Consider the following 144,179-nt stretch of genomic DNA (forward strand, 5'->3'; position numbering starts at 1 on the left):
AAAATTTTTATTGGAGTATAGCTGATTTACAATGTTGTGTTAGTTTCAGGTGTACAGCAAAGTGAATCAGTTATAAATATACATATATCCACATACATATATCCACTCTTTTTTAGATTCTTTTCCCATATAGGCCATTACAGAGTATTAAGTAGAGTTCCCTGCGCTATACAGTAGATCTTTATTAGTTGTCTATTTTATATGTAGTAGTGGGTATATGTCAATCCCAATCTTCCAATTTATCCCTCCCCTCCTCACCCCCTGGCAACCATAAGTTTGTTTTCTACATCTGTAACTCTATTTCTATTTTGTAGATAAGTTCATTTTTAGATTCTACATATAAGCAATATCATATGATATTTGTCTTTCTCTGTCTGACTTAATTCACTCAGTATGGCAATCTCTAGGTCCATCCATGTTTCTGCAAATGGCATTATTTTGTTCTTTTTTATGGCTGAGTAATATTCTACTGTATATACGTACCGCATCTTCTTTATCCATTCTTTTGTTGATGGACATTTAGGTTGCTTCCATGTCTTGACTATTGCAAATAGTGCTGCAATGAACATTGGGGTGCATCTATCTTTTTGAATTATGGATTTCTCAGGGTATATGCTCAGGAGTGGGATTGCTGGATCAGATGGTAGCTCTATTTTTAGTTTTTTAAGGAACCTCCATACTGTTCTCCATAGTGGCTGCACCAAGTTACATTCCCACAAACAGTGGAGGAAGGTTCCCTTTCCTCCACACCCTCCCCAGCATTCATTGTTTGTAGATTTTTTGATGATGGCCATTCTGACTGGTGTGCGGTGATACCTCATTGTAGTTTTGATTTGCATTTTTCTAATAATCCGTGATGTTTAGCATCTTTTCATGTTCCTCTTGGTCATCTGTATGTCTTCTTTGAAGAAATGTCTATTTAGATCTTCCACCCACTTTTTTAATTGGTTTTTTTTTTTTTTTTTTGATATTGAGCTGCATGAACTGTTTATATATTTTGGAGATTAATCCCTTGTGTATTGCTTTATTTGCAAATATTTTCTCCCATTATGAGTGCTGTTTTTTCATTTTGTTTATGGTTTCCTTTGCTGTGCAAAAGCTTTTAAGTATTAGCTCGCATTTGTTTATTTTTGTTTTTATTTTCATAACTCTAGGAGGTGGATCGAAAAAATCTTGCTGCCATTTATGTCAAAGAGTGTTCTGCCTATGTTTTCCTCTAAGAGTTTTATAGTAATGGATGTATTTTTTGCATTGATATTTCTTGGCGGAATTTTTAGTTTAACCTTTGTAACAAATATAGGAATCCTAAGATGTTACAAACACTTACAAAGATACCCACACTCCTTCTCATGTGCATGCACGTGGAAGACCACACACAGTTCTCTCCTTTCCTCATCCAGCTCAAGTGATGATACACGCATAGCTCACCAGAGGTGTGAGTTGGCCTGATGAGAAATGAGAGGGCATTTTTATTATAAATACAGTGGAATTTCCCAGTATAATCTCTTTTCAAGTGTTTTTTTATGCTTTCTATTGGTTTGCACAGGAGCCCCTCTTTCATAACAGATTTCATAACAGATCTAAGTTTGCTGGCCAGTTCTGAAGTTTTGAACTGTGGTCCATGTTGCTATCCAAGTATCCATGCAAATAAGGAATTGCTCTCTTCAGGTGATCAGAATATGGAGCACACTTTTTTTTCTTTTTCTCCCTACCTTCCTTTCCTTCTTTCTTTCCTTCTTTCTTTCTTTCCTTCTTTCTTTTCTTTCTTTCTTTCTTTCTTTCTTTCTTTCTTTCTTTCTTTCTTTCTTTCTTTCTTTCTTTCTTTCTTTCTTTCTTTCTTTCTTTCTTTCTTTCTTTTTCTTTCTTTCTTTCTTTCTTTCTTTCTTTCTTTTTCTTTATTTCTTTTCTTTCTTCCTTCCTTCCTTCCTTTCTTTCTTCCTTTCTTCCCTTCCTCCTTCTTTCCTTTTTTTTCTTTTTCCTTTTTTCTTTTTTTTTTTTGGCCTTTTGCAGAGGATATCATACCTGAATAGTGGGTTCTGTTGAAAGCTTACTCTTAGGTTTTCATCTTGTATTGGTGTATATTTACACTCCCTTTTCACACAAGTCTTTTCAAATTTTGTCCTCTTTGATGGGCAAGTAATAATGCTAATAACCACATATGAAAAGTCAATTTTTATTTCACTATTTCAGTGGTCATTCCAAGTATAACATAAATTATCACATATTAAAATCAGCATTGCCCTTCCTTCTTTCTGTAAGTCACTTTCAATTCTCCTTTCTCACTTCCTGGGATTTGAGGCCAGCCAGGGAGCTCTCTTTGTGGTTAAACCTCCCCCAGGGGCTCCAGACTCAATTTCTGGAGTTCAATTTCTCTCAGTTCTTGTAGCACTTGTGACTGGTAATGCTCATGGGATCTTAGTTCTGTACGTGTGGCTTCTTCCCCTGTAAAACTATAAGTTTCTCATACCAATAAATCTTAGTGTGACAAGCCAGGAATCTGGCTTTGCTAAAGTTCATCCCCTCCTGTGGAATAATGTCATATACTGCTTTTCCTTGGCAGTATCTTTGAAGAAGATTCATTCTGTATGATAGTGGCACTGCACAATTATTTGGATCCCATCTTTAAGGGCACTAACATTAACTAGCTAAGCAGTGATGTCATCTTAAAGTTATAAGACATTCTCTCTGTTGGTAAAAATTTAGCAATTCCTCAGAGTATAGTATATAAGGAATATATTAGGCAATATTTTAAATTAAATCAACAGTTACTAAAAGATTAATAAGCAAAATATATAATTCTAAAGACAATATAATCTTCTTAATGTAATAAGACTTTTCAGATTTCATTGTTTACTTAGATAATTCAGAAAATTTTCTTCTGAACTTACATTAATGTCCAGGCTTCTAAAATGCCATTTTTGTTCCCATGGCATTTAAAAAGTGTTTTACTTGCTTTATTTAAAACATAACATATTATGAACTATCAGAACTTCTTAAATATTGTATTAGTCTTCCGGGGTTACCATAACAAGGTACCACAGACAGGGAGGCTTAAATGACAGAAATTTATTTTCTCCTAATTATGGAAGCTAGGTGCTGGCAGCATTGATTCTTTCTGAGGCATCTGTCATTGGCTGGTACATGGTCATCTTCCTGTGTCTTCACATGGTGGACCCTGTGTGTGGCTGTGTCCTAATCTATTCTCATAAGGACACCAGTCATGTTTGGATTAGGGTCCACATTTGCAAACTCATTTTAACTTAATTTCCTCTTTAAAGACCCTATGTTCAAGTACAATCACATTCTGAGGTAGTGGGGGTTAGGACTTCAACATATGAATTTTGGAGGGATACAAATCAGCTCATACCACTCTGTGCTTTGTGCCACCCCTCAAAAAAATTCATGTCCTCACATGTAAAATACATGCACTCCATCCGAACCATTCTAGGACTCTTAGCTCATCCCAGCATCAGCTCAAAGTCTAAGGTCTCATCCAAACATCAGCTAAATCAGGTGTGGGTGAAAGAGGAGTTGTGATTCATCCTGAGTCGAAATTCGCCTCAAGCTGTGAACCTGGGAAACCAGAAAACAAGTTATCTAATTCTAAAAAAAGTGTTGGCACACATAGAGCAGAGGCACTTATATTCCAAAAGGGAGTAATTGGGTAGAAAAGAGAGGTCACAAGTCCCAAGCAAGTCTGAAATTTAGCAGGACAAATTCTATTATATTTTAAGGCTCTAGAATAATCCTCTTTGGTGCCAAGCTCTGTTCTCCAAGCCCCCTGGGGTGGTCCTGTCCTCTCACCCCCACCCCGGGCCCAACAGGGCTGCACCCCTGTCCCCTTTGGAACTGAGCAGGTGACAGTCTCATTCCCTGGATGCCTGTGGGCAGTAGCAGCCCTGCTGGCCTCTGAACCACCATTGGGATTATTCTTCCCTTTTTAGGAAAAATTACACAAGTTTACATCTGGATAGCTCTATTGGCCATCCTGTAGAATCCTGTAAATTCAGTCAATAAGGAACAATGAGCCCAAACTTTTCAAACACAGAGGTTGGGTTAGGACAATTCATTGAAGAGGTGAAGTGGGGCAGGTTGGTCATGTGATTAAAACATCTGTGTTGTTAAATGGCACTTTTGGAAGTTAGGCTCCTGCCCTCCCACAGGCAGTGGGATAGGGGCCCTGTCCCACTTGATAATTACATCTCAAAGGGGTCGCCACACAAACAAGGATTCACCTTGTTTCACTGCAAAGATTTTTCTCTTGAGTCAATCTACTGCAAATCCATTGGAAGATGGAAGGAAAAATTTACTTTCCCTGGGGAGTTATTAAATCATTGCCATACAGGATTATAAAGAAAGATTATTGACAGCTGGAATACTTGGATGATAATCCTATTTAAAAGTATCAATTTTAGGTTGGGTTGTTTTTTCCTTGATGGTGGTGGCATGTACATATCTAAATCTTGAGAGATTGCATCTTTCTTGTTTAAGGATGAAATACAAAGGTATCAACCCAGAAAATATTTATTATATTTAGGAAATATTGTAATCCTTTCGTCTTTCAATGAAGTCGGTCAAAATGCTTAATGTTCCCTGAGAAAATTTGCAATCGGCTATTTCAATTTTATATGTCATCTTAACCCATTTAAGGATTAGGCTACAGGAAATCTTCTGTCAGAACAAGAGAACAGGGCGAAGAATTTGTACTAAATAAAGACAGAGAATATTTGATTTCTGGGCAGTAAGCATCAAAAAATTCCAAGTAGATGTGAAATTACAGCTAAAAATATAAATTCCCAAGTTTTCTTCTGTAGGGGATCAGATTATTTCACCACAAAATATGTCTCTTTGGCATAAGGATTATTTTGAGCTGGAAGCAAAAGAGAATCAACAGACACAGAAAGAAGACTTTCTTGGAGCTTTTTTAAATCTGACTAGAAGTAGAAACTTAAATGAGAACTTGTATAAATTTCCTCTTCCAGGGGAATTATATGACTAAGAAGACAGACCTGCACAAAAAAACCCTTACTAGATTAAGCCTTGTCATTTATTCCTCCCCCCATAAATTCTTCTCACAGTTTGCCACCTCTGAAAGTCTAAACCCCTTTTCCTTTGTCATGTCACTTTCCACATTTTAGCCCTGTGCTAAGATGCTGTAGAAGCCTGAGCTCTAACCACCCCTTTGAATTACTCATCACTGAGTTTCTCCCGCGTATTTTGTGCTGCACGTGTTAACAAACTGCGTTTGTTTTTTCTTGTTAATCTCTCTTTTCTTAGTGTGACTTGCAAGGCCCCAGTCAGAGAGCCTAGGAGGTTAGAAGAGAAAGGAATTTTTTTTCCTCCTTGACACTTCGGTCCCTGGCCTCTGAGCCTTGTTATCATAACCCGCTGTTGCTACACCTCAGAGTCCTAGAAAACTTGTGTGGAGCGACATCGATAATTCTACCTTTAAGTGTGTAAAACATTTTGTATTTTCATTGCACAAGAAAACATGTAGAAATGTTAGAATATACAAAAACATAGAGACGGGGGAAAGAGTAACTTATGATCCTATCTACCAAAGTGCTCGTCTAATTATCCTATTATTCCAAGTATAATCCAAGATATACAATTTTATATGATGATTTTAAATGACTCTCTTTTCTATCAAAGTTATATGTTACTGCAGAAAATTCAACAAATAGAGAACTGAAGAGGCAATTAAGTTCAAAACACACTTAAAACTCACTTCTTGGAGATAAACACAATATTAGCATGTGTTGTCTTTTTTTAAGAATAATAATATACCTAAAATACATGTACATTAATTTTTAAGTATATTTAGTGTAGAAATTTTTAGAAAAAAATAGAATGAAAGAAGTGGAACAGTCTAGAAATTGCTTATATCATTGACTAATGTGGGTGCAAACTTTGTTGACTCTTTTCAGTTTGTCTAATTGTTCACACCTGTCAAGTGAGACCTTTCTGCTCCTTCTCTGCTAAACTGTACCTTAGCCTCAGGCCTCATCCAAAGAGAACACACATTGTTTCCACCTGCCTGCAGGGAGGCACCAAGGAAAATGAGGTCACTGTTTCATTGGCAGTATTGATCAAAAGGAGAATTTATTACGTTGGGGGTGGAAATGCTGGTGTTAATTAGTAGAAATGAAATATGGTCAGTCAGTTGATTTAGATGGATGGGCAGTGGACTGCATGAGGACAAAATGTGAAACTCCAATTACTCCAATATTGACAGTTCTGACCTAGTGTGGGGTGACTCAGAAAAGTCAGCCTCAGGAAAACATAGCAAAGGTTCCAAATGAGGCAAACTTTTATGTCCCACACTGGTTCCTTCAGAAAGAGACCCACTTTGTGAAAATGGTAACATAAAATGTTCTCCTTTACAAACCTTAAAACAAATTTCTGTTAGCAGATCTGGATCAAGGCCACCTCAGATGTGTTCTAAAAATTGTATCCTCAGGAATAAGAGGTTGCATTCTTGGTGGGAAACTCATGCAAATGGGTCCAATTATGCCATGGCATTCCTTATACACAGCAAGAAACGTTTCAAAAAGTGAAGGAGGTAGGAATATTTTAAACTTCTCTATTTGCATAAACAAGGTAGCAACCAAGTGAACCCTTCCAGAATCTGGTTAGTTTGTTCCAAGAGGACGTGACAGCTTCAAGGAGGCAGAGAAGTGGAGGTGAAATTTGAGGTGTCAACCACTGGCCCCTCATTATAGAGATTTGTTTAAAGTGTCTTTTTCTGAAGTGTTATTTTAAATAGCGCAAAATTTCATTGGTTGAGTTTCTTGACAGTGTGGGTCCAACTTGGGACCCCAGAGTTGATGTGAAGATTACTTTAAATTGAAAACATTTTAGATTCGAAAGATGCAGAAAGAAGTCTTCTTGGAGATCCCCTTATTTGACTAAAAATAGCAACTTCTGGGAAGTAAGGTTTCAGGGCAGATCTACTCTTAAGAAGAAGACTGAGATTAAACCGAACATAAATCCCCTCTCTTGGGGAGCTTTAGGGCCAGGAAAGAGCTAGAAATTCCACCCCCACCTACATAAACAAACCTCACAAACTTTCTTAACTCCTGTTTGTTCTTCTGTAAACCCACTCATCTTCCCTAAGGAAACCTATTTGTTCTTCCCACAGAAGACTTTTCTGTACCCTCTTTTTCCAAGGAAGTCAGGTATAGAAAACTCCAGCTTGAACCATTTAGTAAACTACCTACTTCTTTTGTTGGTTGCCGTATATCTATGAATAAACTTTTTTTCTCTCCTACTAATCAGTTTAATTTGTAGGCCTCCAACTGCCAGTCTCAGAGAGCAATGGGAAAGTTTTTAGTTAGTTAATCTTATGTGTCAGCTTGACTGGGCTAAGGAATACCAGGATAGCTGATTAAACTTTACTTCTGGGTGTGTCTATGAGGGTGTTTCTGGAAGATATTAGCATTTGCATTAGTGAACTGAGTAAAAAAGATCACCCTCACCAATGTGGGTGAGTAGCATCCAATCAAGGAGGGCCTGAATAAAACAAACAGGTGAAGCAAAGGTAAACTGACTCTGCTTGAACTAAAACGTCTGTCTTTCCCTTCCCTCCAACTTTGGTGTTTCTGGTTCTCAGGCTTTGGAACTTGCACTATTGGTGTCCTGATTCTTCAGACTGGACTGAATTACACCACTGGCTTTCTGGTTCTCCAGTTTGCAGATGGCAGATCGTGGGACTTCTAGGATACCATGGTCATGTGAGCAAATTCTCACAAAAAGTCTCCTCTCATATCTATCTAGGTATCTCTCTATATATGTCATATTGGTTCTATGTCTCTGGAGAACTCTGGCTAACACACTGGGGATGAGGACTTTTTGTATTGCATGTGTATGTCTTCTACAATGAAACAGATGCTTTAGACCATATAACAAGGGCTATAACAGAAAATAAAAATATCCATGACAAGTCTGAACTGTTGGGTGAAGTATATGCCTCAAGAAATATATTTTCTTGCACTGATAAGAGTTGAATTAAAAGTGGAACTACAGAGCAAAATTTTTCAAGATCGTGTTTTACTACAATTTATAGACCCTGCATAACTGTGTAACATGCTACAAAATTCCTGAATTGTTGTCCAAATTGTTGTCCATAGGATAGAAACCTATGTTTAAGTCTTGTGAATTTCACTCTTCTATTTTTGAATCCTTAAATTTGATTCATTTCTTAGTAAGTTAAAAGTTTCAAGTAAATTTTCAATAATAGTACAGAGATTCTCTATCAGTTATGATTAGATTCAACTATAAGTAACAGAGACCTAAAAAATAGTGGCAAAAGCAAGATAGACATCTGGTGCAGGGCAATATAGGGTGGAGATTGTAGCTCTGGGAATTGTCAGGGTTTAAGGTTTTCTCTTGCCATCTGCTCCTATCTCTAGGGTGTCCTTATATATAAACTCTTATATATAAACTCTAGGGTCCTTATATATAAACTCCAAAAATGCATCAGTAACAACCTCAGGATACCCATAGTTCTTGATACCCAGAAAAAGAGCCTATTCACAAGACAACTGCACCAGCTCATGACGTCAGTGACATAGTGGTCTTGTACTGCAAAACTGACAGCCTTTCTTCCCAATGTGCTTGTCATCACTATTAGCATCACAAACTTAAGAGGTCCATCAGTGACATTTTATTAAAGACCTTACCCCATTCCTCCCCCATTGTTCCCTATTTATGAAAATTGCACCCATTGTTCAATCATGAAACCTGGTATTCCTTAATCTTTATCATAACTTACATATAATCTATCACCAATTCCTGTTGATTTTTTTTTGTCCTCACTTTAAATCAAAGTGGCCATTATTTTCCTTATTAATCTTCTGTATAAATGATCTTTCCATTATTGAAATTGGATGTTGAAGTCTCAAACTATTATTGTAGAATGTTTTCTCTTTTCAATTCTGTCAATTCTTCCTCATACATTTTGGGGCTATATTGTTTGGTGTGTACATATTCATAATTGTTGTATCAGTTGACCCTTTTAAAAATATATAGTGTCCTTCTCTGTGTCTTGTGAAAGTTTTTGACTCAAACTCTATTTTCCTGATATTACTATAGCCACCCTTGCTCTCTTTTGCTTAGTATTTGCATGGAATATCTTTTTCCATCCTTTCATTTTAAACCTGTGTGTGTCTTTGGATATAAAGTGAGTCTCTTGCAAACAGAATATTGTTGGATCATTTTTTTACCCATTCTGCCAATTTGTGTCATTTAATTAGGTAGTTTAATCTAGTTATATTGAAAATAATCACTGTTAAGGAAGAACTTAATTTTCTCATATTACTATTTGTGCATGTCTATTTTTATTCCCCATTTCTTCTATTACTACATTCATTTATGTTAACTGATTTTTGTAGTATACCATTTGATTTTTTCCTATGTTATTTTGCATATTTGTATTTTTAGATACTGTCTTAATGGTTACCATGGGGATCAAAATTACCGTCTTACATTTATAACAATCTAATTTAAATTGATACTAACTTAGCTTCAATAGCAAACAAAATCTCTTTACGTTGTTGTTGTTACTGTTAAAATTACATCTTTATATATTTTGTGCCCATCAACATAGATTTACAATTATTTTAATAATTTGTCTTTTAAATAATGAAAGAAATAACAAAAGGAATTACAAATAAAAAATTAAAATAATACTGGCTTTTAATTTATCTATGTAGTTACCATTCCAGATATTTTATTTCTTCATGTGGCTTTGAGTTACTTCTAGTGTCATTTTATTTCAGCAAAAGCTCTCTCTTTAGTCTTTATGTACTGCCAACAAACTCCATTGATTTTTGTTTACTTGGAATATCTTAATTTCTTCTCTATTTTTGAAGGATAATTTTGCTGGATATAGAATTCTTGGTTGACGACCTTTCTTTTCTACAGGCTTTTAAATATGTTACCCCAGTGCCATCTGATCTTCATTGTATTTAAAGAGATATAGACTCTTAACCGTATTGAGATTCCTTTTTATGTGACAAGTAATTTCTCTCCTGCTGCTCTCTAGATTCTCTCTCTCTCTCTCTCTCTCTCTGTCATTGTCTTTCAACCTTTTGATTATGATGAGTCTTAGTGTGGATATCTTTGAATTTATCCTACTTGGAGTTTATTGAGTTTCTTTCATATGTAGATTCACATATTTCATCAAATCTGGAAAGTATTCAGCCACAATTCTTTGACTTTTTTTTGTTTTTTGTTTTGTTTTGTTTTGTCTTTTCTTCCTCTTTCCATTCTGGGATTCCAATAACGTGTGTGTTGGTATGCTTGTTGGTATCCCACAGATCCTTTAGATGTTTTACTATTTTTTCATTTTTTTCTGTTCCTCAGATTGAGTAATCTCAATTGTCCAGTTTTCAAGTTCACTGATTGTTCCTTTTTCCACTCAAATGTGGCATTGAATTCCTCCAGAGAATTGTTACATTTCAGTTATTGTGCTTTCATCTCTGTGATTCTGCGATTGGTTGCTTTTAATCATTTATATCTCTTTATTGATATTCTCATTTTATTCAGACATAATTTTACTTGTTTCTTTTAATTATTTGCCCATAGTTTCCTTTAGCTCTTTAGCATATTAAGATAGTTGATTTAAAGATTTTTGTCTAGCAAGTCCAATATCCAGTCCTGCTCAGGGACAGTTTCTGTCAATTCATCTTTTGTCCTTTGAGTGGAAAATACTGTATTGTTTCTTTGTGTGACATAATTTTTTGCTGTTGCTGAAAAGTGGATATTTGAATATTATAATGTCATAATTCTAGAAGACATAGTTCCTCTTCCCCAGGATTTGTTATTGGTGGTTGTTGAAGTCTTTGGTTGTCTTATTTGTTTTGAGACATTTCTAAACTCTTTTTGCAAAAAAAATATTCCTTCTATGCTTTCATGTGTGTTCACTGAAGTATCTGTTTCATTATCTCAGTGATCAGCCAGTCACCTAAGAGAAATTTCCTTAAGTACCTGGAGCCAAATAGAAAAAAAGAAAATATTACTCTCCTGTTCTTTGCAGCTTGTCCTGCTAACTGCTTAGCTGGAGCACTGCTTCAATATTAAGTGTGCTGCCCACAGATTCTCTTTTGTCTTCACCTCCTGCTTGCACAGAGTCCACAAATCTGCCAGAGGTGCAAGTCTAAGTTCATCTCAGATAATTTTTGAGCAGGTGTCCAGTCCTGGGTAAATGCATTACACTTTCTCTTCCAAGCCCTTATTCCATAAGAGATTTCCTCCTCTGCCTTCTCCTGCATAAACTGGGACTGCACACCCCTTGCTCCATCTGCCATCTCTTGGCCCAGGTGGGGACAGGAAGTGGGTCTTTGAATCCTTTGCAGATACCACTGCTGATCGGATATCTGTACCAGCCCAAGGTAAGGAGGAAGAGGCAGTACAACAAACCTCAACCTCTATGCCAGTTCCTCAGGGTAACACCAGACAAGTCAAAATGCACAACTACAGTAATTTAAGAAAAGAAAATTCCATCGGTACTAATGACCTGGCATCAGCAAATTGCTGCAGGATCTCAGCGTGCCGTCTGGGGATTGCTGCCCTGCACTGGAATATAGTAGATGGTATGCAGGTGAATGAAATTGCCACAACACTCTCTTACCAAAATTCAGCCACCCTCTTCTCTACAAAGGAGTTCTATGGTTGCTGTACATTTTGGATTAGATTTCACAGTTCTAAAAATGTTGATTCTATAAGTGTTTACCAGCTTATGCTTGTTTGGTAAAGGGCCCAATTATATGAATGTTTCATATGCAATTTTCTCCTATTTTAACTTCTTTGTTACTTTTTTAGATGTTCATTTCTGGTATATAATGGATGTCATTTTGTGTTTTTAATATTTTTAAGCTATTCTTTTAATATGTCCTAGTGCTTGGTATATTAGTTCTTCTTTTATTTTTTATGAACATTTCCTCATGGTGTTTTTTTCTTCTTATTTTGTATTTATTTACTGTGAGATCTTATTCAGTGAAGTGGTTTTATGTGTGTGTTTAGAGGATCCTATATGGCTGGACTTAGGGAGTTTCTCCAGCTTTGCCACTGCCAGACTTTAAGTTTTATATAAATCCCTTAGCTTATACATTTTACCTTCAGATAAGCAATATAAATTCAGACTTCACACCAATTTAATGATTAAGACTAGAGTTTAGATTTTCCATGTTAAACTTTATTACTTTTTAACTTATAGACTTGAGAGTATCATGAATCTTCATTGTCTTTTTGAGCCATTAAGCAGACTTTTTTCTGGATTCCCTTAATGGTTCTATCTGTTATACAGGTGTCTCAGTTCTAACTTCAAGCCACATACTTTCTTTCATGGGTATTTAAAGCCATTACTCTGTATGACACAGTCCTATTCTTCCTTTGTAGCTCTAAACTGCCTCTTTGTTTCTGATACTAGGAATGTCCTTTTCTTTTTTGCAGCTCCAGAGCACACTTTTAAAAAATCTTGTAGTTGCACAGCATTTCAAAGATTTGTACAGCAAAAATTCTGCATAACTTTGCCCCATTTTTCCTGAACCTGAAATTTTCTCATTGACTCTCCAACCATTTGAATCTGCTTCCATCCATATCACTTCACTGGAGTTATCACTGTCATTTCTGACCTTCAAATTGTCAAGTTCAATGTCTTTTATAGTTTCATTTCACTTATCACTCACCAGCAATTGGTACAATGAATCATTTTCTTCTTCTTGAATGCATTTTCATTTGCCTTCTTTGCCAGTATCTCCTATTTTTCTTTTACTTCTGATTGTCCTATTCAGTACTTTTTCCAGGTTCTCCTTTAATAATCTTTGGTTATTAACAGTTTTCTACAATTTATTACTGGATTCTCTTCATTTCTCATCCTGCAGTATATTTTCAGGTATTCTTAAGCAATCCTATAACTTCAGTCACCATATATATGCACATTATTCTTATTTTTCTTCTTTTTTCACTAGTACAAATGTCCATATGACATTGACACTAAATGCTTTAGGGAATTTAAAACCAAATATTCCCAAATCCAAACACTTATTTTCCGGTTCTAAAGCTATTATTTTCCATCTTTCATTTTAGTAAATACCAAATTTATCTACACAGCTACTCTTGTTAGGGTCCTGAAAAAAACCATTTATACTTCTCTCTCCTTCATTCTTTCACTCCATCTTAATCCTTTGCAAAACTGGCTTTTTCTGCATTTAATATATATCTGATTTCATGTACTTTTTTTCCATCCTCATTGTTACTATTCATCAGCAATGCTCCATCCTTTCTCACTGAAGTAGTACAATATCTTCTTAATTGGTGTTTGGGATTTCACTCTTCCATAAGTCATAACATGTCTCCTAAGATGAACCAGAAATGTCTTCCTAAATTGAAAACAGGATCCTACCACTCATCTGATAAAATTCAACAGTGGATTCCCATTGTATACAATACAAGAAGAAACATAAAATGGAAAAAAGATAGAACAAATAGAAAACAAATAAAATGGTAAGCTTAAATCTTAGTATATCAATAATAACATTAAATATAAAAGATGTAAAAAATCAAATAAAGATGGAGAATAGCAGAAGTGATTTTAATAATTAACCCATTATGTGCTGTCTACAAGAATCTTACTTCTACTACAACAAGTAGTACTGAAACTACCAGATAAGATTATAAAAAATGCATAATTGACTACTTCCTGCAACACTGAATACTTAATTAAAAATGTATCATAGTTTTGAATATAAAAAATCAAAACTATAAAGCTTCTACAAGACAAATTACAGAATATCTTCACAATGTTGGTGAATGCAAAGATTTCTTAGAGAAAACACAACAAGCATTAATATCAATTTTTTTTAAATGATAAATTTGACTTCATCAATATTGAAAACTTCTGATCATCTAAGATAACCATTGAAAAACTAAAAATGCAAGTTACATACTCAGAGTATATACTACACACACACACAGATATATTTAAATCACACATATAGACATTTGATCAAAGAACTTGTGTCCGCAATATACAAAGAATTTTTACAACTCAGTAATAAGAAGTCAAAGAATCTATTAAAAATGGGCAAACAACTTGACAGCCACATCACAAAGGAGGACATGAATGGCCAGTAAACACATGAAAAGATTCTCAACATTATGACTCATTAGAAAAGTACAAACTAATATCACATAATTATACTACTACAAACCCACTAAGATGGGTAAAATTAAGATTTATGGGAATTCCAAATATTGATGGGGATGTGGGACCAATCAAACTCTCACGCATGTTGAAAGGCCTATAAAATGCACTAACCAATTTGTAGAAATTTTTGTAAGTTCCTCATATTGATAAATACATGTTAATCACATGGCTCAGTAATTATTTTTCTGTGTATCCTACACCTAAATACCTAAGAGAAATAAAATTATATGTTCACACAAAGATTTATAAACAAATGTTCATAAAAGTTTTATTCATAGAAGCAAATATCCAAACACTGGAAACACCCTAAATATTAAGCAAGAAGACAATGGATAAACAAATTGTGATGTGTTCATACAGTGGAATACAGCTCAGCAATAAACATAAATTATTGATATACACAATAACATAGGCCAATCTTCCAAAGAACATTGTGTTGTTTTTAAAAAGCTAGACACAAAAATCTTATACTTTACTATTTCGGTTATATGAATTCCAATAAGTGGCAAAAATAATCTATGGTATTAGAAATAAGAACAATGAGCAAGATTAACTGGAAGAGGGCATGAGTAAACTTTCTAGGTGGTGGAAATATTCTATATCTTGACTGTAGTATGGTGGTTAGATGAGTGTATACATTTATGAAAACTCATCAAATTGTGTGCTTAAGATTTATGAATGCATAGATTTCTCCATATATAAATTCCAGTATATATATATGTATATATGTATATACATATATATATTTGTATATATATATACACATATCATGAAGTTTGATGTTAAGCAGTCCATAGCGGATACGGCAATCCCAGGGATAGGGATCCCAGAGCCCGTTCTCTCCTTAGCATCCTTAACATGGATTTCCACTGTCAACATCACCTAGTAGTCACTTGACAGCTCCTGGAACGTCAATTCTCACAGTTCTTTTGCAGTTAGGAACATAGAGTAAAGGGGAGGGTGAAAACGGTGACTTCCATTATATAAGTACAGCTTTAAGACTTTCCTGGATATCTCATCAAAAAACTATCACTTACGTGTAATTGGCTACTCTCTTCTTCGAGAGAAGCAAGCAAATATAACTTTAAAAAATCTGAGCACAATGTCACTGCCAGCAACATAGCAATCCTATTAAGTAAGAAGAGGTAAATGAGTCAAATACTAGTCTTTGCTGGAGCCCTCACTCCCCCCACTGAGATTTTCAAATTTTCATGCACAGCCTTTTCATATATATATATATATATATATATATATATATATATATATATATATATATATATATATATATAAAAGAAAATTTCCCCATCTCCAAAGATGAAAACCTCAAAGCCTCATCGACTTTTTACTTTTATCTTTGAGAAGCAGTCCAGAATTTCTGGGTGATATAAACACTTCTTCACTGTGCATAGTCGTTGATTCTGACTTTTTTTTTTAATCTCCTCCAAACACATCTAATATAAGGTGGTTGAGAATAAACAATATAAACACTATAATAGCTTCATTTGGAAAATGGAAGAGTGAAAAGCTCTCTTAAGTCACTAGCTCATAGCAAATGCCATCCTTGGATAAGAAATAGCAGACAATTCTTTGTTTCATAATTTTTTTATAGTGATTCGCCTTTGCGGAGAACCAACCAATTGATGAAGAATATTGTAGGCCAGACAGATTGAGACCTGGGGTAAGGTGAATTGTTAAGCTTCCAGTTGCATTTTCTCTGTCCTCTTCTCTAGTGACACTTTTTTTTGTTGTTCTCTTTTTCCTTCTTTTTTTTTTCAGATCTTAGCATTCTCTTTCTTCACTAAGGCCCATGAAGCCTTCTGCTTTCTGTGTGCAGGTGATTGTTATCATGATTTCTGCCCCCTTCATGCTACTTCACCTCTGCCACTTGGTGGTCATAAATAATAAGAAATGGGCTTTGGACTTTTTTTCTCTTTCTGTTTCAAAGCATTCTCTGCTTTGCCTGTGGTAGGCCCCTATATTTATTTATTCATTTAACAAATTGTTGGATAGACCTTTTAAAGCAGTGACACTCATCTTAGGACAGTGGGTATTTTTCCTGAGGTTCAAGATAGTGTGTATCAGCTCAAGTTTCTCCTGGACTCAAGTCCAAATTAGTCAGTATTTAATGGGGTTTTCTTCACCATTCTTGATATGGAGCTTTGTTTCCTAACTTCACTTAAGTCAATTATTTATCTTTACAACTTTTGCTATTTTAGGTTACATTCAAAGAGAGGAAAGAAACTCCTTTATTGTATCAGCTTTAAATAGAAGACATAAAAGTGTTCTTAGCACTATTTAAACTTTTGGATGGACAGGCTTTTTACCTTCGTAACAGCAGACACTCACTGATCGGAGGCATGTCCATGGATTTCTGACAGGTTAAAAATGCCCTAATTGAGCCATGTTTGTGGTAATGGCAGCATGTCAAGTAAGCCACAAGGAAACTATTCAGAAATATATTCACTTAAATATTTTAAAGCACCTTACTTCCTCAAGAAAAATTGAATAAAACAAATCCCAGTGGGAGTCTCTTGGCTTACCTATTAAGTCTATTAATAAATATAGATTCCAGGACAGAATTGCCTTGTGGCTACAATAAGAATGATTGTGGAAGCACAGATTTGCATTGACACCTGGTTGACCTAATTCTCTTAGTTTATAAAAGAGGGTAACTGAAGGGAATTTTCAAGAGCTGAATATCTCTCCAGCATACATCTCATAACCACTTCTGTGACCTTCAGTGTGTTAATGGTTTTCAGTTGATTAAAATGTTTTACTGGAGAAAATGTTATTACACTGACATTTATTGTTTTTCTTTCTGCTAAATGATTCACTTTAGTTAATTCAGTAGATTCATTTTCCTCAAAAAAATAGAAAAATTTCTATTTTCCCAGAAAAAAAGATTTAACAGATTTTTTTCTTTCTTCAAAAGTATATATGGAGCTTATGAATTTCACATTGTATTTCTAGGCTAAACAAAATTTTAATCCATACTATAAAAGATTCTGATAGAAAGAACATTAAACTTTGACAACAGTGAGAAGTATGTGAGCAGGAGAGACACCACCAGAGCCATCTTTCCCTGGCCCTGAGGAAGAAGCCAGGGGTCAAATAACACTGAATCCAGGAATGGAGTGAATTTCTTTCTCATTTTATAGAAGCATGAAAGGTATGGATTAAAGATTTTCTTGACAGGGTCAAGAATAACAGCATTATAATTCCAGGGAGTTCTAAATATTGTAGTGGTAAAAATGTTATCTGATCAAGGGATTGAGACAGGCTATACCATAATGTGTATTTGTGAAAAGACCCTCAGTTAAGGTTCAAGGAAACACTCCGGAGCAGACCCCAAATCATTTTGTTCCATATTTTAGCATCTGTACCCACAACATCTCATACCTGGCTCAACATTCTGTATTACTCAGAATGCTTTCAGGTGCAGGTGTTAGAAATCCATATTGAACTACCTGAAGTTTCCAGATAGGATGGGCCAGATAAGAGAATAAAGGCAGTAGTTGTAAGAGTTAGTATAACTTCCAGGAACCTCAAAAGCAGGAACCAGAGGCTCAAAGGTACAATCAACTAACATCAAAACTACGAGGATGAAACTGCAAGACAGGTAACTTACAAAGTGAAGGGAAGTATGAATCTCCATAAGACATGGAGCTGATGGTCAGATACAAAACAGGTGTTTACATCCCCAAGGCTGTCATCAAATTCTCACCAAAAACATAACAACATCAATTATGTTAAATTTTAAATAATAAAACATTCCTAAATATGTTGCTTACTTAGGAAATTATAATGAACTTGATAATTAGCATATATTATAGGAGCATATGCTGACATCGATGGTAATTGAACTGAATAATTGGTTCCTTGACTGCAAATTTCTTTCAGAAGAGATTAGAAACATTGCTTTTAGGAGTTAAAAATGGGTAAGATGTCAGAATAAAATGATTTTTGCTATGCTTATGAATTATTCAACAATGGAACAGGTATGTTTAGCATTTCCACTGTAAGATTAGTTTGATTAGCTGACAAATCCACAGCTGATACACATAGTAGATCATCAATAGTTCATGTTAATTACTAAGCTGATTGGGAATGACTTTGGGTGGTAATACATTTTCTATGGCCAGAAAACAGATTCTCTGCTGGGAGAGGAATCAGTCAAGGTTAAATGTTGTCAGGAATTTGAGAAGATATGGAAAGAGGAAGTAACATTGGAATAAAAATCAGGACTAAAATAAATGATTTAAGGTGGCTGCTTAGCCACCTTATTGCTTTTTTTTTTTTTTTTTTTTCTGGAGACAGTGGAAAATAAGGATTAAGAAATGCTTGGATTTAGTCATAACCCGACTACTTGTACCTTTGTAATCAGAGGCAAAATACTTAATCTGTCTTTACTTCATGAGGATCTCTTCAAGGGTCTGGGAATTTCCATAGTCAGCAACTTTGCTGTAGACATCATTGTTGCAAGCACTTTCATCACAAACATTTTTACTGCACAACATTGGCCTTAAGGCAATTTTGCTGTAAAATGTAAAATAACAAAAAATAAAAGAGGGACATTAAAAAGGACATAAACGTAAAACATGAGAAATGAATAACAAAATTAAAAAGACTTTATTGCAAAATACAAAATATTTTAATATATTTAAAATGCGTGTAGATTCATGGCAATACTGTGCAAACAACTGGTTTTATTTTGTGGGTTGTACCCAAGCACTTGTCTTCCAAGTCTGTCCAAGTTTTTTGTTCATAATTTGTTTCTCATAACTTCATCTTCTCTTTCAGCATCACACTTTCTTTTTTACTAACACTTTTTCCTTCATTAACAGAGGTATCAGTTTCCAAATACCAGGATGCATATTTGTAAACTAAGCATTGTATTGGGTTGTGAAGCCTCTACACTGTTCTTGGAATATTGTCTGTTCATTGACATTCCAAATTTCTATGGGAAATGTGGCTTCAATTCTGTACCTTCAAATCACCAAAGAATTTGCAAACTGTTATGTTATTATTTTCTAGTATAGTATGCAGTCCGGCTTTTCACTTTCTTATTTCACACTTTCAGTAAGTTTTATTATAGTATTTTCTATCAAGTTGATATACATTGTTATCATCTACTATTTTAAGACTGCCACATCTACTGGTCACTCTATAACCATATGAGGGCTAAGATTTATGTAATATAAAAATGGGAATACGGGGTCAATGGAGAAAGGAAACCAGACTGTCAACAAATTGGAACCACACTTTCAAACCAAACAGTAAACTAGTTATTTTATCTGTTATGGCAAAATGGCATTATGGCCAATTAATTACATGGTGAAAATAGTTGTTGCAAACTGTGCAGCAAAGATGCTTTTGGTGAAAATACTGAACATGCTCCTTTAATGCCCCAAAGTTTCACCCTCAAGGATAAGGAGAAAAGCAAACTGTACCTCGAGGGAGACACACCTCTCTAAGTTTTGGGTATTAAGCAACAAAAAGCAGACTTGTTTTTACTCACTGTAGAAACAGTGAAGCCCCAGCTCATGGTCCTCTGAAGGAGTGCTGACCACCACGTGTGCAGGATTTGAGATGGACCTTCCTGTTACATTTGGGGAGGGGGAGACAAGTATGAGCATCGTGCTGACTCTCCAGCTACTGTTTTTACCTTAAGTGATAAAGTCTTTGTTTCTGATTCAGGAAACTGTGTCAGTGTGAAACTACACATGGCAGGTTATTTTGTTAGCCTACAGGTAGGGTAAAATTTCACTTTCTCACCCTTCACAGTTATTGACAGCCACACCTTCTTATGTTGGTAAAATAATAATTATTATTATTATCTTAATGGAGGAGAGAGCACCTGCGAACTGAAAGAGGATGAACAATTTACAAGAGGGACCTGAAAAAATATGGCAGGACAAAAGAGAAAATTTGGGATGAGATTATGTGTTTATACAAGAGAGAGAAAAAAAAAATGGTTAGCATTTGGAAAGAAGGGGTCTTCACATAGGAAAATCTAAATGTATGGGTAGCTAGGCTGCTGCATGGTTCAAGTGGGGCAAACTGTCACACTGCATGTACAAAGATGCAGTCTCCAGATACATGCACTGAAAGATCACCATCCTCATGTGATGATCCCATGGCATGTTATTGCCTTTGGCTAATGCAAATCCCTTGAGTGAAGTGATGAACAGAATGATGAGCATTCCTTGATCTTCAATACTGCACCAAGTACAAGTGAAAAAGGAGTTAAAACATGCAATCAATAGAAATGCTTAGGAAGAACAATTTATTTTGGAGATAGTAACTTCGCAACTTTAAAATGATTTCTAGAAAAAAAAGTAAGCATGCTCTATAAATTCATTTAATATTCTTACTATAGGCTATTTATAAATTGATAAACTTAATCTATGGTCATGAAAGGAATGAACATGTTTAGATTAGTTCGAGGGATGTATCACAGAAAAAGATGCATGAATACCATTTTGGTATGTCATAGAAATAGAAGACAGACACAATTTTCAAAATAGGAGGAGTAGCATAAAAACTTTATTAAGCTTCCAAATATGAGTAGATTGGAATAGTCTATGACAGGTCAATGATCTCACTCAGATAAGCAAGAAAAGCTGAATGAATTATGGAAATCATATGTGTAAAAGCATCAGTGAACCTCAGAAGGAACACAGACTAACAGGAATAAAATTCTACAGAAGGAAAGAATCTATTATCCGTGAGCTGTGTATTTGCAACTATCCTCAGAGGCACTTACCAACTGAGTGAAGGGCTAGACTCTGAGAAGTCAGCCTTTTCTCAGGACCAGGGATGCCACTTGAAGATATAAGAGATGAGAAAACAAGATTGGTAGATGTTAATTTAATTATACTAATAATTGTAGTAAACAAAAAATATAAGCAGAAAAACGCCAAAATGTCTAGATACAAAATTGGAGATTACTAAATAAACCATAGTTCAGATAAGAAACTGTGGTGCAATTATAAAATATATTTTGAATTGAATGATAATGAGATTAAAACATATCAATACTTTTGAAAACCAGCAAAAGTAGTTATCAGTGTGTGGATTTATGTAAGCATATATTTGAAAAGTATTACAACACTGTAAATCGACGATCTAAATTTCTAGTTTAAGAAACTGGAAAGAACAAATCAAACCTAAAAATTAAGTAGTCAAAATGAAATAAATATAAGAACAGACATTAATTGCATTAAAATAAGAGTAAAACAGAGAAAAATCAATAAGTGAAAAGTTGGCTCTTTGAAAAGATTAATAAAGTTGATAAACTCCTAACAAAATGCTAAAGAGAAAATGTAGAAAAAATATAATTACCAATATCATGAATACAGTAGATGTAATCATGAGACAGGCCTGGGACCTGGGACCCTTTGCTGCAGTGCCTGCACCTGGACATACCTCTCCTCAAGCAACAAAATACAAAAAAAACTGTATGGGACTAAAATTAACTGTGTGCATGTGCAGCTGGGGCAAATTCTGGACCCAAAAGATACAAAAAGACAAAAAAAAACAACTGCCATTTCTGAAGAGCCTGGAGCAAAAACAGGGTGTCGGGAGCAAAAACAGGACACTGCGCATGCCCCCTGCACACACCACCACCTAAGGGGTGGGCAAAACACCTAAGCCACCCCCCCGGCCCGACCCCTGGACACACCCCTACCCTTACCCCATATAAGGAACAAGCTTCCCCCGTCAGGATGCAAGCAAGCAAGGGAACCTGTTGTTTGTTCTCGCTCACCCCTGCTGCAGCAGGGGCCTTAATAAAGCCTTGCCTGAATTTCTTGTCTGGCCTCTGGTCAATTTCTACTTGTTGGGGAAGGCCAAGAACACTGGTCGGTATCAATCATACTATATTAAAAAGGAAATAAGAGCATATGATGAATATTTTTATAATAATTAATTTGACAAAATGTATGATACAAGCAGTTTTTAGAAAATAAATGCAACCTATCAAACATGAAATAAAAATAAGTAAAGATACCGTACAGTCAAATATCAATTAAAGGAATCAATTTTATTATTGAAAGTCATTCTACAAGTAAAACTGTAGCCCAGTTTACCTGTCTTGTTAATTTTTCCAATAATATATAGAACAAGTATCTTCAATCTGACCCTACCATTTACAAAAACTAGAGAGAGAACATTTCCTAAATCCTATATGAGATCACTATAATCTTGATGCCAAAACCTGAGAGAACATTTTTAAGAAAGGTACATTACGGCCAAAATCTCTTTCATAAAAATTTAGCAAACTGAATTTAGTAGTACATAAAAAAAAGATAAAAATAATGAGTAAGTTTTTCCAGGAAAAAAAAAAAAGGTATGTTAACAGTCAAAACCAATTCATGTAACTCACTGAATTGACAGAAACATTTCTAGAAAAAATTTTAGAAATCGTATTTAGAAAAAAGTCAATACAAAGCCTTTTTATAAAATGGTATATATTCATTGTTTTTTTTTTTTAATACATCTTAGTGAAACATGAATTGAAAGAAAAGTAAACTGCTAATGAGTATATTAAAAACTCTAAGGTAAGTATCTTGGTGAAATATTAATGATGAAATATTGAAAGTTTATCACCAAGATCAGAAATGACACAGGGAAATTATTGTCACCATATCAATACATCATTTTACTGATGGCCTTATTCAGTACGATTAGGTAAGGAAAAGAAATCAAAAGCATAAAGATAGGAATGGAAAAAATCAAACTGTCCTTATTTTCCAATAATATGTGTATATGTAGAAATTCCAAAAGAATCTATAAAATATTAAAATTATAATAGTGAATTTATTGAAATCCCTGTAAACAATGTCAATGTACAAGAATGGACAGTATTTCAATATTCCAGAATAAACAAATACAAAAAAAAACCCCAAACAAACCATGAGATATACTACAGATACTGTGACAGGGAAATACTATAATCACAGTTTGCAAGACAGTATCATAGATGCCAGTTCTTCCCAAATGATCATAGTGTTTAAATAATCCAAGTCAGGATTCTTATAGAAATGTGTGTGTGTGTGTGTGTGTGTGTGTGTGTGTGTGGCATTATAGTTATTCTAATATACATGAAAACACAAAGGGTGAAAAGAGTCAATGCAATCTTGAAAACCTATTTTCACGTAAAAACCTGCATGCAAATGGTTATCTCAGCTTTATTCATAATTTGTCTAAATCTGCAGCAGTCAAAATGTCTTTCAGTGCCTGAATAGATAAACTATGATACATTCCACTATAGAATATTATTCAATGGTGGAAAGGATTGAACAATCAAGCTGTGGGAACATTAGATGCATGTTGATAAATGAAAGAAGCTGGTGAGAAGAGAATACTCTTGTGTGATTCCAGATACACGACACTCAGGTAAATGAAAACTATAGAGACTGTTAAAAAAAGAGTGATTGCCAGGAGTTTGCAGGGAGATGAATATGTGAAGCCCAGGGGATGTTTAGGGCAATGAAACTACTCTGTATGATACTGTACTGGTGGATACAAGACATTATTCATTTATCAAAATCCATAGGACTGTACAGCACAAAGCGCTAACCCTAATGTAGGCAAATCTTAAAAGTTGAGGGATCCCTGGGGAGGATGCAGACTTTAACAAGAGAATCTGACTGTATGCAAAATGTATGAAACAACCACACTGACAAAGATGGTGGAAAGGTACTGATCTAAATATCTTTGGAAATTAGTGTAAGATGAAAGGCAAAAGGAATTGCACATACACACCATACTCTAGTTGATGAAGTTGTTTCCCACAGGGGTACGTGTTAACAACTCTGACATTGCTGTAGATGTCTGCAGGAATGCAACAATCAAGTAGATGCATGGCAGGTTTCTCACTATTAGAGTGAGAATTGGTAGTAAGAGGAGGAAGCTACAGTGATCCATGTGATAATGAATTAGAGTGGAGACATCAGGATAAACTCATATTTAGGTTCATAAAGACACAAATGGTTACATATAGAAATATTTTACATGTATATATGTGATATGCATGGGTTAGTATACACATATACATTTTTTGCTCTATCAGTTAGGAGGGTCTAAAATAAATGACATTCTAGAGGCATCTAGAAAAATATCTTGCACTGAGATACTGGTTTCTAATACCATTCTCCAACAAAAGGAACCATGGCTCTTTGGAAAAAGGGCTGATTTTAGGATGGGGCCAATAAATACACAAGATGAGCCAGGGGCATATTAGTATAATAAATACCTATGACTCCACACTGATGGGGAAAAAGAGACAACGCTCCCATGAAGAATAATAATTCCAAATAATACATGTCCTCAGGAAGGTGGTGACTTCCTTCCAAAGTGTACAGTGGGGAAGAGTCACTTTACTGTAAAGGAACCAGACACACACTACCTCAGCCAGGTGGTCAAGGCCAAGGTCAGTACTCCTCAATCATGTTGATAGAGCTACACTTGCAACAGTGTGATGAAAAAGGAGCTTTACCTCTCTGATCTTCCAACCACCAACCCATAACTCCAGTATTATTGTGAGAAAAACAGACAATTTCTAATAGTGGGCACCCAAAAAAAAGAAAAAAAAAAACACCTGACCAGTCCTCCTCAAAATTGTCAAGGTTGTAAAGCACAAGGAAAGTCTGAGAAACTACCACAGCCAAGAGGAGCCTCGAGACATGACAAATAAGCATGATATTCTGGATGTAGCCGCGAACACTCAAAGGACATTAGGTGAAAGTAAGGCCATCTAAATAAACTATGGACTTCAGTTAATAATGAGGTATCAATATTGTTCCGTTAATCATAATGAACCTATCTTATGTAAGACATTTACAATAGAGGAAACTGGGTGCAGTGTAAACTCTTCCAAAAAATAAAAGTCTATTAAGAAAAGGAACCAAATCCCTTGAAGCCTTAATTCTTTTCATCTATTCCACATTATCTTAATATAACCTTGCTTTGCTTCCAGTAAGCTGTGAGAAAATTCCATTAGCAAGTTGACTGCCTTGATAGAAGCCCTAAGTACATGATTTTTCCCCTTGATGATAATCTCATATGCGCCATGGGGTGCGATCATGGGGCACTGGTGTTTTCCTAGGCAGTTTATTGACTTATGCTTTCAGAGAGGGAGCAGAATAAGAATTCTTGTTACTGCAGAGAGGTGATTTTAAGAGAAAGCTTAAATTTTGTTTAATTTTACTTGTAATATTGAACAAATAAAGTTTAAAACTTTTGTTTTAAAGAGATATATTATGTATGAATATTAATCAGATAAATAATTCTTAGTATCTCTGTGAAGCACATTAATTGTATGGTTTGTGTCTTTTGTGTAGAACTATCATAAGTGTCACAGAGGGCTAATATAGTCAAGGTTCTCTATTTATTATGTATGTATATATGCATGCATGTGTGTATCTCCGGTCTACCTACCTACCTACCTATCTAGCCCTACCCACACATCTATTTCTTTTTCTATCTACCTATGACAATAATTGAATGCCATCTAGTGCAAGATTTAAGACATCAACAAAATAATTAATTGAAAACAAATAAACCCACTTTACTGGGTTGTTACTTACTTGAAACACATACAAATATATTAAACAAAGTAAATAAAATAGAGGTTTTGTATTTTTATGGCACTGTATGGATGAAATTAAGTTTCTATCACATCTCATTTGCCTGATCGGGCTATAGGAAATTGTTCTATCCTTGTGCTGTGTGAAGACTATCATACCGCATTCTGCATTTCATAATGCAGAATACTACATTGGCTTTAGTTATTGCTCTATTATTGTAAGTTACTTAGGTCAAGCTGTATTTGGCTCTTCCAAATAATGATTTTTGAAAACATAGTTTGTGATAAAACAAAAACAGTTTCAATTATTTCTACATGATATTTGTATCAAAGTTACACATATTTCTGTCTTTTGCTAAATTGTGCCCAAGTAAAATATCAAGTTTCCATTTGTTCTAGAATATTTAAGTGTCCATTGTTCGCCAGACATAGACCCATACTGGAATTTATCATTCTTTTTTCATTATGGCCAATTTGATAAAAGAAATTAAAATTATTTGTGTCATGTATTTCTCACATAAATAATTTATATATTTATTGGCCACATATTTTTCTTCTGTGAATTGCTTTTTTATCTCATTGTGAATTATGATACTTTTCTTAAATTCTGTTTTATGTATAGGATATTAGTACTTAGTCTTTATACACCTTGGAAGTATTTTTTGAGCTCCCATTTAAAAATAATTTTTTCATAATTCTGATTTTCTTTTCTTTTTAACTCTAAATGTTTCTTTAGTTCCCTTCCTCTCATCTTTTTCTTTGTTGTTGTTGTTCTTTAAAAAAAATTTTTTTGCTTCCTTCTATCAGAGGTGTAATATTTTAAATCGTCAAACATTAATATTTTAATTAAAGAATTATTCTTGGAGACAGTCTTAGGAAGTCCTCAGTCATGTTAAATTATATAAATTTCCATCTGTATTTTATTCAAGTTTTCACATTTTTACACATTCACTTCTGTTTGAACACATCATGCTGTAGCACTTGCTGTAGTTTAAGGTATGACAATGTTATTAGTGATCTGGGAAACATTGCACTTTCCTTTAGGAATATACTTTCCCTAAACTTTGGAATATGAAAAGGTTTGGAATCTAGTCTGAAGGAACGGGTTCAAGACATAAGTGATCTAAATAGTTATTTTTAAATGAAAGGAGAGGGATGATCATTTCTGCAGCGAGAAGTAAATTATTTTGAAGTTTAAGGTTACTTCTGGTGATCCAATAGATAGGGATTTATGCCCAAAAATGATAAGGGAGAAAGTTGATGGAGACGCTAATCTGAGTAAAAGACGGGTGCCAGCAATACGACAGTAGAGCAGGCTGTCTCAGGTGAGCGGATTGAAAATAGGGGTTCCATTTGCTGGAGAATGGTGGTGGCAGGTAATATGCAATTTAAAGTTTACTTTTCGATGTTGTAAATCCCTTCTAATGCCCTGAATTCTTCTGACAAGCCTATTATACAATGTCATTAATGCCAGCCTTTTATTAATTCTACCTTGGATAACAAAAGAATATACACATGTAAGGTAATGAAGCTGAAGGGGCTGTGATGATTACCTGGGAGAGTCTGCAGAAGCCTGAAGCCACAGTCTGGACAAAGGTCAGATATGATAATACAGGCACTTAAGTGTTCTTTGGAAATCTCCTGAGACACACTTAAAGGAGCTGAGTTACTCAGCAGTCCAGCAGGATGTCACTCAAACAGCTAAAAAAAAAATGGGAAACTCAGGTGAGGGTAAACTTTGACATTATTTCTAGCAAGAGACTACAAAAACAACAGCATTTCACTCTCTTCATGATGTTTATGTTACAGTGTCTATGTTACAAGATGAATTCTTAAATGATTTAAGCACATTAAAAATACACTAGAGTTTTGGTTGAAAATGTAGTCTCTCTAACGATTAATTGGGGGAGAATTTATTCATTCTCAATATTAATTCTTTCCATAAAAGAATAAGACAACCTCTCATTTTATTCCCTATTTATTTATGTCTCCCAATGGCATTTAGTAACATTTTCACATAGGTCTTGCACAGTAAACAGTTGTTCCTAATTATTTGAAATGTTTTAATATGATTATGAATGATATTCTTAATTTTTTAATCTGCTTTTCCACATAAGCTACGAAGGGTATAATTTTTAATCTTCATTTTGTCATTTTCCAAGTTAATTTTCTTTTTTTTTTTCTAGTTCCAGTGTGTTTCAGAAGATTTGTTTAAATCTTTAGTTACAAAATCATTCCTGTAGCAAATAATGATAATGGTGCTTACTCAGTTTTGATGAGTACATTTAATTACATTTTCCATACTCTATTGCAGTGGCTGAAATCCAAGAAAAAATGTTCTGTAGTAGTGATAACAATGAATAACCTTGTCTTTTTAAAGAGTTTAATGGTGAAGCCTGTAGTGCTTCAGCATTTTTTATGTTTGCTATTGACAATGTACCATACTAAGGAAGTAAAACTCTTATTTCTTACATTGATTTTTTTTATAATGAAAAGTTAAATTTTCCATGACTTTTTATTCATACTAAACTAAGAGTTTTAAGAATTATCCCGGTTTTAAATGTATTAATTGATTAATACTGTAGGATTACTCTCACAGTCTTTTAATAAATGTTATCATCCTTTATTATTGACTTAGATATAGGGAATCCTTCATTATACTGTATGTATTTCATGATTAAGGGCCATCATGTTCTTTTTGTGATTTTTTCTTTCATCTGCGGCTATTATGACTATGCTAGTCTCATAAAATGAAGTGAGAAAAAAATTTATTTTTTGTGTCCACAAAATCCAAAAAATCAACTAAAATTTATTATAGTGGAAATTATCTGGTCATGAAAAGCTTTAGCTCATATCACCATCTAACCAGTACTTTTCTGAGACAGTTTTATAACCTTTTATTTTTATTTTTTTTGTTCTGTTCAATTGTTTCAACATCTTGAGATAAATTTAGGAGCCATTAGAAGCCATTAGTTTTTATGGAAACTTACTACAGAAAATAAAAACCTAAAAACATAGCAATATACAAGCTAAACTTTTGTTAAGTCTCAACTACTGATTATTACCATATATTCTTTTTTAACTTTTTTTCCTTTTGGCCACACCATGCAGCTTGTGGGATCTTAGTTCCCTGACCAGGGATTGTACCCAGGCCCTTGGCATTAAGAGCATGGAGTCCTAACCACTGGACCACCAGAGAAGTCCCTCCCAGATATTCTATGTTTTCCTTCATTCAATTGTTTGAAGTTTATCCATTTTATTTATTTATTTTAATAACCAGTCTTTGATCATTAATTGACACCAGATTTTCATTTTTCTATTTTTTTTAAAAAAAATTATTATTTCTCTCAAAGTTTATCGTATTTTAGATTTTCAAACCTTCTTAACTAACCCTGTAGACTCATTTGTTTTATTTTTTAACTGTGAAAGCCCCTTGTGTTATAAGTTTCCCTTTTATATATTTTAGGCTGAATATCATTTCTCACAATTCGCTCTAATTTGTCCACTGAATATGAAGAGTTACATTTGTTTACGATTGTATTAAAGCATCCAGTAAAGTTTCTTTATTTCAGATGTTTAGAGCTTTTTCCAAGCTCCTCTATCTGTAGCCAAATTGGGGTTGAAATTGACATGAGTGTAGTTCTGACATAAATGTTGGTTGATGCCTTTTTGTACACTAATGAGAAAGAAGGGGGAAGAGAATAAAGATACATATGTTGAGACATTCATCTTTGATTAAAGTGGATCTTTACTAAGCCGGATATAGGTTTTCTAATACTAAAAATATTCCTCAATGTTTTTACACTATGATGTAATGGCTACTGACATATCACACTTTTAAACTTAATCTTCCTAATTACATTTTCCTCTCACCTTTTTTGAGACTAGATAGTCAACAAAACCAACTCACTTCGAAACATTTGAATTAAAGAAACTTTACTGGATGCGGAAACATCTTGTACTGTCTATCCATGCCCATCTTCCAACCTTATATCAGAAAATTAGACTAGTCAACGAAACAACATATCAAACCCTGATTTGGAGAGTTTTTTGATTTCCATGGTGCATCTATTCCTACTGTGACTAATTTCAAGCTACCAACATGATATTCAGTAGTACACTGTAGTACATTATTTCCACCATACAGGTTCAATAGACATACATAACCCCAACAGCCCAGATAATAGTAAAACATAACATAACTAGGAAGAAAATAGTTTGAATATGCATTACTTTGTTTTAAAATAATTTATTTATGTTTTTAAATTTAATTTTCGATAAGACTATGTTTAAAACCGGCACATAACCTTCCTGAAAATGTAACTGTTGCTCATGTGAGTGTATATGAGTTAGCCATAACTCATCATTGATTCTACGCTTGTCCTGACATCGCAGTTCAAATAATCACAGCCCACCCCATCCAGTGGTATATTCACTAAGTGGTCTGCAATGTGGTCCGGGTGATTACTTTGGTAAAGTAATTTACAATAAAAATAAAATAAATACAATTCTTTCATTTTATTTATAAAAGAAAGTTGCCCAAGTGTTGAATAGCAGGCAATTGGGGAATAATTTTGAGTAGTGATTTCCTTTTGTCTAGGATAAATCTATGCCGATAAATTCTCCTTTAATTAAAAAAAAGCTCACAGCCAGTTTGCCTATATACAGAGAAAATAAAGTATAAGCATTATCGAGAAACAAATAACCAACAGTATCATCACATAGGCAAGTCTCCTCCCAGCAAACAGAAAATAACAAGCATGAAAAGCATTGGTACACAATGCTGAATAAACAAGTGAGGGTTGACAAAGGGAAGATATATAGGTATCATCTCTGTCAGCCAGGAGTATGTACGGGGATTATGGAGACTTTCAAATAACATTCCAGTATTATGTAAGTCTTCCTTTTCACCTCTTTGCTGTTTTTGTTTAGGTGTGATGTTATGATTAAGCAAAACTGAACAATGATTTGTCAATTAAATGCAAATCAAATCTCAATAAACTAGCATGATTGCAATTTTACTTCAGAAGAATCACACAGATGAGATTCCTCCTATGGTTCATTAACTGAGTGACCTAAATTTCAATGTGAGCAAGTTTATCGATGTGGGGATTGATTTGTCACCATACTGATACACGAGTTAAGTACTTCTTATAATGTATGTGTGTTGTCAACATATTCCTTGACATATATTTGAATATAACCAATGCAACAGCATCGTGTTTTCTAGGCAACCTGTTTCATTTTGAGAAAACTAAATTCAGGAGGGTAAGAAATCTTCGGAGGTTTGGTGCCACTCATCCTAGATGGTGAGTAAACCTGAACAATTAGTTTTAACTAACTGACCCAGAAAGGTCTCTACCAAATTAAAATTGTACTGAGGCATGTACATTTTAAAATTTTCCTATCTAAAGAGACATTGCTGCTAGTAGGTTTTTTCCTATTAATTGGACTTGTTTCCTAATTGTCTCTTTAAAACAGAATCATTCTCCTTCTCCATCACTAAATTTATCAATTAACCTTAATTGTCAATGAGAGTATTACTTCTGCCTTAGGGCCATTTCCTTGATTAAAGATGTGTATTTTAGATCTATAATACAAATTGCATGGACTCCATAAACCTTATTTTCATGATAGCAAATTAAATGTTATTAGGAAGAATGTCTTTCCTACTGTATTCCTACTTTAATATACCTTTTAATACCATATTTCTTATAAGAAATATCTGTCAAATATTTAAATTAGATTATTAATTTATTCTTATAGCTCTGCGGCAGAGTTTAAATTTATAAGCAAATGTCACAACTTCTAAAGGTCTGAATTCATCTAGTTTGTTGAAGTGTGACCTTGTATTAAAGATAGTATGCATATAATCCCCTGGAATAGGAATGACATTCTCTAGTTATCTTTAATATAATAACTGAACAGGAACATTTGAGTACTCATAAATGTATAAGACCTATTTTATAACTCCATAAATGTTTTATACAAGAGACCTTTACTATGTGTTATCATTCACTTTCAAGTTGATATCATTAAATATCAAGATTAATCCAAATAAATATTCCTTTGAACTTGTTGTCAAGCACTAATAAAATTAAAATTATAAAATATGTATGAAATAACATGCAAAGGAAAAAATTACTTCCACACCATCCCTGTTCAGGAAAAAATTAAATACAAGTTGATTCATTCTTATTTTGAAATCGCACCAGAAATAATAATTGTGCACCCTGAACTAACCCTATTTTTTATAACAACTATTTATAGAAACATATTCTTCAAATAGTACTTAATATTCTTTTTAGGTCTTCTAAAAGATACAGAACCTTTTAATTCAGATCCTTTCCTAAACTTAATATGATCACACTCTGTTATTAAATCATCCTAATGGCTCTGTTTTTTAGGTTAAGATCCTTTAATTTTTCCTGTAGGTCAAACTGCCTCAACCACTGGGCTTTGGAACCACCCAGGGAAGGTCCTTGGTCTTATTTACCATCACTCTGTCTCTCATAACTCACACCATCCTCTCCGCTAATAGTAAACAATAAATGTTTGTATGAAAGATTTCCAAATCAAAATTAGTACATTGCTTAGCCCCTATCATTTACTGAGCAAGGTATTAAAGATAAACATGATTCCTTGCAACTCAGGGCATTTCAGATATGAAGAGAGCATGTTTATAAACAATGAAATAACAGGAAAATACACAAGTCCCCGTGGAGCTCCAGGAGGGAAAACTTCAATCTGAGTGAGCTGAAAATGACTTTAAGATGAAGTAAGGTAGAGTTTGCAATAAAATCATAGGAGGGAATTCTAGACAGAGGTTTTATAATATTCAGTGACCAGATATGACATAGGCAGTAATTTCCTGAGAACCACAAGTGGTTTAGTATTCCTGAAGACCTAAATTAAGGGAGTTTATTTATGTGTAGATATGAGTGTGTCATGGAAACACTTAGCTGGTCAATTGTTCTCATAGCAAGCACTTAATAATCCATCTATGTCCCCACTGCTAGGAAATGCCACCTTTATTTTGCATCTTAATTTGTATCTATTTGTTTCTATATTTTGGGCTTTGTGTTAAACTCAATTAAGTTATCTGTCTATTCTTACACTATTGTATGCATATAAATTCCTGTGGCTTTATAATTAATTTGCTGAGTGAAAAGGTGTGAAAGAGGTTTGGATTTGAAGAGAATGGGAAGATAGGGAATAACTTTTGCAGAGTATGAAAGGACTTTTTAGATAAGCTTACATAACATGATTGCCGGTGAGGACTGAGACTCCAGCTAAGACCAAATGCCATAAATCTAAAAATACATTTGTCTTAAGTCATGAGGTATTCTCTCTTAGCCCTCAGAATTGTAACTGTATAAGCTTAAAAGGAAGATAGTCATATATGCCCGACATGAAAGTTTTGAATGTTATCAAGAAAGCAGCTGGATCATTGGCTCAAAGCTTCATGGGAGTGAAAATAAAGTCACAATTGGGATACTGTACTAGGTGAACAAAAGAAACATCTGAATTTACAACATAGAATATCTAGGCATGTGAGAGTAGAAAAGAAAAATGATGATTTTTAAGAGAACTAGATATTCCAGAATTAGTTTTCAGGGTCAAGGCAATTCCTAGTGAGGAAAAGGTCAAACTTTCAGTCATGAAGGTCAGAGGTAAAGTAGATGGTATTTTTCGGTCATTTGAATTAAATAGGCCTAAGACATGAGGTTAGAATGTTACAAGTCCTTTCTTAAAAGATGTTAAAGAATTCTACCATGGTGAGAAATTTTGCTCTGAAACATAGAATTTTTTTTCCAGGAAATGTGGTGATAGGTGGTACATCCAGGGTCAGAGAAATAGGGGAGGCAGGAATGGAGGGTCATGGGGGTGAGAGGAAGTTTAGTGGTTGCAGTTATTTCTGGAATGACCTAAGCTATTTAGAAAAAATAACCACTCTAATCCAGCCAACACCACAGAAAAGCTGGGGCCAGAACCCCTCAAATGCCAACAAAAGCCACGTGGGGAACTTAGAATTCCACCCTTATCGGCTCTAACAAGGAACCCCTAGCCCATGCTGGGTGGTGTCAGAGAAAGCTGAATGGGGACTGAGGAGCTTCATCTCCACTGGGCAGTGATTAGGCTTCTTCCACTTCCTGCCTGAGGGGGCTGGTGGAGAATCATGGCTTTCACTGTCACTAGGCAACAAAGAGCAACCCCACTCCCCAGTGGTACCAGAAGAAGGCATGCAGGAAGCAGGAAAAAAGCACGCCCACCTCTCAGTGGGTGACAAGGCCCTCCCCATTAGGTGTCAAAGGAGGCCAACTGGGAAACCCAGACTTCTACCCACACCTTCCAGTATCGAGGTGGTTCTCTGTCTCCACCTTGCCATCCCCTGCTAGAGTAGGGTCAGAGCAAGGCCGCTAAAACAAAAGGCTTCAATAAGATTTACAGGTTTACAATGTAACACTAAAATATGCAGGTCTCAACAGAAAATTACTTATCATACCAAGAACGGGATGGCCTTAAATGGAATGAAAATGACAGTCAATAGACGTCAATACCAAAAATGACAGAGCTATTATAATTATCTCATGAAGATTTCGAAGCTATAATCATAAACTCTAAAATAAAAATTATAAATATACTTTAGACCAATGGAAAAAAATAGAAAGTCACACTAACTATATAGAAAGTTTCAGCAAGGAAATAAAAGAAATAAAGAATAAAATAGAAATATTAGTGAAAATACAATAACTGTAATTGAACTTCAATGGATGGACTAAAGAGCAGAGTGAAAAGGACAGAAGAAAGAATCAGTGTCACATCAATTTAAATTAACCAATCTAAACAACAGAGAAGAAATAGAAGGGTAGGATTATTACAAAAATTAACATTCGTGTCATTGGAATCCTAGATATATACAAAGATATGACATATCCTGTGTCATAAAACAAGCCTCAACAAATGTAAAGGAACTGAAGTAATAGAGAGCATATTCTCTAATCACAGTTAATGAAAATTAGAAATCAATAACAGAAAGATAAAAAGAAAACCTCCAAATACTTGGAAACTAAACAACAAACTTCCAAATAATCCATGGGTCAAGTCTCAAGGTATATTAAAATATACACCATACCGAATGAAAATGAAAATACAACATATAAAAATTTATGACATAGTTAAATCAGGTTGAGAGGAAAATTTCTAGCACTAAATGTATACATTAGAATAGAAGGAAAGTCTCATCGATAATTTAAGATCCTGCCTAAAAATCCAAGAAAAAGAGGAACGAAATAAACCCAAAAGAAGGAGAAAAATGGAAAGAATAAAGTTAAAAGTAGAAATCAGTGAATATGAATACAGAAAAACGATGAAGAAAATTCAACGAACAGAGCTGATTCTTTGAAAAGATTGATGAATTTGACAAATCTCTAGATAGACTGACAAAGAAAAAATCAGGAAGACACAAACTACAGAATTACAATATCTGAAACAAAAGAGTATTACTATTAGCCCTGAAAATATAAAGAGGATAATAAGGGAATACTATAGACAACTTTGCACACATAGCTTTTACAACTTCAATTAATTCCTCAAAAGCTACAAACTATCACAACCCACTCAATACAAAAAAGATAATTGGGATAAACTTATAAATATTAAGAAAGTTGAATTTATAATTAAAAAAAAAGAAATCTCTAAGATCAGTTCGTGTAACTGGAGTATTTTCATAAACATTTAATTCTACACAGTGTCTTCTACAAAGTAAAAGAGGAGAGAACACATGCAGACTAATTTTATGAAGCTAGTATTACCCAATACCAAAATAAAACCAAGACAATTCAAAACAAGGACACAAACAAACAAAAATTTACAGATCAATATGTTTCATGAAAATAGATGGAAAAATCCTTAACAAAATATTAGTGAATAGATATCAGGAACATATAAAAATCTTTCTGTATTCAAAATGATACAGTAGAGTTTACTCCAAAGATACAAAATTGGTTCACATTTGAAAATCAAGTAAAGCAAATGCACCATATTAACAAACTATAGGAGAAAAATCAAATAATCATATTGATTGAGGTAAATACATTTTACAAAATTCAACATCCATTCATTAAACAATAACAACAACAAAACAAAAAACGAAAACACAACCTCCTCGAAGAATAGGAATAGAATGAAACCTATTCAACTTGATAAAGAGTATCTACAAAAAGCTACATTAACTTTACACTTCATCATGAAAAGTTAAGTGCATTTCCCTTAAGATTGGGAAGTAAGCAAGAATGTTTCCTTTGCCACTCATATTCAGTACAGTGGTAAACATTTTGGCCAGTGCAATAAAGAAAGAAAAGGAAATAAAAGTCACACAGAAAAAAAGGAAGAAATAAAATTTCCCATATTTACATATCGCATGATTGTCTACAGAGGAAACCCAAAGAATCTACCAAAAAAAATCCCCTAGAACTAAAAAATGTGTAAAAGTCCATAAGATACAGAGTGAACATATAAAAATCAATCCCTTTTTGATAAACTGTCAATGAACACAATGACACAAAAATGTAAAATGTGATACCATCTAAAATTAGGAAATAAAATACCTCAGTGTAAATCTAAGAAAACATGTACAGATGTTAGAATTGAAAACTACAATATTTATTTATTGAAACTCAACATAATAAGGATGTCTATTCACCCTAAGTGGATATTTAGGTTTAAAGAAATTCCTATCAAAATCTCAGAAAGATGTTATGTACATACAGACAAGATTTTTCTAAAACTTATATAAAAAGACAAAGAAACAGTAGCTAAAATAATTTTTGAAAAATAATAAATGTAGAAGATTAAATCTACTGAATTTCAAGACTTACTATGTAACTACACAATCAAGCTTCTGTAGTAGTCACAGAGGAATAGACACTAGATTGATGGGAGAAACTAGAGAACTCAAAAATAGAAACACACAAATACTCCCACATGATTTTTGACTAAAGTACAAAAGCATTTCAGTGGAGGGAGGATAGACCTTCAACAATGGTGCTGGACCAATGAGACATCCATGGGCAAATAATGAACCCTGTCCTGAACCTCACACCTTATATGAAAACCAACTCAAAATGCATCACATACTTAAATCAAAAATTTAATTCCTAAAACATTTGCAACAAAAAACTTTGGAGAAAATCTTTAGGATGTAGGGCTGGGTAAAGAATTCATAGACCTGACCTCAGTGTGTATAGCAAAAAGGGAAAAGTTGACAAATTGGACGTCCTCAACTTTTAAAACTTTTGTTCTGCCAATACCCTGTTGAGAAGATGAATAACTCTACACTGGGAGGAAATGTTTGCAAACCACCTATTTGACAAGAGGCTAGTGCTTAGAATATATGAAGAACTCCCAAAATTCAAGAGTGAAAAAAAAATAAAATAAAATAACAAAAAGGGAAAAAATTCATGATGGGATATTTTGCTGAAGATCTTCAAAGATGACAAATAAACACATGAAAAGGTATTCAAAAGAATTCATCATTAGGGAATACAAATTAAAGCCCCAAAGAGATATTGCTATAAACTTATCAGGATGGCTAAAATAAAAAATAGTGGCAACACCAAATGCTGGCAATGATGCAGAGAAGCTGGATGACTCACACATTGCTGGTCGGAAAGTCAAATGGTACAGTCACCCTAGAAAACACTTTGGCAGTTTCTCACAAAACTAAACATGTAGCAAACATGTCCCAGCAATTGCACTCCTGGGTAATTATCCCAGAGAAATGAAAGCTATATTCAAATAAAATCTGTACACAAATGTGCATAGCAGCTTTTCTCATAATAGCAAAAACTGGATACAATCCAAGTGTCCATCAACTGGTGAATGGTTAAACAGACTATGTTACATTCGTGTAATGAAATACATGAAATGAAATTTAATAAAAGTAATAAATTATTGATATATACAACAACCTCAATGAATCTCCAAGAAATCATGCTGCATGAAAAAAAGCCAATCACAAAAAGTCACAAACTGAATGATTCTATTTGTATAGCATTCCTGAAATGTCAAAACTATAGAGAATATTAATAGTTACCAAGAGTCAGACGTAGGATGGGAAAGTGAGGTGAGTATGATTATAAAGTGGCAACATCATAAGGAATCCTTGTGGTGATGGAAATGTTCTGTATCTTCAGTGTATCAATGTCAGTATCCTGCTTGTTATGTTATAGTATAATTTTGCAAGTTGTCACCTTTATAGGAAACTGGGTGAACGATGCACGGTGTATCTGTATTATTTCTTACAACTGCATGCAAATCTACAATTTTCTCAAAATAAAAAGTTTAAACAATTGTATATATTCAACTAGATAGCTGTTACTTTTTAAATGGCATTATGACCTTCCTTATTCCCTTACACCCCACACACTCTCAGAACCCTATCCTGCCTTACTGACATCAGCCAATGCTGAGCCATGGGTGAATTTCCCAGTTAATGAAATATATTTGTTTTCTAGAATCCATTTTGTGCCTCATTAGCTATGCTACTAGGAAATAATTTTGAAACATTTCCTTTTAGAAATACAACTTGTAGAAAATTAAATAAATTTGTGTGGAATTTATCTCTGTATAGCATGGAGCTAAATAAACTACTTTGTAACATGAGCTAAACAACATGAGGTTGTTTTTCCCCACAGTCATTTAGAGTACGACTTCCAGCTCTTCAATTCTCTATGGCTCCAGTAATTCATCTCCTTATCACAAGCTAAGCTGAGCCATTTGCCATACATTAATAAAAAGATAACAATAGTGATAGCATTAAGGATGTACAACTGTGTAATTAACTTTGAATTGTTAGCACCAAAGAGAGATGAAGAGTTATATTCATGGGGGAAGTAAAAATAATGGCTGTCTCTTAATTATCTTAGAGGTTGTATAAATGCTTGTAGTGTCTTTTCAAATTAATAGAGTAATATATAAAATATTTTCAAGTTTTTATTGTAGTAAAATTAAGTATTAAAATTAATCTAGATTTAAAGGATTTCCCTATGTTGTTGTTTGCTGGGTTTGAACTACCAGGTTAAGATGATATCTAAGTCCTTGGCTTATCATTTCCCAAATTCTTACTAAAATATGCTTTAAAATTGGGCGGGGGTGGGAGGAGATGAAAGACCCTAACATCAAACAAAGTATCAGCCAATTGATAATCTGAGCAAATTTCCCTTAAACACATGGCATATTTAACTGAAAATAAAATCACAGCAACAACTGATGCTGACAAAATCTTCACCACTCAGAAGTAAACACAGTGAGCACTTATTTTTTCACTGCTCCCTTCACCACCATCCTACCTCTAAGTTTAGAAATCAGGGTGTGTTCCATCTAGAAAACCAGAAAATAGTATGAACACTGTTTTTGAGTATCCACTCACTCTTAAAATAGTTTCCTTCTCCCTTCACATGCAAAATTACAAATCCTCTGAAAACAAGGGCATGAGAAGCAGGTTTCCAAAAAGCAACACTTAGTAGAAGAATCATGGAGGAAAAGGTTGGTAACTGGGTTTGTTGAAAATAGCTTTCTGGAAATGGCTTCAAAATTTTCAAGGCTGCTAAGGGTGGACATGGTGATGTCTCAACACATCAACTCCATCAGATATATAGCAGAGGTATCAGCCTCTGGAAATTGGGCTGAGTGATTATAACCACTCCTACCCCTAATCTCTTTATGTCAGAAGGATAAACGGTCTTAATACCAAAGCAGAGGTTCCTTCCCCTCTATTTGCAGACTCTCTGAAGATCATAAAAGGACTTAAAAACAATTATGAAAATATCCACATAAACCAAAAAATAGTAAACAAACACAAAATCCTATAATAGATTTCATCAGTATTGCTAGGAGAAAAAGGGACTAGTGTCATATAGAAGCCAGGTCATTTGAGGAATATTTGGACAGCAGGATGCAATTGGGAAAAGGGTGACAATATTGACCAGTCTAAGGTTTGCACAGGAAAAATAATGTGAAAGGCATTTGCAGAGATTATCCATACTGGCTACATACAGAAAAAGGGGGGCAAAGAAAGTAAAAATCTTGGGAATGAAAATTGAGGTGGAGTGAAAGGCAAACTAAGGACACTGAAAAGGTTTCCAAGGAAGACTTCAGCCTTAATTTTAAGAAGTATAATGAAAAAAAATCTGATTCAGAACACCTGCAAGTCAGAATATAGTTTTAAAGTACCAATGGTACACAAACAATAAAGGGTAATTCCAGTCAAAATCTCAATATAGTTTTCAAAATCTCCAAAATGACTCTAAAATTTACCCAAGAAAAAGTGCAAGGAAAAATTCTGAAGTAAAAATTAGTCCATATTTTGAATATATCACATCATGGTATATTTGGTGTTTCATGACATTTAGTGAAACATGATATGGATTTTTATTATGAAAGAAAAAATCCTAGTCCAATAAGACATGATCTGAAAGTTTGGTGTAACTTTAGATTTATTAAACAGGTTATAAATAATTTCATGGAGTCATAAATCATGATTACCTCAAGAAGTAATGGCAATTCATATATTTTGATTATTGTTAATTATTTAAGGTATAAATGCTTTTGTGATAAACACATGTTTCCTTCTACCACATTATTCTTTTTTCACCTTAATATGAGTATTTGATTCAAGGACATAAAGTCTCAGGAAATATTCTACAGGGTCACAAAGCAACATTGTTTCCTACTGTGACTTGGAGGGTGACCCTGACAAATGGGAGAAGCTGTATCATGGAAGAAGACAGAGAGGGAGAGACCAATTTATTTGAAGTCTCATACTACAGGCAGAATTAAAGACCACCTGAATACCCCCCCAACAGAAGACAAATAATTACACAGACACACACACAATACAGTAATATACAGCTATTTGAAAAGATGGAGTAATCTTTTTGAATAGTTTATTTTTTAAAGTTCATGCTATATAATTATTTTATTTATTCTCACTGATTACTTTTCGTGGCTTACTGTATTTTTATTTACCAATTCCTTTAACTTCATAAGTTTTAAATATATCTAGAACAAAAACACCTAGCGTAAAGAATTACTATAAATGACCGATATAATCATTCTTCAGGTCAAGGACTAGAATTTACCAGCATATCAGAAGCCCATGATGTGTATATACTCTGACAATAATAACTCTCCTCTCATTTCCTTAAGGTAACCGTTATCTTTACAATTTTAGAAGTTGTTTTTTCTTTGAAACAATTATTTTTCTCTTTGAAACTTAATCATTCTTGTATTCACACCTATACACTGCAGTTTAAAGTTCTGTTTATAAACAATAGAACTGGGAATATTCAGGATATTCTGGTGTATCTGGCATCTTTCACTCAACATAATGTCTTAAGTTTCAGAGTGTTTTGCAGACAGTCATATTTTATTCACTTCCATTGCCTAATATAATTTTTGTATGAATATACCATAATTTCTTCATGCATTACACATTAATGGATATTTTGGTCATTTCCTGGTTTTGCACTTTAAAGATAATTCTAAAATAAAATTTAAAGCCACATATTTTGGGGCACACATGTACACATTTCTGTTAAATATGTATGCCAAAGAGAAGAAACATTGACTTGTGAAATTTATGGCTCCTACTTTAATAGGTACTAAGTTCATTTCCAAAATGATGGCATCCATAAGGATGCAGCACGTAGTACTTCAGTCTTTTTAATTGTGGATATTCTGTATACTGTGCAGAGGTAGCTATTTCATTTTAGTTTTAGTTTGCTTTCCTCTGATTATAATGATTCTGAGCTTCTATTTTATAACTGTTTTCTATTTGTATATCTATTTTGTGAAATATCTGTTTCAATCTCTCTTATTTTTCTACATCACTATGTATCTTTTTATCTTACTGATTTGTAGATGGTTCTTCATAGACTGTAGATATGATCTCAGTATCAGAATACACATACAAAAGATCTTCACCACTTTTGTCACTTGCCTTTACTATCTTAAAATTGTATTTCGATAAACAGAAGTTCACAATTTTAATGTATTTAAATACATCATTTTTCTCCTTGAATTTATAACTTTTTGTATCTTGTTTAAGAAATTCTTGGGGGTGTGGAAAGGGAAGGATTGGGAGTTTGGGATTAGCAGATGCAAACTATTATATATAGAATGGATAAACAACAAGGTCCTACTGTACAGCACAGGGAACTATATTCAATATCTTGTGATAAGCCATAATGGAAAAGAATATGAAAAAGAATATATATATATTGATATATAATATAACTGAATTACTCTGCTGTACAGCAGAAATTAACACATTGTTAATCAACTATACTTCAATAAAATTTTTAAAAAAAAGAAATTCTTTTCTACTCTTCATTCTTTTCTATGTCCATGAAGACATAATCCTACATTATCTTCCAAAATTGTTATTGTGTGGCTTTTCATAGTTATGACCATAACTCATCTAAAATTCACTTTATTTATGGGATGAAGAATGGGCCAAGTTTCTTTTACCCTATGTTTTTGCAATTAAGCTAGCACCAATATATAAAATGATTGTCTTTTCCTTAATGTTCCTCTGTAGCATCTTTATCATAAATCAAGTTTCAAATGTGTTAGTAAATATAATCCTGGAAAAATACCAGTTTTTGTCTTAATTAATGTAACTTTTTAATTACATTTTAATTTTCATATAGTTGAAGATTCACATGCAGTTTGTAAAAAAATAATAAAGATGCCATATACCTTCATTTATCCAGTTACCTCTGAAGTAACAACTGGCAAAACTATGTTACAGTATCACAACCAGGAAATTTACATTGATACAGCGAAGATAACATTTCCATCACCACAAGGATTTCCGCTCTTGCCTGTCTCCAGCCACAAACATCTTCCTTCCCCCACCTCATCTCTATCATCCAGGGACCACTAATGTTGTCCATTTCTATAGTTTTGACATTTCAAGAGTATTATATAAATGGAATAACTCAGTATGTGACCTTTGGGGATTGGATTTTTCCCTCAACATATTTTTACAGAGCTTCACTGAGGTTGTTACATGTATCAACAATGTATTTATTTTCATTGCTAAGTAGTATTCCATGGTATGATACACAGCAGTTTCTTTAACCATTCACCTGCTGAGGAACCTCTGGGGCCTCCAGTTTTAAAGTATTATTTTTTAAAATCTACAGTGAACATCCTTGTATAGACTTTTATGTAAACAGAAAATTTCATTTCTCTGAGATAAATATTCCTTGGTCATGTGGTAGTTGAATGTTTAATTTTATAAGAAACTTCCAAACTGTTTTCCAGAATGTGTGTGCAATTTTACAGTTTTACCAGCAATGTATGAGCAATCTTTTTTTTTTCACATTGTCACCAGTATTTGGTGGGGTTAATATTTTTTTTAATTTTAGATTTTGATTTTTTTTTTTACTGTTGAATTTTAAGAGTTCTTAATATATCTTAGATACTATTCCTTTGTCAGATAAGTGGTTCGCAAATGTTTCCTCCCAGGTTGTGACTTGTATTTTCATCCTGTTAATGGCATTTTAATTTGGTGAGGTCTGATTTATCATTTTTTTTCCTTTTATGAATCATAATTTTAGTGCCAGGTCTGTGAACTCTTTTTCCTAGCCCTAGATCCTGAAGATAGTCTCTGATTATTTTTTGACCTGAAAGTTTACTAATTCAGTTTTGCGTGTAGGTCCATGATTCTCCAGAGAAATGTCATCAGTAGAATATGGATATATTAAGAAAGAGACTTATTTTAAAGAATTGATTCCCTCGGTTACAATGGCTGGAAAGTCCAAAATCTGTATGGCGGGCCATCACCCTGGAGACCCAGGAAAGAGCTGACATTGCAATTCAAGTCTGAAGGCTTCTGGTGCAGAATTCCCCCTTGCTCAGAGGGGGTCAGTTTTTATTCTAGTTAGACCTTCAACTGATTAAATGTGACCGGCTTACATTATCGAAAGCAGTCTGCTTTACTCAGCTTTTACCAAATTAAATGAAAATCTCATCCCCAAAGCCCTCATACCCAGAATATTTGGTGAAATATCTGGGCACCATGGCCCAGCTAAGTGGATATGTAAAATTAAGCATCACAGAACTGCTGCATTTTGAGATAATTGTTGTATAGAGTATGAGTTATAGGTCAAGTTTCTTTTTTTTTTTTTTTCTGTCCTGTGGTTATCCAATTAGTCTAGCACTGTCTGCTGAAAAGGCTATCCTTCATCTTTTGAACTGTTTTTTTTACCTTTGCCCAAAATCAACTGGACATTTTACATGTGTCTTCTGGGTTCTTTGTTCTGTTCTGTTGATCTGAGTCTATACCTCTGCCAATTACACACAATCTTAATCACTGAAGCTGTATAATAAGTGTTGAAATCAAGTAGAGTGATTCTCTACTTTATTTGTATTTTTCAAAAAAATTTTTAATCTATTCCAGCTACTTTGCTTTCTATATAAACCTTAGAATAATCCTCTGCCTATGTATAAAAAAAAAACAAAAAACTTTAATAAAAGTTGCAATAAATTTCAACATCAATTTGATCAGTTTGGGGAGAATTCCTATCTTTCCTATGTTGATTCTTCAAAGCCATAATCACAGTATGGATCTGCATTTATTAAGGCCTTTTATTTCTCTCATCTACTTTTTGTAACTTTCTGTATGCCGATTCCTTACATGTTTTAAGTGTGTACTTAAGTATTTCACATTCTATGGAATGGTTTTAAATTGCATTGTGAGTCTAATTTTTGTTTTTATATGTTCATTACTAGTATACAGAAATGTGGTTGATCGTTGAGTGTTAATTTTTTATATTGTGAACTTTTTGCACACATGTATTAGTTTTAAGGGTTTTTATTTTAGACGCTGTTATGAGCTGAAATGTGACTCCCCCTCAATTCATATGTTGAAGTCCTAACCCCCAGTGCCTCAGAATGTGGCTGTATTTAAAGATAGGGCCTTTAAATAGGTGATAAAGGTAAAAACATGGTCATTAGAATGTGCCCTAATCCTATTTGACTGGTGTCCTTGTAAGAAGAGATGAGAACACAGGCACACACAGAGTAAGGCCATTTGAGCAAACAGCCATCCACAAGACAAGAAAAGGGGCCGCAGAAGATCCTGCTTGGGATGATTTTAGCCTCCAGAATCATGAGAAAATAAATTTCTGCTGTTTAAGCCACCTAGTCTGTGGTACTTGTTTTAGCAGACTTAGTGAGCTAATTCAGATGCTTTGGAATTTTCTACATACACAATCATGCATTTGCAAATGGAAAAAACAGAGATGGTTTTTCTACCTTCCTTTCCAATCCCTGTCACTTATTTCTTTATCTTGCCTTTTTGGAGTGGCTAAAAGTTCCAGCATTACCTTGAAGAACAGTGTTGTGAATGGACATCCTTACCTTGTTCCCAATCTAACGGGGAAAGCATTTAGTCTTTTATTGTTTTTTTATTTTTTTAGAAATATTTTCTGTGCAGCATGTTGATCTTCTATGAAGTTTTCTATAACTGAGAGTTCTGATATTAACTTTCATTTTGTTGGATTTTGAAGATGTCTTTTACTTTTTGTTGCCCACCCTTCCCTCTAAAATAGCTGAACAGAGGTTCTAGTATGCTATGAGAGTGATTGGTTTCTCAACACCATGGTAAGAAATTCACAAGGTTTTAATTCTTACATACTAGTTTTTTTCTGAGACATGATGAATTTATTCCAAGTCTTAAAGAATTCCCAGTTGAATGAATATGCATATTCAATTGGAATGCATATTATAAGCATATTAATTCTTCTTTAAATGTTTAATTAAATTTTTCAGTGAAGTCATCTTGGCCTAGATATTTCTGCTTTGGGAATTTTAATTACAAATGTAATTCTTTAATGTTTATAGGAATATTCAGGTTGTCTATTCTACCTTAATTGAATTTTGGTACTTTGTAATAATGAAATTGGTCCATACACCATAAAATTTCAAATTTGTGAGCATAAAGTTTTTTACATATTAACTTTACTAAGGCTGCAGGATCTGTAGTGGTATCTGTTATTTCATTCCAAAAAATCTTGATGATTTTTTTTCTTTTCTCTTTTTATCTTTATTAGTCTTGCTAAAGATTTATGGGTTGTGTTTTTTTCTATTTTCTTTAGGAAATTTGATTGATTTGATTTTCACCTTTCCTCTTTCCTAATGCGAGCATTCTGTACTATAAACGTGTTGAGGGATCTCAACAATGCTTTAGCTATATCTGACATATTTTATGCTGTATTTTGATTTTTCATTCAGTTTTATGTATTTTTCTATGCCCTCTCTAACTTCCTCTTTGCCACATGGACTGTTCAGAAGGATGTTGTTTAATTTCCAAATTTCTGAGGATTTTCTTATCTTTCTGTTATTAATTTCTAGTTTGATTCCATTCAGTAAAAAAACACACGCTGCACGATTTTGAGTATTGTACATCTGTTGAGGTTTGCTTTAGGGCACAGGATATACTCTATCTTGGTAAACGGCCGTGGGTGTTTGAAAAACATGTGTATTCTGTTGTGTTAGAGTTCATGGTCTATGTTTATCAATTAGATCCTGTCAGTGGATAGTTTTGTTCAGCTATCTGTTCTCGCTGATTTTTTGTCTAGTAGTTCTCTCAATTGCTGAGAGTGGGATGTTGATGCCTGTAACTATAATTGTGAATTTGCTCTATCAGTTTTTGTTTCATGTTTTTCAAGCTTCTTTTTTTACAGTGTGTAGACATTTAGGATTTTTATGTCTTCCTGCTGGTTTGTCATTGTGCAATGTACCACTTTGTCTAATAGTTTTCTGCACTCTGAAGTCTGCTTTACCTGATATTGATGTGGTGGCCATGTCTTTTAAAATTAACATTTGTGTGGTATACATTTTCATACTTTTACACTCAGCCAACCTATGTCATTGTTTTTGAAGTGGGTTTCTTATGGATAACATATTGTTGGAACATGTTTCAGTTTCCAATCCACTCTGCCAACCTATGTCCTTTCACAGTTGAATTTTAAACAATTAGACTAGAACTTAATTCTTATTAGTTTTTTTCTGTTCATTTCTTTTGTTTCTTATTTCTTTGCTTCTTCTTTCTTACCCTATGTGGGTTACTGGAACATATATTTTTTCTTTTATGATTCTATCTTGATTTATAGTGTTTTGGAGTATATCATTTCCTGTAGTTTTAAATGGTTACTGTAGGTACTAAATTTCTTTATACATAACTTATCACAGTATACCGGTGTTGATGTTTTATTATTTTGGGTGATGTACAGGAAACTTTGAGTGAAGTACAGGTCCCTTTACCCTCCCAACTTTTTAAATATAACTGTATTTCTTCTAAATGTGTTGAACATCACATCAGATGGTGGTATAATTCTTGTTTAATCCACCAAGTAATATTTTAAAAACTCCTAAGAATCAATATAATATATCAAAATTATCCCTATTTTTATTGATTCCAATGTTCTTTCCATTCTGAAGTTCCAAGCTTTCTTGTTATCATTTTCTTTCTGTTTTGAAAACTTTGGTCATTCTTTGAGGGCAGATTTACTAAGCACAAATTTTCTAACATTACTTCCTTCTGACTTCCTTCTGTGTGTTAATTTCCTCTTCATTCCTGTGGATATTTCTGTCAGGTTCAGAATTCTCAGGTAACAGTTCTAGCCTTTCATTACTTGAGAATGTTGTGCCACTCCATTCTGGTTGTGATTGTGTCAGAGGAGAAACCACTGTCGTTCCAGTTTGCATTGCTCTCTAAATAACGCATCATTTCTTTTTGACCACTTTCAAGATTGTTTCTTTTTCTTTAACTTTCATGAGTTTATGATGAGGCATGGCATAGATGCCTTTGGGGTTATTTTATTTAGGTTTCACTCAATTTCTGGAGTCTATAGATTTATGACTTTTGACAAATTTGGAAAGTATGCAGCCATTATTTATAGACTGCTTTTCAGTTCCATTCTCCCTGTCTTCTCCTCTGGGTATTTGATGGTATAAATGTTAGCTCTTTTGATATTGTCCCAGGGATCCCTGATATTGTTTATTTTTAGTATGTTTTGTTTGTTTTTGCTTTTTAATTTAAGGTCATTTGTTTTCAACAAAGATGGAAATACGACAGATTTATTTATTTATATTTATTGAAGTATAATTGATTTGGTATATGATAATAGTTTCAGATGTACAGCATAGTATTTCAATATTTTTATAGCTTATAGTCCATTTAAAGTTATTACAAAATAATGGCTGTATTTCCCTGTGCTGTACAATACACCTTTGTTGTTTATTTTATACAGAGTAGTTTGTGTCTCTTAATCTATTACCCCTATCTCACCCCTCTCCCCTGCTCTCTCCCCATTGGTAACCACTAGTTTGTTCCTCTGTCTGTGAGTCTGCTTCTGTTTTTATTTTTTTTTACATATATGTTCATTTGTTTTATTTTTTAGCTTACACATGTAAGTCATAACAGAGTTTTTGTCTTTCTCTGACTCATATTACTGAGTATCAGACCCTCTAGGTCCCTCGACATTGTTGAAAATGGCAGAATTTCATTTCTTTTAACAGTTGAGTAATATTCCATTATATATATATATATACTCATATGTATATATCACCTCTTCTTTATTGATTCACCTGCTGATGGACACTTAGGTTGTTTCCATATCTTAACTATTGTAAATAACACTGCTATGAACATCAAGGTGCATGTGTCTTTTCAAATTATTGTTTTCATTTTCTTTGGCTATTTACCCAGCAGTAGAACTTCTGGATCATATGATAGTTCTCTTTTTAGTTTTTTGAAGAACCCCCATCCTGTTTTCCAAAGTGGATACACCAATTTACATTCCCACCACAGTATACTAGGGTTCTATTTTCTCCACATCCTTGCCAACATTTGTTATTTGTAGACTTCTTGGTGATAGTCATTTTGATAGGTGTGAGGTGATATCCCACTGTGGTTTTGATTTACATTTTTCTGATGATTAGTGATGTCGAGCATTTTTTCATGTGCCTGCTGGGCATCTGCATATCTTCTTTGGAAAAATGTATATTCAGGTATTCTGCCCAGGTTTAATTATGTTGTTTGTTTTTTTGATGTTGAATTGTATGAGCTAGTTATGTATTTTTGGATATTAACACTCTGTCGGTCATATCATTTGCAAATATTTTCTCCCATTCAGTAGGCTGTCCTTTCCTTTTCTTGATGACTTCCTTTGCTGTGTAAAAGCTTTTAAGTTTAATTAGGTCCCATTTGTTTATTTTTGCTTTTATTTCTTTTACCTTAATAAACAAAGCCAAAAAAATAGGGCTACAATTTATATCAAAGAGAGTTCCGCCTATGTTCTCTTCTAGGAGTTTTATGGATTCAGGTCTTATATTTAAGACTTTAATCCATTTTGAGTTTCCTTTTGTATATGATGTAAGAAATGTTCAAATCTCATTCTTTTACATATAGTTGTCCAGTTTTCCCAGCACCAATTAAAAAGACTATCTTTTCTCCATTGTATGGATTTGCCTTCTTTGTCATTTATTTATTGACCATAAGTGCATGGGTTTCTTTCTAGGTTCTCTCTTCTTTCTAGGTAGCTTTGAAGTATAGTCTGAAGTCACAGAGTGTGATACCTCCCTCTAGCTTTGTTCTTCTTTCTCAAGACTGCTTTGGCAATTTGGGGTCTTTGTGGTTCCATATAAATTTTAGGATTATTTGTTCTAGTTCTGTGAAAAATGTCATGGGTATTTTGATAGGGATCACATTAAATCTGTAGATTGCTTTAGGTAGTATGGACATTTTAACAATATTAATTCTTCTAATACAAGAACATGGAATATCTTTCCATTTCTTTTTATCATTTTCAAATTCCTTCATCAGTGTTTTGTAGATTTCAGAGTTTAGGCCTTTCACTTCCTTGGTTAAGTTTATTTATAGTTATTTCTTTCTTTTTGATGCACTTTTACACAGTATTGTTTTCTTACTTTCTCTTTCTAATAGTTCATTATTAGTGCATAGAAAAGCAACAGATTTCTGTATATTAATGTTGCATCTTGAAATTTCCTGAATTCATTTATTAGTTCTAATAGTTTTTCAGTGGGGACTTTAGGATTTTCTATATATAGTATTATATCATCTGCAAATAATAACAGTTTTATTTCTTCCCTTCCAATTTGAATGATTTTATTTATTTTTCTTGTCTCAATGCTGTGTCTAGACTTACAATACTATGTTAGATAGAGGTGGTGAGAGTGGGCATCCTTGTCTTGTTCCTTATTTTTGAGGAAAGGCTTTCAGCTTTTCACATTTCAGTATGATGTTAGCTGTGGATATGTCATAAATAAAATTTATTATTTAGAGATATGTTCCCTCTATACCAACTTTTTTTATCATAAATGAATATTGAATTTTTCAAATGCTTTTTCTGCATCTATGGAGATGATCATATGTGTTTCTATCCTTCATTTTGTTAATGAGTGTATCACCTTGATTAATTTGAGAACATTGAACCACACTTATATCCTTGGTATAAAACCCACTTGATCATGACATATGATTCTTTTTATATATTGTTGAATTTGGTTTCCTAATATTTTGTTGAGGATGTTTGCATTTGTATTCATCAAAGATATTGGCCTGTAATTTCCTTTTTTGTAGTGTCTTTGTCTGGATTTGATATCAGGGTAATGGTGACCTTGTAGAATGAATCTGGGAGTATTCCTTCCCCTTCAATATTTTGCAGTAGTTTGAGAAGGATAGGTATGAGCTCTTCTTTATATGTTTAGTAGAATTCCTCTGTGCACCTGTCTGGCCCTGGACTTTTGTTTGCTGATTTTTTTTTTATTACAAATGCAATTTCACTACAAATATTCAGTCAGTTCAGATAGATTGTCAATTTCTTCCTAAGTTTTGGAAGGTTGTATGTTTCTAGAAATTTATCTATTTCTTCTAGGTTGTCCATTTGTTGGCATATAACTCTTCATTGTATGTTCTTATGATTTTTTATATTTCTGTGGTATCAGTTGTTATTTCTCCTCTTTTATTTCCTCTTTTACTTATTTGGCTCCTCTCTCTTTTCCTCTTGGTGAGTCTGGCTAAAGGTTTATCTGTTTTGTTTATCTTTTCAAAAAACCACATCTTAGTTTCAGTGAGCTTTTTTATTGATTCTTTGGTCTCTATTTTTTAAATTTTCTCTTTGATCTTTATTTTTCCTTCCTTTTGCTGTCTTTGGGTTTTGTTTGTTTTTCTTTTTCTAATTCCTTTAGATTGTAGGTTTGGTTATTTATTTGAGATTTTCTTTGTTTCTTGAAGTAGGCATGTATTGCTGTAAACTTCCCTCTTATAATTCCTTTTGCTGCATCCCATAGATTTTGGAAATTTGTGTTTCCATTTTAATTTGTCTTGAGGTATTTTGATTTCCTCTTTGATTTCTTCATTGACTCATTGTTTTTTGAGTAGAAAGTTGATTATTTCCATGTTGTGCTTTTCCCATTTTTCTTCCTGTAATTGATTTCAACTTTCATACTGATGTGGTCAGAAAAATGCTTGATATAATTTCTATCCTCTTAAATTTGGTGAGACTTGTTTTATGGCCTAGAAAGTGATATATCCAGAAGAACATTCCATGTACACTCAAAAATAATGGATATTCTTCTGTTTGGGGATGGAATGTTCTGTAGATACCTATTAAGGCCAACTGGTCTATTATGTCATTTAAGACCACTGTTTCCTTATTTATTTTCGGTCTGGATGGTCTACCCATTGATGTAAGTGGGGTGTTAAAGTTACTACTATTATCGTATTATTGTTAATTTTTCCCTTTATGTCTGTTAATATTTGCTTTATGTATTTAGGTGCTCCTGTATTGGGTGCATTTATTTTAACAAGTGTAATATCCTCTTCTTGTATTGATTCCTTTATCATTATATGTCTTTCTTTTTCTTTTGTTATAGACTTTGTTTCAAAATCTATTTTGTCCATTATGAGTATGCTACCCCCACTTTCTTGTCATTTCCATTTGCATGAAACATCTTTTTCCAGCCCCTCACTTTCATTCTGTGTGTGTGTTGAGGATGGGGACAGATCCCAAGTAGCTGGTGCCAAAGCCCTAAGGGTCAGGTCTGAGCTGGCTCCATTCCTTTTATATGATCTCCCCCATACCAGCACTGGCATCCTTGCCCCAGAGGTGCTGACGCAAGAGGAGCTAGTTTGTGCACTTTGCCTGGGTCGGGGTGTGGGCTGTGGCCATCAGGCTCAGGTCAGAAACCCAGACTGCTTCTGATGCACAGCCTGTGTGACTCCAGTAATGACTGCCCCCACTCAGCTCAGAGGCCTCTTGGGGTCTTAGCTGCCTCTGTATCTCACAGCCAAGCTCTTTCCTCAGCCATGGAAGACCTCATCCCAATGTGGGGATGTGTCATGAAGCAAGCAGGGCTGGAGTGTTTGCTTAGCTTAAGCTGGGGCACTTATGAGAGCAGTCACAGGAAACTGGCCAGCCACTAATGCAGTCTCAATCCTCCCTCTTTGCCCTGCTTCAGGAGCAAGAAAATGTGTGTGCACTTTTACTAATTTCCTGGGATTTCTTCTTGTTTTTCTGGCAGGCAAGTTCTCATTGATTTCAGTGGGCCATACTGACCAGCAGACTGAGGCTGGAAGTGAGGAACTTGGAAAAGCAATGGCTTCCTTGCACACTCAGTGGCCATCCACACCCTTCAATCTGAAAGGCCCTTTTAGTCTTTTTTTTAATCGTGCATACAGAATAAATTCTATGTATCGGTCCTAAATTTATTGAATATATTCTCGGTTATCTCTCTTCTACTATTAAGATTATCTAGCGAGTGCTTTATTTTAGTCATTGTATTTTTTTAGTTCTATACTTTCCATTTATCTCTTTTCTGTAACTTCTTTTATTTTCTTGAAATTTTCCAATTATTCATGTGTTTCAAGGGAACTCATAATTGCTTCCTGAAACACTGTTATGACGATTGCTTTAAAGTCCACTTCAGATCATCACAACATTTAATTTATCTCTGTGTAGGCATCTGTTGATTGTCTTTTTTCTCATTCTTTTGTGATTTTTCTGGTTCTTGATAAGACAAGTAATTTTTAATTGTATCCTGGACATTTGGGTTGTTTTTTAAGAATCTGGAGCCTCTGTTGAAGTGTAGCATGAGGGCCACATGTGTGTGTATATGAGCTTCTCTCTGGGCCCCACAAGCACCATCTCAAATGTGGAGTATTGACTTAGTCACATCTCTTTTCCTCCAAGTGAGATGGTAACACCAGCTCTTTTCTGAGTCCCAATCTCACCAGGAAGGGTAAAAACATAGGGAATACTCACAATGATTTGTTGCTATAATGTGGTGCCAGAAGTGTAGCTACCTGGTGCATCCTTCTAACGCCCAAAAAGGAGAGGTAGGGAAGCCCAGAGTGCCAAGTGTCCCCTCCCACCACCTCAGCCTCATTAATGCTGGTTGGAGGTTGGGCACATCTCCCCAGCGGGCCCTGCTGCCATCAAGCATGGTTGGAAGCTGAATATTGACTACTCCACCATTTTCTACCTCATTATGCCTGATTGATGCTAGGTTGTCTTAGGTTCTGAGCTTCCTTCTTGGACTTGCTAACCTCAAGGATTGAAGGAGAGAGCAGAGCAATAGCTCTTGTTGTTTCATACTGCCTTCTTCAGTCTTTGCTGTCAGCTGGAAGTGGACATTCAGCTTCCCCTTGAGTCTCAGTGACATGAAGGAGGGCAGAGGGGAATTAGAGTGCTTTCTAGTTCTGACTTGTACCACCTTGTTCAGTCTTGTTGATGTCAGGTGTATACTGAGGCTGTCACCCGTAGGAGCTGGATGACATGCAGTGGACAGAGAAGGGCTGTAGGGAAGCTTAGTGGCTATGAGCGTGACCTTACTCCTCCTCCGTTGAGTCTCATTGTAGCTAATTGGAGCTGGAGGTTCAGCTTGACACTGGACTCTGCTAACACTCTCCTTCTGGAATTTCCTGAGTACCATCTGCTTCCTCCAGGAGTGGGTGGAAAACTAGCTCCTTGCTAGCCCCACCACCACTATCCAGGAGGACAGGTGGTGCACCTCCTGTTTCCACTGTGTAGGGGATAGAAGATCAGCTCCCTACTCACTTGCTGACACCACTTGCAGAACTCTGAACACCACTGCCCGCTTCCTTAAGGGTGGGGTGGAGTGGTAGGTCGGGGGATGGTGCTAGATCAATTTCCCAAAAGGCCTCCTCTGAAACCTTGGAAAGGGGTAGTTTTTCCATTGGTGTATGACTGAAGGAAGGCTGGCATTGCCAAAAAAAAATTTGTTGTCAGGCCATTCTTTCCCTCATCCTTTGGTTCAAAGATCAGGCTTTTGTAAAGCTCTTCTAGTCTGTTCCTGTTGCAGGTCCCAGGACAGAAGCCTCTGGAACATCTGCTCAGGATATATGGGAGGAAAAAGTCATTCTTCAAGTTCCAGAGAAGGAGGCGGCTCTCCTCCTTCTTTCCACAGTTCAGAAACTTCTGTGTTTATTGTGTTGCCTCCAAGGTCCTTAGCTGTAAGGGGAGAACCTAGGAAGAATGGAACTACTGCTTCTTGGCAGAACTTGAAGTCTTAAATGTGGTGTTTGAAATAAATTTGATATATTGGGGCTACTTCTCCTACCTTTTTCTGCCTTTCAAGAAAGTCTGTCTATTCCTGTCCATTTGATTTTTCTATGTAAGTTTCAAAATTAGCTAGTCAGATTTTTGAAAAAATATTTACTTGGAATTTCATTGATAAGTCACTAATATGAGATGAATGTGGAGAGAATTAACAGCTTTATTGGTCTCCTAATCCATGTAAACATAATATTTTCTATTTATTTATTCTTATTTTAGTTTATGCAACACTATAATGTAGCTTACTGCATAAAGCTCTTTTATATATGTTATTGTATTTATTTCTAAATATTTAATTTGTGCTATTATAAATGACATCTTTAAAGAGCATTAATTCTTTGTTACTGGTTTATAGAATTACAATTGACCTCTTTTACCGACATTCTATCTAACAAACTTGCTATAATTTTTTATTCATTGTAATAATTTATTACAATAATTTATTTTTTGGATGTTCTTGATACACAATTACATCATTGACCAATAGTGAAAGTTTTGTGTTATCCTTTTTTCATTTTTTATTGCTTTATTTTATTATTCAAACTTCTAAAACAATACTGACTAGAAGTGGTCGTATCAACCACCTTGGATTTTTTTCCAGTTCAAAGGGAAGACACTTAATATTTCCTCTTTAGGTTTTAAGAATACTCTTTTGTTTAACATATACAGTATTGTTTTGTTTTTTTATTTACTTAAAGTGTTATAACAGTGATAATAAGTCTTAGTTTTTGTATAACTAAAAATATACTTCCTTCTTTCTCAAACATAAAAATATCTTGGAATTATAATTCCAGGCTCGTAATCTATTTCTGCTTTTTGTATATGTTGCTCTAATTTATTATAGCATTATTTGTTATTTTCTACATGAAAAGATTGTGAATGTGATTCTCCTTAAACGTATTTATACTTTATGACTTTTCTTTTTATCAGTGACATTTAGAAATGTCATGGATATATGTTATTATGGTTGTTTTGTTTCAAACACTGTGTCCATAAGTTAGTTTACCTTTTTGAATCAAAAAATCAAGTCTTTATTCAACTCAGTGAAATTACTTTCAGCTGATCAATATTTTCCCATATTCTCTTCTTTCTTACCAAAACCTTATTTACTCAATATTGGATCATTTGGATTTAGTCTTTATGTTTTTTATATTTTCTCTCAGTGCTTCTGTTTTCACTCTTTCAATCTGAGAAAATAATAAAAGTTGGCCTTATATCACTTTTTATCTCTTTTTTCTACATTAACAATTTCAGAGTGAACATTTATTCTGACTTTTTTATTTTTACCTGGGGCTCTAGAGGCTCATCACATGTCTGGTGATTATTTTCCCCTTGAGGTCTTCTTTCATCTCTGTGGTTGGTTCCATCATATATTGTATCAGCTTTTGGTCAATTTCTTCTGAGGTCTTATATCCCTTAACATTGTAAGAGGCTGCCAGGATCCTCAGGCTCAGCTGGTATCATGCTGCTCTATGGTATCTGTAAGCTAAAGTCTCAGCGTGTACCTCTGCAGCTTGATGAGGTGTCCAGGCATCCACTTCCTAATCAGAGGCATAGAGCCAAAGCCAAGACTCTTCCATGTTTCTGGATAAAAGTGAACTGAAGGCAGTGGGGGCAGGGATTGGGCAGGAAATTTTGCTCTGGTGTGGTTATATAGAGGGTTGATCCGCTATTCTTCTTCTGTTTACCACATCTCCTCAAGTCTCAAGTTGGGTATTTGAAAGGGTTTTCTTTCCAATTACTCAGTCCAGACATTTTAAAAAAAGGTATATTAATGCATGTAGCCATGTTTAATTAGAACTTATTTACAAAAGAACTCTCATGTGTAGTTTGCCAATTCCAGTTTTAAATGATGAACTGGAGACCAGTGAAATAAAAAGAAAAAGAAAAACAAACTATACACTGAAGGGATGAACCAAGACGGCAACATCAGTCATTTCTGATTTTGTTCGCACTCACAAGAACATCTAACAACTATTCAAGAATGATGACCACTGAGAGAATCTTAGAACAGAAGGGTGAGGCTGAAGCAAATCCTGTACCACAGAGACCAAGACAGACACATTTGATAGTAAGAGAAGCTGTTACACATTGACTGCATTGCCCCTTCCCCAGGACAACACAGAACCATGCAGAGAGGTCTCCCCTGAGCCTCCAGTGATAAAAGAGACCCCAGAGTAGACAAGCAGCACCCCAGCACTGTGGGTCACTCTGCAGAAGCCCTTACTCTGATCTTGCACCACGGGAATTGCAGGGGACTCTGCGGGGCTCAGTCACTAAGAATCTGAGTGTGACAGAGAAGTGGGGAGGGGCTTACAAAAACAGCATAAGAATCTTGGTACACTAATTTCATACCTGCAGTGCACAATGAGTAATCCCCGCCAGAAGCTTTGCTCATCTGCAGAACAAAGTCGGGGTGGATTCTGACCAGGGAAGTCGGCGGGGTGCAGATCTGCCTTGTTGGAGCCTCAAATGAGAAATTCTGCTGGCCATAAAGCCCAGTTAGCCTACACCCAGGCAAGAAGCTGAATCACAGCCCCACTTGATGTGGAGAGTGCTTTCCAGCCCCTTCTGAGCAGAGCTGGCAACAACTCGTGGAAGCAGTGTGGCCCCGGAGGTGCTTGACCTGAAAGCAGGACAGACAGAGCCAATAGTTTTCAGGGTAAAGCCAGTGGCCCTATTCAGCAAAGGAACTTGGGATGCAGGTCAGCTTGAGTTAAGACAAGAAGGGCTTTACCAGCTTTAAAGCTGCTTCTCCTGCTGTACCTGCGCAGGCACTCTGATAGTCCCATTCATCACTGAATATTGCCTTCAGCCTGTCTCAGATAAGGGAACCTAATCAGTGTACATGGGATTCTGTCTAGCCCATTCAACAGCCCTACATACAGCAGCACTTGAACACAGAACACAGCCTATGGCTACCCCGTCTTCAGAGCATAAGCAGTGGCCTTGCCTAACCAGGGAATTGAGTGCACACTTAGCCCTGATTTGGGCCCCCAAACAATGAGCTTTATAGACTCTAGGTCCCATCCTGCAGTCCTGTCAGGGAAGGGAAGCTCATTCATACCCTACCTACTACTGAATATAGTACCCAGTCCTGACCCTCTACCAAGGTTGACCAAAGAATCCAGACAACTGGAGCCCATCCTATAGCCTACTTGGATAGGAAACAAAGCCAGCAATTCTACCCAACTGTTCTCAGCCAGTAGTACAACCCTCCACCCCACCAGTCCCCATTCTCAGAGCTTTATCAGTTGCGTAACTCAAAATTATAGCTCACAGCAGGCCCCAGCTGCCCAAGGGCATTACAGGAAGACACACTCAGAAACCCAAACTGAGCTCACTGGGGCAGAACAGTCTCTGCTGAAGCAAACCTCTAAAGTCTGGAAGAGGAGCCTGATTATTCAAATACACAGACAACAGCATGAGGAATCAAGGATCAGGAAAAATCAGGTAAATATGACACCATGAAAAGAAATCTGATAAAACTCCAATAACTGACCCTAAATAAATGGAGATCTTTGAACTATTAGACAAAGAATTCAGAATAATCTTCTTAAGGAGTTTAGTGAACTACAAGAAAACACAGACAGACAACTAAATGAAATTAAGAAAACAACATATGAACAAAATTAGAAGTTTTTCAAGAAAATAGAAAAAACAGAAAAACAGAATTCCTAGATATGAAAAATATAATAACTGAACTTAAGAATTTAAAAGAGAGTTACAAAAGTAGACTCTACCATAGAGAAGAAAGAATCAACAACCTGGAGGATAGAACATTGGACATTACCCAGTCAGAAGAGTGAAAAGAAAAAAAAAAAAAAAAGGAAAAGAATTAAGAAATACAATGGGAAGCATTGGACAAAAGGAAGAGAAACAATCTTCACATTATAGAAATTCCAAAGGGAGAAGAGAAAGCTTCCTAAATCTGGGGATAGAAATGGACATCTGAATCTATGAGGCCCAAAGACCGCAAATAGGTTAAACCTGAACAGGGCTACACTGAGGCACATTATAATTAAATTGTCAAACTCCAAGACAAAGAAAGAATTTTAAGACAAGCAAAAGAAAAGAGAGAAGTTACATGAGAGCATTCATTACTACCAGACCTACCTTACAAGAAATGTTAAAAGGAGTTCTTGGAGTGTAAGTAAAAGAACACTAATTAACACAATAAAAAAAAAAAAAAGGGTAACATCAATCTCACTGGTAATGGTAAATATATAGTCATATTTAGAATCTGCACTATGGTATTAGTGGTGCATAACACACTTACAATTCTATTTTAAACCTTAAAAAAAGAATGTAGCAAAAATAATAATAAATGCAATAAGCTGTTATCAGTAACACAGTATGAAAAATAGGTAAATTGTAACAGCAATAACCTAAATCATGAAGGGAAGGAGAAGTAAAAGTGTAAAGTATATGAATTCTATTGATGCTAGGTTGCCATCAGTTTAAAAAAGTGTGATATAAGCTTAAGATATTTTATGTAAGCCTCATGGTAATGATAAGGGAAATCCTGTAGTAATTATGCAAAAGAATACAATAAAGAAGTAAAAGCATATTGATACCAAAAGACGTCAAAACACAAAAAGAGAGAGAAGGAGAAGAAAAACGTAATAATGGATCTAGAAATAACCAGAAAACAGTTAACAAAATGGCCTTACCTATCAGTAACTACTTTAAATATAAATGGATTAAATTGTCTAATCAAAAGACATAGAATGATGTGCATTTCTCTGATAATTAGTGATGTTGAGCATCTTTCCATGTGCTTTTTAGCCATCTGTATGTCTTTGGAGAAATGGCTATTTAGATCTTCCACCCATTTTTTGATTGGGTTGTGTTTTTTTTTTTTTGATATTGAGCTGCATGAGCTGTGTGTATATTTTGGACTTTAATCCCTTGTCAGTTGCTTTGTTTGCAAATATATTCTCCCATTCTGAGGGTTGTCTTTTTGTTTATGGTTTCCCTTGCTGTGCAAAAGCTTGTAAGTTTAATTAAGTAACATTTGTTTATTTTTGTTTTTATTTTCATTACTCTAGGAGGTGGATTGCAAAAGATCTTGCTAAGATTTATGTCAAAGAGTGTCCTGCCTATGTTTTCCTCTAAGAGCTTTATGATATCTGGTCTTACATTTAGGTCTTTAATCCATTTTGAGTTTATTTTTGTGTGTGGTGTTAGGGAGTGTTCTAATTTCATTCTTTTACATGTAGTTGTCCAGTTTTCCCAGCACCACTTATTGAAAAGACTGCCTTTTCTCCATTATATTGATATATTCTTGCCTCCTTCTTCATAGATTAGGTGGCCATAGGTGTGTGGGTTTATCTCTGGACTTTTCATCCTGTTTCATTGATCTATATTTCTGTTTCTTGTGCCAGTATCACCTCACACCAGTCAGAATGGCCATCATTTAAAAATCTACGAAAAATAAATGCAAGAGAGGGTGTGGAGAAAAGGGAACCCTCCTACACTGTCAGTGGGAATGTTAATTGGTACAACCACTATGGAGAACAGTATGGATGTTCCTTAAATAAACAAAAATAGAGTTACCACATGATCCAGCAATCCCACTCCTTGGCATATATCCAGAGAAAACAATAATTCAAAAATATATATGCACACCAATATTCATAGCAGCACTATTTACAATAGTCAGGACATGAGGCAAACTAAATGTCCATCAACAAAGGAGTGGATAAAGAATATGTGGTACATATATACAATGGGCTATTACTCAGCCATAAAAAAGTACGAAATAATGCCATTTGTAGCAACATGGATGGACCTAGAGATTGTCATACTGAATGAAGTAAGTCAGACAAAGACAAATATAATACGATATCAGTTATATGTGGAATCTAAAAAAAAGGTACAAATGAACCTATCTACAAAACAGAAATATAGTTACAGATGTAGAAAACAAACTTATGGTTTACGGGAGGTAAAGGAGGGAGGAATAAATTGGGAGATTGGGATTGACATATACTCACTGCTATATATAAAATAGATAACTAATAAGGACCTACTATATAGCACAGGGAACTCTACTCATTACTCTGTAATGACCTATATGGGAAAAGAATCTAAAAAGAGTGGATATATGTTTATGTATAACTGATTTACTTTGCTGTACACCTGAAACTAACACAACGTTGTAAATCAACTAACTCCAAGAAAAACTTTTTAGAAAGACATAGAATGCCTGAATGGATAAGAAAAAAAGATTCAAAAAGATGCTGCCTACAAGAGATTCACTAAGCCTTAAAGACAGGCATTGTCTGAGAGTAATGCAATGGTAACTCCATCACTTTCAAGCAAATGGTAACAGAAAGAAAAGAAAAAGCAGGTATAGCTATACTTATAAAGACAAAATAGACTTTAAACTAAAAATGGTAAAAAGATGACAGAGGTCAAAGTATCAGGAAGATATGATAATTGTAAATATTTATGTCTCCAAAGTCAAAGCACCTAAAAACCTAAGAGAGCTAAAAAGAGAAATAAACACTATTACAGTAAAAGTTGGGGCTTTAATATCCCACTCTCAAAAATGAACAGATCATGCAGACAGAGAGAATCAATAAGAAAACTTTGGATGTGAAAAGTATTAAAGATCAAATAGGCCTAACAGATATAAATAGCACATTCTATCCAACAACAGCATAATACACACTCTTCTCAAGTGCACATGAAATATTTTCTAAGATAGACCATGTGCTAGGCCTTGAAAGAAGTCTTAGAAAATTCAAGAGGATTTAAATCATACCAAGTATGTTTCTGAGCACAATGGCATGAAACTAGAAATCAAGAACACAACCAGTGGATCAAAGAATAAATTAAAGTGGGAATAAAAAATGTTTCTTGAGACAAACAAAAGTAGAAATAAAACATATCAGAATTATGGGATTCAGCAAAATCAGTTCTAAGGGGAGAAGTACATAGTAATAAATGTCTACATCAAGAAGCAAGAAAGATGTCAAATAAATAACTCTACACCTTAAGAAACTGAAAAAAGAACAAACTGAGCCAAAGTTAGCAGAAGAAAACAAATAATAAAGATTAGAGCAGAAATAAATAAAACAGAAAACATAAAAAATAGAAAAAAACTAACCAAAGTAAGAAATGGTTCTTTGAAAAGATACAAAAAAAAAAAAAAAAATTGACAACCCTTAGCTAGACTAACCAAGCAAGAAAGGAAGAGGAGCTAAATCAACAAAATTATAAATGAAAAAGCAGACATTACAAGGATATCACAGAAATTCAAAGGATAATAAGAGGCCATTATGAACTATATGCCAAAAAGCTGGACAACCTAAAAGAAATAGAAAAAGTCTTAGAAACACTATTAACCAAGACTGAATAAAAAAGAAATAGAAAATCTTAACAGACCAATTACTTGTAAGGAGATTGAATCAGTAATCAAAAATCCCCCAAGGAAAAAAATCCCAGGACCAAATTACTTCACTGATGAATTTTACCCAACTTTTAAAGAAGAATTAATGCTGATCCTTCCCAATCTCTTCCAAAAAATTAAAGGGGAAGGAAGACTCCCAAACTTGTTTAATGAGGCCAGCATTAAAATCAGAAACGGACACTCCAAATAAGAAAACTACAGGTCAATATCTCTGTTGAATATAGATGCAAAAATTCTCAATATAATAACTGCAAACCAAATTCAGCAGCACAGTAAAAGGATCATTCACTTTGATTAAATGGAATTTATCCCTGGGATTCAAGACTAGTGCAACATAGGTAAATCAATCAGTGTGATACATCACATTAATAGAATAAAAGAAAGAAATTATACATTCATCTCAATAGATGAAGGAAAACCATTCAAGAAAAATTAACATCCATTTTTGATAAAAATTCTTAACAAATAAGGCATAGAAGATACCTAAGTCAACATTTTAGTGGCCATATATGACAAACCCACAGCTAACATCCGATTCAATGAAAGTTTGAATGCTTTTCTTCTAAGGTCATGAATGTGACATCAATGCCCATTTTCACCACTCCTAATCAGCATAGAACTGAAAGTCCTAGTTAGAACAAGTAGCTAAGAAAAGAAATTAAATGTGTCAAACTTGGAAAGGAAATATTAAAATTGTCCGCATTTGAAAACAAAATGACTTCATATATAGAAAATCCAAAAAACTCTTAGATCTAATAAATGATCACAGTAAAGTTGCAGCATACAAAATTAACACAAAAAAATAAATAGTGTTTCTATACACTAGCAACAATATTTCTGAAAAAGATAAAGAAATGAATCCCTTTTACAATAGCATCAAAACAATAAAATAATTAAGAATATATTTAACTAAGGAGGTGAAAGATTCCTATACTGAAAACTACAAGATACTGATGAAAGAAATAGACACAAATAAATGGGAAGATATCATGTGTTTATGATTGGAAGAATTAATAATGTAAAAATTTCAATACTACTAGAAGCACTCTATAGAGTCAACACAATCACTATCAAGATTCCAAGGGAAGTTTTTAAAGAAGTACAAAAATCCTCCTAAAATTTATAAGAAAACACAAATGACCCTTAAAAGCCAAAGAAATCCTGAGAAAGGAGAGAAAAGCAGGAGGTATCGCACTTTCTGATTTCAAGTGATACTAAAAAGCTATAGTCATCAAAATAGTATGGCATGAAAACAAACAAATAGACCAATGGAACAGAAATAAACCTAAGTATATTTGGTCAACTAATATTTGCTATGGGAGCCAAGAATACGTAATGGAGAAAAGAGAGTCTTTTCAATAAATGGTGCTAGGATAATTTGATACTCACACGTAAAAGAATGAAACTGCACCCATTTCTTATACCACTCACAGAAATTAGCTCAAAGTGGAGTAAAGACTTAAGTAAGACCTGAAACCATGAAACTCTTAGGAAAAAAACAGGAATAAGACTTCTTGATGTGGGTCTTGGTAAGGTTTTTTTCTTTTAGATATGACACCTAAAGCACAAGCAACAGATTAAAAAATAAAAAAGTGGGACTACTTCAAGCTATAAAAAGCTTCTGCACAGAAAAAGAAACCATCAACAAAATGAAAAGACGACCTATGGAATGGGAAAAATATTTGCAAACCATATATCTAATAAGGGGTTAATATCCAAAACAACAACAACAACAAAAACTCATACAACTTAGCAAAAATCAAATAACCCAATTCAAAATGGGAAAAGAACCTGAATAGACATTTCTCAAAGAAGATATGTGAAGGGCTGACAGGCACATGAAAAGATGCTCAACATCACTTGTCATTAGGGAAATGCAAATCAAAACCACTGTCAGATATCACCTCATGCTTGTTAGAATGTTCATCATCAAAAAGACAAGAGATAACAAATGCTGGTATGGATGTGGAAAAGAGGAAACCCTTGTGCACTGTTGTTTGCATTGTAAATTGGTACAGCCACTGTGGAAAATAGTATGGAGGATCCTCAAAAATTTAAAAATAGAGCTACTATATGAGCCAGCAATTCCACTTCCAGTAATATACCCAAAAGAAACAAAAACACTAACTCGAGAAGGTATCTCTACCCCCCTGTTTATAGTAACATTATTTACAATAGCCAAGACATGGAAACAACTGAAGAGTCCATTGATGAATAAATGGATTAAAAAGTTACGATATATAATTCAGTCACAAAAAACAAGGAAATCCTATTATTTGTGACAACACTGATGGACCTTGAAGGCATTCTGCTAAGTGAAATAAGTAGTCAGACAGAGAAAGACAAAACTATATAATCTCACTTATATGTGAAATTTTAAAAAGCAAAAATCTCATAGAAAAAAGATTAGACCTGTGGTCACCAGAGGTGGAGTGTGGGGAGAGGGGGAATTGGAGGAAGGTGGTCAAAAGGTAAAACTTCCAGTTATAAGATATTAAGTACCAAAGGTGTATGTACAATGTGATGACTATAGCTAAAACTGTTGTACAGAAAGGTAGTTGAGAGAGTAAACCTTAAGAGTTTTCATCAGAAGAAATTTTCTTCCTTTATTATTTTCTTTCTTTTCTTTTTATTGTGCCCATACAAGAAGATGGATGATAGCTGAACCTACTGTGGTGATCATTTCACAATAGGTATAAATTAAACCACCATGTTGTACATCTTAATCTTATACAGTGATGTATATCAATTATTTATCAGTAAAATTGGAAAACAAACAAAAGAAAGATATGCCTAAGAACAGAAAAAGTAATTAAAATTTCCGTCCTAATAATACGATTTTTTAAAGAGAAAATGCAAGAGAAGCTATGGAAATAAAACAATTTAAAATAACCAGAGTTAAGTAAGATTGCTGGATGTACAGAAGTAAACAAAATATCAACTTTGTAGTAACCAAGAAAAACCAATGAGGTAACTTTAACATTTTGGAAGCCTTAATTACAATTGCAAACAAACTCTAAGATTTTTAGAAATGAATCCAATAAATGAGGTTAAAGAACACTAAAGAAAAGTGTATGAAATATTATTTAAGGATATAAAAAATTAACTAAAAGGAGGAGTAGATTATACCCACTGAGGGAAAAACTGTATAATAACAGAGTTAAATTCTTTCTAAAATGTATTTAAAATGCAATCAAAATTTTGAGAGCCATTTTTGCCACATAACTATACAAACCAAGTTGTATATTTTCAGGCACCATGAAAGTATAGTTGAAACTATTAAAGAAGAATAAAGAGAATTTAACCCATTAGGTAGTGAAACTTAAAAATAAAAGAGCATATTTTGATACAGATATACAAAGTAGGCCAATTAAAACTATTGAGCCCAGAAAGAAATCACTTCAATATGGGAACTTGAAATATGATAGAAAATAATTTTATAATGAGCAAGAAAATGATAAACTGTATTAAAAAAATCTTGAATCCTTGACATATATTAAAAATATAAAAATAAATATTATAGAACAGTTTTCCTCAGTTTTTTTGTTAATATTAAAGGATTTTTATATTCTATGTACTACCTTGGATTTTTTTCAGCTGACAGGTAAAATTATCTCATCCAAAGCTTAGAGAGTCACCGTGGATGAAATTTCCAACCTGATTAACATTTATTAATAGAACTGTTAGAGTGCTCTTTGAAATATTTCCAAAAAAATCTAAATAGTAGAGTGATTTGCTACCCTGCATAATGTGCAAGCATTTCTTTAAAATGTACATTCTTTACAATTTTACATTGTATCTTTTCTCCTCTAATGTGATTCAATTTCATTTCTCTCACAGAATTTTATCCCAATATAATATATTTTATACTTGAAATTATTTTATTAATCTCTCCATCATATCTGTACTATAAAGTTATATATGAAAATTGATTTTTAAAAAGTCTCTGTAATTGTATATTTCCAAGTTAATAAATAATCTGGATTGATTAATTACCATGCTACTATTAAAAGTTGATCAAACTAGAGAAATGTGTTATAAATTTTAATAAATCTTAAACATAAAGATAGAAATATAATTTAACTCTATATGCATATCTCAATGGGCAGCAATATGATTTATTTCACATTGTGTTCCTGTGGCTCTGAGTGAGTACTACTTGTGCCCGACTAAGACTTCATCATCATTCTTAGAGACACGCACTGTATCTATGTTCATGCAAATTAATAAATGAGCAATAAATGAGCGGTGAGGAGTTTTGTCATTCAATTATTTTAATTCCTTCTGAATCATATGCCAAAAGTGACACTGTGGTCTATTATCATTCATTACTTTTAGCAAGTGAATACCTGGCAGCTTAATTAGTTCCTTTCTCAATGTTGTTGAAAGCAAAAAATGAAGCTAATGATTCAAACAAATACTTTTTTTTCTACATAACCATTTGTAATTGTTTTATAAAATAGGAGCAAAATGATTGACAAAAGAACACCTTGACCTTAACGGAAGACTTATTTGCAAGAGGATTACTTCTAGGAAGGGCATACAATGATGCTGAGGATCTGGAAATACAGTTCTTTTATACTACCTAAGAGCTACAGTTTGAACACTGCTTATAGACAGCATCTAAAATGATAGAACTGGGCTAAGAGACTCAAGATGGATACCTTTTTTTAAGTTTTTTTTCTTTTTTTTAACTTTCAAGATACTAATCCAATGTACTGTGTCACACCATTTATATAAATTTTCAAAACACAATACAGTATTATACATAGCCACTGATGACAAATTGTATGGAGTAATCATAGTTCAGGCATACAAAAATGGAGCTGGGCAGCCACTGAGGATCTGATCTAAAACATGTCCTTGTACCACCGAGAGCCTGGACTTTCTGTGAACTATCTCTAACCCAAGGACACCAGTCATCTTTAAAACAACTTCTGCTAACTGCAACCTTGTTTCCCAAGGTTGCTCTCCCTTGTAACTATGCAACTCTTTCAGACCCAAACAATCTTTACTTAACACGTGCCCCTTATTTCTTGCCAACTCCAATTATAATTCTTGATAAACACCTCATATAACAATAACCTTGTGGCTTCTGCCTTGATAAGTCCCCCCTGTTTTGTTGTCTGGCAGAACACAAATACAATTTTATATCACATGTGTGTATATGTGTGTATGTATTGTGTGTAGTTAACAAAAATTTCAGAAATGAAGACCAGATTGAAATAAAAAGTTATTTATTTGGGATTTGTTAGGACTGTAGCCTCAAAGACACAGATACAAGAAGCTAGGTGGCAGCTAGCAGATGTTGTTTTAAAAATGGCTGGTGTCCTTGTGATTCTGGGGGTGAAACCGCTGGAAGAAGGACCTCGGTCCTTGTCTTATTTGAAGAAAGAATTCAGCAAAGAGACCAAGATTGTGGAATAAAGACAGTGTTTATTAGAAGCAAACTACCTGTGTAAGAGGACGTGAGCAAACTCAGAGTGGGATGCATGCCATAGGGGTGGCTTAAGTTACTCACATGGGGGTAGTTTTCCAGGTTGTCTCTGGCCAGTCACCTCGCTTGTGCCCATATTTGGTCTGACTCAGGGTCCTTCCTGGGTGTGAGCATGCATCTCTCAGCCAAGATGGATTCCAGTGCAAAGGTTTCTAGGAAGTTGGCAGGACATATTATGGGCTGGCATCTCCTTCCTCCTTTGGCCCCTCCCCTAGACTGAGGACCTGTTCTGTACATGTGTCAGGCTGGGAAATTCCCTTGACTGCAAGAATGAGTAAGTTGTGGTCACTCTGTCTTTCACCTAATCAGGGCCCAATGCTCCTGCTGGTACCTTATCTCGAAGTGTCAGCAGAAGACCAGTTACAGCTGCTCAGCCTGAAGCCTATCTATCTCCTACCTCACTTGGATTCAGCACACTTCACAGAAAAATCAAGTTCTCAGTGGTGCAGAGATGTGTCTGAAACCGGATCCTCAGTAGCCACCTGCCCCCCATCTGTATGCCTGAACTATGATTACTCCTTTATGATGTCAATCTGCTGTCATATTATACATGAGGTAACATTACACAGATGTGAAAGAGAAGGATACCTACAAGTTTCAAAATTTTGATTACCTATGATGGTGGTTTGGGTGGTTTCTACTCTTTCCTTAAATTTATGTTTCTTCTAAAAGGAAATAAAGTCTGAAGAATGGAGAAAGTGAGGCAGGAAAGACAGGGCTGGACCCAAGGACAGCCTCCTCATGCATAGGCATTAAGCAGAAGACAAAGCCACCTCCTTGTTTTGCATTTAATAAGGTCAAGACCCATGGAGGAATGGTATCTAAAACAGAAACTTTGCAGCATCTGAGCAAGAAACTCTGACCATGAAAACCACGGAGCATGAACAATAAAAATGCCCAGGTCGCGGATGACCCTGTATGACCTTCCATGTGTGGTGCTCCACTAGTAAGGGAAAAAACAGCTCTAAGAGAACATGCACAGTGGCTTCAGGAGACAAATGTGCAGGACCTGGAGCTGATGAAACCGGGTGCAATCCAGGCCACACCTCAACCTTCCCCTCAACGAATAGTCCACCCCTAATGAAAAAGACCCCATCCATTCAAAAGGTTAAAAATAAGATAAAAGGGGGATCAAAAAACCCTGCGCATGACCCACCCTCACAAGGACGCCCACACTCTCCTTCTTTGAGGTGTAACTTTCGCTTCTGCCCTAAATAAGCTGCTGCTTTGTTCTCTTTGCTCCTCAGCCTCAGTGTGTGTGTGTGTTTGTGTGTTTTCCTTTGTGTTCCTCACCCAAATTATTTTGGATGAGTTGAACAAGAGCCTGGACTTTTGATAAAGCTTTTCTGGTATCAAAAGTACAGAGGAAAAAAAAAAAAAAAGTACAGAGGGAAGGAAGGATGAAAGGAAGGGAATAAGAACTAAGACACAGAGGAGGGGTTGATTTTTAAGTGCCTCAACAGATAAATTAAAGAATTACATATGGCTTCCTAGGGAAAAAAATAAAGGACACATAAGGAACACATAAGTGTATATATAACGTACACTCGACACGTGCAAAAAGATAGAAGGCAAAGAAATACTAAATGCTACACTGACCATGAAGAGTAAGCCTAATACTGAGATGTGTCACACTACATTTTCACAAAAATGTAAAAAAGTCAAAGATGCTCATAATGGAAAAGAGTATGTCTTGTTTGTTTATTTGCTTAAAGCTTCAACGTCACAGATGACCAAAGAGCTGAAACCTTTTCCATATAAACAAGAATTTAGAATTATCCTACAAAATAGTTACATTGTCTTGTACAATTGCAGTACTTTTTACTAATTTTACAATTAAGTGTTATAACAGCATTTTTATCTGCATTCCAAAGCAGTATATTGAATGGTATATGTACAAAACAATCAATTTTACTCTGGTCAAAAGTGGATAAGAATTGTACAAAAATATTTTAGTAAGAAAAATGTAGCAGAAGAGTTGACACACATAAAACTGACCTTTGAAATATCCAGAGAGATACTTGAAAACTCATTCCCTTAAGAGCCTCTGAGAAGATGAGTTTGCCTGACTAATTCTTGTTCCCTACTGTGTCTGTGTACTATTAACTATTTTTCCCAGAATAAAAACAATCATCAAGGTTATTGGTTATGCTAGACTGGAGAAAATAAGGCCATTATAGATAACTAACTGTTTCTTTGTAGTTCTGTGAGTAAGAGTGGGTGGACGTCCAGCTTCAGCTTTTGGGTAGATTAGATTTTTAAGCCTCATTTCATAAGCAGGACAGATTAACCATTCTCATAAATGCTGAAATAAGATTCATAAACATAAATGAAGAGTTGGTGTACAAAATTTCACAGTCTGATCACTCTCCAATTTTACTAAATGGAGAAGAAAGTATAGGCTCAGACTTTGTACTAACTGTAGACAGTGAAATCAAGTTCAGGTGGCAATGAGGGTGGCTTATGTGATCTATTGAGCTGCACATCCTCTCTGAAACTGCATACCATGTATTTTATTGAAGAAGTCTCTTGTGTACTTTTCACATGCAACTAGTTCATTATATCACAAAACAGAAAAGTTAAAACATCTAGGAACTTTGGTTAATAGCTAAGTGAATCTTAGAGAACAGAAAACAGCTCTGATGTTAAACCACTTTTCAGATGCTATCAGCATGCAGAAGGGACTTTTTCTATTCCTGAAATTCTTTATTATACAATACACTAGAAAGATTGTGACTGGTATGGCACCTCCTACTCTTTGGGTTTCAAGCCCATATGATATTGAGGTAGCTTCAAGGAAAAAATAACTTCAAATGCATCATACCTTGACAACTTTCTGTGCATGTTTTCAGGGGCAGTAGCCCTGCTAATGTCCCAGGATTATAATCGGGCCACTATTCTATATCTATAATAAAAGTGAAGTGTAACCATGAATTTCATTACTTTGGCCATAACCATGGATCGCTTTATACACATTCTACCTCTAGTAAATTTTATCTCAAGGGAAATGTCTGAAATTAATCTCTGAAATTAATTTCTCCATTATATAACATCATGTACTGAATGTCAGAAATAATTAGAAAATAAATTAACGATATAACATTTTAATATATTTATTACTTATTTGAGGTTATTCCTTCATCCATTAACTATGCCAGTTGGCTATAAGGGTGAATATGAGAAAGTCTGCACAGTTGAAGTGGCTGTTGTGTAGTATAAAGCAGTTTTTAGAGCATAGGACATGTTAGATTCAGGTGGGATGAAGAAGCATTGTCATACCCTTATTTATACTGCTTAGAGTTCTGAGTGGTTATTCCATTTGTGAATCTGGCTTCGAAATTACAGAGAACATATTGTTCAGTTGGCTGTCTAGATTCAGGAAAAAAAAATAGGTCAATTAATAAACAATGACACAGAAATATGAGATGTGGTCCAGGGTACAATTGAACTACAAAGTCTATAACTGTCTATGGGATTTAGTCTATAGAGGTGATCACATAAGCAAGGTAGCAGAAAATAATACAGAACAGCCCAGTTGAAAATTGAACCTGGATTTGTAAATTTTGGCAGCAGGGGGTTCTACTTTTGGTGCTGGCAGTAGAGGTTACGTTGGATTTGCCCTGTCTCTAATAAACAGCAGTTGTATATTCTTGAAAAATAACTACATGAAAATGCTAGAAAGCTAAAAACACATGCAGGAACCAAAGGGTTTAGACACTTTTAAGGGAATGGCACTAAGAATAGTGTTTGTATGGGTTTCACCAGATGGCACATCCCAGTTATCTCAGTTGGATTGGCAAGCAGTCATATAAAAAAAAAACAAAACACAAACAAAAAAACCCCTCAGTCTTTTTTTATGGCTGAGTAGTATTTCACTGTGTGTATCACATATTCTTTATCCATTAATCTGTTGATGGACACTTAGTTTTCTTCCATATATTGGCAATTGTAACTAACGCTGCTATGAACATTAGGGTGCATGTATCTTTTCAAATTAGTGTATTTGTTTCTTTTGGACATATACCGAGGAGTGGAATTGCTGGGTCATATGGTAGTTCTATTTTTAGTTTTTTGAGAAACCTCCATACTGTTTTCCACAGTAGCTGCACCAATCTGCATTCCCACCAACAGTGCACAAGAGTTCCCTTTTCTCCACATCCTACTCTATTCTTGTTATTTGTGTTCTTTTTGATGAGATCCATTCTGACAGATGTGAGTTGATATTTCACTGTGGTTCTTATTTGGATTTCCCTGATGATTAGTGATGTTGAGTATCTTTTCATGTGTTTCTTGCCCATCTACATTTCCTTTTTGGAAAAAATGTCTATTCAGTTCTTTTGCCAATTTTCTAATCAGGTGGTTTGTTTTTTTGATGTTGAATCATATGAGCTGTTTAATTAATCCCTTATCAATCATATCATTTGCACATTATCATGCTCCCTGACTTCAGACTATAATACAAAGCTACAGTAATCAAAACAGTATGGTATTGGCACAAAAAGGGGCACATAGATGAATGGAGCAGGATAGAGAGGCCAGAAATAAACCCACGCACTTATGGTCGATTAACCTATGACAAAGGAGGAAAGAATGTAAAATGAAGAAAAGACAGTCTCTTCAATTAGTGGTGCTGGGAAAACTGGACAGGTACATGTAAAAGAATGAAATTAGAATATTCTCCCACACCATATACAAAATGGCTCATATACAGCTCATACAACTCAACATCAAAAAAGCAAATAACCCAATTTAAAAAAATAAAATATAGAATAGATCAGAGGTTATAAGAATGTAGGGTAGATACAAAGATGTAACATAAAAAATTTGGGGTAGAATGATGAAACTGTATTTTGATACTGGTGGTTGGTTTATAACATTATGCATTTTTCAAAACTCATACAAGAAATAAAGTAGATTTACTTGTATGTAAATTACAAAATAAATTTTAAAAAGAAAAATATACCTAGAGAAATTAAATTGGAATGCTAGGTAACTATATAATTAACCCAGAAGAAGGCAGGAAATGCAGGAACAGAGGAACAAAAAAGAGGGAGAATTATAGAAACAATTAGCAAAATGATAAACATAAATCCAACATATCAATAAATTAAATATCAATAGACTAGACAGTTGAATTATACTTAGAGATAGCACCACTTGTTGAAGAGACTATCCTTCCCTGTTGTGCATTCTTAACATCCTTGTCAAAGATCAGTTGATCATACAGGTGTGGATTTATTTTTCAGCTCTTTATTTTGCTTTGTTCATCAATATGTCTCTCTTTATGCCAGTACCATAATGATTTATTTTTGTAGCTTTGCAAAATCTAGAAGTATGATGCCTCAAGCATTGTTCTTCTTGTCAAGATTGTTTTGGCGGTTCAATATTTTTTGTTGTTCCGTATAAATTTTGGAATCATTTTTCTATTTCTGCAAAAAATGCTATTGGGATTGTGATAGGAAGTGTATTGAATCTACACATTGCTTTGGGTAGTATGTACATTTTAACCATACAGAGTCTTCCAATCCACGAACATAGGACGTGTTCCACTTATTTAAGTCCTTAACTTCTTTCATCAGTGTTTTCTGTACATGCCTTTCACTTCTTTAGTTAAGTTTATGCCTAATATTTTATTCTTTTGATTCTATTGTAAATGGGGTTGTATTCCTAATTGCCTTTTCAGGTAGAAAACTAGATAGTCAAATACAAAAGAATGAAATTGGACCCTTATCACACCATAGACAAAAACCAACCCAAAATGGATTCAACATTTAAATGTAAGACATGAAACTGTAAAACTCCTAGAAGAAAACTTAGGGGGAAAGCTTCTTGACATTGATCTTGGAAATGATTTCATGGATATGACCTCAAAAGCACAAGCAACAAAAGCAAAATTAGACAAATGGTACTACATCAAACTTAAAATCTTCTCCCCAGAAAAGGATATAATCAACAGAGTTAAAAGGCAATCAAACCAACAAAATAGGAGAAAACATTACAGTTATTATATTTGATAAGAGGTTAATTTTCAAAATATATAAGAAATTGCCATAACCCAAAAAAAATAAACCAAAAAAAAAAAAAAAGAAAGGGCTAAAGACTTAAATAGACATTTTCCCGAAGAAAATATGCAAATGGGCCAACTGGTATTTGAAAAGATGCTCAACATCACTAATCATCAGCAAAATGCAAACCATAACCATAATGAGATATCACCTTACACCTGTTAGCATAGCTATCAAAAACGACAAGCAAAAGATAAGAAGTGTTGATGAGGATGTGGCAAAATTGGAGACCTTGTACTCTTTCGGTGGAATTCTAAACCAATACAACCAACCTGGAAAACAGTATGAAGTGTCCTCAAAATAATTAAAAATAGAACTATTATATGATCTAGCAATCCCACTTTTGGGTATCTCCAAAATAATTGAAGTCAGGATCTCAACCAAGCCCATGTTTATTGCAACATTTTTCATAATGGCCAAGATATGGAAACAACTTAAATTCCCATAAAGAGATGAATGGACAAAGAAAATGTGGTGTATACCTACAATGGAATATTATTCATCATTATAAAAGAAGGAAATCCTTCAATATGTGACAACATGGATGAACCTGGAGAACATTATGCTAATCGAAATATGCCAGTCAAAGAAGGACAAATATTGTATGATTCCATTTATGTCAATTGTCTAAAATAGTCAAATTCATAGAAGTGAAGAATAGAATGGTGGTTGTCAGAGGCTGATGAGGAGTCGCAAACCAACGTGTATAAAATTTCAGTTATGCAAGACGAATTTACTCTAGAGATTTGATACAGAACATAGTGCCTATAGATAACAATACGGAATTGGACACGTAAATACCTGTTAAGAGGGTAGATCTCATGTTGTGTTCTTATCAAAATAAAATTTTAGATAGATGATAGATTGTAGATAGATAGATAGAAGATAGCTAGATAGATGGAAAAGAATTAGAGACTGTCAAATTGGATATATAAGTAAGATCCAAAATATTCTGTCTTCAAGTGGCATCCTTCAAATATAAAGGTTTAAGTTAAAAGTGAAACAATGCAGATACATTATATGCCAATAAATATAAAAGTGGAGTAACTCTATTAACATCAGAAAAAAGATAGACTTCAAGACAAAGAGCATAAGCACAGGTATTGATACAAAAGGACATTTCATAATGACAAAAGAATTGATTGATTAAGAAGATAATTTAGGACAACAGTCAAATTTGTATGTGTGTAATAGCAGAGCTTCAAAGCAGATGCTGCAAAAGTGATAGAAGTTAAAGGGGGAAATACAGAAACCCACAATCTTAGCTGGAGATGTTAACACCATTTGTTCAGAAAAGTCGTTGATCCTGGTAGGGTGAGAGGATTCACTGCAAAGTTGCAATTCCTGGGTTGAAGAAAATGTTCTTTATCTTGAGACGGTTATTGTATCACTTAAGTTTAAAAATTTGTCAAGACATCAAATTATACATTTACGATGTGTGAAAAATTTAAACTTATTAAGTGTATCTCTAAAAAAATAGTACTACAAATAACATTGACCTTTAGATGGTAGACTTGCTTTTTACAGTGGTTTGAATCAGCAATTCTGAAACTGTTTTCTCTGTATCTAACCTTGAGAAGATGAGTAAATGGATTGAAGATAAATAAAGGAAACCAGATTTCACACTTTGGAAAATGGAATTACATTTAAGTATGGGGATCAGGGTTCAGAGAGATCAATAGACAGAGCACAACTCACAGATATGAAGATCATTGTCTGTGCTCTGAAGGAAGCTTTAGGTTTTGACTCTGGTCTGAAATTTATTGTTTTTCTCTCTGAGTCATTCTCTACCTAAGAAGCAAATTGCCAGAGACTGCCCACTATGGATAAAAAAAAAAAAAAAAAGAATCCCTTTAAGAAAGCAATTCAACAGGAAAATAAAGGGGGCATGAGGATGTTAATCTCCTTGCTCTGATGCTTGCACTGTGGCCCTGTAGTTTGATAACATTAGGTGATGGTGGGTGAAGGGTACACATCAACTCTCTGAACGTGTACCTGAAACATTTTTTAGTGTCTAAATTATTTCTAAGTAAAAAATTTAAAAAAATTCCCTAGTGCCAGAAGCTGAGCATGGGTTATTCTCAAGAAATATCTGAGTACTCCTGTGGGTTGTTAAAATCTTCATTATCTTAGCAGTTGTCATCTTTTGTATGGTTCAAACACTCTCCTTAAAAATGGAATAAGGGTCTTTATTGATCAGTTTGGGTTCATAACTTTGAAATTTCTCTTTAAAAGAAAAAAAATTGGTTAGTTTGCAAGCTCCATATGGTAGCTGCTGGTAGGCATCTGCTACATTTCAGGCATGTTTGTGGCTCTTATGATACTGATGATCTGTTTTTACCATGAATCTGATGTCTACATAAGTGGAAAGACTTAAAACAGAATGTGCTCTGAGAGTGTGCACCTTCTGGAGGACAGAAGTGAGCCTCATTCCTTTCTGTACTTCCCCTGTGCTTTGGAGAAATGATCACATGCTTCTTGTATTAACATTAACTGAATTATCCAAATATATTTCAAATCATGTCTGCAGTGATAATCCAATCTTATGTGTTTCTTTAATACAAAAGTAATTCAGTCCCCTGATGCTGCCATCAACGTTTTTTTGGAAATTTTCCTTTCTGTCTATAAAAGTTATCACATGTTAACTTTAGAAAATTTAGAAAAAGTATGATGAAAATAAAACCAATAAGTCTACCATGTAAAGTTTACCACAATTAGTACTTTGTTTCTTATACTTTTACTATGACTCTGTATTTCACAAAATGTGGGGACTTCTAAGGACTATACAAGAATATTTACTTTCAAACACTATTAATGTATAGTATACTACTTCACATATTTGACAACAATAATCAAAATATTTTACTTGTATAACTTCTTTTAAAAATATTTCACATACAACAATTCATTTACTCTTGACCTCTAAGCCATCAAGCTTGTGGTCTCATCCTGAGTTAGCCCACTTTACAGGCAAGGAAATTGAAACTTAGAAGGGGGAAACTGACTTTATCCTGCACAGTCACAGAAAATGACATCAGGACACATAAATCCTGAGCAGTAGTTCCAGAATTATTTGTAGAAAGTGCATTTTTACTGTACCTTTTAATACATTTATTTATAAAGTACTATTAGATATTGCAGTTTGGTTAGACATGAAGAGTTTTATTTACTCAGCTGACACAAAGCCCTGCTGAGACTACATCTCTTCTGCCAGACATGAGAAATCTACATGCACATTTTACTAAAAAATGTAACATGAACATAGGGAAGCATGTTAGTCAAACTCTCCGCTTGCTTAATCCACTATAATTGAGGATAATCATTCGCTTAAGTAGTAGCAATGCAAAAACAAATCAATTAGTCTAATATCTAAATCCACAAGATTAAGACACACAATTTCAAAAGGATAAATAGGCATATTGTGCTAAATAAATTATGTGTGTGAATAAACAATGAATTTGAGCAGAGGAGGATATTCAGAAAATTAGAAAATTCAGGATTTAAAATTTAATTATAAAGTATATATTACTTTAAATAAAGAGCCGATTTTAAAAATAAATATAGAAAAGCATTCACAGCAAAAAATCATTCGCACAAATACTTCACTATAAAGTATAAAAACGCTGTAAGAAGTGATTTACATATTCACTCCTTGGCCTCATTCCTGCCTGTATATCTATTACTGTTAGAACAAATAAATGAATGAATAATGTGATGATGGTAGCACTTATGATTACAACCTCAAGTCTGCACTCAGTGTTGCCTGGCAAACCTATAAAATTCTTCTAATGAATATGTTCTCCCACTATCTTCCATGACTGTTTTATAATTTAACATAACTACTCTGCAACCTTTCTTCGGAAGACAGTCTTGCCTATGCTTAATATTTACAAAATCAAAAAAAAAAAAAAATAATTCAGGATCTCCCTCATCTTCTGGCAGCTGTGTCTGCAAAACCGGCCCTCCTCTCTCCTTCTGTCAAGGACCACCATGCTCTCCCACCCCTACCCGGCATACAGCATCCTTCCTTTATCCACTTTGTCGCAGCCTGGCTCCAGGGGATGCCCCATCCTACCTCACACTTTCAACATCTTTCTCTCTCCTGGCTGGTTCTCGTCAGCATCCAAACATGTTAGATAATTCACTATATTTTAATCAAAGGAAATACAAAAATGACAAATTGACCGCTTATTCCACATTCCCCTTAATCCTAAAAATATACTTCTTCACCCAAATCCTCAAATATTTTCTAAGTCAACAGTCTCCAGGTTCTTACTCTTTTTCCTCATTTTGAAGCATTTTACTCACAGAGAAAAATCCAGATGAGCGCGTAAATGCCAACTGTTTTGCCCTACTGAGATTTCACAATTGTTATTCTGCAAATAGTTGACCTCTTTTATTTTTTTAATGAATTAAATCTTTACCATATGAAATGCCAGTGCATCCTTCCCTGTTTCACACCTTTCTCTTTTTTCTCTAAAATTAACTACTATTTTGCTACTTTAGTCTAGCCCTACATTTTTATATTTTTACTACATGTGTTTAGTTCCATGTGCAGTATATAGTATGTGTGCTGCAAATTGCAGTTTCTAAGCTTTTTAGATTGTCCTCACCATTCTGTATAGAATTATAACATTTATTTAAGATGCTCTTCCATTGAATGAAGCTATCATGTTGTGGTTATTGTTTTAGATGGAAAGTAAAGCTGTTTCTATTTTTCCTTATTCCAAACCATGCTGTAATGAAAATCCACCTTCTTGTCTCTTTAAGAACATGCGTGACCAGTCCTAGTAAATATCCAGGATATGAATTACTTGCTCATTGGTTACACTCATCCTCATCTGAAGTAGATGTTGTCAAATTGCTCTCTAAATTGGTTTTATCAATTTACATTACCACCAGTAACAGGGTTTACTTTCCTCCCTCAGACAAACAACATATGTTACCGTCAGACTTTTGAAATGTTTGCCAGCCCAATATGTGTAAAGTGCATTTGCATTTACCTGATTATTATTATGATTGACATGTTTTCATATACTGGAGATTTAAGTTTCCTTTTCTGTGAATTACTTTTTTGCCTAATTTTCCGCTTGTTAGGTTGTATGCCTTTGTCTACATCTAGGATTGATTTACATATTCTGGGATCTGATTCTTTGATGAGTTTATGACTTGAAATATTAATCTATGTGTCTGTTTTATATAAATATTTTATATTTTTATATAATCATATTCATTAATATTTTCTTTATAATTCTCTAAAAGCTTTTGTGTTAGTTTTGTTTTTCAGATTTAAATGACTCATTTATCTTTATTTTATAGGAAATAAGTTAAGGATAGAAATAGATCTTTGGGGTCATGCTGATACTCAACAGACAACCATTGTTAAATTTCCTTGGATTAATTCCCAGTTGATCTGTGACTGTATCTCACTGACATACCAAGCGTCCTCTAGGTGTGGTGTGTTTCTGGACTCTGTAGAAGGTTCCACTGATTTATTATACCGTTCTGCCCCAATGCAAACTGTTTTCATTGTAATAATTTTTGATATTGAATCTGAATAATTTTCGAATCTGAAAAGGCAGATTCCTCCAACTTATTCAGTTTTTACTCATATTAACTATTCTTGTCCCCTTATTATCTTCCTTTTATATTTGCAGATTACTTTTGCTGGTGTATGTCCATCTTGAATTCAGCATGTTTACGTCCAACAAAATTTCTGACTTCTAGTTTTATGTTTAGTCTTCCCTTGGAAATTTCTGATCAATTATGTGTAAAGAGATAAATATATTTCTAAGTAGTACTTTAGTACTCTTCCACAAGTTTTGATATGCTTTATTTAATGTGCGATTATAAACATTTCACACTTTCATCCTTGTACCCAATTCATTATTTAAGGTTGCCTTTTAGCTTTCAAACAGAAGAGTTTCTTTCGTCAGTTTTATTAATGCACAATGTACATAGAGTAAAATTCACAATTTTTAGTTTACAAATTCACTGAGTGTTGCCAAACATACAGTCATGAAGCCATCACCAAAATCAAGACATAGAACCGTTTCATTATCCAAAACAATCCCCTCATATTCCTTTGTAGCCAATTCCTACACCCATCTCCATTTTTGGGTCACCCTTAGTTTATGTTTTTCTTAATAACATTTTGTTGTTAATTTTAGTATAACTGATTTTAGATCTCAAAGTATATAGTCCTGTATTTTAAATGGTTCCTGAAAGTGATGCACAATTACTTTGTGATCTAATATCGATCACAGGAGTGATGAGCCATGGGCAGCTACAGTGCTTTGTGTAGGGAGACCAATACCAAAGAGTTGTTGTCTTAACTCTTTGTCGTTAAGGGTGTATCTTTTATCTTTTATTGAGAGATATTGCCATCGTTTTTTCCTGTTGTATTTCTTTGTGAGTACTGCATAAAGGGGGTAAATAAAAAAGATCCCAAGTCTTAATAACTAACATAATTTGAAAGAGAAATTGGGAAGCCCAAATTGCCAATGCCAGAGGCATGGCCATGTCTCCTATGTCATAAACTTAACACGACTACTCCAGTTTTTATCCAGTTAGAAACTGCAGTATATTCCCTGACCATTTGCTTCTAGGTCTCTGGATTTGAAAAATACAAACATCTTTGCCTGGTTCCCCTTGAAATCAGGGCCAGCCACATTAAAAGGACCTTTAATATAGTCCAGCAACTGTATTGTAATCCCTTAGTCCGTTTTACCCTGATCCTCTAGTCTGTGTCAGGCTTCTCTCTTTCATTTAAAAATATGATACATCTTCCCCCATTCCTCCTTCTGAGGTGATACCTAGCTCTGTAATTCACTGAGATAATAGAGTTAATAAGAGGAGAATGAGTTTGGTTTCAGGTAACAGTGAGTCCAAATTACTGTGGCTAAAAGAGTCAGGACTTTTCTTCTCTGGAAAAAAAAATATCCAGAAGTAAATAGGCCACCAGCAGTGTATTTTCTCAAAGATATTATTAAGGACTCACTTTGAGCACAGACTTTTGTCTTCCAATCTCAAAATAATTGCTGAGCATCCTGATTTGCATCAGTATTCCAGGCAGGAGGAATGTGCAGCAAAGAGGAGTCCAAAAGGACCGAGGGAAAGCACCTTTATCTTGGGAAACTTTTTCTTTTTGTCTGGAAAAGGAAAATTACCTTCTCGAGAACTTTAGCTCTTCCCCCTTCTCGTAAGGCTGGTGCGGGACCATCCCCCAGCTCCGCCCACTTTGGAGTCTGAGGAGTTTGTACCCATCTTCCCACCTGTACCCCACACCTGCTGCTCACCTGCTGACTCAGACTGATGGTCTGAAGCAGCAGCTGGGCCTCAAGTGCTCTACCTGGCCCTGGGTGCTCCTTGAACAGTTTTCTCCTTCCAGCGTGTGTGTTTAGCACCAGGTGTGCAAGTCCAGTTTCTGCGGGATGCCCACACCGCCTAGGTCAGAGGAAACGGGAACCGAGGTGAGCTCCTGAGTCTATCTTTATGAAGTTCCAGCTCATACTCCCAGGTTCCACCCGCTCTTGATCTCCCCGACGTTACATCCAACTTCCCATTCCACTTGCCTGCCCTGAGAGCTTCAAGCTCCAGCATCAGACGTGAAGACAACAGCCTTAGACACACTGCTTAGCCTGCACCCAGAATTGCACAAGGGGAAGCCTGTAAGTGAGCTCTGTCCCTCTTTCTCTCTCTGTGTATATGAATATATTGGTAGCAGTAATTCTGCTTCTCTGGTTGAACCCTGAATGATCCACAATTTGGAGTTGTAAATTGGTTTTTGTTAACTCGTCTTTAGTCACTGTCTGGAACTTTTACTTTTAAATAATATTTTCCCATAATTTACTATGGATATATGTGTTTTATTTTATTTTTATGTTTTATTTTAGTTAGTGTATTAGTTAGTCAAGCTTCTCCACAGAGAGACAGAGAGAGAATTGAGAAAGAGATTTATTTTAATGAATTGGCTCATGTAATTGTGGAGGTTCAAGTTCAAAATCTGACGGGGGGAGGCAGGCTAGAGTTTGAGTCCAAAGGCTGTGTGCTGGCAGAATTCCTTCTTGCTCAGGGGAGATCCATCTTTGCTCTGTTTAGGGCTTCAACTGCTTGGATGCAACCCACCCACAATACGGAGGGCATTCTGCTTCACTCAAAGTCTACAGACTTAAATGTGAACCTTATCTAAAAATACTTTCACAGAAACATCCAGAAAAATGTTTGACTAAAGATCTGGGCAACATAGCCCAACAAAGGTGAAGCTTAAAATAAACCATCACAGTTACTATTGATATGATATATATTTTTCAGTCTTTAACTTTCTAATGTTCAATCTGTTTATTAGTTATGTCTCTTGTAAGCATTTTAGCTACATTTTAATTTTTAATGCAATCTGGTTCTTTTAATTGGTGAGATCTCATATTTACATTTACCCATATATTTTTGATTATTTTTTACATAATAGTCTGTAGTTCTTATTTGCCATCATATTTCTTAGTTTCCTTTATGTTTCTCTTGCTTAAGGTTGGATTGATCAAGTTTTTATATTTTATTTTTATTTTCTCCGCTCACTTCTAAAGTATAGAGAAAATTTCAATTATTTATCTCTTACCCTTAAAATTTTAATATGCCTAATTAAATTTTAAATGTTTTCTAACAAAGACTAAAATTCAACAACTTTTTCCTCTTCTTGAATAAACCAAGGCCCTTAGCAAAATTTAACTTCTTATAGACATGGTCTTTGAAATAATTTTCTGTGTTATTGTTGTCTAGAGATGTAGTTCTGCCTTTTAAACACAAAACACTAGCCTGGTTTTTATAGTCAACAGTTAATTTAGTTGTATGTCGCACTTAATATTTGCTTGCACTAGTCTTTAATAATTCAGGTCTCATCCTTGGGAAACTTCTTCCAGCCTGAAGTAGAGCCTGCTAGTATTTCTTTTAATTTTCTTAATAACTGAATCCCTTTGTCGTTTTGTGATGCCAGGTGATTACTTCTGTATCATCTTGCAATTGATTAACATGCCAGACTATTTCCAATCCTGCATGGAGTTTATTGTGATAATTAACTTTTTAAAAATATTCAGTGGTTACAATTTACTTAGATTCTATAAAGTATTTTATTATCCATTCATCTCGTCATTTTCTGCCTTTTTCATAACTTCATATTACCATTTTGGGATGATTTTCCTTCCTTTTTCTCTTTGAGAATCCTGAACATACTTATTTTAAGGTTGTGTTAGATTTTAAAAAAATATTTCATTTGATCTGGGGTGAATTTACCTTTTCATTGTGGATGCTAGTGGCTTTCTTTTTTAGTGTTAATATTCTTTAACTGTTTTCAAAATTTTGTTTGAAAATGTAACTAGGAAGCATTATTATTTGCTTTATTTTGTTGTTTCTTTTAATTTTTAAGCTCTTTTTTATGTCTCTTTTCTAGTTTGGTTGCTTTATAGGTATCTCCACTCAATCCTGAGAACAAATATTTGTATAATTGTTTAGAACTTTTGCTAAATGGTTATATTGAGGGTAGTACAGAGCTGATAGCAAGCCAGGGATCCATATCCTGCTTGGGAGAGTATATCTGTGTCATTCAGTCCCCCTAGAGCGTAATTGCATAAAATCTGTATCTTTTTCTTCAACTTTTACAAGTGAGGAAGCCCTAAAGCAGCCTCTGATTTTGAAGCAAGAATCTGGCCCTTGGTTTCTTCCTCATGACAGGAACATCATGCCTCTTATGCCAGAAGAACTCTCACCTTTCCTCCTTCCTTAGGAGTAGAGAGGTCACTAATTCTTACACACTCATTTTGGCTTCCTGGATAGCACACTTTCCTGATTTCTTTCCCACACTTTGGATGCTCATTTTAAAATCATTGTGTAGGCACTTCCTTTCTAATTTTAGGAACTTCTGTTCAAATAGCACCTCTATGCCAACAATTCATCAATTTATATCCCCATCCAAGACCTCCTCTCTAAGCCCCAGACAGCTAAGTGCAGGTTATTCCTTGGTACCACGTAATTAGCTGACCAGACAAAAGGGCCTAGAGACCATTTTAATATTCTTGTCTTCACATGCTTTGCTCTTGTCCCAAGCATTAATTCCGCTATTTCCATACTAAAGAGACTTAACTCCTGGTATGTTTTCAGTGTGGTACCTGTGCTGTGATGGTGTATGTTGTTATTTCCTCACTGCCTTCTAAAATGTACCACACTGACAAGAGTAGAAATAGGATCCTGGCTCAAAGAGAGAAGGATGCAATTAAATTCTTAGCAAGATAGGGGTCATATGAGAAACTCAATAAATTGTGTCATAGTTTACTAGGTGGCCCAACCTGTATAAAAGTCCTGTACTAAGTCAAGTATCTCATGGATCACATGATCCCATGGTATACATTTACTTCCATCAAATACATGACAACTTAACCTAACTGTCCCTTACTCCTCACCACACCTAAATCCTGGAACTGATTTAGAAAGACCTAAATGATCCAGCAACAAATCACTCTGTCCTCCTCTTCTAGCTAACCTATTTGGTTAGCCTGCCTTCAAGATACAAAACACCTCTGTCCTGAGAGGGGAGAGATACCTATACTAGGGATGGAGTGATATGAGGCAGTACAGCAAGCTCAGACCCACCTACCCCCGACCTCATCCCTTGGCAGAAAGATACGATGTCTTTCTCATCTAACCATGATCCTTATTAGGATGATGGCAGAGAATGTATGAGCTAAAGATTTCTAGTCTAGTTTCTCATAGCTTGGCTATTTTTCTGGAAAACAAAAACAACACTGGGACTTAGGACATGATGTGGAAAATCAGGATTCAGAAAGTCAGTTGCTGGAGTCCCAACCTGTCTCTACTTATACCCCCAACTTTAGACAAAAAAACTGGGAGAGTAGTCATTCCAGCTCTATTCTGCACTGGTAAATACTTCACGATGGGTGTCCCTCCTGATGGGATTATTTATAATTGAGGTTACTAGATTAGAGAGGAAACTGCTACCCTTGTTAGTTTAACTCCATCTTAATTAATGGAGATTTGCTCTCTAGAATAGGATCTTCATCCTTTAGTCAATACAATTTATTTCAGTTGTAAACACTCTCATTAATTTACTATTAGCATAACACATGTGTGCTATTATCAGCATAGAAAGTATTGATCTTGTTGGAAGAGGTCATGGAGAGGACATGAGTGACCGCTGGTTGACCTGCGAACTGGACCCAAGAAATCTGAGGCCCCTCAGCCCCTTCCCCGTCCTTGGAATGTACGTTCTGCCCACTGTTTCCACAGTGGAAGCTGCGAGACCACCTGGACAGTACGTGACTGAACCCAGTTAAGCCCTCTATATAGACTCTTAAGATTCTGGCTGGTGGCACAGAGATCTACCAAGAAAAGCCTCGTAAGTAAGTTCCCTTGCTTATTAAACCTGCCACCTCCCAATCTGGAGAGTCTGGCTCTTTCTTGGGTGTCTCCTTGTCCTTTGCATATGGAGGCCATTCCAGATTTCATCTGGGAAGCTCCTGAGAGTGTGAACCTACAGATCTAAGAGTATATGATAGGTATTTTGCTTTCTATTTGCAATCTCTCTCCAACTTGAAATCTAGAAACTTGAAGTGTAATAACTGTCATCTACATTTTAGAATGGAGTGTGGGAGTTTTAAAAATTCAATCAAAACCTTTTCACCTCAAAATATAAAGATACCCTCTTTTCTTTTCACTATAATACATCAAATCTCCCCAAAAAATGTTTCCAAAGTAGAGTTCACCTACAATAATCTTTCCTATCATATATATTAACTATTTGGCAAAGTATTAATGTTTAGGTATGTATGGTGCATGTATATTCATTCCATGCATAATATACCTACTAAGAATCTAGGTTCTTTCTAGTTTACTCATATTCTTGTCTTCATCTCTAGTCACTTTTTCTATATAAAAACTATATTATATCTCATATGACTCTATGCATCTATGCTTTGTCACCACTTCCTCAAGTCTATTCAATGTCAAGCTATTTAAATCACACTCCTATCTCCACCAAGGTGAACACTAGTCGCTCAGGGACACTAAAAATTTCTATGTTTCCAGTTTCAATGACCATTGTCACTTATCTTACTTGATTTTCTGACACCTTTTGACAGAGTTGATTGCTCTCTTTTTCTGAAATTCTTTCTGTACTTGACATCCAAGGCTCTTCCTTGCAATCCTTGTACAAAACTTACCAATCCTTCTCTGTCCTCATTGTTAAATCTTCATGTCTTACCTCTAAATGCTTGGGTACCTGGGACTTGTTCACTGTTCTCCTTTCCTGACTTAGTGTTCATTCTCTAGGTGGGCTCGTGCCACCCTTTGGCTTCTATCCCATTGGTTTGCAAAGGATCCTCAGCATTGGTCTTTAAGTTGAACTCTAGACTTGAAAAGTTAAACTGTTTACTTATCACTACTTGAGTGTTTAATAGGCTAGCTAAATTTAGTATTTCCAAGACAGTATTGTCAAGTCTCCTCCCCTTCAAAATAAACAAAACCTGCTTCCTTTTTTCCCCCAGTTTCACTTTTCTCAGAATATGGCACCCAATTTATTCAATTTCTCCAGATAAAAATCTTAGAAGACATTACCTTTCCTCTTTATTCTCTCACATCTGACATCCAACCTACCAAATTTTTTTCAGGTCTGCCTTTGATCAATGATTTAAAGTTTACCACCCTTTTCAAAGTCACAGCTGAATCCCACCTTGAATCCCCAGCAGGTCTCTTTGTTCCCACTCTTGCCCCTCTACACAATATTTCTACTCAAGAACTAAAGTGATCATTTGAAAATATAAATCAGATCATAGAAATGTACTGTTCAAAATATCCAAGTGATTTTCCATCTTACTCAGGAAAAAAATATATATATTCTTGACAAGTAGGTACCAGCCCAATGTGATAGGCTGATGCTCAGACCATAGAATAATTCAGATCTAGCCACACTGACCATCCTGCTGCAAGTCTGGGGGGCTTTGCTTTTTCTGCTCCCTCTACCCAAAATAATTTCTCTCCAGATCTTTGCATCACTTACTTTTACTTCACCAAAACCTGAAATTAAATGCCATTTCTTCAGAGAGGGTGTTCTTGTAAAATATACCCGTCTTCACTGTCCCCAACAAGCGTTTTCTGGCTCTTACTTGGAGCTCAACAGCTATTTACTAGATGAATGAATTACAGTACAAATCACACGTACTATTATGTGAATCAGAAGTCAGTATAGGTACTTGTCTAGAGTACAGGGCTGCCCAAGGGGTGTGTAGGAATATGACCAAATATTTCTGTGTGTGTGGGTCCTTGTCTAAATAAACACTTTTATTAAAAGATAAAAGATTTTACAAAATGTGTGGCTTCATGAAAATTATAGTGATTTATTAATGAAGATTTAAAAAGATGTGTAAAGAAAACGTGCTTCCTTACATATTTGCTTAACGTCCAATCAGTGTAGATGAGGAATTCATAGTGTCCAAGCACATCGCCTCCTTGTCGGGTGCAGGCACCATCTCTTCATGTTTTTTTCTTGCCAAATGCACCATTTCTTCACAATTTCATGAGTTCCCCCTAAGAAAAAACGGTAGTGCTGCTATTACTCAGGGCTTATTGGGCCCTGTTTCTATTGAAACAGTGTAGTTCTTCTTGCCCTTTATTTTCACAAGGACTTTTATTTAAGTGCTGGTCGCACTGTTACACTGACACATCATCTATCCTGTCAATTGTGCAGCAATGACTCTCTCAAAGGTTGTCACTCTTCTTGGTTAATGATGACCCCAATTGCAAGTCCTGTCCAAAATATGCATTAAAATGTGAATGGTAATTTGTTGCCTTGTCATGTTAATTTTTTCTATCCAGCTTTCAGAGTGTAAACATAGAAAAACACACTTTCCAACCATGTCTTCTCTTGAACTCTATAGGCTGCTGCAGGCCTTCTTTCAACCTTGAGGCCAAGAGCATCCATACACCCCGGAGTGGGGAAGGCTGGCAGGACCACGGACAGAACGATTAGAACCAAGTCTTTCTTTCATCTCCAGGTGGCTTCAGACCACCCTAGGAGAGCCCCATGTCAGCACCACTGTGGATCCTGCTGACATTGCAGATCAAAAGACTCAGGTTGGCCTGACAGTGGGCAGAGCCCATGGAGAGAGTGGCTGACCTCGGCGCTGTGGGTGAGTACCCATATGCCCACCTGCCCAGAGGTGGACCTGCCCCCGAGGTAAACAGTGTCACCCCAAACCAGAGTGTCAGCATCATGCTGGTGGGGTGCCAGACCACAGGTGCCAACTCGCCATCTCCTGAACATCTGGATATCAGGTGGGAGTGGAGAGACAGAGAGTACTCCTCTGGGAAAACCAGGGCCTGGCACATGTGCCTGGGTATGTGCTCAGAGCTCCCTGTCCAGACCGCACTGGGACCAGCAGCCCCAGGCACACGAGGTGGGGCTTGGAAAATTCCAGGCAGCCTTTCCAAAGCCCAGAGCTCCCCTGAGGCCCCAGGACCAGGGTTCCCTGCCTGAGTCTAAGGACTTTTCCTGCAAGAGAAAGCTGTTTCTATTTAACTACTGCCAGAAGAAATACTAGGTCATTTTAACATAAAATCTTGGTTTAAAATATCCTCAAATGTGGTAAATAAAACCCTCCAAAATACAGATTAAATTTTTATAAATGGATAAAAATTGATGGTTGATAAATTTAGATATTGTTCTTGTCTGGGGTGAAATGAATCAGGACTTGCAACTAGTGAGATGCTCATTTTATTGTTAAACCTGAAAACTAACTCTATAGGCAATTGCTGTAAAGGAAATGTGAAATTGTTTGGAGCAGTGCAAATATCAGAAAAAGTATTTCACCTGCTGTAACTATTTCAAAGGATAACAACTATCTGGTAGTGTATGTGCTATTAGGATTAATTAAAAATCAAGTCTTATTACTGATCAAACAAAGCAAACTAACTAAAGACATCTCCAATGATATTGGCAAGTTATATGCCTCATCTGTATGCTGCAGGCAAAAACTAATGCAGGCTAAATTCACTGGTTAATTTCCCAATTTTAAATGGGCAAAAAATAAATTGGAGAAAGGAGTAGAACAAGCCATAAAAATAATTGAAAGACCAGGAGATACGAGTAGGATTTGATTTAGTTGACTGAAAAAAAATGCCCAAGGGGTGAAAAGATGTCTCTATTACTCTTCTCAAATAAATGAGAGGAAATGCTCATTCAAGAGTATGTGTACATAGAAAAGACTCCTTTGGCAAGAGCGTCCTTACACTACACATACATTTCATTTTCTACATGCACTAGAGTCCTATGTTGACCCAACAGTGTAAATCAGAGAAGCAGAAAACACACACACACATACACACACACACACACACACACACACACACACACACATACCACTAACCTCAGGATTCAAAGATTGAGGCATGATTTAAGACCAACCTGGTAGAGCACTAAGGTGAATTTACTTATGATAGATTGATAATATTATGAAATCCTTTTCCTAGAAGAATACTGTCTCTATGCATGTTCCTTCAAAAGAAAAAAATTGGGGATAGAAGGGAGGGGTCAGCTCAGCACCTTCATTTTAGGTTCAATAGCATTATACAATTTCATTTCAAAACAATTTTGTAAGCTTTGTCAGTTTCCTGTGGCTGCTATAACAAACTACCCTAACCTTGCTGGCTTCAGGCACAGAGATTTCCCATATACACCTGTCTCTACACACACAGCCTCCCCATTGCAAACATCCCACACCAGAGTGGTACATGCCACAATTGCTGAACCTACACTGACAAGTCAATCTTTTTCTGAATCCCATTGTTTACAATAGAGTTCATTCTTGGTTTTGTACATTCTATGGGTTTTGACAAATGTATAATGACATGCATCCACCATTATGGTATCATGCAAAGTATTTTCACTGCCCTAAAAATCCTCTGTGCTCTGCCTTTTCATTCCTCCCCTCTCCCAACCCTTTGCAACCACTGATCTTTTGATCATCTTCCTAGTTTTGCCTTTTTTCAGAATGTTGCTTAGTTGGAATCACATGGTATGTAGTTCTTCCAAACGGCTACTTCCACTAAGTGCATTTCCGTTTCCTCCATGCCTTTTCATTGCTTAATATGGTTCATTTCTTTTCAGTGCTGCATAATATTCCATTATGTACCACAATTTGTTTATCCATTCCTCTATTGGAGGACATCTTGGTTGCTTCCAAGTTTTAGCAATTATGAATAAAGCTGCTATAAACATTCATGTGCAAGATTGAGATTCAATACATGTCGTTGCCCTATAAAGGCAAATGATACCCTTTAATGCTGCTATGAAATATGCATCCATTTAGTATCACTGATTATTCATATTGTAGGACCCAAGACTGAAGGCATGCATGTTTGTGAGACTTGCTGCTCAATCCTGATGCTGGGGAACATGTTAACATTTTATCCATCTTCCAAATAATCAAATATCTGCTTCCTCTTCAGAGATTGACTAATTTCTTTATTGGATTTTCCCAGTAACTAGATTCTGACCTTGTTTCCATCAGACCAAACCTTTAGCAATAATAAATGGTAACTGATTACATATCAGACACTCTGTAAGTGCTTTATATTGTACAAATTGCTTTGGCTGTGAGGTATTATCAAAACCACTTTACACATGAGGAAACTGAGGATTTTGAAACTAAGTATCTTGTCTAAGATCACATAACCAGTAAGAATGGAGTTGGGATTTGAGTCTTTCTGACCAAAATCCCCTGTTATTTGAGCCATATCCTTTGTAACGGGACTCCAGTTTACTCTCAAGGATCAGAATTACTGTCCATGAGTACTCACTGCGCCTTAATCAAATTCTCAGGGCTTGCTACCTGGAACCTCTCAGGCCTGGAAAAACTTGAGAATGTGAGGATCATGTCCACCATTGCTCTTGAATCTTGTCTATTCATTCCTCCTACATCGTGCCATCCCTGGGTTTATCTTACAGTTTAAGAGCTGAGGTTTTGCTCTCACCCTAGGGGTATACCCTTAGCATAATGAATCTTTGGGTTTGTCTCAAAATCAGATGCCACATCTTTATTTATCCCTACAATTTTAGTTTAAATCTCAATTTGGATTTTTATCAAAGTGGCCCAATTCAATACTTTGCTGAGCCTGTGTTGGAATATTACCAGTCTGCCATGATTTACCCCATGGCTCCACAAATAGTAAGGGGCCAATCATTGAAACTATTGCATGTAAGAACCCAACACCTGGAAGACCAGGAAATGAAGAGCCCTTATGAGTCTCTGTCCTCAAAGAGATCACAGCCAACTTTACAATAAAAATAATTCACGGGGCAATATTTACTTGTGATGCAAGATAGCATGCAAAATATTTGTGTAGAGAAAGAAACGTTACTGTAGTAATGTTTATTTTAACAACTTTATTGAAGTATAATTCATATACTGTGAAATACACAAGTTTTAAGTGTACAGTTCAATGGCCATTGTTTTAGATTTAGATTTCTATCACCCGAAAACGTTCCTTGTGTCTATTTGCAGTCAATCCTGTTCTCACCCTCAGCACTGATGAGCACAAATCTACTTTCTGAGTCCATAGATTTTCCTTTTCTGATATTTTGTATAAATGAAATCATATAGTATGTGATCCTTTGCATCTAGTTCCTTTCACTTAGCATAATGTTTTTGAGGTTTGTCATGCTGTAGCATGAGGCAGTATTTTTTTAAATAGTATTCCATTGTATAGGCATAGCATATTTTCTTTCTACATTTATCAGTTGATCAACATTTGAAATCTTTCCACATTTTGGGTATTATAAATAATGTTGCTGTGAATATTTGGAAGAAATTTTCCAATGTATTCATTACTTTGGGATATATACCTAAGAGTGGAATTGCTGGGTCAAATGGTAAATTTAGAAATGGTGTCTGACCAGGAAAACCTGACAATTTCTATTAGTGCCCCTGAAGTTTGGATGGAAATTTAAAGAATCGTACAAAAATTCAAAAACCAGAGCAATTTATCAACTTGTTGCCCACATCTGGGAAATTTTTCACCAACTACCTATGACAGAATTGGAATGCATAATGCAGTTTTCATCTACGGGAAACACATGTCTAGAAAAAAAGAAAATTCTATTGTTTGCAATTAAACAGTGCAATCCTTCGTGCCTCCCCTATTATTTGTTCCTTGATTTAAATATGCAAGACCTTTGTAACCAAAGCAACTGAAATTGAATCCATTCACACAATGCCTGTAAACATGTAGTTTTTTAGGTGGTTGGAGATCTAGCTGCTGCACCACAGTTCTCATGATACACCCATCCTGAGGCTGTAAAGTAACAGAAGACTCTCATGAAAAAGGAGGAGATGGTGTCTGGCCTTGTTGGTCTGTGTCCTGGCAGGGAGAACACACCCATTCAAGTCGACCTGTGAAAGCAGAGCTGGAGTCAGGAAGACCCGTAGGCTTGGTTTTTCCTTGAGCTGAATCCATTTACAGTGTCAGAATGTAAATGTGTGGTGCTGATAGAATATTCCATCTCCACCGCAAATGGAACTTAAACAAAACTCTCCAACAGTGTTTTAGTCATGCATCACAACTTGTGGGATGAAACACACGGCACACTGGTATAGATCAACCAAAAATAATTGTTGCTGTTTGCTTGTCTATTCGTTCAGTTGCTTTGCAGAACTGAAGGACTGAAATGACAGGCTAGGGAAGGAGCCTCATAGAAGGTCCAGATTGCCACCGTCCTGTTCCTCTTTACCCCACCTTGATCACAACAGGATTCCCAGGTGGGGCTCCGCCTCCAGCCTCCTGACTGAACTTCAGGCAGAGAGAAAGACCAGATGAGGACAGAGACACATCATCTAGAGGGGAAAGCAAAAAAATTGAATTTTATGAAACTATTGAAGAATTTCCGGGGGTCTAGTATAAAATCCATTCTTGCAAGTATCCAATGTAAATTGTAAAGAGTATTCTCCAAAAGGTAAAATATATAAATTATCTTTCCTCTTTAAAGTTTATTTCATTGCTCACATATCCATTTTACACCTGTAAATTTATTTTTCACATTTAAGAATAATTAGCTCTTACAACACCTGGTGCACAAATATTATTGCTGACATTTTTCTCTGGAGTAAATGTATTCCTTCACTCTATCTTTTTTTTCTTTGCTCTACAATCTAATATCATTATTTTATTTAATTTGTCATTTAATTTTTTATCTAGCTATATTTAATTGATGTATACTTATACTTTTACAATTGATGTGTCTCTGTTTTCCATATATTATATTCTTAGAAATAACTTTGATTTCAAAGCATAAATAACCACCGTGTATTTTTCTTCCCTAGGAAGAAAACTTAACTGAAGACGCTGGTCTCACTTCTGTCATCTTTCTGATGCTTTCTGTGTTGTACATTCATTTTGTTGTAATATGTATATGGATTATTTAATTTGCTATTTTTGAGTCATTTTGTAATTTGAAAATTATACATCTTTTACTATTACCTAGTTTAAAGGTTTTGGTGTCCTTTACACACACTTGATTCCATCTTACTCTAAATAACAATGATCGGCGTGAATGAACCAGTTGCATCTATCTATAACAGAGTTTGGCAAACTGCAGCCTCTCAGGCCACATCCGCCCCCATCCCTCCACACCTGTTTTTGTAAATGAAGTGTTATTAGAAAACCATTACGCCCATTCGTGTATAAGTTATCTGTGACTGTGTTCTCACTATAGTGGAAAATAAGAATAATTGTGACAGAGACTTTTTGGCTGGCAGAGTTGACAGCATTTTCTATCACATAAAATATTTGTCAACCCCTGATCTAACACACACACACACACACAATCACATATGTACATATACACACATTCTTCTTTGACATGTAAAGCAAATTTTAACCAAGAAGATAAAGTTTTAACAATTTACTATACTATTGTATACTACGGGTCTAACACTTAAAGGTTATTCTTTAAAAGTGTAAGAACAAATATAAGATAGTCTAGGAAATCTAGAAATGTATACATTTTTGAGAGAAAAATATGCTTTAACAATAGAAGAACAACAGAGTTACAGAAAATTGAATTTCTTAATACAGAAAATGCCTATAATAGGATATACATCTTTAATGCATCTAAAAGGTAACTTTTCTTAAAGACATGTTTGACATGACAACAGTCATTATAGTTCTTCTTTAAATATACTCCAAATTATAGAAACAATAGCCTTAGCAATTATAGAACAGCAACAACATATGCATATTAGAAAACACTTCCACTATTTTCTGTATGTATAAGCTCACTTTAATAGTTTCTTATTCCTTATAAAGCAGAACTAACTCTATTTGAATAAATGCACTTCATTTCACATCAATAAACTCCTAAGGGTGACAAAATTTAACAGTGATGTAAATGGCAAACCACTATCTATTTCTGGCATGTCTGTTCTACAGTATTAATCATGCTGCTGGTATTTAAAGGGTTGCAATGAACACTCCCATTGGTACTCTATAGCAATTTAATCACAATAGTGCTCATCATTAAGTGTTACCCTGTGGATAATATCATTCACTGTAGGGTTGACATGATGATACACTGAGGGCATGAGACAGCTTTGTCTTCATTAGCTGACTTATGTGGTGACTTGAAGATTAAATGTCATCAGTGACCTCCTAATTGCCAAACCCGTTGGCCTCCTTGGAGGCCTCATGCTAAGTGTCCTTCTTGCAGTGTTTGACCCCACTATACACCACATTCTTTTCATGCCCTTTTCTCTCTGTTTCCTTGATACTACACTGTCTTACTCCAGTCCTTTTCTCAAAAGGTCCATGTTCAGTCTCTTTTCGTGACTGTATTTCCTCTACCTTGTCCCCGAATGAGGAATTCCCCAGATTCCTTGCATGAGCAGTTTTCCTTTGTACCCTTCTCTTGGGGGTCATTTCCACCTGTATGAATTTATTATCACTTCTAAGAGCAGACTCTGGTGTCCAGAGTCATAGTTTCAGGTACTTGGTGAAGGGAGTTGGGTTCACCTGGGCAGGGCAAGGAAGAGAAAAGGGATTAACAAGAGAGAAGAATCTTTTATTTTAGATAATCAATTCCTCCATGTTCCAGATTTTGATCTAAAAAAACAAGAACTGATAGTGGCCATGCATTTTCATATAGATTTCAATTAATATCACCCAAATTATCTTTGCACTAACCAATATTAAATTAAAATGAATTTCTTTATGCTGAGGACTGATCTTTTGATAAGAAATATCAAGGATTCATCAGGTTAAAATTTAATGAATTACTTTATGATTTATTGACAATATCCACTATCAAAAACTGTGAAGGTCTGAGAATTTACCTTATCTGCAAACTAATAATTTAACTTGTCACAGCTTTATGGATTCTGGTAGAAGACACAAAACTTCTGAGTCAGAGACAAAGGACAGATTAATACAGACAGAGCAGTAGTTGAATATTAGCATTTGCACTGGTTCCTCAAACCCCAAGTCCTTCTGGTTGACATAAAGAAGGTCAGATAAAATCTGTAGATGCATTGAGTCACACAGGAAAGGGAACCCAAGCTTAGGACTAGAATCCTTCATAATGGAGAGGGGGGTCTTCCTGGCCTTTGTCCTGGAGGGGACATTATGTTTATACTTATCATATCGGAGAGCAAACAAATGTGCCCTTTGCTCCTCTCTCTCCATCCCAAGACTGCTCGCTATGCAAACATCCTTGAAGGGATAAACTGCAGCCAGTGCCTCTACTCACAAGATGTGAAGAGACCCCTAGAGACCCGTAGAGAATAATTTCCCTATATCCTCTTATTGAAACAATAATTAAGGGAAAAGTATCAGAAATAACGTTATGTACCCTTTCCAACAAAGAGATGTGAAATGAGTACATTGTTCTTTATAAGCCATGTCTCTAATGTCAGTAACCTTGAACAATTGAGGGAACAAATCAGAGTAATTGATTCTAAATTCCTTTAAAATTATTTCCTTTCATTGCTAGAATTTACCTCTATGGTGATTGAGGAAGACAACACTTCCCAGTCAAGGAGAACAAGACTTTCAGTGAACCATTCACATTTCACATTTATGAATCATCTCATTTCTCAAGATGGGCATTCTAGACATCCTTGAAAAGCCTAAGTGGTCTCCTTTGCCCATCAGTAACAGCAATGGTGAAAATTAAATAATAGATGCTCATATGGAGTGAAGTCCCTAAAATTCTTTAGGAATTTTGAGCAACTTGCAAAGATAAACCTCCTCCACACAAGTCACCCTGCTTGGTAAATACCACAGGTCGTGGATTAGTCAATACCAGGTGCTTCACTATTCCTGACACATCTCCTCATGCCTGGCAGCCCACTGTGCATGAAATACTGAATAAAACAATAAAGGAAATAAGGAAAAGATAGTAAAACCAAAATGGATATATATACTTATAGCAAATTTTGGAACTGTTTAAACTAGTAAACAGTGGGTTTCCTTACAAATCAGTATTGTCATAATTTTTCATCTTTCCCAAACTGACACATAAAATATTCAATGTTGTTGATATTTTAATTCTTACATTTGTTTTTATGTTGTGCATTATTTTTAACATGCCTATTAGCTAATTATATTTCTTTTTAAATCTGTGCACTACTTATATTTTTTGTCCATTATTCTACAGAGTAGTTTTCATTGTAGAACTTTTAAACTTTAAGGAAATTGATCCTGTGTATGTTATATGTGTTTAAAATAATTTCTCAATATTTTTCTCAACACAATTCATAAAAAATATGTATGTCTAGAATTATTTTAAATTTGACTTTATCATATCTTAAATTATTTTGCACCCATGAATTTATTTTTTACTTATTTTATTTGATGTTGTTTCTTTGAAAAGGTTATACTTTTTTGATTACCAGAGATTTAGAATATGTTTTAATAAATTATAAGGTTAGTTTCCCATATTTTAATCTCTTCTTCAAATATATTTTCAGGCTATCGTTATTTGTATATACTTCAATGTTTAAAAACAAACACAAGTTTTGTCTAATTACACACAAACAAGTTGATATTTAATTGGGATTTTATTTGGGGGAGATTAGAATTTAAAACAGCAAGTCTTCTTAACAGCGAGCACTACAAAACAGAACCTGTGTGAGATGTTTGAATTTTCTTGAGTATAAGCACAGTCTCTGAGTTGAGTCTAATAATAACCCAGGATATTTTGTCTCTCCTGGTACTGCAGAGGTGATCCCATTTTATATGCATATACTTCCTTTCATGATGCACACAATTTAAAACATTTATATTTAGTTGACTAATTAAATATTTGATTCTGGTATTTAAGTCTAGGGAGTAGGATACTAGCTAGCCCATCCCAGTATTTCTCAGGTGACACATTTCTTTAAACAGTTACCCTAGGTAGATGACTTCTGCCTGGATCCATAAAAGTAATGTTCCTCCAGTGATCTCTCTGCTTTTCCAACAGCTTCTTTCATTGGCCATTTTCCTGGAGCATTTTGCCATGATATTCTAGAACCCTTTCCTCTTGTTGAGCAGGCATGTTCAATTCCATTAGCACATTTAGAATTACATGATAAATTCTGAGTAATATATTTCAGTTATTTTTAAGCAGGTTTATTGCTTCTATCTGATTTAGGCATTTGGAGGTTGGAGATTGATACCATGTTGGCTACCACTTTGTCTCCAGCCAAAGACCTTTAGCAGGCCTGCAGAATGATTGCTAAGTAACTAATCTATTAACAATTTTCTAAAAAATGTAATTGGCTTTTTGATGAGTCATCATTTTTATAGCCACAGAGAGGTCAGATATGGACTCTTAGAGAGGGCACTAAATGTTCAGAATGTGCACCTTACACCAAGTCAATGCCAGGAAATCTCAAAATGGGATAGGTTTGAATAATAATTCATCTACAAAACAGCTTATATTTCTTTTAATTGACTTTGGCCCAATTGCGATACTTTGTAAAGAAGGTTGTACGTGTAAAAAACAAGAATGTTTATTCTCTGTAAATTTATAATTATCATGGTTTAGCCTGAAACTTCAAAATGTCAAGTAAAGGTTACAGTTTTCAATATTTATAAGTGGATGGTGTAGATCATAAAACAAGAAATCTCAGCTGAACAGGAAAGGATCAATGTCCTCTAAGGAAAAAATGGAAATTGTAGAAGTCACAAACTAGCTTTTCTGATAAGGAAAGCTCCCCATTCCTCACACACTCCCTAATCATACAGACTTGGATGCTTACAACATTGAATTGGGAAGAAGGTATAAAGGATTATGGGGTAATAATTATTCTGAAACTTATAGTTCCTTTGAGAAAGCCACTAGGAGAGCCAGGTTCAGTTTGGACATGCTTTCTGGAGATGGGCAACCCAAGGTCAAGAACAACTCTTAAGATTCTACCAAGCCAACGCCGTTTCCCTAGTGGCCTTGACTATGGATAATATGTTATAATATCCTTGATTTATAGTATTCAATTTTAAACCCTAGATCATCTAAATTTATAGTGATAATGGGACAACACTAATGTTCTCCTACTGGAAAATCAAATTAACATGTGTTTACTAAGTACCTTGAGTTAGATACCATTCTTCTGAGACAATAAAGCAACATATATATGTCTATATATCTATATCTATATCTATCTATCTATATACTGTAAGCAGTATAATAGGAGGCAGAAACAGATTTTGTATTTAGAACATAAACCTTCAAACAGACATGAACAATTTCAACTTTTGACACCCTCACCTTCATGGCCTACTCTCCCCATTGCTCCACTCTCAGCTTCTTATATTGGCCTTGCTTTGTGAGCATTATTGGTGTCTAGAAACCACTAGGATTTGGCTGCTACATTACCAGACACCTAATAGAGGAACTTCATAATACGTTCTCATATGTGGTCATGGGTGCCTTTGTGTTTTTGACTATATTCTCCATCTAGGTAAATGCAAATGTATTTGCTAATAGTTCCCAACTTCATACCTCTAACATTTGTATCTCCTTTAAGAAACCTGTGCTTGTATATGCAATTGATTTCTGGTTTGCTCTACTTTTACACAGAGAAATTATTGTGCCCCTAAATATATATCCCTTTAAATGACACCATTCACTAAATACTTTAGGTCTCAAACCTATGGTTGGTCTCTGAATCACTCAGCCAACAAGCTCAATCTTTAAGCAGGTCTTATTGTTATACAGCAAATATTTGCTTCTGTTCCATCTGTCACTGCTACTGCCTTAGAAGTTACATATTTTAGCCTAGCTTATCTCCTTAACAGATGCCTACCTTCACACTTGACCACAATAATCTATTAACCTTTTAAAAATATGAAACAAACATTTGTTTTCAGCTTATGTTCTTCCATTGGCTTCCCAAATTACACTTAAAGTCCAAATGCTAACATACGGTGTACAAAACCTAAAACTGTGAGCACTCTGCCTACTTCTCAGACCATCACTGCTAGCTTGCTTCAGCTTATGGTGCTCTGATACCCACTGGCCTTTTTTCTGTTTCTTGAATGCACAAAACTTGAGGATTTGAGGGTTTTACTTCCTCTTTCTGGGATGCTCTTCTCAAGGATCTCTATGTAGATGGCTTTTCCTCATCAGTCAAGTCCCTTTCTCAGAGAGCTTTCTTGATCACCAGTGATATCTAAAATAGCATCCCACCCCAGTCACTTGCTCCATCACTCCCTTGATTTATTACCCTCATAATGTTTTATGTTCTTCTGTATTCAGTTAGTCAGTCTTTAATTTCTTTCTTCCCCTACTAGAGTTTCCATGACAACAGAAACCTCAGCTATTTTCCTCCCTACTCTTTACTCAGTGCCTAGAATAGTACTTGGCACATAGGAGGCTCAATAGTTATTTGTTTACATGAATGACTGAATGGATGAATGAATGATTTGGTATAAGATCTGGACTGGATTCACACAAGTTCCTTATCATTTCCACTATTCTAAATGGGAATTTTCTTTGAAGACATCCCATGTCTCATTTACCATTTTGAATTGGGAATGTTAGGAATAACTGGATCTTTCTGATGGTTCATAGATTTCAATCATGTATGAGAAGCCGCATGAGGTTTAAATGGAGAGAAATAGAAAAGATCCAGAAGTTTCAAACTTAAAGTTTAGTCAGGTGACTGGTTGTGGTTTTTGAGTAGGTGTGTCCTTGATTGTACGTAACATTTTTGTATAATAACAAGGAATGAATTTAGATATTATATACAGAAAGGTGTTGATAAACCTGTGTGTATGTGTGCGGATATCAGACAGCCAAGAATTGACTGCATTTAGTGCTTGTTTCTTCTCATGTCCAGACAGAACATCCTTTTTCTTAGAAAACCACTCTTTATTCACTCAAAACTACGACAGCACATTCTCTGGTCCCATGGCGGAAAAATGGCACTGACACACAGGGGGAGACAACCATTCTGACAGGCATCAGTGGTTAACCTTGAGATGGTCATGTGGTCTGGCTGGGTCATGTGAGGTGCTGGTCCTCACACATCCCACTTCTGGTGTCCTGGATACAGAGGGCTGGACAGTATGAACCACACATGTTGAGAAAAGCAGTGAAAAGGGACAGTCATGAGAAAGGGAGTCCTGGCAGTCTGATTTTTATCTCTAACATACATCTCCAGTTTTTACTTATTTAATCCAATAAATTACTCTATTGTATGTAAGTGTATTTAATTTGAATGTAAAGCCTTCGCAACCGAAGAATGGTAAATACCTTCAAAATTATAATAAAGGCTCTGGATGTGCTCTAAAAACCTGGATTAGCATCTTGTCCAAGTTGCTTTGTCTCTCAGAGTATTTGTTTCCTCATTTCTTAAATAGGAGTCTAATACACACTTTTTTTTAAAGATTAAATAATGAGACAGTATGTATAAAGTGTTTTGAAAGTATTTACCATAGAAACACTCAGTTTATACCCATACAACTACCACCACCAGCACTACACTCTGTGCCTGTGGACTATTATTAAAATGATTTGTCCAAGGGCACCGCAAATTTCTGGATCTCTCATTACTAATCCTAGATCCTTGTTTACTATACTGTTTCTCAAAATTTATGTGTACAAGGTATTATAATATTTAACAGATTCAACTTTATTAACAAGAGCTAGAAAACATGTTTATCTTGTTGAAAAATTAAATGTTTGAGGACAGAATTGTCCATCTCCCAACATGTTATTATTGCTTTATAAATAGAATGAACTAGAAAGCCACTTTTCAGGTGAAAATACCACCAATTTATTCTTAGGAATTGTTTATTTCATGTATATTTTCCACATACTGAATATATATAATAAATACTCATGAATTAATGCCAAAGTGTTCTATAGAATTATTTTGCTATCAAAATTCCTCTTAGAAATGCTAGCTAATTTCCAAGTGTATTGGATAATTGGTGAACTGCAACTGCAGATAAATTCAAAGTTTGCCCTGTGGAAGAACATCAGAAAGTAATAAATTGGCTAAAAATGTCCATGAACAGATGAAGCCCATACTTCTCTATTTTTCAAATATACTTGTTATAAATTTATTTCATTCTTATTTACTTACATTTTCTAGGAGATATAATAGTTACTTAAAAATAGGAATCAAGAAACTACTATCTGATCTTCTGCAATAAATTATTTTAAGGGAAATTGTCATAGCCAGTTTTCTGCTGCACAGTTGGATAGTGTGGGTCCTAAATTCATACAGCAATAATTACCAAATTCACTAAAAGATGCTTCACTTTACATTATTCAGCTACTACTATGATATGTGATATTCCTACTAAGCCTAGAAAAGTATGCCACACTAATCTTCTGCTTATTTAGTTAGTACCAAGTGCATTTATATATTCTACATTTCTCTCTTCAAGGATAGACTTTGACAGTGTGTTAGAATGTACCAAAATTTTGAGAGACAAGACACATAAATGACAAAGTTTTCATGAAATAAATGTTTCAGAAGAGCTGAATCATAGCTTATGAGAGTAAACAAATATATTCATCTAAACCTTCTGAAATTATCATTTCTCTTTGGTTGTTAGAAGAGTCTATGCATGGTAACGACAGGCATTGACACATTTTTATTTTATTTGTCAAGTGTCTTGGCAGTAGTAAAATGTTTTGCTGAATAGCAGATAATTGATCATAGCTGGATGGGTCCTGCTTAAATTTGATAGCATCTTTATCAAAAAACAGAATGCACTGCAAACACTAATATCAGTTCCCAATTTTTATTTGTTTTTTGCCATTGAAGGGTTAAAATGGCATTGAGTAAACTACAGTAACACTTTAGCTATATCTTGAAACCTCAACAACAATTTTTAGAAAAATGTGGTGCTGTTGTGAACGTACTAATGATATACCAAGTCTTTGATCAACAGTATGATCAATAATAGATGCACTATTTTAACCCAACACATAACATTTATATTGAAACCCTTTAGATATGTCATTGTTTTGTCTAGTAAAAGTACCTCCTCTCAAGGAGATAGTTATGCATTCATCAATGCAGACTTAAAAAAAAATATATGGCAAATGAATAATAAACAACAACTGAGGAAAAAATGTTCTAGCAGAATTATCATCAAATTTAGTATTTTTTATTCAATTCATGTCTTTGAGCACTAAGTTCCATGCATTGTTTTAGGTGTCAGGATGGAATAATGAAGGGGTAGGGGCGAAGGCAGAAACTCTGCCTTGGATAGGCAGATCAATGTCCCAGCAGGTATTTGGCTATTTGAGATGTACATGGTACTTTACTAGATCCTGAAGGGTGAATGAATAAGAGGTAAATCTGTAATAATATCAATCATTTGAACTACTATAATTGTTTTTAAAATAACAATATTAAAGAAATATAAGTTAAAATATTAGCAAATCAATACATTTGTCATTATCATCAAAAAAGATAAAATCTCTCCTTGCACTTTTGGTTACTTCACTGTTTACTCAATATAATTTATATTCTATCCACTTTTAAGGTAAAAGAAGAACTAACATATGCAAGCCTGATTAATTATAAATTAAAGATAAAAACAAGAATAATGGGATTACTGATATTAAGTATTTTATAAATGTTTAACTTATGCTCATTTTCATCCTATTTTCATTTTTATCAGACCAAGTTAAAACAATTATTTTCCTTAGGACATACACACCAAATATATTATAAATTAAAAGTCTAAAGCCATACCAAGAGTAAAACAAGTATGTGAAATAACAATGATGGTAGAGATTTCGAAATGAAGGTATGTAGACATGTTGTTTTTTTCCCCTGACTTTTATGCAATTATTACCTATGATATGACCATATAAATGAGTTCTTTTTCTTAGAATATCATTTGATAATCAATGCAAAAGTATATAATGTCTATTTGCGATAGGCTGACCCCCAAAAGTCTCCTGTGGATCCATGGAATCTGTGAATATGCTACCTTGCATGGCAAAAGGGTCTTTGCAAATGTGGTTAATCTAAAGATCTTGAAATGGGAAGATTTCCCTGGATTATAGGAGGGAGTTCAATGTAATTACAAGGGTCCTTATAAAAGTGAGGCAATGAGTCACAGTTGGAACAGGAGAGGTGATGATGGAAACAGAGGTTGGAGTGATGAGAGGAAAGGGCCCCTTGTGAGGAATGTGGGGGGTTGGGACAGAAGCTGGAAAAGGCAAGAGGCTCCCCTGGAGTCTTCAGGAGGAACACAGCTCTGCCACCACCATGATTTTATCCCACCAGGCCCATCTCAGACTTCTGACTTTCAGAACTGTAAGAGAATAAATAAGTTAGTATTGTTAAGTCTGTGGTAATTTGTTACAGCAGTAATAGGAAACTAATATACTACTAACTAAAATTTATATTCCACTCTTCATTTTTATAATCACTCTGCATTGTAATTGTCATTACTACGATTTGTTATTTATTAAAGCTGTGGTATTCAGCTTTCAAAGCATGGTAAATTGCCATTATGTTCTCCTCTACCTTTGCTTATTTAAATTATGTTTTGCTGTTAAAGAAGCATTCACTCCACTTATTTTTTAACATTATTTGCTGTGAATAATTTAATCATTCTAGCATAAAACATAAATGAGTTTTGGAGAGAATATTTAGTAGAATGGAAGAAAATAGGAAGTTGGAGAAACATCCGAACTTACCAACTCATAAAGCAAAATCAAGACTCCTAAGACTGGTAAACAACTCTTTGTGTCAAATAACACAAGGCCTAAGAGGACATGACAAGGATAAAAAATTATATTGGAATGGATTAAAACATTTGAGATGATCTTTTTGTACTCCAAACTTAGCTTAAATAAATACGCTTGACCTCATCTTTCCACTCAATAAAATTGCATTTTTTTATTATGATGAAAAGACTCCTGAAACCCTAAAGTCACTCTCTAAATGTTGCTGTTTCCATTTCACTTTGCCTACATTGTAAGGGATCATTTACTATAATATCCAGTAGCAATTTTACTTTATTGAAAGGGTAAAGTTGATATTGAATGAAGTGTGTACTACCTAGAGTTTCTTAATAGTCTTCAACTTTCACTTTGATATTCAGAATCTAAAGAATATGAGAGGGTCAATGGTTTATTTCAGTATACACAGTAAATAAAAATCCCTCTTGAACTATTTTAAACTATGCAAAACATTTGACATCAGCTAAATAGATTCAGATACCAAGGGTCTGTCAGGTAAGTACCAGGTGCACTCACTGGTTGTAGAAATCAATCTTTCATCCCTGAGGCTTTTTGACTGTTTCATGGACCCAACAGTGTAGACATACAACAATATCAGGAAGAAGTCAGAATCTGAATCAGGCCTCAAATTAATTCCAGTTTAAAACGTCTTGCTAGATAAATACTGCCTGAAGTTCACATTAAAAGACATGCAGGATGATAAATATAAAAAATAAAAATTGACAATATGACTGGAAAAGTAAAGGGATGAGGTAGTGCTAATGAGAGAGATTTTACCCACGGACACCTCAGTCTTTCAACCTAAACCCGAGCCATGCAATGAAGATACTGAAACAAAATAACAAACAGAATAAAACCCCAACCATTTAAAACAACCTGGCTTTAGATATTACACTTGAGATGCCTGAGGGATTTCTAGCTGGAGTAGTAAAGCAACCTGGTCCATCATTAATGTTGCTTATGAATCTAATAAAGATGAAATATCAAACTTTAAAAAAAAAAAACTCTGCATTCTCTAAAATTCAGATAAAAAATAATTTCTCCATTTTCCCAAATATGAATCAACTGCACTCTTATTGTAGAGGAAAATGTTTATGGTTTGATCACAGCCATGCAGATTCCTACTTTGATTTCATCATTAAAAAAGATATCTTTTCAGTTTTGTCATACAACTAATTCATATTTTGAATATTTTCATTGTGTAAAAACAATTATGGCTCCTTAGGCAACAGTTTTTACCTCAGGGTATGGTTTGTAGATGGACAAAGTCACCATCTCTTTTTCAGGTGTTGGAAGAGGACATTTAAAAAAAATTCCAGGATATGCTGGACATGATAGAGGCATGCAGAGCAGAGAAGATATTGGAGGCATCCATCTTTCTGTCAGACGTGGACCAGACAGTTGAAGAGGTCTGGCCTGCTGAGTCAGAAGATCAGTAGGTATAAGAAGATTGAATATATGACCAAACATTCAGAAGGGACCAGATTCATATTGCATTTAGTGACACTTCCCAGCTCTAGAAACACCATGAGGTACTACTATAAGTCATATGGGAACCACTTCCTCCTGAAATAAGGGTACTTATGCTAAGGGGTCATTATAGAATCTTTGCAAAAACAATTAAAAAGCGAACATCTTCAAATTTTCTCAAGTTAATTATTACAAATATATCAATAATAAAACTATAATGCTTAATTAAAAAAAATACTGACATAGTAAGCATGATAAATTAACTCTATAGAAAATTGCACTGATAAACATGTGTTAAAATTTTTAAAAACCTACCAGTAAGTTAAATGGAAAAATTAAATTAATTAAAATAACTATCCACCAAAAAAACTATTTTTAGTCATAGAAATGCAAGGTTGAAAATTTTAAATATTTAACATAATTGGTATTGTATAAGATGATCAATATAGAAATCACCATCTAAAAAGAGGTCTGCAGTAATTGGTATAATTTTTTTAATAATGGTACATTCAAAATCTGATTCAAAAAATTCAAATTCAAGATATGAAATATATAGATATTTCCTTAAAATACATTTGTTTCAAAATCATGACAACAAACCACATTTAACCATTCAAACAAAAGTCATTTAAAAATTTCTGGTCAAGAAATAAGGAACACAAAAAGAAATAAAGCACATATTCACTGAAAAGGATAAACTGAATTATTGAAAGTAATAATGTACAAATTATTTGTCAAATGCAAAACCTTTTCTTTATATTAGCAATAATCAGCTGAGAGCTGTTGGGGGGGAAAGGGTCCATGTTGAATAACAAAGTAATAAATAATAATAATAAACAAGATAAATGGACTATTTAAGAAGGAATGAATATCGCTTTATTGAGTGTATAAAAGGAGGTTAGTAAATGGAATGACAAACCATATTACTGGGTTAAAGTATTGGATAATATAAATATGGCATAATTTGTAGATTAGAATGTATGGATTTAAAACAGTTTATACTAATTCTCAGCTATTTTATGTTTTAATGATTCAAAGTTGTCATCATACTAATACTTTACCTCATTTAGCCATTCTCCTAGGATTTGGTTTACTTCAAAATAGCCCGTTAGTATAAGCCAGACTTCATTGAACACAATTTTAGATTAACTGTCCTCTACCTTGACTGCAAATTAGAATCACATGAGAATTGTTACAAGCCCCTAAGGAAGAGAACAGCCCAAATCAATCAGAAACTCTGGGTGTGTCAACAATTTTTAAAGCTTCCCAAGAGATTCCAATGTGCAATCGCAGTTCAGAGCAAATATTGGAAAATTATTTTTGCACAACTGCTTTTATTTTATTTGGATAAATTCCTAGGACATAAATTGGTTTTCCAAAAAACACATTTATTTTAATGCATTGTTATGCCTTCCTAATAGGATATACTTATTTATAAATTCCGCAGGTAGAAGATAAAATAACCCATTTTCTTACATCTGCTCACTTTGTTTAATCACTTCTCTTAGTCATTATCAACTTGCTATAAGAGCAGTGACTGTATATAATGCTAATACATATGTTCTGATTTATAGTATTTGTATTTCCTTTTTAAATTTCCTAATCATAATTATGAGTGTTTAGGTTAATGCATTCCTCTCCTACATCTTGCTTTTAAGGCTTCTTATAATAAATCTTAATCTTTTCATTTTCTGTCTCTCTTTTTTGTGCATTTTAATTTTACTAAACTATTTTTATTACACCTATTTTTTAGATTACTGATTATTTCCTTAAAAGAAATGATGAACTTGTGATTTTCTTTACAACATATATATATGATTTGCTGTTTTATTATTATATTAATCTCTCTATATTTTTATCTTTATGATTTAATTTTTACAGTTTTCTATTTAATACATCAATAATTTAAGCCCTTGAATTTCAAATGTGAGCTACATATCTGTAAATTTTTAACCCAAATAGTAAAATTTATTTCATAAATAATTACATAATCCATCCTTTTCCCTACTGATTTCAAATGTCATTTCTATAATATATCAAATTCTTATGTGTGCTTACATCTATGTATGAAATTTTCATTTTATTCCACCAACTAGCTGATTATTCCTATAACTGATATTGTATAATTTTAATAATTTTAGTTTATTCTATACTTATTATCTGGTAAAAAAGTATCCCTCTTCATATATGTTCTCCAAAGGAGACCTTGCTAGGTTCACATATCTCTTTTTACAGATGTACTTTAAAATAATTTTGACTCATTGAAAAATTAAACTCCCTAGAAATTTCATCAAAATATATGAAATATATGTACATCTGTACAAACTTTATAATTTTATTCAAAAACTTGGTATGTTCAGTGTGTGTTTAAATCCTTCAAAGCAAATCAACTCTCTCAATAAAGTGTTTTTGGTTTTCATCATGTAAAATATTATATATGAATATGAATATGAATATACCATATCATTTGTGATCAAAACACACACACACATACACACACATTCAGTTTTAGTTGCTTTACAAATTAAATATTTTTCTCCCTATTGTAGAATAATTGATGATTTCTGATTAGTAAGGTAGGTATTGGTGTTTGTCTATTTCATACAGCTGACAAAGTTGAGTCTCTACAATAACTCTAATAAGATTTCAATTGTTTTTCTTGTGTTTTGTTTTTTTTAAGGTAGAATATTATATTTGCAGATTATATTTCCTAAAGAGGGCTACACAATTTCTCACACCTTCAGGTTTTTCTACAATGTGACCTTGTTATTTCTCCAGAAAAGATTGTGGGTAGACTAGAGACTTCCCTTTAATTGTTGAATATGGCAGAGTGACCTCTGAGGCTACTCATAGAAGATGATGCAGCTTCCATTTTTTTGCCAGAAACCTGAGTCAACATGTGAGCAATCAGACTGCTCTGAGGCCACCATTCTGTGATCACATAGGTAAGATCTGAGATTATATTGACAGAGAAAGAGAGAGATAGAGAGAAAAATGCCAGGTCAGCCTTAGTTTTCACAATCACCCCCAAGCGATTGTTCTGGGACAATTTTTTTTGAAGCGATAGGAAGCAGAACGCCCTATCCCAGGAAGTAATGATAACTTTGTTTCTCTACTAATATTCTTGTCTTTTCCCTTTTATTATTTTATTTCTTTATTCTACTTTATTGGCTAGACTCCTTGAAATAGGATTAAATCATATCAGTGATAGAGCCTTCTTTTCTTTGCCCTCCTTAAATAGTAATACCAAAAAGTATTATACTGGTAAGCATGATGTGAAGTGTAGGTTAAGAGATGTAAACAACTGGTAAAACTTCCTGATACCAAACATTACCTAGGAAAACCAGGCATAATTCAAAGTAAATTGAAAGGTCTTACTCCTCAGGTATAAAGCAGGTCACTGTGATACTCAGCAGTATTGATGTGGAAAGAGTAATTAACTGCTGATGTGTCCTCAGTACTGTATAATGTATCACATACTGAACTGCATATATTACTCATAATAAGCAGGCCAACTAAAAGTGGAAATATAGAGAATGTCAATAAGTAAAAGAGTCCTCAAATCTAAACCCATGTCTGTCCAACATCAGAGCTCAGTACCAGACTAATAAGAAGTGTCTTTACAAACCTACAGTAATAAAAACAGCATGGTATTGGAACAAAACAGACATAAATCAATGTAACGGAATAGAGAGACCAGAAATAAACCAACACACATTCGATCAATTAATCTACTACAATGGAGACAAGAATGTATTGATACAATGAAGAAAAGACAGTCCCTTCAACAAGTGGTGCTGGAAAAGCTGGACAGCTACATGTAAATCAATGAAATTAGAACAGTCTCTAACACCATATACAAAAGTAAACTAAAAATGGTTTAAAGACCTAAATATAAGACATGACACCATAAAACTCCGAGAAGAGAACATAGGCAAAACATTCTCTGACATAAATCATAGCAACGTTTCTTTTATAGCAGTCTTCCAAGGAAAAAGAAATACAAGCAAAAATAAACAAAATGGGGCCAAATCAAACAATAGATTTGGACAGCAAAGGAATCCATCAATAAAACAAAAAGACAACCCTCAGAATGGGAGAAAATATTTGCAAAATATGCAACTGATGAGGGCTTAATTTCCAAAAGATACAAATGGCTCATACAACTCAATATTGAAGAAACAACAACTGAATCAAAAGTGGGCAGAAGACCTAAATAGACATTTCTCCAAAGAAGAAATGCAGATGGCCAACAGGCATATGAAAAGATGCTCAACATCACTAATTATTAGAGAAATGCAAATGAAACCACCATGAAGTATAACCTCATACTGGTCAGAATGGCTATTATCAAAATGTCTACAAATAATAAACACTGGAGAGGGTGTGGAGAAAAGGGAACCCTCTTACAATGTTGTTGGGAATGTAAATTGGTGCAGCCACTATGGAAAACAGTATGGAGGTTCCTTAAAAAACTAAAATTAGAGCTACCATATAATCCAGCAATCCTACTCCTGGGTATATACCCAGAAAAAAAAGAAATTTGAAAACATGCATACACGCCAGTGTTCATAGCAACACTCATTACAATAGCCAAGACATGGAAGCAACCCAAGTACCCATCAACAGATGATTGGCTTAAGAAGGTGTGGTGTACATATATACAATGAAATATTATTCATCCATAAAAAAGAACAAAAAACTGCCATTTGCAGCAACATGGACAGACCTAGAGAATAAGTAAAAGATAAATACTATGTGATATCACTTATATGAGGATTCTAGAACAATAACACAAATTAATCTATTTACAAAACAGAAACAGACTTGCAGACATGGAAAACAAACTTATGGTTACCAGAGGGGAGAGAGAGGGGGAGAGACAAATTAGGAGTATGGGATAACACCTACAAACTACTGTACATACAATATATAAGCAACAAGGATATACTGCATAGCACAGGGAATTATATCCCTTATCTTGTAATAACCTAAAATGGAATATAATCTGCAAAAATACTGAATCACTGTGCTGTACACCTAAAACTAACAAACACAATACTGTGTCAACTATACTTCAATTAAAATAAAGAAGTATGTTTAACAAAACCACAAACAAAAACAAAAAGTTTTAGTTATATGAATAATTTTGAGATTATATTTTTATTTTGTTACTTTTCTAGAAATTCTATTTGCATAGAACATTCCAAATTATCTTCAATCTGTTCATTTAGAGTACAAAATTTTTACTTAGTTCTTACTACTCAATATGTAAGCAGAATGATAAAAAATAAAACTGCTTTTTGAAAACCTTGAGTATCTGTACCCATAACTTTAAAGCCAAAGTCATTGGATCATTAAACGTAGCCACAGGGAACTAAATTAACTTCTCCTTGATGAGAAATTCGACTTGCGATTTCCTCAGAAGAAAATCAATTAGCGCAATCTTATCAGAATATATTGATTTAAATGAATTCAATAATGTCAATATCTATGTAACTATGCCTTGTTATTCATTTATTTTTATAAGGCATCTTGCATCAAAAACAGATTCATGATGATTTGCAAACATAAATGCAGGTAGAAGAAAAAAATATTAATAGGTGAAATAAAACTGGAATAGGAAAATGAAGCTAAAATCATAATATAAAACAAAGAATAATGAGTCCACAGAGTAGTGATAGGGAAGTATGGAAATTTCTTTCTAAAATTTATAAATGTAATATTTTATTTTTTTGTTTTTTAAATTAATTTTTATTAGAGTATAGTTGTTTTACAATGTTGTGTTAGTTTCTACTGTACAGCAAAGCAAATCAGCCATACATATACATATATCCTTTCCCTTTTGGATTTCCCTCCCATTCAGGTCACCACAGAGTACTGAATAGAGTTCCCTGTGCTATACAGTAGGTTCTCATTAGTTATCTATTTTATACATATTAATAGTGTATATGTGTCAATCCCAATCTCCCAATTCCTCTCAACCCCCCCCTTCCCCCCTTGGTATCCTTACATTTGTTCTTTACGTCTGTGTCTCTATTTCTGCTTTGCAAATAGGATCATCTATATCATTTTTCTAGATTCCACATATATGCGTTAATATACAGTATTTGGTTTTCTCTTTCTGACTTACTTCACTCTGTATGACAGTCTCTAGGTCCATCCATGTCTCTACAAATATAAATGTAATATTTTATTTTAAGCAAAGATTTATTAAACAATAATTCTAAATAGCATCAATATTTGAATTATTGTTTTTGACAAAATACTGATATTACTTTCATCTAGAAATTTGCAGATAGGCCAGAATGTAAAGAGAGTTTGACTGGATGGTTTGTACTAGGGACTTGAGAAACATTGCCCAGTGCTCAGTAGTAGGTTCCTGTGTTTTCTTAGGTCTAATTATGGAGAAATAATGAAAAAAATTCATAGTAATAGACGTTTTTTCAGAAATTAAAAAAAAATACTATTTGTATCCAAAAGACAACATTATCAGTTAGTATGTACTGATCAAGAGCAAATAGTTTAAATTGTGTGTTACCCTTGCCAGTTATACAGTCCCTCAAGACACAATTGACTCTTAACTGAATTGGTAATTTCACTGAAAAGTAGATGGAGTAAACCACATCAAGGAGGTTGAATAATACCTGCAGATCAGATGGTTCTCATCCCTGCACTAAAATGTGTTGTATTAATTTTAACTCCATCATTCATACATATTCCAAATTTTTATTTTATTTTTTTCCAGCTTTATTGAGGTATAATTGAAAAGTAAAACTGTATATACTTTAAGTGTAAATGTAAAATGTATACACTGTAAAATGATTACCAAAATCAAGTGAATACCTTCACCACTTCACATAGTTACCTTTTTTTTCTAATGAGAACACATAAAATTTACTCTCTCTCAAATATACAATACAGTATTATTAACTATAGTCACCATGCTGTACATTACATCCTACAAATTTATTCATCTTATAACTGAAAATTTGTATCCTTTGACCAACATCTCCCCATTTCCTGGACCCCTGCAGTCCCTGAAAACAATTATCCTACTCTCTGGTTCTATGAGTTCAACTTTTTTTTTTATGAGATTCCACATATAACTGATACCATATATTATAATAATAATATTATTCTTATTATTATAAGATTAGTTGGTTGTATATGCATACATTTATTTCTGTGTTTTCTATTCTGTTCTATTGGTTTGTATGCCTGTTTTATGCAGGACCATACTGTTTTAATTACATAGTTTTGTAACACACATTAAAATCAGGAAGTGTGGTGCCTTCCACTTTGTTCTTCTTGCTCAAGATTGCTTTGGCTACCTGAGGTTTGTGATTTAAAATACATTTTAGAATTTTTTTTTCTCTATTTCTGTGAAAAATGCCATTGGAATGTTGATAGAGATTGAATTAAATCTGCAGGTCATGTTGGGTGATATGGACATTTTAACAATATTAATTCTTCTAATCCATGAAAATGGGATATCTTTCCATTTATTTACGTCTTCACTTTTTTTTTTTAATTAATATCTTATAGTTTTCAGTGTACAGGTCTTTTGCCTCCTTGGTTAAATTTATTCCTACATACTTTATTCTTTTGTTGATATTGTAAATGGAACTGTTTTCATAATTTCTTTTTGAAGTAGCATATTGTTAGTGCATAGAAACAAAACTAATTTTTTTATGTTGATTTTATATCCTGAAATTTTACTGAATTCATTTATTGGTTGTATTAGTTTTCTTGTGCAGTTTTTAAGATTTTCTCTATATAAGACCATGTCATCTGCAAATGCAGACAATTTTACTTCTTCTTTTTCTATTTGGTTGCCTTCTATTTATTATCCTTGCCTAATTTCTCTGCCTAGGACTGCTAGTACTTTGTTGAATAGAAGTTATCAGAGTGGACACCCTTGTCTTATTCCTGATCTTAGAGAAAAAATGTTTTGCTTTTTACCACTGAGTATGATGTTAGCTCTGAGCCTGCAATATATGGCCTTTATTATGTAGTGGTACACTCCTTCTATTCTTAATTTGTTAAGAGTTTTTATCATAAAGAATGTTGAATTTTATTAAATGCTTTTTCTTTATCTATTGTGATGGTTATATGATTTTTACCCTCATCCTGCTAATGCAGTGTATCATATTTATTGATTTGCATGTATTGTACTGTACTTGCATCCCAGGGACAAATCCCACTTGATCACGGTGTACAATCCTCTTACTGTGCTGTGGAACTTGGTTTGCCAGTATTGTCTTCAAGATTTTTGTATCTCTGCTCATCAGGTATATTGACCTATAATTTTCTTTTCTTATAATGTCCGACATCTTAATAAATCACTCTCTAGATTTCCCATCCCAACTTTTATGAAGTGTGCAACTGGGGAGACAGGAGCAGTCACTCAGTCCTCAATTAGAAATGTCATTTAACCAAGTGATACAAAGAAATTTAGAGTTAGTTAATTAATTTCATTAGTTATATATCAAATATTTATATAGCAGCAATCCCTAGACAAAATCCTTAATAACTGCTCATTATTAATATTAATAATTATTTCCTAATAATGTTTTAAATATATCTTTTAATTTATTTCTTTCAAAATGTTTTGCTTTTTATTTGATTTGATTTTTTTGAGAAATACTGTCACATTTTAAATTTCAAATCCTTTCTGATAGAAGTAAGATTTAAACTCTCCTGAAAATAATTCCAAAGATTAATAATAATCCACTCTTGTGTATTTTACAAGTAAATAGTGATTATTATTGTTAGTCAAGTGAAAGTTCCCAAATAATCAGAATACTTTCTGTAACTGTCCTAATATCTTATTAATTGTGTCCTTGCTTATTCAGAAACTGGGAATATCATTCAAATTTAGAAACCAAATTTATCTCTGTACTTTCTCTGAAAAAAATTTACAAACAAATATTCTTTACTGGATTGTTTTATTTACCAAAATGACAAAATGTTGAATGTATTAATTAATGTTTATATCATATAACTCATAGCCATATATGTTTTTCTTCATCTCCCCATTTCTATTTGTCCTAATATGTAAAGAATTGATAATCTGAGAACCAAAGATGACAGAAGTAGCAGATTGTGAGCACAAGACAGATATTTGCAAACATACTAAACTGTGAGATGTCTCTTTGCTAGGAGAGAGTGGTGTAAGAGCAGACAACAGCACCAAGGTTTAGGGGATTGTTGGTAAAGAGATAGCTGCCTAGAGCCAGTTAAATCAGCTTTGGTTGTGCAAACATGGGAGGGAGACAGAAAAGACAGGATATTCCTAAACCTTCCAGAACTCAAGCTCAGGTCCAGTTAATTCTTCTTGCATTCAGAGTTAGCATCTTCCAGGGCGACTCCCATCTACTTTGTGAATGAAACATAATCAGCGATTCCCAGTGTGTCTATTATTAGAGCACCAGCTGGAATTTTACAGAGTAAGGACTGCATTTATTTCATTTATCTGGAGAAGTTCAAGGTGGCTCCCAAATTGAATCTTTCTTGCTAATAGAGTTGGTGCTTCTATCTTTCCATAGTGTGTGGCTTGGTGTCTACAGCTTTCCCTGCTGTTTGTTTTACAGAGGCCTCATGGTGGCAAAGAAACTGGAATGGAACTTGCTCTTCCCCAGGTGCATCCAAGCCCTCTCCTCTGCCCTCACTGATGTGGTAGAGAGATTTTAATGTCACTAGTTTGTAGGGTGTTAAATATTATATGACTACTCAGGTATGAAAATAATCTCAGGTATTAAAAAATATATATCATTTGTTTCTTTATAATTGTACAAAACCCAGAAATCCCATTCTTGCTTGATAACTGAAAACTGAATCTGGAAAATTATGGAAATACTATTCCTTGGAAATTTTGAACTCCCACAAAGCACAAAAGACTTGTCCAAACACTGCAATGAGAATTGGCCAACTTTTGCCAGCCCCTGTGCTAAGTCTTTGCTCAAGAAAATGCAAAGCTGCCGAACCACAAGTTATACTTCGTCCCAACCCATGTAGTCAAACCATTTCAGTAACTTTCCGATCATCCTCCTCTAATGATCCATTTACCCAGAGTCTTTCTAATCTCTTTTTGTTCCTTCTCTGTTCTTTCTTTAAAAACCTCAGTCACCGTTGCTGGCTGCAGTTGAGGTCAGCTTACACCGGAATCTCTCCCCTGCGGCAGTGGTGTGAAGAAAATCTACTTTGCCACTTTTAATGAGCACCTGGTACTGTCTTTGATCCTCTTTCCATTAAAATTATTTAAAATTACTCATTAGTCAATTCAGGATTCTCTCTTCCTCTCTCTTGCCCTCCTTTTTTTTTCCTGGTTGCTTCTTATTTCAAGAGAGGACTGCTTAACATCAGGGGTGGAGACGCTTGTCTTGTCTTTAGTCATCCTCTTTTCGCATCCTCTGTTGGGTTATGGTCAAGGTATTGGAATAAACACCGGTGCCGGCTGCTTTAGCCTGGTGTCTATGGCCTCATGGTCACCTCCATTTGTCAAGGCAACAGGTCCTGGGTCCCTCCTCCACTCCCTCCTCCTTTTCCCATCCATGCAAGCCTGCTTGATGCCACTTGATCATCATTCTCAGGAACTTAGAGACAGTCCCCTGCTCTTGTCATAGCATATTGGGATTTACAGGACCCCGGGAAGTTGTCCTCAGAACCACATGCTTTTTCATCCTCCTTCAGCCACTGCCTCTTTACTGCCCAGACACAATGTAAACTCACTTTTTGAGTTTACAATTACAATTTTGTGCAAATCCTGGTCATTTTTTCTCTGTTTGAAGTTCTTCTCATAATAGGAACTGGCATCGATTTCCTTCGCAGGAAACTACCAGTATCTAAACCTTAGTCACATCATCTCTGATTTCCTTCTTTCAAATTTATAGTTAAACTTACTGACATTTGGTTAGCAAATTGATCTTGCTGTCCCCAGTATGCTTGACTTCTTCATTATTCACCTCTTAATATGCAAAATCAAGCCTTTGTAATTGATACAAAACAACACTTTTTCTCTTAGGATCTCTCATTTGAAAGTCATGGCTTTCAAGAACATTTTCTTCATCAAAGAATAATGAAAACTACCTGAAACTCAAAAAAATTATTACCTTTTTCTTTTTCTCTTTGTCATTCTTCACCTAAGGGAACAGCATTGAACAAGCTCTCTATGTTAACTGAGAGGTGAAATGCGGGAATAAGACAGCGGGAGAAAGAAAACAAGAGTTGGGTACTACCAGAGTTAGCACATCTATTTGGCATTATGGCCTCATTCTTTATTTCTTTGTGGTTCTCCCTGGAGAAACTTGGTTACAGTTTTCCAAAGGCTTGGACAGCATTCATTTAATTGATTCCCCTGAGTTGCATTTTATAGTGTCTCATGAGGAGACTGACTTTCTCCTTCCTCAACTAGAGCAAGCCTTCATGTGTCTGAAGGAAACTGTGTTACTCAAGATTTCCTTGTTATTCAAGATTTTAATCTCCATCATCAGAGTTGAACGCTTAATTCCAGACTTTTCTGTATTCTTTTTTTTTTAATCCAGAGATCTGCCTGGATCTTCACATTTAGAGAGATTCCTGGTTCCTGTTCTCATATTCCATAATGTCAAAGTGAGACTATTGAATAACATTCTTTTCCTTAGTAAATTGCTGCCAAAAACTAGAGCATGCAAAATAAAAAAGAGTAACTTTACAATGAGGGAAGCTAGAAGAGGCCACTTTAATCAAGTGGCCAAGGCCAGCATCACCGGTGAAAAGACATATTGCTGTTGTTTACCCCCAATAAGATGTATTGAGACGAACACTTAACTTCTGTGGTGTTCTTCCCCAACGTTGATAGCCTCAGTCTAATGATGGTAAAATATTAGACAAATCAATATTGAGGGACACACTACAAAATATCTGATCAGTATTCTTCAAAAATATCACAGTAATAAAAAGGAAGGACAAGAAACTCTAACAGACCAGAGAAGACTAAGGAAAAATTGCAAGTAAATACGATGCTTTATCCTGATTGCATCCTGGAACATAAAAGGGGCATTAGTGGAAAGAATGTTATTGGGAAAACTGAAATGTGAATAAAAGTTCTAGTATTGCAATAGTATTGTGCCAGTGTTAAATTCTTAGTTTTAATAAATATAATAACTTGATTGTGTAAGATGTTAACGTTCAGGAAAGCTGGCTGAAGTATTTACAGGAACTCGACTATTTTTACAACCCTTGCATAAACCCAAAATTATTTCAAAATAAAAAGTTTTTTAAAAGTCCATTTAAACCTGATATTCTAGAACTGAATTTTCATATTTCCATTTGACATATCTCACAGGTACCTAAAATTAAGCATGGCCCTGAACAAAACTCTTTTCTTTCCTCCAGAATTAGACTCTGTACAGGTAAACCTGTTTCTTGAACTCATTCATCTCACAGTTTTGTAAACTGCTTTTTCTTGATTTTAATTCTATTGTGTTTCTGTCTCATTCATGGGGTATTTTTCCTTGTTTCAACTATTAAATGGTAGTTATCTATGGGGATCTGTCTTAAGCTGTTCTGTTTAATTATACTTCATGTACAGCTCTTGTGTGAACTTGCTTTCATCCATGAGATGAAGCTACATGTCACTATGATAAATCTCAGTCCTCTATACAGAAACCAGAATTATCTGTTAAGCACGTATGATTGACTACTGTGCACCTACAAGGAACACTTTAATTTACGGCATCAAGGAGAACTCAGAATCTTTCCTTGGAAAGGCTACTGAGCCTGTGATTCCTGTTCCCATGACTGACATCCTAGCACCTCAACAGATAAATCAGAATAAGATTGCACAGTATGCCCTCATTTAATCTCACTATAACTCACCACATTTTAATGATTCTAACACTACCTCTTTAAATTATTTCAATATAGTCCTGCCGGGTCATAAGGTAGTTCTATTTTTAGTTTTTTAAGGAACCTCCATACTGTTCTCCATAGTGGCTGTATCAATTTACATTCCCACCAACAGTGCAAGAGGGTTCCCTTTTCTCCACGCCCTCTCCAGCATTTGTTGTTTGTAGATTTTCTGATGATGCCCATTCTAACTGGTGTGAGGTGATACCTCATTGTAGTTTTGATTTGCATTTCTCTAATAATTAGTGATGTTGAGCAGCTTTTCATGTGCTTCTTGGCCATCTGTATGTCTTCTTTGGAGAAATGTCTATTTAGGTCTTCTGCCCATTTTTGGATTGGGTTGTTTGTTCTTTTGATATTGAGCTGCATGAGCAGCGTGTAAATTTTGGAGATTAATCCTTTGTCAGTTGTTTCATTTGCAAATATTTTCTCCCTTTCTGAGGGTTGTCTTTTCGTCTTGTTTATGGTTTCCTTTGCTGTGCAAAAACTTTTAAGTTTCATTAGGTCCCATTTGTTTATTTTTGTTTTTATTTCCATTTCTCTAGGAGGTGGGTCAAAAAGGATCTTGCTGTGATTTATGTCATAGAGTGTTCTGCCTATGTTTTCCTCTAAGAGTTTGATAGTGTCTGGACTTACTTTTAGGTCTTTAATCCATTTTGAGTTTATTTTTGTGTATATTGTTAGGGAGCATTCTAATTTCATTCTTTTACATGTAGCTGTCCAGTTTTCCCAGCACCACTTATTGAAGAGGCTGTCTTTTCTCCATTGTATATTTTTTGCTTCTTTTATCAAAAGTAAGGTGACCGTATGTGCGTGGGTTTATCTCTAGGCTTTCTATCCAGTTCCACTGATCTATATTTCTGTTTTTGTGCCAATACCATACTGTCTTGATTACTGTAGCTTTGTAGTATAGTCTGAAGCAATCCTACTACTGGGCATATACCCTGAGGAAACCATAATTCAAAAAGAGTCATGTACCACAATGTTCACTGCAGCTCTATTTACAATAGCCAGGACATGGAAGCAACCTAAGTGTCCATCGACAGATGAATGGATAAAGAAGATGTGGCACATATATACAATGGAATATTACTCAGCCATAAAAAGGAACAAAATTGAGTTATTTGTAGTGAGGTGGATGGACCTAGAGTTTGTCATACAGAGTGAAGTAAGTCAGAAAGAGAAAAACAAATACCCTATGCTAACACATATATATGGAATCTACAAAAACAAAAAAGGTCAGAAGAACCTAGGGACAGGACAGGAATAAAGACGCAGACCTACTAGAGAATGGACTTGAGGACACGGGGAGGGGGAGGGGTAAGCTGGGACAAAGTAAGGGAGTGGCATGGACATATAGACACTACCAAATGTAAAACAGATAGCTAGTGGGAAGCAGCTGCATGGCACAGGGAGATCAGCTCGGTGCTTTGTTACCACCTGGAGGGGTGGGGTGGGAAGGGTGAGAGGGAGGGAGACACAGGAGGGAGGAGATATGGGGATATATGTATATGTATAGCTGATTCACTTTGTTGTGAGGCAGAGACTAGCACACCATTGTGGAGCAATTACACTCCAATAAAGATGTTAAAAAAAACAATATATATATATATAGTCTGCTTCTCACTCCTAGCACTCCCTCTCTGGTAGTATTTAGCTATTCTCTGAATTATGATGAACTTCTCACAATAAGGGACTCCTCCTTATTGTTACCAAGCTCCCTTCAACACTACTGCTTGCTCACTGATGTCTTTGAACTATAAATCAAACCATGGCATAATTCCTTTAAGCTGCTCTGCTGCTGAGAATGTTCTGATGACTCTCCATAAGTCTAGCTCAGCACCTCTTGTGATCCAGCTCTCGTGTTAGAACAGTAGAATAAGTTATTCTGATACAAGAAAGAACAATAATGATTGGACCAGCCATTTTTTAAATTGATGATTAGGAATAGGTACCAGTAAAATAATTCCTAACAAATGGTCTCCTTTTCCTAATCTGGGTCATTGTGAAAAAGGTGAAACTTTGTAGGGAATTTGAGTCAAATATGTTTGGGATTATTGGCTGAGAAGAATGGATATTAGTGCAGAGAAATTATAAATAGACAAGTATGCCCAACTCAGATTGGGGGTCAAGAATTTGCAGTAGCCACAGTCTGAATTGCTATTCCAGTTTCTCCACAAACATTTAGCTACTGGAAATTTTTAGGTTTTAAGACATATGGTGTAAAAGCATCGAAAGTGGTAAGGATATCAGATTATGCAAGACCAATTTGTGGAAGAAGAAAGTGAAAAAAATCACAGATGCAATGGAATGGGTGTCTTGATGAGTTCCTGGAACGTGTTGAAATATGATTACAGTTTGAAGGTTGAAGGTGGAATTAGAGGACTGAAATGCTTAGGGATTTAAGATCAAAGAGGTGGAACAGAATGGAATAACAAGATCCAGAGTGTGGCTACGGAAATGAGTTTCTAAAGTGCAACTTAAGGAATTCTGCAAGCTGGATATGTTAAATATTTAGGTCAACAAGGTTATTCAAGAATAGAAGTGGAGAAGAAAACTGTAGATGGAAGACAATCATCAAGAAAAAAACAAACAAGCAAACACTGTAGGAACAATGGCCAGTGCAGGAAGGTGATCTTTCTGCAGGAGCTTGTCTGAATAATTCCCAACTGGGTCAAGGACCACTTGGTCGATGCCAGTACCACTTCCTAACCAAGTGGTAAATGGAGTGTGAGATAAGGCAGACTCCTTTCAAGTAAAGTATCTTAGCCAAAATAACATTTCAGGTAAGGTGAAGAGATATGTCCAGTGTTTATTAGAGGTGAAAGGTGAGGGAAGTTAGTTTAGAGTGGAACGGATCTTCCAGAGGACACAATGGAAATACGGAGTTATGTCTAGAGATGAGAAATGAGAAAGAGGGTTTTGCATTCAGATTAATATGAAGCTAAAATGAGTAGTCCCTGGAAAGTGTGTAATTCTTGCAATAGTGACCAAAAATTACAGATGTAAGAGGCATGACCTTAAATATATCACTTGAGTAAATCTAATATTTTTTTCTAGGCTCCATGAATTGTCTTTCCTTCTTCTTGAATGCTAATCTTTTTAGCATCACACAAATACTTTTCCTGGCCAGTAGCAGTGACTGAGAGCTCTAGGACCTCAAAGGGTCCCATAGCAAGAATTAGGCAGAGAGACCTGCCAAGAGATGGCATGTGTGTTGAGGTGGGGGAGGAAAGGGCGTCTCTAAGCCCAGGATAATGTGGGGAAGGGAATTGCTTCTCTGAAATCATCTCGTCCTTTCTCCCCAGATCTGCTGGAAACACTATTTTTTTATGCTCCAAGAACAACACCTGGCTATTTGCTATGGCTGAGCTTGATTTGGTTAAATGTTCACACACTGATTTCTTCAACCTTGCTGACTCCAATTTTTTTGCAAAACTTTACTCCTTGATTTGTTCCCAGTCAGGAACCTCTAAGAGAGTTGATTTCTTCTTCTGTGCTGCTGCTACACCTTGTACAAGAATTTTCAGGGTCTACCACACTTTCCAGTGCTTGTTAGTTCACATGACTCTGAGAAGTAAGCTGGAGGGAAAATGTCACACAGGGTGTGGAGTTTGGTGCTTGAGGCGCTTGTGTCTAGGGACAAGCACACCAGTTTGAGTAAAGCTATACAAGTATTTCTAATTGGTGTTTTGTCTTTTTTTTTTCAAAAAAAGTGTAGAGCAGTACACAGAATTGTTACCTATATGTGAAAGAAACCTCCTGGAAAACTATAAAAGTAATTTTTTTTCTCTTTCTCACATGTTGCATATCATTACCCATTTAATGATAATTGTTCTTCCATTATAACATGAATCCATCTGTTTAATTTCTATAGAGATCACTAAAAATATCACAATGATAATAAAAGTCAAACACATTTTGGTAATTCAGAGCTACTGCAAATTTCATGTGTGTGTGTGTGTTTGTGTGTGTATGTGTGTCTTATCATTTTGTAAGGCTATTAATGGTAAAGAAATTCAGTTCCTAGTGTACATGTAACACTGGGTTCCTTATTACTGAAAAAAGAACCCACTTTTGAAGAAAAAACCCAGAACAAGCATTTGACCAGTTGCCCGAGGATCTAAAACTGCTATCAAAAAGGTGTGAACATAAGCATTTGGTGGCAAAAATCCTTAAAGCCCGAATTGTGAAAAGAATCCTGAAATAGGAGATCACAGCAGGACGGATACGTGCATGGACTGTCTCCCTAGAGACATGTACGATCTCTGCAAGTGACAAATCAAGCCACCACATATAGGAACTAGCTTATGGACTGCTGTACAATCACCAGGATTGAATTCCAAGAAACAAAAATCTCTTGAATTCTAAATATGCAAGGGAACTGGGAGGAATGTGAATATAGTGATGAGAGTTTGCCGGTACATAGTGGATGCCAAATATCGTTCTTAGTGGGGTCACTGCAAAGAGAGAGACAAGCTCTGTATGTGCAGGGCTATGTTTAGGGAATCATGTATAAAACCTCTTTCTTCTAATTAATCTGACCCAAAAAAGGCCTCCTAGAATCTAATTTTATATAGACATCACTTACTCATAGAGTGAGAATTAAATGATCAAAGCAAATACTTCATAATGTTTTAAGTCCTGTACATACATACATTTTTGCTAACTGCTTTTTTATATATAAACAAACAGGTGGCTCCTCCACTTCTGAACCCAAAGGAATAAGGAAAGGAAATAATAAAAGGAAGACCAGGTTAAGCATTACGATTCTGCGATTTTCTGGAGCTAAATATTTCCTCTATAGGAAACTTCCTCCTCACCTCCTGTTTGGTTCTCTGGGGCCAGGAGTAAGGACTTTCTCCTCCTGTCTTCATGATTATGCATAGTGAATTTATAAAATGGTAATATGGTCAATATACTAGAATTTTACATAAAATTTCAATTTCACTGAATGAAAAAATTATAATTAAAAAAAGATATTCATTTAAAAACCACTTATAAATGCTGAATAGTAGTGGTTAGTTAAATGATGGATAATTCAAATTTAAAAATTAATAATCAAACCTCTTACAAATTAAGTTTAAATATTTAAGTCTAATTTGAATGGAGAAGGATTATGGTGAGACTACCTTATAAAACCTATATTTTTGCAAAACAAGAACACAGTAAATTCCTTTATTCAACAAACCCAGTAAAATAATGATTTCTAAAACTTCTTACTGACATCTTATAGGTGTCATAGTTCTCTATACTAAATGAGCTTAACTTTGGGAGACATGCAGTTTTCTTGAATAAGAGATTGTGTCCAAGGGCTGCATCACCAGGAGAATTCACAACATTTTAAGTAATAGTGCTTGGCACTCAAGTCCCGTGAAACATATTCAAGGGCCCCCACTAAGATGACAGACCACAGATGAAGTTTGCCTCCCCAAGATTTCTGTTTCTCTGAAAGATATACAATAAATGACAATGCTAGATTTTTTGATGCAGAAATGGTAAGAAAGAAGAAAAAGAAAGAATGAAAGAAAGGAAAGAAAGAAAGAAAGAAAGAAAGAAAGAAAGAAAGAAAGAAAGAAAGAAAGAAAGAAAGAAAGAAAGAAAGAAAGAAAGAAAGAAAGAAAGAAAGAAAGAAAGAAAGAAAGAAAGAAAGAAAGAAAGAAAGAAAGAAAGAGAAAGAAAGAAAGAGAAAGAAGAAAACTCTAGAAAATGGCGTAGAGAAAAAAACAAAAAATAGAATGTAAATCTCTAGTTTCCCGCATTTCCTGGCTCCTGGCAGAGGTCTCCTTGACCATTATCCAGCCAGGACAAGGCAAAGACACAGCGATAGAAGACCGTGGCTCATAAGGAAAAGCTCAGCAGTGAGTGGGCTGCACCTTCACATGCCCAAGTCAGCTACTACTACAAAGCCTATCATCGCCCAGATTTGGAGGAGCCACGGCGGGCAGGAAGGTCACTGCAGCGCAGGGGAGCAGAATAAGGAACTGAACTATGACCAAAGACAGGAAGAGACCTGCAGGGACCACTGTCAGGGCTTCAGCAATGCGGTGCTCAGGCTACCGGTGAAGATGAAGCAGGTGCGCCAGGATCGCAGAAGCGGGGTGGGGCTCCACTCCCGCTCTGGTTTGAGCACCGCTTCCAGTGAAGAAGCACACACTTTCTTACCTGCTCTGGGGCTCTGTCTTCAGAGATACAGGAAGAGAGGAGCCCCTGTGGATGTGACTGCACCAAATCAAGGTGGCATGTCAAATGAGGGCATCCTCCAGATGCAAAACCCAGGCTGGGAGAGAAGCTGGTAGGACAGGCCACGGAAGGACACGGTTAGCTGAAGGGTAGGAGCCGGGATCACTGCAACCGCTAAGGACTTCAAAGGGGCAGAGAGATGATGGGAGGTAATTGGGGTTACAGTGTTCAGGCTGCAGGATGCTTAAAGAAAATATTGGAGAGTACTGGAACGTAACTCTTCAAGTTATTTTGAAGCTATTTACGGATATATCTTTTCAGTGTTGTTGCATGAGGCCCACATTCATTATGGAGGGTTATCTCCTTTATCAAAAGTCAATTGATTACCAGTATTAACCACATCTACAAATATCTTCACAGCAAAACCTAGATTAGTGTTTGATCAAATACAGGGTACTATAGCCTACCCAAGCTGACACAAATTAACACTCACGGAGGGGTTCCCAGACCCCTGCTCGGGTTTGATCATTCACTAGAAGGATGAACAGAACTCAATAACAGTGTTAGGTCAGATGTTTTCTTTCGTGCTTTGTAATTTCGATGAAGTAGTCTGTCTGAGATATGGTTTACGAGTGATGTATATTATTAATAAATATTACTTTGGAAATAATAACACTGATTCTCAAAGTAATTTGGATTTGTACTTCCAGTTCAATGGAATTGTCATATTGTCTCCCGGTGAAAGTATTCCTCTTTTTGGAAGTATGACCTCTAGTCTAGCAGAGAATAAGGTCATGGGGAAAGGAAGTAAAACATTTTGATAGTGGGTCACTAAGGGAAATAGTAAGTGTTGCCACTCTCATTTCCACTTCTTGATTCCTGGACCTCTGAATCCTCGAGATCTGGAAAAAGCACCGTCTATTCGACCCTGATTCAGGGCATAGACAGCCTTCTGGAGAGCCTGGACACAGCCCTGCAAGGTATGGCCACCTTACTGCCAGTGTAACTGAAACTTCAAAAAGCAATTCCACCATCCTATCATGGCAGCTGGTCCAGGATGATGGGGAACATGGTAAGGCCATTGAATTCTATAAGCATGGGCCCTTGGTCACACTTCATTTGCTGTGATGTGAGCTCCTTGATCAGAAGCAATGCTGTGTGGAATGCTATGACACAGAGAAGGCAACCTATAAGTCCACGGATCATAGTTTTTGCAGAAGCATTGCATGCAGGGAAGGTCAGTTTGTATCCATAGAAAGTGTCTATTTCAGTCATAACAAAATGCTGCCACTTTTATGATGGAAGCTGTGTATGCCCAAATTCATAGCTTCGTGGGTCAGACCATGCCTAGTTCATTTTGGGTAGCTCAGGTCTCATGGTAACTTGGTGGCCCATGGCTGAGCATTTAGTCTCCATTAAGGCTCAGTAGCCAAGAGCTTTTTCTCAAAAGGAAGGTAGTTTTCTGAGAGGAAGGCAAGTATTTGCTTCAAAATCCTAAGGCCCTACACTGTGATTGACTTGTAGGAGCTGCCAAAGCCCCCACACAGAATCTCTACCAGGAACCCTTCAAGCACCATTGGATCTGCTGCATCATTAGGCAGCCTGGACCTGTTCCAGAGCCTTCTCTTGTTCTGAAGGGACCCCATTCAAAACTAGCGAGTTTCAGATCACTTAGTAAATGGGCTGGAGTAGCACACAACACTAGAAATTGTGCCTCTTAACTGGTAGAAGGAGGCGGCCCAGATGCAACAACTTATCCTCCACCTTAGAAGGAATATGTCAACATGCTCCACACCACTGGACCCCTAGAAATGTCACTGTGGTGGAAAGCCTCTGAATTGTTGTCAGATCATCTTCCCTCCTCTGATATGCAAATGTATTGCCACTAAGTCTAGAGCGGTTACTACTTCTTGCCCACTAGGTCCAATCAGCATTATGTCATCAGTGTAATGCAGCGGTCTCCAACCTTTTTGGCACCAGGGACTGGTTTCGTGGAAGACAATTTTTCTTGTCTTCCACGGGGGGCAGGGGGCAGTGGTGGGAGTGGTTCGGGCGTTAATGCCAGCGATGAGGAGTGGCAGATGAAGTTTTGCTCTCTTCCCCGCCTCTCACATCCTGCTGTGCAGCCTGGTTCCTAACAGGCCTCCTCAGACAGGTAGTGGTCCGCAGCCCGGTGGTTGGGGACCCCTGATGTAATGCACCAGGGTGATGTCCTACGGAAGGAAAAGGGGATCAGGTCCCTGCAGACTAAATTAAGGTGTAACAGGCATGGCATAAGTTTAAGCTGAGAATTTGAAGCCCTGATAACACATTTTTTTCTCCACTTGTTCTAGTGTAGTTAGAAGCAACTAGCCAATTCCATGATACTCATTATTGTGACAAACATATTCTAAGGTATGAAATATATGTTCACCCAGAACCTTGCCTTTTAATAAGTATTTGGCTAGGATAACATAATGGTGATAATTTGTTTATCTCTATTGCCACATCATGCCGTAGAATTTGAGTGCTTTCTTTATGACTGAGATTTCTGTTAAATAGTTGGCTCCCATGATTGCAGGGGCTGTCAAGTTTAAAATCTGTAGGAAGGCTAATTTGGGTGGAAACTCAAGCATACTTTGATCTGCATTTGAGACAAAATTTCTTCTTCTCCAGGAAACTTTTTAAGGCTTTCCACTTGTTTAGGAAACCCACCCACATTGTCTGAAGTAAGAGCCTTACTTAAAATCAATCTATCATAGATGCTAACCACAAGTACAAAATATGGATACCTTCACAGCAAAACCTGCATTAGTGTTTGCTTAAATAACTGGATACTCAGCCTAGCCAGGATGACACATGCAATTAAAAATAAACCATCACAAGGGGTTTATCACAAGCATCACAGAACCCTCCTCAATTTTGATCATTCACTAGAAAGACTCACAGAACTCACTGAGTGATGATACTCATGGTTATAGTTTATTATGGGGAAAAGTTGCGGATTAAATCAGTCAGGGAGGAAGCACTGAATGCGTCCCAATGGAGTCAGGATGCACTGCATTCCTGGTCTCTGTGGGCTACTGCACACGGAGTGCTGTTCGGAGAGAGGTTCGCCTGAGACTTGCTGTTCAGGGTTTTTACTGGGGATCCATTTTGTAGGTATAATTGATTGGTTGCTCACATGGTTGATCTCAGGCTCCAGATTGTCTGATAACAGTATTACCCAGATCCTCTACCCTACATCACATTATTGATCTTTTAGGTGTGGCCTTCCCCGCCCTAAATAACACTGATGCTATCTGGCCAGCCAAGGCCCTGACACAAAGATTACCGCCTTACTTAATGCAATCACTTACTTAAAATGCACATTCATTGTCTCATATCCTATTTTTTGTCTACTGCACTAACTCTTCCCACACTCTTTATCTGACAATTTCTCCAGGAGAGACTGACTCTGCCCGGGGTTATCTACTCCTAAACCATTCACTTTGCTTTACAAGTTGTTGCACACTACGTGATTAATGATATGAGGAGTAGGGCATGCATCATGGCAATCAGAAGTATTATCTTTATAGATTCATCTTAGTGGGACATTTTAGTCCATTTGGTTGAATATCACCTGTTCTTTGACTATACTGACACTTGGAATTGCAAGAATGCTAATATAATGCAGTATCCACTTCCCCTTACCTGGTTACTTGCAGATAACAATATATGTCCTTTGGAACCATTTGACATATTTCTACCTACAAAATATACAGACTATTCCCAATCTCACATAGATATTATTTATTTAATTTTTTTCTTGATACTTCTGTCTTAAGTGAAACAAAATTTCTTTCCAATCAGCACCTCTATGAATAGAGGTACAAATATAGTTTACTTACACTAAGTTGTTTATTTGATATAGAAAGATAAATTGATAATGGGATTAATAACTGAGTTATGTCCAAAAGTTGTCATTTTTGAATATTCATAATATTTCATTATTTTAGAACAGCTTAATAAGATGACCAATCAACATCAAGATATGTAGTATATTTTCATTTCCTCCATCTTACTAAAGTGGTACAATGAACATCTTGATATACCAACTTTTGATTGCCTTCTAGATCATTTTATTTAAGAAATAATTACAGAAGCAGGATTAATGGACTAGAGTATATAAACATTTTTAATGATCCAGATAAATATTGTCAAATAGCTTTTCTCAGAGCTTGTAGCAACTAGGTTCCCATAAGTATTATATACATGAGCCTTTCCTGCTATTTCAGCATTAACAACAACAACAAAAAAATGAAGAACAAATTAACTAGTTTTATTGATGAAAATGTATTTGATTTTAACATGATTTAATTTCTACAGAGAAAAAACATGATTTTTATGTGTATTTGACTTCTTTTCTTTTGTATATTTTCCATTCATGTCATTTATTTCCTTTGCTATAAGTGTATCCAAACTCCTTGAACTGTAAAAGCTCATCATATATTAGTAATATTTACAAATTTAGGTCAAATTAACTTGGTAAATTGTTTCTGTTGCTTATTTTTATGCTTTATATTCAGTATATTATTTTGAAATATTTTTAAATCTAAGGAAAAGCTGCAAGTATACAGAAAACTATTTACTCAGTTTCACCAAATTTTAATATTTTGCCAAATTTGCTGTAACCTCCTCTCTAGATAGATAGGTATATAAATAGGTAAATACACAGGTAGATGTAGATATAGTAATTATTAAATAATAAAATATACCTATTTTTAATTAGGTTGCATTCATCATGCTGTTTTCTCCTTAATATTGATACTTCAGTGTGTTTTACCTAATAAATTATCTTGTGTAATCAGAGTACAGTTACCAAACTCAGACAAGTTAACATTGACATAACTTTTTTTGTTTTGTTTTCCAAAGATGTTTTATTTTATTTAAAAATTTTTATTTTATATTGGACTATAGTTGATTAACAATGTTGTGTTAATTTCAAGTGTACATCAGAGTGATTCAGTTATACATATACATGTATCTATTCTTTTTCAAATTCCTTTCCCATTTAGGGTATTACAGAGTATTGAGCAGAGTTCCCTGTGCTATACAGTAGGTTCTTGTTGGTTATCTATTTTAAGTAAAGCAGTGTATACATGTCAATCCCAAACTCCCAGTCTCTCCCTCCCCCGCACCCTTCCCCCTGGTAGACATGTTTGTTCTCTAAGTCTGTATGTCATAGAACACTTTTTCATATAATCTGTAGTCTATATTTCAGTTTCTGGAAATTGTCTCCATACTATCTTATATAATATTTTTCCTGTAATAGATGAATTCAGAATTATGTATTGCATTTAATTGTGGTGCCTCTTCAAGCTCCTTTAACCTGAGAGTTTTTCAGCCTTTGTCTTTCATAATACTGACACTTTTAAAGAGCACAAGCCATTTATTTTGTAGAACATCTCTTAATTTGCGTTTCTCTGAGGTTTTCCTCATAACTGGATTCAGGTTATGGACCCCCACGGATATACTACAAAAATGGAATTATGTCTTCCCAGTATCCAGAGGCATCTGTAAACTTTTGCCATTTACAGGTGATATATTGTATTTGATGATCTTGTCAAGGTTTTGTGGTACATGTTTTTTGCATGTAGTCAAATCACATGCCCCAGCCTTACCCCAGTTTTAACATATATTGATGATTCTCAAATAAGTTAATCTTTACTATAATCCTTGCAAAATGGTCATTTTCCAACTCTAGCAGCCATTCACATTTATCAGTCAATGTTTGAAATTCTCCAGTAAGAAAGATTCCTCTCTTCAACAGATTTATTTGTGTGATTATTTACTTATTATTTATTTATTTGCATGCTATTATCCATTAATTATAAATATAGACTCCTGGAACCTATTTTACTCAATGACTTATAACACATTAGTTAGTTTTTCTAGTTAACCAATTCTTTATTTGTGTGTTTCTTTACAAAAATAAGCAGATTCATTTATGTGTTCTTATCCCCTTTCTTTCTTAGATGATATGTGATGTAGCATTCTATAAACTCTCTTGCAGTTTACAAATTTCTGCAAATTCCCTTCTAGAGATGTTCCACAATCTCTTTATGGCAGCACAGTAGTTCATTGCATGAATATATCACAGCTTTTTCAAACAATGTTCTATGTTTGGGGGCCTTTAGGTAGTTATTAATATTTTGCACTTACATAAATTTGTGGAATGTCTCTGGGAAATTAACTGAAGCCACTTCCTTGAGTATTTTATCTATTTCTTACATAAATTTTGCTTTGTTTAGGTTATCTCTATAGGGATCAACTTTGATGAGGCACATTTAGGTAAGACATTACTCATATCAGGTATGTTTTCAAATTAATTTGTACAGAGGTGTGCAAAAAAGTTTCAAAAATATTATTTAAATGTTTTATTGATAGTTGTAGTCTCATCATTTAGTACTTTATTACTTGTGTTTTATCCTGTCTCTTCTTGATTAAGTTAAAGGATTTACTAATTTTGTTATTTTTTAATGAGGGTTTTATTTATTATTTTAATATACTGCTTTTTAAAAATTTTTGCCTAATTAATCTCTGATTTTACTGTTATTATTTCCTTTCTTGAGATTTATTTTGGTTTATTTATTTTTGTTTATTTTCTAGCTCTTTACATTGGAAATGTAATTCATTCATTTTTATTACTTTGTGTTTATCAGCAAATACTTAAGGCTATGACTGCCACTATCTATCAATAATTATTTTAAATAAAATTATATTAAAATTTCCTATCGAAAGACATAAGTGGCTGAATGGATAAAAGAAAACAGGTTCCAACCATATGATGCTTACAAGAGACTCATTTTAACTTTAAGGACACTCATAGGCTGAAGGTGAAGGAATGGGAAAAGATATTCCATGAAACTTATAATCAAAAGAGAGCAGGAGTATCTTTACTTACATCAGACAAAATATACTTTCAGTCAAATCAGTCACAAAAGAAAAAGAAGGATAGCGTATAATGGAAAAAAGGTCAATTCATCAAGAAGATATAACAATAGTAAGTATATATGCACCCAACATTGGAACATCTACATATATAAAGCAATATTAACAGAACTGAAAGGAGAAATAGACACCAAAAATAACAGTAAGGGACTTCAATACTCACTTTCATCAGTGGACAGATTATCCTGGCAAAAAATCAATAAGAAAAGAGCAGACTTGATTAACACTATAAACCAAAAAGATCTAACAGACATATATAGAACATTACATTCCATAGCAGCAGAATAAATATTCTTTTTAAACATACAGGGACATTCTCCAGGATAGATCATATGTTGGGCCTCAAAGCAAGTATTAATATATTTAAAACATTGAAATCATTTCGAGTATTTTTTCTCACCACAACAGCATGAAACTGAAATCAGTAACAGGAGGAGAATTGGAAAAGTCATGTACGTGGAAATTAAACACACTTTTAAACAACCAATGGGTCAAAAAAAAAAAAGAGGAAAATTTTTTAAAAAAATCTTGAAACAAACAAAACTGGGAAAATAGCATACCAAAATGTATGGAATGTAGCAAAAATAGTTCTAAGAGGTAAGTTTATCGAGATAAATGCCTTCATTAATTAAAAAAAAGAGAGATCTCAAATAAACAACCAGACTTTATACCTCAAGGAATTACAAAAAGCAGAAAAAACTAAGACTGAAATTAGCAGCAGGAAGGAAATAATGAAGATTAGAGCAGAAATAAAGAAAAAAACAACTAGAAAGACAATAAAAATGATCAACAAAACTAAGAGCTGGGTTTTGGAAAAGATAAACAAAACTGACAAACCTTGAGCTAAACCAACCGAGAATAAAAAAGAGTACTCAAATAGATAAAATTATAAGTGAAAGAGGATACTTTACAATTGATAGAACAGAAATACAAAGGAACATAAGAGACTACTATTAACAATTATACATTAACAAGTTTGACTGACAGAGCAATCAAGAATTTCTCAACAAAAGCTCAGTGCCAGATGGATTCACAGATGAATTCTACAAAACTTTTAAAGAAAAATATTTCTCAAACTCTTCCAAAAATTTGAAGAGGAAGAAACACTTCCAAAATTATTCAGTGAGGTCAGCATCAGCCTTATACCAAAGCCAGATAAGGACCACACAAGAAGGAAAAAAAAAATTATAGACCAGTATCCCTAATTAACATAGATGCAAAAATCCTCAACAAAATACCAGCAAACTGAACTCAGTCTCACATAAAAAGGATCAAACACCATGATCAAGTGGGATTTATCTTTGGACTGCAAGCATGATTCAACATATGAATAAATAAGCAGGATACATCACATTAACATAATGAAGAGTAAAAATCATATGATCATCTCAATAGATGCAAGAAAGCATTTGACAAAATTCAACATCCTTTCATGATAACAACCCTCAGCAAAATAGAAGGAATGTACCTCAAAGTAATAAAGGCCATCTGTGAAAAGCTCACAACTAACATTCTCAACACAAAAAGCTAAAAGCTTTTTCTCCAAGATCAGGAACAAGACAGGATGCCAACTCTCATCACTTTTATTCAACATAGTATTGGAAATTCTATTCATAGCAAGAAAGATAAATAAGTCATCTAAATCAGATAGGAAAAATTTTTAATTTCTGTTTGCAGATGACATGAACTTATTATATATTAAAAACCTTTAAAACTCCACCAAAAAACTGTTAAAACTAATACAAGAATTTAGTAAAACGGCAGGATACAAAATTAACATGAAAATGAGTTTTATTTCTATACAAACTATAAGAAGAAACTATCTGGAAAATAAATTAAGAAACAATTCCATTTAAAATAGCATCAAAAAGAATAAAAAAAAAAAACCCTTAGGAATAAATGTAACTACTGAGGTGAATGACATGTACACTGAAAACTATAAGAAATTGATAAATTTGGAAGAAGACATCAATAGAAAGACAGCCAGTGTTTATGGATTAAAAGAAATAATATTGTTAAAATATCCATATGACCCAGGATTCTACAGATTCAGTGCAATCCTTATTAAAATTCCAAAGGCATTTTTCAAAGAAATAGGAAAAACAACCCTAAAATTAATTTGGAACCACAAAAGACTGAATAGCCAAAGCAATCCTGAGAAAGAAGAACAAAGCTAGAGGCATCACATGTCCTGATTTTGAAATATATTACAAAGTTATAGCAATCTAAATACTATGGCATTGGCATAAAAACAGACACATAGATCAATGGAACAGAATAGAGAGACCCAAATACACCTATGCATATACAGTCAACTAATATTTGACAAGAATGCCAAAGACAAACAATAGGGAAGGGAAAGTCTCTTCAATAAATAGTATTGAGAAAACTGGACAGCCACATGCAAAAGAATGAAACTAGACCCCTATCTTACACCACTCACAAATACAGTTCAAGATGTATTAAAAACTTATCTGTAAGATCTGAAATCAGAAAACTCCTAGAAGAAAACATAGGGAAAAGTTTCTTGACATTGGCCTTGTGATAATTTTTGGATATGACATGAAAAGCACAGGAAACAAAAGCAAAAACCAACAAGTGAGACTATATCAAATAAAAAGTTTCTGCAAGGCAAAGGAAATCGTCAACAAAATGAAAGACAACCATAGGAATGGTAAAAAATACCTGCAAATTGTATATCTGATAAGGGGTTAATATCCACAACATATAAGAAGTTCCTATAACCCAATGGCAAAAAATCAAGTAACCTGATTAAAATTGGGTAAAGTACCTGAATAGACATTTTTCCAAAGAAGATATACAGATGGCCAACATGCACGTGTAAAGGTGTTCAGCATAACTAATCAGGGGAACACAAATCAAAACCACAATGAGATATCACCTCACACCTGCCAGAATGGCTACATCAAAAAGACAAAAAAATAACAAGTATTGGCTGTGGAGAAAAGGGAACCATTTGCACTGTTGGTGGGAATATAAATTGGTGCAGCCACTGTAAAAAAAACAATATGGAGGGTCCTCAAAAATTAAAAATAGAACTACCCTAAGGTACAACTATTCCACTTCTGGGTATATATGCAAGGAAACGAAAACCAATCTCAGAGATATCTGAAGTCCCATGTTCATCACAGCGTTATTCACAATAGCCAAGATAGGAAAACAACACACTGTGTTCTCTTGCACAGCATGGCTAAACCTTAACCACATTGGATCCTAGCTGCACAGGAGGCTGGGAAATATAATCCCAGATGGGATGCCCATTGTCCAGGAAACCCTCAGGGGTTCTATTGCTGAAAGGGAGCAATGGAATTGGATCCTGGGAAGAAAACTCCTAGAGTCTGACAGAGGTCCAGTTGCTTTAGATCTTACAAAGACCCTTCCAGAATTTTGTCTTAAACACTGAGTGAGATCAGAAACCATAAAATTTGAACAAAGAAGTAATAGCATCTGACTTTTACTTAAGATATTATTATTTAAATAATCTGATTGATTGTTTTGTCCTTAGGGTGCTCAAATAACGTTGATTTACTTATGAGACTCCCTTTTCATATACAAAGTGTTATTTTATATAAGCAGTTCTGTTTCAGAAGTACTTTTTCTGCCCGTCAACCTGTTATTAATTGGGCAGTTTCCATTTTAATTACTATAATTTTATACAGAAAGGTAATATAATACACTGAATAATATACTGAGTTCTGGTTCAGGTGCAGTTTATGTGTTTATATCACCTCCGGATAATCCCATTTCTAGTGTGATACATCTCCATGTCTCAAAGTCTTCTGTCTCAAAAGTTTCTGTGAAGAACAAATGTATCCATATGTGTTAAGTATTTAAATAACTCCTAGCACATAACACACTCTCAGAAAACTAGAAGTTAATTTTCTTGTTCTAGCGTATTTTGATCTCATCAATTAATCTTTTTTTAAATTGGGTTTTAGCATTTTTCACATTTCTTATTCTGGTTAACACTTCTATCTTCTTATAAAATTTCATATGTTTTCTTAAATTTTTTGCAGTGATCAATTAGTTTGCAGAATTTTTCACTGTTACAATATTCAGGCAAAGACATAAACATTCAGACACAGGTTATAGTTCTTTTTAAAAAAATCTCTCTTGTTACAACATTTACTAGTTTTTTATCAAGTACTTTCCACATATACTTCGTTAGGCTTTTCCAAAAGATTTTTTATTTTTTCTTTTATAATTATTTCTTTTGTATGCCCTCCTAAAAATTATGTGAAACATTGTATTTGTATGTGCTTATGTGAACTGTATATGTTTATATACATTTTTCAGGAAGGGCTCCATGGTTTTCATGGACTTATCAAAGCAAATCTCAAGTCCATGAATATTTTATTTCAAATATTTTATGTTATACTTTCCCATAAACACCACAGTGGGCTGTGGTTTACAATAGAAACAGCCCTGTGTTCCCTTTGATACTATTGTCTTGAATTCCATTTAGCCTGAAAACAAATAAATCAACCAAGCAACAAAGTAATAAAAACTCAGATATGATTTTTGTGTGCCTGATAAAGTGTGCTACATCAAAGTGCAGAAATGCCATGTTCATATATAATTTATGGGCTGAATTTTTAAGACACACTATTTTCCTTTCTTATCTTTTCAATAAAAATGAAGGACAAGCCATAAACTTAAAAATGACAGCATTGGTTAATGCATCTTTTTATAGATTTAGTACTGAATATCTCTGAAATTATGCTTACGTTGCCTTTTGTACTTAAATTTTAGTCCCATGGGTTCCCTCAGTTTAGCACTGCATATGCATTCTCTGGGATGCATATCTTTCTTTATTGCTGCATTTCAATATCAGTTGATTGATGCTTACTGATTGTTTCCTAGGAAATGGAAGGCAGCCCCAAGAGAGAAAAACACATCATTGAGTCCATAAGTATGTTCTGCGGTTGATTGAATGACCAGCCAAATGAAGCAAACAATTGACCCCAACACACCGCACAAGTTTAATGATGTGTTACCCCCTCAAGAATAAGTTTTCTTTAAAACAAAGCGCTTGCCAGGACACTTTCATGATTACAAAACATCTTTCTAATTATAAGACTATCTTTATTTTCACAAATGTTATCCGCATACCAATGTGCATAACGCAAACTAAATGAATTCAATAACTGCAGCGACTTCACACTTTTCATCCCATTCTTCCAACTCCTGCACAAAATATATTTGACAACATCAAAATGCATATCTGGTAATTATCTTTCAAGAAAGGCAAGCTGTACAACCTTAATTGTTTCTTGTTTTCAGCAAATGTGTGTGAAGGTATTTTAACTGTTTTGGAGGAATATTTATATTTTAGTTTTTTTACACTGTAAGTAATCTTTTATTATTTCTAAGGAGCCCAAAATCAAGCACAGCAGAAGATGGGATTCCAAGACTCCTTGGCTAAACTCTTCCAGTTTGTTTGTTTGTTGTTTGTTTTTATACAGAAGTCCTGTCCATTTTCCCTCTTACCTTTTCCATACCAGCTTGGAGCACGCTTATTGAGTGTGCTATGTACAGTGCAAGGGTAAGGGATTCAAAATTGGAGAGAGTTTTTGTTCTGTGCTGGTTCTTTACACAGTCAAGGAAATCAGAGTCCCAATGCAAACTCGATGCTGCCGTACACCCCCTGACGTTATGTCCCCAAATGAGCATTGTTCTTGGAGAGGGGTTTTGCTTACCTGCTCTGTCAGGTGTGAACACTTAAATCTTGGCAGGAAGTATTAGTTGAGGCTACCTTTTTCAGGCCTCTCAATAACTAGAGGTAATTTTTTCTTCCTCAGGAATGTCATAAATAAAATACAAAAGTGCATAGTTGAGGATAAATAAACTCACTCTAGATGGCAGAAGTGAGTTCAAACCAATGCATAGTTAACTGCCTTGGATGGGAAAAGTTTCCATTTTTGCCTGCTAATAATTAAAATGGTATAGATGTTTAAGCTTAAAAATGAGACTAAATATTTGGACAAGTAATTATAATGTGTGATTCCTGAGGGGATCCCACCATGAACAGGCGCTTTGCTATACTCTTCAGAAATAAAAGTCAATTTGCAAATTATCAGCAATATGCATTCGAATTCAACTAGATGTAATTACAATGTTATTGTGCGGTTAGTTTCCAAATTTACTTCAGCAAGTAATTGGAAACAACTCTGGAATAGGACTTAAAGAAAATTTCCTCCAATTTTTACACTGATCACCTCTTGCTGTGTAATCCTATGGGCCATCACCCACACTGCTCTGCACCAAGACCAAGGAAGATTATTTCATTTTATCTTTTCCTTAAATCAGATTAAATCTCTTTCTAATAAAATGGGTATTGAATCTTCTTTTCTAATGATAAACAATTTTAAGATTGTCCCATTCATATCATAATCGTCTCATGTTATTGATAGCACATTATATAAAGACTTTCTTAAAATCAGGAATGTTCATTAGACAGAAATGTTATTCTATCCCACAGTAGAAACTGTCAAATGGTATGTACTTTCTATAATAACATAGCAAATGTGGGTCTTTCTGCTATTTGAAAAAAACCACTTTTCAGCCCACTTGAAATAATGTCGAATTAAGGGAATATTACTTGAAATATGTAACACTACAAGCATTAGCATCATGTTAGTGCATATTCCCAGCTACAAATTTTCAATTAATGCAATTAAAGTGAGTTTCCTGTTTCATAGAATGTATTTCGTAGTGAAATCGGATGCTATTGTACCTTCTTCTCATAGCATCAGTAATGAAACAAGATATGTCAATCATGTTTCTTTAAGGCAAGTGCTTTTAAAATACATATATATTTAAACTTCCTCACTTAAGAATGTCTTCCTTTAAAAATTCATTAAATTTGTTAGAACAGTGCTCCACATCAGTTGTGAATATGTTAGTGACAGGAGAAAATTACATGAAACAAGGTATTCTAAAACAGTATCTTTCACATTAAATGTTAGGTATCCTTTTCATATTATGTACCATTATTATGGAACTTTTGAGCCATTTAATAAAGAATGAAATAAACAAGAGTAGCAAAATCATTGTAATGAAAGACACTTAAGTCATGTGAAGATCATATAACTGGACAACTTAAAGAAAAATAGTGGGAGAAACTCTTACATCTCTCAAACTCTCATAATGAGATTTTTTAAAAAAGGAAAGTAGTTATAGGAATAGTGTTCTAGGAATAGTTATAGCAATAGTGCTAGTATGAGTATTTTTAACTCAGCCTGTACTACAATAATATAATATGCCTTTTCCACAAGTACCTTTGGAATATTTATAAATGTATTTACATCCTGAGACACAAATCAAATGTCAATAATTTTGAGAAAGCATATAATGCAGATGATAGTCTTTGGGAATAATAAAAGTAATAATAACATAGATAAGAACTACTAATGGTATCACCATTTACTGAGTACTAAATATGTATCAAGCATTGTGCAAAGTGAGAGATGTCAATAGATTTCGTTAGCCAGCCACCAGAACCCGAATGCAGATCAGTTACCAAAGTCCAAATTTGTCATTGGAATAATAATGCATTAAAAAAATCTTCAAACCAAATTGTTTCAACAAATTGGAATTTAACAAAATGCGTATCTAAATAACTTTAAAGACACAGACTTAGAGAACAGACTTGAGGACCCGGGGAGGGGAGGGGAGGCTGGGATGAAGTGAGAGCGCAGCACTGACATATATACACCACCAAACGTAAAATGGATGGCTAGTGGGAAGATGCTGCATAGTTTTAACTTTCATTTACAAAATATTTAAAATATAACAGCAATAAGAATATTACTCGTCAGTACTTATAAAACATGAACAAAGGTGTGATCACATGCAAAAAAAACTGAACAAAATAATTCCTTTATTGTAAAAAGAAAAAGAAAAATTAGAAATAAATAATGTTTGTTAAATTTTAGTAAAATAACCACAATGAATATTTGAAGAAAACAGAATTGACACCTTATTTTTAAATATAGACAACTTTATGGAGAAATATCTCTAAAATAAAGGTAAACAGAAATATTTATTTAGGAAAACCAAGGATGCTGCTGTAGGAGAGGAGATTGTTTTGTTTGGATTTTTAATGAGCACTTATATAATACATGTACATGTTAATTATTTTGAAGCTATCAACAAAGGCAAATTGTTCTAAAATATTTTTAATGATCAAAATTGCCTGAAAAGGATTTTTAAAATAAAAATTGAACAATATGACAATGCAATAAATTACAATTGCCCCAAAATTCATAGGAGATCTAATCCTAAATACTTTTATTTATAAGTTCTTTCTAACACACCTGTAACTAAGTTCCTCAGAAACAATAAATGTTGTTGAATATAGAAAATGTCATTTTATAAATCCAGAAAAGCTCTGACATTAAAACAAATGTAGAACAAATATGAGTAGAGTTTTATTTCATATGGGACCATAAGTGCAATTTTTCTCTAGTAGTGACCTATCCTGTTCCAGTAATATATTACCAAGGCAAATGTTCTCCATCAGTTTATCAAACTATTAGACTAATGGGGAAAAGATTAAAATGACATGTTGATAGTTGTAAAAATCTCCTTGATAAAACTCAAAATCTACTTATGATTTTAAGCAAATATTCTTAGGAAGTGAAGAAAGAAGTGTTGATCTATAAATGCAATGACATGCCAATCAAACTATCAATCTTATTTGTGATGACACACAGTGACTTGAGATACTGATTCTAAAATTTATTTGTAAGAAAAAAATGCCTAAGAATAACCATACCCTCATTATGTGTTTATCTAAATTATCATCTAAGATCATGTGTTTTTAATATGAAACCATAAATATAAAATTTTTGATCTAGCAGACTTGACCTAGTTATGTGTCTTGAATATAAAATTCCCATATTATTATTTTTGAAATTCTCTATGTGCATTAGTAATAATTTAACTTCAAATTTACCATATGTTTCTCTTCAAATTTCAAACCAGTAGCTGGGTGTTCTTATAAATTAATGGCCTTCAATCTCATTTGGACAATCAACATGCCTGACAAAATTTGGATATGTTGCTAGAGCAATTCCCATTCCTCTCCCACTGTTATTGCCAATTTTATTTCCATGGCATGTCTACTCCGTATTTCATCATTTCAATATTTAAAGGGTTGTGGCAGCTGTGTGATAGATTACTGGCCACAGGGTTGGAACACTCAGACCTGCCTAATGTATATATTTTTTAAAAGCAACACACCTGAAGTAGCTTCTTTAAACCACTCTGAATTTCACTTACTTTACCTAAAAATTGGATTAGCTGACACATGCCTTGCACATTAAGTAAACTACCAGTCAAGACTGCTTGTTTGTTATTCCAGGACCAGAAGTTGAGGTTATTTTTAAACATCTTTTTCGTACATTGATCTTACGGTTCATAATTTGGCTTAGAAATAAGCAGTTAAAATCATCCATCATAGGAAATCACTTGGGCCAAAAGTTTTAAAAGGCCACTGGACAGCTCCTAATCTCTGCAAAGAGACAAAAGAGCTTTTTCATAATGTCTTACTAATTTCTACTTTCTTAACTTTCTAGTACAGTAATTACTGTGTCAAGCAACCTAGATCTTTGGCTGATTTTTCTCTTGTATTTATTTCTCTTTCAGCCATGAACGTGGAATCTTCATACTTTAAAAGTAAGATTTTAGTCAAATACAAATGATGGCTATATTAGTTTTCTAGGGCTACTGTAATAAATCACCGGTTGGTGGTTTAAAACAACAGAAATTTATTTTCTCACAGTTCTGTGGACCACAAGTCTGAAAACAAAATTTTGCAAGCCACACCCCCTTCTGAAGTCTCTGAGGATCATTCCTCACCTCTACACAAAGTTATAGCATAGTAAGAAACATTATTAATAACACATTATTAATTTTGTATTAAATATCTCTCACCTTCCGCCTAGGTAAGGATAGGCTATCCACTTCGGTCCAAGTCTTGCACCTGATGTTCTACAAGGTGAATACTCAGGCAATAATGATGATGATGACACACACAAAAAAAGTCTCTTACAGTTCTTGCCATACAGATTATCATGCAAAGACATTCACACACATACACAACAGGTAAGGTTATTAACTATATGATACGATGATGATTTACTATTCATTAAGTGGAAGTGAGTCATCATAAAGGTCTTCATCCTCACTGTCTTCACATCAAGTAGGCTGAGGAGGGGGAGGAGGAGGAGGAGGGTTGGTCCTGCTGCCTCAGGGGTGGCAGAGGTGGAAGGGCAGGCTGAGAGGCAGATGCACTGCGTTTAGCTTCATGGAAATACATCGTAATTTCTGTCTGACATTTTTGCTTTTTCATTTCTCTAAAAACGGTTCTACACAATACCAATCTTTCTTCCACTGTTTGCTTTAGTTTCAGTGCCCGTATCATAGAGGGTCCAGGCTGTAAAGGAGTTGAAATCAGTCCTGAGTAATCAGAGCCCTTCTGCCAGGTTGTCCAGCATCAACTTGTTTCCGGGTACCGCTTCTTCCTCTTCTTCTTCCTCATTGTCTGGCCCAGGTTGGGAAGTGCTCTTCTCCATCAAGTTGTCTTCTGTCAATTCCTCTCATGTGGTGTCTATTAGCTCTTGAATATCTCTAGGATCCGTAACTTGAAAACCGCTACCTCCCACCCTTTTTGCCATATCCACAGTCTCTTTTATGATTTCCTTGATTGGCTCTGTCATAAATCCTGTGAAGCCATGCACAACATCTGGAAGTGTTTTTTTTCCAGCAGGAATTTGTTATTTTAGGCTTGATGGCTTTTCCTATAACAACTATGGCATATTCCAGACTTTCATGATATTCTCTCTATTAGGGGTCTCTTCCATAGTGTTGACAATCCTTTCCACAGAGTAGTGTGTGTAATTAGAATTAAAAGAACTTATGACCCCCTGATCTGGAAGCTGAATTAGAGGTGTTGTGTTTGGGGGCAAGCAGACCACTTTGATGCCCTCAGTGTTGAACTCAAAGGGTTCTGGGTGTCCAGGGACATTGTCCCATATCAAAAGAACTTTAAAAAGCAGTCCCTTACTGGCAAGGTACTTTGTGTCTTCAGAGGCATAGCTTCGATGGAAACAATCCAGAAAATGTGTTCTTGTTTTCCAAGCCTTTTTTGTTGTACAATGAAAAAAAAAAACTGGCAACTGTTTTTATCTTTTCCCTTCAAGGCTCAGAAGTTAGCAGATATAGGGAAAGGGCCGTCCCGATCTTACACCCAGCCGCATTTACACAAAACAGTAGAGTTAGCCTATCCCATCCTGCCTTAAATCCCGGTGCTGGCTTCTCTTCCTTACTAATGAATGTTCTTTGTGGTATTATTTTTTTCAGAATAGGGTACTTTCATTTGCACTAAAAACCTGTTCAGGCAGATATCCTTTCTCCTTGATGATTTTTTTAATGGTGTCTGAGAACTCATCTGCTTCATCTTAGTCATCAAAAGCTGCTTCTCCTGTTACCTTGACATTTTTTAAACCAAACCTCTTTCTAAAATTATCAAACCATCCTTTGCTGGCATTACATTCTCCAACCTTAGATCCTTCACCCTCCTTTTGCTTTAAGTTGTATACTGACTTTGCTTTTTCTCAAATCATGGTACAGTCTATAGGTATGCTTTTCTTATAGCAATCCTGCATCCACGTAAAAGCTGCATTTTCAATACAAGATAAAAAGGTATTCACAAAAAGTGCAAGTTTTTCATGCCTGCTGGTGTAGTATCAGTGAAGGCTTCACAAATTTCCTTTTCTTTTTTTACAATTGTCCTTAAACTGGATTCATTTATCTTAAAATGGTGGCCAACTGCAGCTGCAGCCCTCAATCTATGGCAATTCAACTCTTTCTTGTAATGTCATGACATTTCTTGGGAGCACTTCCAGCATCACTAGTGGCACTTCTCATGGGTCCCATGATGTTGTTAAGGTTTATGGTATTGCTACACACAATAAAAAGTACATGAGAACTGTGAGAGATCACTTTTTTTATTTTTTATTTTTTTTTCACACACACTGTATTTTATTTTTACAAGAGATAAATAGACTGACACCAAGCATTGTACATGGATGACCACAACAAAAGCAACAATGATTGCAATTACCAAACATGAAACACACTCATACTATGTCATAATATTGACATTCAGTCCAGTAATCCTCCACTGCAACAGCTCCTTTACTTTGCAGTGAAAATTGATTTGTATATTCTTTGCCTCTGAGTTCTTGTGGGATTTTTTCTTTTTTTAAATTCAACCAGAAAGTCACAAAAATTATACTCATCCTCATCAGTTCACTCAGTCCCATGTAATTAATTTTTTTTTTTTCATCTTGATCTTTTGTTAGCACTTTTATGAGCTCATCAGTTTTTCATTAGAGTTCTGAAAATGCTTATTCATTCAGTTCAGCAGTACAGTCAGCTACCAGAAACCTGTACTTGTCAGAGTCTTTTCCATGAATTTCCCGAAGATGAAACCCTTTTATAGGAACATATTTACAAAAGCATCAGAGTACACCCAGAACTGTCTGTAAATGACAAAAGACTTAAAAATGACCACGGTTAAAGATTTGATGAAAGTTCATAATAATGCAGTTGACAAGAAAATTAGTTATTTCTGAGATATACATTTTAAAGTAATAACTAGGATTATGACTTATAACATTATACCAGAATATATAAGATTTTTAGAAATTTCATGTAATGTCTGAAACATTTATATTAACATATTTCCATACAAATAACCCAATGAAAGTTTAGTATTAGTTGTTTTGTTTGTTTGTTTATACTGCAGGTTCTTATTAGTCATCAATTTTATACACATCAGTGTATACATGTCAATCCCAATCGCCCAATTCAGCACACCACTATCCCCACCCCACCGCAGTTTTCCCCCCTTGGTGTCCATA

Source organism: Eubalaena glacialis, chromosome 8 (genome assembly GCF_028564815.1).
Source record: "Eubalaena glacialis isolate mEubGla1 chromosome 8, mEubGla1.1.hap2.+ XY, whole genome shotgun sequence".
Classification (NCBI taxonomy): domain Eukaryota; kingdom Metazoa; phylum Chordata; class Mammalia; order Artiodactyla; family Balaenidae; genus Eubalaena; species Eubalaena glacialis.